The following is a 144179-nucleotide window of genomic DNA, read 5'->3' on the forward strand; positions in this document are numbered from 1 at the left end:
CAAAGTTAGTTGAGTGATCCCATATTCTAGTTCCACATTTATGTGTAACCATAAAGCAGATATTTCAGAAGAAATAAAGTTTCATTTAAAAAAAAAAAAAAAGAAATGATCAGTTAAGGATTTTCTTTGCTTAAATAAAAAGATTCCTAGGACCTCTTAATAACCATTAAAATTCAGGATATATCTGTGACTTAATCTATGCACCAGACAATACTAATCGAATCATCCTTTTTTCCACTTGTATGATAAGAAAGTGAAGATTAAACAAGGTGACCTGTTATCCTTAAACAGATATTGGTATTCTGCAGGAGTTAATCCACAAGGAAGAAAAAAAATGGAAAAGAAAAAACCCCAAAATTCCACAGATAGAAGATGCTAGCTTATTATCTAGTTAAGAAGATATTTCCACTGCATTCCTATTGACTCTGTCCTTGCATGTGGATCTTCCTTTCATCATTGCAGAAACTCTGCAAGCATAGACCTGCCTGACTACCTTGCTTCATCCTTCCTCAAACACATAAAAAAGGTAGTCGATTCACTGACACCTAGAAAAAAGTAATTTGTAAAATCTAGTTGAACATCTTCATTAATATTAGAAAAAAAAGGTAAATTCTGAAATCTAGAAAAAATCCCTGTATTTTATTTCTAGACATGCTACTTCTTGGAAACTGTAAGTGTATTCAAGCCAACAAATAACTACTTTTGGCTCTCTCCAAACTACACAGGTATCTAAAAAAGCATTTTGAAAGTCTTAGTTAAGATAGGTTATTCTGTGACCTGTATTGGTTCAGATGGAAAGTTCAACAGAGCATATTGAAATTCCACGTGAATCATAAGTACTCACAAGATTAACAATGACAAGATCTAGACATTTGATGATTGCATCTGTGATCTGTGGAGAAAAGATATTGCAGAAGGTCAACATTTTATTCTTACTATTACAAGGATCTCGTTGATATCTAATGATAAGCTCATCTTCATAATTTTAAACATCATATAATATATAAAAGTGGTATGTTTTTAACCAGGAGGTGCTACTTGCCCTCACTTAGGGCTTAAAATCTCAAATAACTTTATCTGAATGCACGCAGCACAGCACGTAAAGGAAAAAACAATGGCATTACAATGTAGAAGTTATGCATTGCAGTTATTCTATGTGATGCGTATTACCAAGGAAAGTTAGTTGTATCTTCCCCCATTTCCTCATTTTTATGCTGTGTTCTTTTCAGAATCTACTTTTCTGCCTCGTTTTACTACATTTTTTAAAAAAATTAAAGCTAGTTCAAATTTTTTTTTTTTTACAAAATTCTACTGTAATCATTTTTCTAAAAAGAGACCTTGCTTTCTGACTCCTGTTTTCTCCCTTCTGTCTTTATGGATCTCTGCATAAATCTCTGGCAACTTCATATCTGTTTTCATAATTTGTCTATTCTTTGTGTGAATATTTGGCTTTGAAAGGATTCTATGTATAAACAGGTAGTTACAATGCCAACAATAATTTGTAAGTAATTAAAGTCTGATGCTTCTTTCAATTACAGAATCTTTTGGGAGCATATAATTAAATTCTCTCACTTTAATATTTATCATATGATCCTGAAATGGAAATGCCATATTTAAGGTTTTGAACTGTTTTATCTTAAATAAATTTATTCAAAAGGAGAGCCATCTTATCGAGTAAAGTAATGTTTCATGTAGGTACCTCAGCTCCCTAGCAGAGGAACAGTAAAGGAGCCAGAACAGCCTGGACAGTTGTGTTGTAATAGATTTCAGCACTCAAATTCTAGTGTAGCTTATCAAGACATAAAAAAAATTGCTTAAAACCCCTGAGGTGCAGGAATACTTGCCTGTGCACACATATCAGCTAGAAAAAGACCCTTCCAGCCTTTCACACACTTCAGGAGTGAACTCCATCAAATAGGATGGCTTTTCCCAGTTGCTGATCCCTGACACTTCAGTGATGGGTCATCAGTACATCAGTTTGCTTAACTGCAGTTAGTTCTGAATGCTTTGAAAACAGAGTTTGGTTTTTATTGCTATTTGCAGCTAGGGTGGTTTTCTCAAATGTTGATTTTTAACTCATCTAAATAGATGAATGTCTGGCTTCAAGGTAAGTGATACTTGATTCATAGTGCTGTACAATGTCATTCCCTTGAAAGGAACTGCAGAAAATGGGAACATCAAGGATAATTGCCTTGCAATGAGCTTCAGCTCTCAGCTCCACTTTTTTTTCAATATTCAAAAGTAAAGATTAAGCCCCAAGGGTACAGGAAAGAAAAGCCACCACCTACCAGTCAAATAGCAGAAGCCCTCTCCTCTTTCTCATACTTCAAATGTAACCTCTAACATACATGTGAGCTGTGTACTGTGAGCTTTTGGATAAAAAGTTACCCCTATGTGGAGTCAGTGATGGATCAAGACTTAATTCACTGCAGCAGTTATTTGATAAAGCGAATGGAAGAAATAAAACTGTAAAGCTGCAAGTAGGGGAGTCATCCAGAAGGCTGATCTTGGTGAAGTTATTAATTTAATTAAGTACCATATAGCAAATGCAATTAATCAGTAATCGCACAGCACATTTCCTTTCAAACTCAGCCTACTGGTAGGAGGTAGACAGGACTGCCATGGACAAATAGCAGTGCTCGTTCTTTGTGCATAATACGGTAGGACTGCTGTTGCCTCCCTTGCATCCTATGTGCATGATGAGCCTTTAGGAGAAAAGATCCTTCTATGATTAAATAGGTAGCTGCAGTGCTAAAAGCAGCACAGACTGCAGTTTATACTGCTTTAACTTATCAAGGATAGACTACCTCTATTACAATTGTATCTCAGAACAAAGTGAACACTAGAAAAGCATACTGTAAAATTTGTCACGGATATGGACTTGTAGTATTGACAATTTGTTAAACTGTCAGTAATCTTCGACCTGTCTTGACAGCTGCCAGAAGTTAAGCTTTTGACTTAGATGCCCTACCCACCCTGACCCACAAGAAGAGTGAGGAAAAAATTTGTAAGCAATATTTTGTATTAACATTGAATTTCCTCATTGCCCTAACAGTTCAGGTCCTATTCTATCCATATATCAAAATGGCAGCCGAATTTACATGAGTATAATAATAACTTTAAAATAATCAATTTGCTATAAAAGCATACCCTTGAATTTCTTGGGGGTAAAAATCATTAAATACAGTTATCGTATATATATGCTTGTTTACCAAAATGAAACATATTTTTATTTTGGGCAGAAGCGTTTGATGCATTCAAAGCAGGTTTTCACAGGCAGCAAAAAAATCCAGTCAAAGAATAAAATGCATGTTCATATGCATTCATATGTATTCATAAGTAACAAAGAAATGCATTCAAATTTGCATCTGAGTATTAAAATGAAAAAGCTAAAAATACAAAAGAGTATTTGCATACAATTCACTGACTGGCGTTCAGGCTGCACATTTTAACAGAAATGCTGTAGTAGGATTATTGGATAGAGGTTTTCCAGTCTAAAAGCCTAAGCACAAAACAAATGACTTGCATGCTGTGCTTACATTCAGGTAATAGACAGAAATGGTTGCTCGCTCAGGGGTTCCCACTCCAGCCGATTGCAGAGGTATCTGGTGATCATGACTCTCCTCCACTTGTGCAGCATCTGGTTTGTTCTTTTTCCCTACTGACATGATTTTACTGACATGTTTAAGTAAACATTGTTCGCTCTTTGCCCACTCACTGCTAAGAAGCCCAACCTCATTTTTGCTTCCTGGAGAAGTGTCAGCCACAAAACCTGGGTTACTACTGGCATAAGAGCTGGCACCATATGGACTGAGGAGACCTCAGAATATCCTTTCCCTTCACACGTGCTTAAAGCCCCAGCGAGATTATTGGTTAAATAAATATTTAATAAGAATATGTTATCAGAACTATTTGAGTTGTGCATCAAGACATCATACCACACATCAGACAATTAACGTTGATGCTTTGAAGTGCTAATATGCAAAACCCAGTAACAATATCTTCCTTAGCAGCCCTCAAAAAGGAGAGTCGAGGATTGCATACGGAGTCCATAACTGACAGCACCTCACAGTCTTCTTCAGTACTCTGTGAATGTTATTTCCTTCTGAATATTAATGTTCCATTAATTAATGCTCTATTTTCTAATACATTCATGTAGAAAGTTGATGATGTTCAAGGCTAATGAAAATGGTTCCTGAAAAGGGTTAAACAATTGATGCAGTGTCTTTTCCTCTTCACTCAGGGAATATCAATGATGTTTCATCAAATCAGATTGTTATGTGAGAACCACAGTCAGAAGAAACTATGCTATAAAAATGACTAAGTCTAAACACTTAATTTCGACAACCATTTTGTGATTTGGCATTGAATCCTACAGATTCCCCTCCCATAGTAATTTTCTAACCTGTGCAACATCTATGAAATAGAATGTTTTGGGTACCACAATACCCTGGCAGATTTTGGCCTCAGTGGATAATTTTGTATGTCTGGATACTCTGCAATTTTGTACTCTTGGAAATCAGGTTATTAAGCTTTGACCAGCCAGACTGTTGTACTGAGCTGTTGAACTGTACATCTTGAAAAGGGAAACTACGAGATCATCCTGAACTATGGAGCAGCAGGCTAACAGAGCCACCCTAGTGGGAGAAAGGAAGCAATATTAATTTTGGAAATTACTCTATTTCTATAACAAATCTAATCTCAAGAGAGCTGCCAGAACAATCACAACTATGTTCATGCTGTCAAGGTGTTAGGATGGATTTAAGTAATCCTGAACTCCTCTGCAGCAGTTCGCACAAAGTGATACAAAGACAGAAATCAGAGCATAGCTGCACAATAATAAATGTCATAGAAAATACACAGAGCTAAAATGGGGAGAGAGGGAAAAAAAAAGAGAGAGAACCAGATTCTGGATTTTGGAGTACCTTTAAGAATTTCTCTTCATGAGGGAAAGTAGAGTCACTCAACAAGTTAGTTTTACTGTTGACCATATGATGACCACCTCACCTTTTCTAAAAGCTTATTTGCTAAAAGTGACCAAAAAGTGAAACTTTCCCATTAGTTCTTCAAGTTTTCATAGTTGAGCTTCGAAGAGTTCTGCTCAGGAACTGTATCAAGGTTTTTATATGCATAACAATTTGGAAAAGACCCCCAGTTCACAAAAAAAAGTAATAAATAAGTGAATACGTTTAAAGCTGCTCTGTGCTTCTGCTAGTCATTTCAATAAACTGCAGTATTTGTCTTGGGAACTGTGAAAGCCTGTACTAAATGTTACATTGAACACTCTACAAGGCAGTTATAAATAAGCTAAATAGCTACGAGCTGCTGAAATTTGGTGGAAATGTGAAAAATTCATTCAGTTTCTAGACTTATCTTTGCACTTCATATGGAATAGCCTACATGAAAAATGATCATTAGGGAACCTATAAAAACAAATAAAACTACAGTGTTCCCAGAGTTAATGTTAAGAGAGCAAGAAGTAAAGCTCTCCCATAAGGAGAGGAATTTTGAAATTGGGAGAAGTAACTACTGCCAGACTGTGAAATGGCTGCCATCATCCAAAAGAGGACAGGAAAGTAATGTGGAATTGTGCTGTTACATTAAAAACAGGGCACAAAAAACGTACAACAACATCCCAGGAAGGCCCAGAGCACAGCTGTAACATTCTGCACACTATACATATGTATCATGTACTCTGAAAACTCCAGATTATGAAACATTTTATTCCCTAATTTGGGAAACTACTGAGACTCTACTAGTGTTAAACCTAGCATCATTACAGTGATAATGATGGCAGTTTTCAAAAGTATCTGTCCAGATCTTCCTCTTTTATTTGTTATATCCCTGGAGAGTTTGCACTTAGCAGAGTTGACAAATACACAGACCCTATACCAAAAAATTCAAAGTGTAAACAAATGGCCTGTTTTAAACAAGAAAGAAGGGCTTGATTTCCAGAAGTCCTTTACCACTATAATTCCATAGAAAAGTTATGAGTGACTGAATTCATAACCAATTAGAAAAATCAAACTGATTGTCATCTCAAGATTAAGACTTACTTAGTGACAACAATATATTTAGACTCACTTTTTCCCACATTCTCGAAAAGATGTGGGAAAGTTTTTTCTAGTCATAATATCAACAAATCAGTTTTGGTTAGATATTCAAAAATCAAACATGAAAAATAAGTTTTTGCAACCAGTGCAAAACATATTTATTTGAGAAATAAATTTCATAAAAAAACCCATGTTACCATTTTCTAAATCTAATAGGGTGAAACCTTCAGAAGTCTTATGACATACAGGGATTGTTTTAATGTTTCAAGCAGTTCTTTCTGATATATTTTTGGCGCGATAGAGAACAGAGGGAATATGAAATCAGATACTTTTATTTAGAAAGAGTTGGTATAGAAGTCACACAATATACAGACAGAGTAGACAAAAATAAATGCGACAATCATGTCTCTCACTTAAGGGACTCATTATGCCCTTTTGTACCAGACACATGCAAAGAACACACCCTTGAGCTACTTACTCCAGAATCACAGAATCACAGAATCACAGAATGGTAGGGGTTGGAAGGGACCTCTGTGGGTCATCTAGTCCAACCCTCCTGCCGAAGCAGGGTCACCTACAGCAGGCTGCACAGGACCTTGTCCAGGCGGGTCTTGAATATCTCCAGAGAAGGAGACTCCACCACCTCCCTGGGCAGCCTGTTCTAGGGCTCCGTCACCCTCAGAGTGAAGAAATTCTTCCTCATATTCAGATGGAACTTCCTGTGCTTCAGTTTGTGCCCATTGCCCCTTGTCCTGTCGCTAGGCACCACTGAAAAGAGTCTGGCCCCATCCTCCTGACACCCACCCTTCAGATATTTGTAAGCATTTATAAGGTCCCCTTGCACCCTTCTCTTCTTCAGGCTAAACAAGCCCAGCTCCCTCAGCCTTTCCTCGTAGGAGAGATGCTCCAGTCCCCTCACCATCCTCATAGCCCTCTGCTGGACTCTCTCCAGTAGCTCCTCTTCTTTCTTGAACTGGGGAGCCCAGAACTGGACACAGTACTCCAGATGAGGCCTCACTAGGGCAGTGTAGAGGGGAAGGAGAGCCTCCCTCGACCTTCCGGCCACACTCCTTAATATTACCTTCAAGAATCTGACATCATTTAGTTATCTAGTGGCCATGCAAAGAAAGAAAGAATAAAAAAAAATAAACTCCTGGAAAATGCTAGACACCACTGGGTCATTTTGTAACTCCATTATAGTCCGTAAGTCCAAGATTTCTTCTTACAGAAAGAAAAACATCAGGAAGGCTGATGAAGAGGAGGATTTTTAGGTACAGTTTCAGTTCCTAGACCTATTTTTGCACTTCACATGGAATAGCTTCACTGTAAGTTTGCAAGTGGCGAGAATACTTGTCCAGAAAGAGGTATTTATCCATGCTCCAGACCCACCAGTTCACAGTACATGCCAGGGAGCTGGCTCTAAAGTACCAGCTGGGCTCTGAGACTCCATGCAAGCCGACAACAAAGGTGGTCTTTTTTCCTCTGTTTGGCCATTATTATCCCCCAAAAAAAACCCCAATATGTCTGTCCAAAGGATAACTCGACTAAAGAAGTACAAAAGGCCACTGTGTCTTGTAGATCAGCCTATAAACTGGAACAAGTGCAGTCTCTTCAGGTGTAAAGGTCCTGGAGACAGGTCCTGCTATCATCAGATCCTTTGAACAACCAGTGCCAAACAAAAGGGATGCAACATGGAAATTGTTCTGACAACAAAGAGCATTTCTCAGCAACATGTCCTTTTCCAACCTGTAGTCATGCCTATGAAAGGCAATGAAATGTGCAAGATGGATTAGAGGCTCCAGCTTGCTTTGTCCATTTCAGTAGTTGAGGAGTTCTTAATGCTATGACAATCCTGACCAGAGAGCTGAAATGTTAGCTTCAGCAAACCTGGGAATATGAGCCAATTCTCTGCTTAAAAAGAAAACAAGGAAGGGGGAAAGGGATTTGGGGAGATCAAGGAAAGCTCAAGGCAGATTAGCAGCCTATGAAGCCAGTAGTCCCTCACAGATTTACATGCTTCTCTGCCTTTTTGTCCTCATGCCTCTTATGATCAGACACCTATCAGTTCAGTACCATGCTCCAAGCATCAGGGATGCAAGTGCATTTTGCAGTGCTGCTTTCTCTACAAAACAATTCTCCACACAAAAACTGCAATTCTGGTAGTGACTTGTATATTTTTAAAACATTCTTCTGTGCAATTCTCTCTTCAAAATGGCAAGGCTACACTAGAGTAAGTGCTACAGAGAGGCTTTCTGAATGGGTCGGTAACCCACAGCCTTGAGGTTCAGCTGCCTGTGACCAAAGATTCAGTTTTGTGAATCACAGCTCTGTGATACTGGCTCGGTTTACAGAGATTGGTTGCTTGAGTTATAAGACAGTATGTAGGGTAAACTCTTGCAAGACAAGTAAAAATGTACAATGTTGAGAGACTGATGGTCATCAACTCAAGGATTCAAAATACTTTCATGAAAAGGTATAAAACACTAGGACAGAAAAGAATAGTGAATCAGAACAAAAATAAGTTCAGGGAGGAGACTGTCGCAGGTAATAATGGAGATTGACTCTAACTGACTGATGCCTGCCAGCTAACAGGGACTCATTAGGTGGCTCAGTGGGAGTAGAGAACTTGTTAATGCTTAGGTCAGTAAGACGACAATCCTAGCTGTCTTTTATTAACAGAAAAAACTTGCCATGCACTAGCAAGTTACATGAATCCTGCTGGTAGAATCTTTTTGTACATGGTGAAAGATGCACAATCAAAAGAGGCTGGGTAGAGGGAAGATTACAGACCTGTGCAGGAACAACTCAACTAGTAGGCAGAGGAGACTGTTTCAGCAAGACTGTCCTTCCCAGTCTGGCCTAGGGAACCAACAAAGTGACTGAGAGGGCTGATGACTGCATTCAGTAGTAATTACGGTGAGGACAGTGAAACGTACTCTCAACAGGAACTCAGTGCCAAGCCGCTACTTCTTCCTGCTTACTCCAGGGAGGTTCACTGCAGAATGCTCTCCGGGTCCAACACAGTATTCCAAAAGTTCTCCCTGTAACCTGTTGTTGTGGTACACACTCACTGTCCACAAAGGGAGTATTGAGTGCACGGCCAAGAAATGGCTAATTATTTGCATAGGCTATAACATTACTGCCAGTCCCAAAACAATACCGTTGACTTGGCTATCCTCTTCCAGGGTGAAGACAGGGCTCAGAAGGCACCTTTCGTGGCTGAGCATTGTAAATGATGAATAGCTCCACAGCATCTGACACATGCTTGCATGGTCCCTGCACTTGTGCTAAGATTGGCATCATCCCAGGCTCAAACATGACTACTTGTTAGCTACATTTCCATCACCTGTGAAATGCAATCTTGGTTTGGCCAGCAGTATTTTGACAGAAATGTGTGGTTGGAGATACTGTCAGTGAAAGTCACTGAGTCCCTCCTGACAGCTGTGGTCAGCTTAGCAAATAAGAGGGAGAAAGTCCTACCTGGACTGCAAAGTTCACAGGGGACAAATATAAATTAAACTTCGACAAGATAAACATGTCCACTGGGGGTGGCTTATTCACTTAACAGAACTGAAGTTCTATTTATAAACAGGGCCTCTGCCTTGTTTGATCTTGCAAATCATTTATAAGCTCTGAATAACAGATGTATGTGCAGTGAGTTAATTTATAAACTCCTGTACTAGTGTTTTCTTATAGTTTTTTCACAGTACTTAGTAAAGACGCTGATTTCTGCTAATGTTTTTGACATTTTCCTGAATTGTAAATCATTAGTATTAATGTTATAGAGTGTATACTTACTTGCTTATCGTAAAAGTCAAGCCTAGAAGGGTTCCAGTCTTTATATACATGTATGTGTATGTAAAATAAGATAGTCGCTCTAGAAGACACCTGAGCATGAAACTTTTGGAAGTGTTGATTCAGTTATCTTTAGTACAAACAAGGGCATGAAGTGGGATAGTTGGTTATTGAAAACTTGTATTAAAGTTTCATCCTGTTTTGCTTTTTTTAAAATATAATTACTTACAGTAACACTCTTGCTCAAAATGAAGGTAAGTATAACATGGAGTGTAAATTAAAGGCTGAAAAACTTTCCGTTGTTAAAATGTACACAGAAACCTTTTGCTTTCAAACTATTAATCTCTGTTGCTGGAGGTGATATTTTTGAGTCAGTAAGGCAGTGATGAATGATGCACGATGATAGCAGAAGAAACTATTGAATCAGGTGCAGGGAATTAAAGACACACTGGAATGACAGTCTTGCAACAAATTTCTTTCTAAGCCAATAAGCCTGGGGCTTGTTTTGATTACAGACTGAAAAGGTCTAAGCTTATGGGGATCGTATGCTTTCAGACACTTACTACTATTTACAAACCTGGGGGTTCTTTTTAGCCATCAGCCTCAACTTCTCTGTTCATGTTGGAGAGTTTTTCATTTTCTCTATGTAATTCTACATTTTTTCCTTTTCTGTTCAGATCTGATAATACACTTTTCACTCCCATACAGCTATCAGAGGCTTCCAGGCACACTTGAATCTTTAGGAAAATCAGGGGGTCAGACTGTATGACTGCTGGCTTTGCAGGCATTATGTTTGGTACTCACATTAGGGAACCTGCAGAACTTGGAGTTGTCAGTATAGATCTGTAGCTGGCACAGAGTTCCTGCTAGGTGTACCTGAGCATATTGTTACCCATCTTCTGTGCATTCTCCTCTGTGGCCACGTTCACTCAAGTAGTACATCATGTCTTAGAATAGAAAGCAAAAAGCAAAAGACATCAGACTTTAGACACATAGAATTTAGTTACCAGATTTAAAGCCAGTCACACTAAGCTCCCTTTATAGTTATTGTGGAGGTACGTCTCCAGAAGGCAATTCATCTCATGTATCAGAAGTATGTAACTGAGATGTCTGGCTTCAACATTATGAAGTTAAGCATAAAAAGTGACAGTCAAAGACACTTTCAGTGATGGTACCACTGTCTGGTTTTAATATAATAGCCCAGTGTCCCCTTTCCCCAAACTCCATAGTCTTGACTCCTGAAGCAAAACATCTGAGTAATCTTCTGCAATTTGATTCATTTGTGAATCATTCAGTTGAAGGATTCACACTTCCCACTTTATGTATCTAAAGTAGTCAAAGGTGACGAAGAGAGTGACCTATACCTTGTATGCTAAAACTGGACTATTATGTAGCTGGCAGCATCAGAAGATACAGGTGGAGAAAAAGAAAATAACAACATAGATGTTGCCTAAGTTTTAGGCATGCAGCCCTAATCTAACACTTCGGATGGCTGAACTCTAGAAAAGTTTTCTACTTGATGATGGTGTCTTAGACAAAATGTAGACAAGGACAATACCAAAATGCAAAGTCCAGGGGTTCCAAATTCAGAGTTTAAGTACCAGCTCTGAACCTGGAGGTGCCAAAGATTTCCCCTGCTACATCACAGAGCAAAGTACTGCACTCAGTCACAGCTGAATTTTGGTAAGATCACACTGGGTGCAAACATTTTCTCCAGAGAAAATTTGTTTCGTAAGATGACTGGGTAGGGACTGGCCTAGTTGGCTGATAGGTGGTCCTGTGACTGTGTAAACAAATGCAAATCCAGCTGAAAATACTTGAATTTAATATGTCAGATTGCAGAATATTTGAAAGACTCTTGTTTTCTTGCTACTTATTGACTGAGCACACAAGCATTTAAATCCTGTCTATTCAAAAACCCAACACATGAATGAAACCTTCTTTCACATCACATACAAGAGCTGGGTGTCAAAATTTTCCACTCCCAGCACTGAGGACTTACACTGCAGCACTGTAGTGCTAAATATCATAATGTTTAAGGGGTTTTTTTTGAGAACTAGTCTTATAAAAATGCTTTTATTAAAATACATATTTCAGGAACATAGCAAGTATTTGCACCTACAAAACCTTTTTAAATCTGAAACCTGAATCATCTCTCTGGCCCAGTGTGTAGCCAAAACTGCATATATAGGACATTATTCTTGATGAAAGTATTCTAAAACAGTGTCTATCATTGAAGATGCTAAAGTGAATTATAGTCAATTCAGTTAGCTCCATGTCTTACCATGTTGCAGCAAAAGCATCTAAGCAACCTTTCACAAGCTTATTTTACAGAAACAGAGACTTGTTCTTAGGGAAGTGACTCCTCAAGGTGTCAGGACAAATCATCAGATGGTTCAGAGCCTGACATGGTCATGACATTCTGTTCCCATTAGCCAGGGGCAAAATTTCTGTTGATTTCAGTGAAGACAGAACTTAATCTTGAAAATCACTACTCTCAAATATCAAAAGACATATATTTTCTGTAAACATTTGTATGTTATGTTAAAAATCCACATTTTGCAGTCTCTGCTTCCAGATATAGAGTCATAACAAATGAGTTCAACTCAATATGAACAGCCAAGGAAGCAGTTTTGCTTGTATTTAATTTTAATATATTGGTCAGCAAGTTCTGTCATTAATGCTGAAAAGAGATAAGCTTAGGATCTCATCTTTGCACAAAGGCAGAATTGTACTCTTCGAATAGCATACCCAGGGATTTAACCAGAAACTAGTAACGTATTTGTTTTTTTCTTGCCCTGCTGTTAATTTAAAAGTATAATGTAAATGAAAACAGAACCAAAGGTAAGGCAACAAATTGCACGTTATTCCATTGAGGAAAACAAAGATCAAAGTTCACTGACTTCTTTTTCTTTTCTGGACTACCCAGAGAAAGACAGTAGAGCTTCAAAATATAGTTATTAATTTTTCAGCGTAAAGAACAGGTCCCAAACCGTGAGAGGACAGGAAAACACAGCATGGTGTAGAAAACTCAACATCACTACAAAGACTAGGGAAAAATATCCCACTAATAAATAGTAGCCTTTTCAGCTAAGAATAATCCTTGAAACAGTGAAAAAATTGCTAATAATTTTACTTATATCTGTACTGAGAATGCATTTTATTGCAAAATGAACACTGAGTAGATAACGTAACAAATGACAGAGCTTTTTGAACAGAAGCATTATACCATGACTAGCCTTGCTCCAGATTTCCTGTCCTTTTTTTCTTCAAATATCAGATATTTCCATTTTAGAGCATTTTGTCTTTACTTACAAGTCATTTTGACCATCCTCTGGTTTAACCAAAACCCAGAAGGAAATAAGTGTGGAAGTTTTCCTGTAGTTCACACCCACTATTATAAACCTTTTCATTCTAGTGGCTCACTACACAGATTTTTAGCACTTTCAGGAGTGCTAATAAAGGAAATTAACAGGTCAAATACCTTTTTTGCCTTTATGGAGTGATAAAGACTGGAATTAATCTACAGGAAATTTACCTACACAATTTTGACTGGAGGTTAAGTGTTTCATGCCATGTTGTGATAAAAATGCCTAATTTCTTTCTCCTACCTGTAAATTTATCCTCTTGACTATGACAGGATTGCACTGTAAATGGAGCAAAATACTTTGAAATTAATCCTTCTATTAATCTCACCTTTCACAGAGTTGTCATAACAATAAGTCAACAGTCATATACCATATCTGTTTTCAGTCTGATCATTTAAAGAATTTTGCAGAAACTGATAAATATGATACTGAATTAAATTGCACCAACACTGTTGCAATAAATGCTGAAGTGGTAGCTAACAGTAAGTTTGGAGTTCCTGGGTTGATGGAGTGCATGAGAGGTTGTAGTCTTTCTAGTTGTAGAATGTAGAACAGTAAAAGTGTTTGGTAGTATTCTACATAGCTGAGTAATTCATTCTGCTAAAAGTGATGTAATATTCAATGACATATAGTATGTTTTAGTCTGATTCCAGTAATTTCTTAAGATACAAGTAAAGGAAAGACTGAGGAAATGTAAGGACCTGCACAAGAGACTGGGATCACATTTCAAAGAAGGCAGGGAATATATTTACAAATGAAATGCCAAAGATAACAAGGAGGAAATTCAGAGTTTCCAAGAGCAAAAGGAGGGCCATAAACCAATATATAACTACAACCAGCCATATGAAATTAATTGAATGAGGCATGTTAGTTGTACACAAGCATCTCACACATATCTTCATAAATATTACACCAATAATTATTTATGACTGTGGCACAAGACTTGACCTGCCATGCATGGATTATGATGGGAGTTATTAAAGAACTGGTACTTACTGTAATCCAAGAACTAATACCAATGTAATATCCTTAGGCATAATGGTCTTCAGATCAACTTTCTAAGGTATGCCTGTTTTGCCACTGTTTTGCCAGTTCCCAGCAACTCTAAAGAAGGAAAATCTTTTTCATTTTTACTTTTACACAAGTGATGGGATACTTAGAATCCACAACAAATGCATTTCCAATAAATCACCACCTGTGGATGATGCTTAACCACCCAGACTGATAGCTATGTCCCTGTAATTTAGTAATTTCATGATGAAGTGATACTCCCTGAAGCACTCCAGTTAGCAGCTTTAACTGTTATGTTGTAAAATGTTTTACCTTGAATCTCCTTTTTAGAATAAAACCTAGCCAAAGGGATAAGGGGTAGCTGGCAAAGGGTTGTGAAAATAAATGACTGCACGTCATTGTTAAAAGACTGAGATTTTTATGAGTTGGTAACAGCTAGCACCTCTTGCCAATATGATTTTATTTAAATTCGTTGTAAGGCTGCTGTTAACTTGAGATATAATTATTTCACTTGTTGGCCAATATTTTCATGCACAAACTTCTAAATAGCTGTTTTGCTCTTGTGATACAACGTGATGTAATTAACACTGGTGCACTGCATGAAATTACTGGTTTGGAAAATTACAACCAGATAAGATTTTGATAGAGACACTAAAACTAGATTTTTGCAGGCTCTTCTCCCACTTGCAGATTCTCCAGTAATATTAATGATGTCTGCAATTTTAATCAGAAGTAGAAATACAGATACCAATGAAATTACTTAGGTCTTACAGAGATCTTCACTAAAGGCAAACTAGAACATTACTGTGTATTTGACATCTAGAAATTTGTTTCTACACTTACAAAAATATTGGTCTCATAAAAATGAGATTATCTCTAGCTGCAAAATTTAATAAATGGATGCTATGTAAGATGTAAAACCCATTGGGGAATAAGTCTGGATTTATAGTAAACACTACCAAATTATATTAATGTATGTTTAAGACAGCCAAAAAGGGAACACCTCAGGCTTGTTATTAAGACTGTTCAGAAAGACATGCATTTTAATTAAAAAAACTATGTATTTTTGGACAATAGACAGGTAATATTGCCCTGAAATACTTGCATGAATTGTGATTTTTAATTTTTAGGGCAATATACTCTGCCTAAGTGATTTAAGCAGCAAAACTCTTCCTTCAGCTCTATATTAATGTTATTCAGCCACTGGGGTTTGACACTGACCTTAAATTGACTTGTTTCTGGCAAGGTATGAAATTCTTTTGGAATCACATACAGCTTATTTCTGCTGTCTTTTAAATCACTGGTAATTTTCTACTCAACATCAGCATAAAGAGCTTTGCCACTGTTGCTATGCGAATGTCATGTTTCTCTTCATTATGCTGTTCCCCCACAACCACCGGCTTACATACGTCCCTCAGCAATACATTTGTACTTTTTTGCACACACAGTCATGACAACGTGCATACAGTAAAGAGAGGCATAAAATACATGCTGACTGTCAAAATGCCAAATCTGTTCCAGTAAAGCAATCAGAACTGAAAAAGATTTACCCTATTCTCAAGCCAAAACCAATCCTATGGAGTCATCCAGAAATGAAGAAACAGTAACCTGAAAGCAAATCTCCTGAAGCAGTGGAAAAGAGAGGACTGTCTCAGAGCCATGTAACAAAGCTTTATTTTTTTTTTTTTTGTTCATTTTTTATCCTCTTAGACTGCGTAATAAATGAAGTGTCTCTAGATTGCTGGTCATTCCAAACACATTTTCAGCAAATAAAGGTTACATCTTATTGGCACAACGTTCAGAGAACTTTACAGGCATTATTGATTAACCCTTCAAATATACCCTGAGAGACATGAGAACTTTTCCATGAATTTTAGAGCTGGGAAAACCAAGGCAATATAGTTAAATGGTTCACCCTAGGTCTGGCAATAGGTCAGCATCAGGAACAGAAGATGAGAATTACAGTTGCAGTTCTGAGTTCATAATAGTCTGCAAATTATTGTCATGCAATTTTTTTCATGTGTGCCGTTAATTGTACTATACATAAAGGGATTTGGAGACAAGTGATAAAAATACATTTGAGTGCAAAGACTCTAGACACTTACCAATGTAAAATGTTTTACAACAGGCAAATCAAACTTAAAAGCCGCCACTTATAGTCCCATTCATTTAGGTTTTGTGGTTCCTCCTTCCCTATTGATGATGCTTAGAGAGTAGCTGTTTCCATTATTTTCCCATACAGCTATAATCATGTCACTCCTTTCTATGGCTGTCTAACTCCCAGAGGCCTTCCTAACCACCTCTAAATGATTTGGATGCAGTTGCTCACACATTAATATTAATACTTAACCATGAACATCAAACTCTTTAATTGCTTTCATAGTGAATACTTGATCTGCCTGAGTAAACATTCCTTACTTAAAGCTGTAGCTCCATTATTAATCATAATTATAGTACACTCCACAAATAAATCCCTGATTATAATATACTTAAAGAGTGCAAGATTTGAGTAATTACTTTACAGACGTGAAAAGTGGGGAGAAACACAAGAAGAAACTATGAATACACAGAGATGAACTAGGGAATGATTGGGCTGTAAAACACAAGTTCTTTTTAGAGGTCAGAGTACACATTATCTTTTTTAAATTTTCCTTTTCCTCTTACATTTCTTTGGCTTGAAATTTCTCTAGAGTGACTACTGGGAATAAGCCAGAATTTTCTCTTTCTGAAGTGCAAGCCTAACTGAAATCCATTTCTTTATCATTTTCCATTAGAGTAGCTCTATTTCTTTTATGGCTTTCCAAACCCTGCACTGCAAACTACACAGGCTTGCAAAAGTCATTGCTCCTTCACCAAATGCCTCCCTTTTGAAGTCATCTCCATCAGCTTTTCAGAAATAAATTCACGGACAGAAACCAGGAGGCCTTTACCTCTCTGCGTTTTTAACTCTGCTGTCTGCAGTGTATGAACTGTGGGTCAGACAATGGGGACGACAGAACCACCACTTCTGGCGCATCCCCAATGTGGCTGCCTTCCATCTTATGGCTTTCCTTTTCCTGAAAGCAATTTATGTGGATATTCTATGCCCACTCAGTCTAACTAGCCTTATTTCCAATGAATCTGAAATCCAAGGAGAAAATTATGCATCTGAATAACACTGCAGGTTTCTCATGTTCAGAGAAGATCTGAGGAGCGTTTTAAAATTCAGCCTCCTTCTCTGCACTTAGCACAGTAATTCAGTGGTCAAACCTCTCCTCTCACACAGCCTTGGGAATATCCTATTTAAAGTCTTGCCTCCGCCACCTCCCCACAACCCTAACCATCATGTAAAAAATGTGGTGTGGAGATACTACCTAACTTTCACTTAAATATTCTGGTCATACAGGTAATTAATCACTGTCAGCCTAAGAGAGAAATGCATGACTAAGGTCTTTCTCCTGGTATTTAGGGTACTTATCTTTCTACTTTTTAGCTAATTTAATAGTAACTGATGTTTAAGAGGTTAACAGCTGAAACTCACATGTTTAGGCACATCCATTTTCTACTTAGGTGCCTAAATCATTTCCCTTTTTCCATTATTCTTGACTTCTGATCTTACATTTTTGCCAATGATACCTCGCATTCAGATTTGTACCACCATTATATATACTCCCTTCATCTCCTGGTTAACCTCTGGGAAAAGATTCTTTTCAGTACTTTACTTACCACTACTTCGAGATATTCCCAACCTGACTAAATTACACTCCCAACAGCCAGTAGTAAAGCTTTGGCGTTAGCAGAACTAGCTAGATCAGCCATGAGATTTCTGATCTGCAGATTATTATCATTAGATCAGTGAGTTTTGAGTAAAATATCCTGAATCATGATATAATACATAGTACTGCAACTGTTTAAACTCTTTTCCCTAGAAAAGAATGTGTGGAAATCTTTCTGAAAACAGCCCTTCTTTCAAGACTTCTGCAATGGTAGCTCGATCATTAGAGCCCCTCTCAGTCTGTGGCAGATCCAGCTTAAAATATTTACACAGAGACAAGTATCCAGCACCTTCCACAATATCTCAAATTCAATCTCAAATATCATTTTCTGGATAAAATGATGTCTTTTCCTTACAGATGTGTAAGGTTAAATGAGTACCTTGAAATAATTATTCTAAGTATATTCTATGGTAATAAATAAGTCACAAACACCTGCAATTTGTGTGCTCTCCAAAGTGGCACAAGCAGTAAGTCACACTGTCCCTTCTGAAGATTTTACAGTCTACCAAAAAACAAACATCTGCAGAACAAGACAAAAGATGACAGATCAGGCCAAATTAAGCCTGTGGTTTAATAATTATTTGCCCTTCCCTGCAAAGTTCCAAATGCTTCTTGAGAAATCGATGGGAATGGAGATCACTCAGGAATTTCTTACTGCCTTTCAGGAACCACACTTAGAAAAAGTGGCAGGACGGAGTTCTGGCTTTTTAATGAAGCCAAATCCCTTCTGCTTTTTGAAATTATAGGTGTCCCAGGAAAGAGGCAACTATTAAATATTAACTAATTCCCTTTTAGTCATCTGTCTACTTGGTGTGATGCTAACTTTGTACTTACAAAATGTATCTTCTCTCCATATGCTTTTCTATTAATATTTCCATATGTTTTTCTATTAACCTAGATATTCTTCCATCTCTGTAGCAAACACACTGAATATATTCTCTGCCTGAAGGGAAGAATAAAAAGAAATGTTGCCTTGTGTATCAAAGTGCTTTCACAATTTCTCTCAGACCGTATTATGGAGAAATAAAATACAAAACTTGTGATGGACCCAAATTAGCCAGGGCTTTAAGCTGGATTTGCTTCAACATTCTCCTTAGGTTCACTGTCAGAAGGAATCCCAAGTCTTTTAAATTGCACCCTCTACTCAAGTTTTATTCCAGTAAAAAAGTTAGAATACTTGACATTTTAAAGGCAAAAAACTCAAAGTGACCAAGGCAGCAAGAACAGAAATAGAAAGGAGTTATGAGCAGTTCCCTCCTTCCAATTGCTTTCTTGCAAACAAGTAATTTCTTCCAGGTAATTTTTTGATACAGAAGACAGAGTAATAACTAAATGTGAGGCATTTGCGATTTCCAGCAGGAGGAACTAGTCAACAATGTCAATGAGAACAGAATTTGTATAAAAAAGATCATAAAATGAAGGGAATTCATGACATTAAGAACAGGAGGAAAATAAAGACAAAATGACAAAAATAGACTTTAGAAAGGCAAGTTTAAAAAAGAATCTTCAAAGTCAGCTAAAAGGGGAAAAAAAAGAGAGAGAGTTTAATTTAAAGGACACTAGTGCTAACTGTTTTGTTACAGAGGAAAGACAAAATAAAGAAAAAGATTAACATTCAAAAAGAATAAAAGATTACATGGGAATTTTAAACTAAGGCCAGTTAATTAAACACAGGTGCAGAAGAATTGTTTAAGTACAAAAGCAAATCAGATATACCAACATAAGAATGAAACGGAAGTAGAAAGGGTTGTTGACACTAGCAAGAAATCTTTCTGCAAGTACATTTCTAAATAATAAGTAGTGAGAAGGATCTGGCCTCTAAAAGAGTTTCCCACCTTTTGTTTTTCCTGATCTATTCATATGTCTTCAGCTCGAATGACGCTTATAACCATACAGCTGCAAAACCAGTATTTTCAGTAGTAAGATAGCCGTATAAAAGGGTATGAATTCAACCTAGTAAAAGGAAGGCACAGTTAGAAAGCTATTTTAGTTAAGGAAGCTCTTTTTAGCTTTTTATATGGGTAATTATGAAACCGGTTAACAAAATTACAGATCTGTTGACATACTTTGAGTACTCCTAAAGGATGTGCAATATATTGAAAGACTGCGAAAAGCAAACATGGTGTCTATCAAAAGAGAAAAGGATCATTATAGACCAGTTGGCTTCTTCTTACAGAAAAATACTGTGAAAAGTAGTCAAAACTATTCTTAATTATCTACAGGACAGCACTGTGATGAGTGATAGCCTACATAGACTTTCAAGAGTAGCATAAAAATCAGTCAAGTTACTTCTGCAACATGGTAGCTGGGCTTGATAGCATGGGAAAGAAAGTGTATCTATCATTTATCTCGGCTGCTGTATGATTTCTTGGCAGTGTCTTACATGTCCTTCTCATAAGAAACTTGACAAATAAATATAGCTGAGATGAAACATATATTTTTAAGGAAAAATGATTGAAAAGCCATTCTCAGAGTGTAGTTATTAGTGACTGGCTGTCAAAAAGGAAAGACTTGATGAATGCAGTTCTTGAGGAATCTATACTAGGCCCTGTAGATGCGACTATTCAATATTTTAATTAATAAAATGGATGATAAAAGAGAGAAAACTAAATCCTTATGCCAAGTTTAAAGGTATGTTTGAACACAAAATTAGAGTTCAGATTTATCTTGACAAATTGAAGACATACTGAGATAGATAGAAATAGGAGGCGATTCAGGTAGACAAGTATAACTCATGGGCACAAACGCAGAACACAAAACTGGTGATTAGGGAGCAGTGTTACAATGTATAGGAATCAGCGGTGCCCCGAGGTGAGAATGGGTCAACAACGTGATACAGTTGCAAAAAAGATGACGTACCTCCGTGCATGAGGACTAAAGCCCAGAGAATACATGAAGTAATCCCTCTACTCTGCTCAGCACTTGCTGTACCTCGGTTGGAATACTTCACACAATTTTGAGCATCAAATTTCAAGAAAGAAGTCATGTAATTGAAGAGAGTCTAGGGGATAGTTGAGAGACCATCATAACCAAACAATAATTTTATCAATGAGAACTGTTTAGCTGGAAATTTTCCATACCACTTTTGTCAAATGCTGACATTTATTGTACGCACAATAATATTTTTTCCATTATTGCATTACATAGATTCACAGAATCACAGAATGTTAGGGGTTGGAAGGGACCTCTGTGAGTCATCTAGTCCAACCCCCGTGCCGAAGCAGGGTCACCTAGAGCAGATTGCACAGGACCTTGTCCAGGCGGGTCTTGAATATCTCCAGAGAAGGAGAATCCACAACCTCTCTGGGCAGCCTGTTCCAGGGCTCCGTCACCCTCAAAGTAAAGAAGTTCTTCCTCATGTTCAAATGGAACTTCCTATGCTTCAGTTTGCACTGGCTGCCCCTTGTCCTGTCACTGGGCTCCACTGAAAAGAGTCTGGCCCCATCTTCCTGACACCCACCCTTCAGATATTTATAAGCATTTATAAGGTCCCCTCGCAGCCTTATCTTCTTCAGGCTAAACAAGTTCAGCTCCCTCAGTGTTCTACTGCACAAGAAAAGAACTATGCTGCAGCTGAAGCAGAACTATGCAGAAAGGGAAACTTACTCGTACAGTCCTGTGCCATTTACTATAGATGCTGGAAATGTATAGTACTTGGGGAAAGGAACACAATGATTGTATGAAAAAGAAAGAGAACTGTTGCTTTGGGTAATTGAGTTCTGGCTATGCAACGGAAAAATCACTCAAACATTTCACTGGTGATCATTAATTGTATTCTCCCCATTTGCTGTGTTTTTAGCTGAAGGCTGTGATTGTTAGTTTGAATGTTTTCAGCTGCAATTGAAATTGTAGGAGCTGTGTTATATTTAGAAAGTCCTATATGACGCAACATATGTTGACATAAATCAGATCTAGACTTTCAAAGCCGTCATCCAAATACAATGGATGCTTCTGTCTGTCATGCCTCTGTGTCCAGATTCCCCCTATGTCAAATAAGAATAACAATTCTTCGTATTATGAAGCTTCTGGGGAAAAAAAAAGAAAAACAGTGTTTGTGAAGCACTTGCATATTATAGTAAGGAGTGCTACAGAAAACCTGTGTGGAATGTTCTCATTTCTGTCTTCAGTGTAGTAAAGATAACATTAGATCACATCAATATCTGTTCATTAGCTGTACAATATATGAGACTGAGCCCTAGAGGAAGGCTATGTTCTAATGTACACACAAAGGTCCAGAAGTGCAAGCAGCCTTCACAGTAGCATTTCATGACATTATACAGCTCAAACTCTCTAAAGCTTTTAACATGGCTTTTTATATTTAATAAATATCTATATAAGCACAAAATTCCAAACAGGATTATGGAAATCATATTATAATTGAAATAATAACAATTCTGTAGTATACATGAGCCAAAAAAGACCCTGTATTTCATTAAAGTGTATTTCACCCCTTTCAGTATGACAGTGTTGTTTTCTCCCAAACAACACTTTGGATATCTGTGAGGTTACTCCTGTTAGTGAGGTAAAAACGCCAGCACTCCAGAGTTCTAATTCAAAACCTGAAGAAAACTGAGACTGGGATAAACAGTAAGCAATTCTCAGCACTCTTCAATCCGAATTTGTTGCTCCCAGTTCTGGAGACAATATTCTAAAGGGAAAGAAATTTTCAGCTGAGGGAATCTTGTTTCTCGTGCACTCAGGACCGTAAGATTGACACCAGAATGAGAGCAAATATGGAGATATATGATGCTGCAGCATATTGCTTTAAGGTTCCTAAAAGGAGTCCTGCAAATCTAGTCTCTTTTTCATTGATTGTTTAAAAATTTTTCATTTGAAAGTTGTGATACAGAAATATTTAAGGGCTTAGTCAGATTGATGCTTGGATACTATAACCCAAAAAATTAAAGAGATAGGTGTTTACAAGGTCAATTTATCCAGTACAATGCTAATTCTGGGCATGATCCAGATCATAATAGGTACTTAAACATGTGCAGCAGTGAAGAAAAGTAGTGGAGTTTTATAAATCATTCTCTTGGTCTCATTTGTCTAAATCTTGCTTAAGCCTCATTTTAGCTGAATTGTCATTTTGGTCTTCCTCAAAGTACTGTCACAGGCATCAGGTCTCATTAGTATTATTTCCTCAGGTAAATTTACATGACCACAGATCTGGATACAACCAACCTCTGTTCAAACATGTACAACATGATCTAGCACTTGTAATTCAACTAGAATACCACAATATTTTAACCATGGAAATAAAATACAGAGAAAATGGGGGTGGCGGTTTGGGGTGTCATGTCCTGGATGATATAAAGCTCTCTTTTTAATAGCCTTTTGGTCAGTGAATTTCACAGAATCATGGAATCACAGAATAGTAGGGGTTGGAAGGGACCTCTGGGGATCATGTAGTCCAAGCCCCCTGGCAAAGAAGATTCATCTAGAGCAGTCTGAACAGGAACTTGTCCAGGCAAGTTTTGAGTATCTCCAGAGAAGGAGACTCCACAACATCTCTGGGCAGCCTGTTTCAGGACTCTGTCACCCTCAAAGTAAAGAAGTTCTTCTTCATGTTCAGATGGAACTTCCTATGCTTCAGTTTGTGCCTGTTGCCCCTTGCTGGGCACCACCGAAAAGAGTCTGGCCCCATCCTCTTGACACCCACCCTTCAGATGTTTATAGGCATTTCTAAGGTCCCCTCTCAGTCTTCTCTTCTTCAGGCTAAACAAGCCCAGCTCCCTCAGCCTTTCCTCATAGGAAAGATGCTCTAGTCCCCTCATCATCCTTGTAGCTCTCCGCTGGACTCTCTCCAGTAGTTCCTCATCTTTCTTGAACTGGGGAGCCCAGAACAGGACAGAGTACTGCAGAAGCGGCCTCATTAGGGCAGAGTAGAGGAGGAGAACCTCCCTCAACCTACTGGCCACACTCCTCTTAATGCACATCGGGATACCATTTGTCAGTCTTCTTTTACAAAGAAATTAAATTCTGGTTGCCTAAAAGATATTATTTTTACACTCCAAGTTTTCTGCTTCAGCTGATTTTATTTTTTGTTTTACATCTAGTTAATTAAAACAAACTATGTCTGGATGTGGAACATATTAGTTTTCTGGTTAATCTTCAAGTACATCCACATTATTTCCTAAAACCTTGGAGGTGTCTTTTATGACAATGTTTTGTCTTGAACATCTTCCACAGTGCTGTCCTTGATTTAAATTCAGTAGTCATAAATACAGTCATACGACAATAAGTATCTTGGTATCATAGAATCACAGAATGATGTTGGTTGGAAGGGACCATAAGGTCATCTTTTTCGAACTCCCCTGCCACGGGAAGAGACACCTTCCACTAGACCAGACTTCTAAAAGCCCAGTCCAACCTGATCTTCTACACTTCCAGGGATCAGGCATCCACAGCTTCTCTGGGCAGCCTGTTCCACAGCCTCATCACCCTCACAGTAAAGAATTTCTTCTTTGTATCTAATCTAAATGTGCTGTCTTTCAGTTTAAAGCCATTACCCTTTGTTCTATCATGACATGCCCTCGTAAATATTCCCTCTCCAGCTTCCTTGTAGGCCCCCTTTAGGTACTGAAAGGCTGCTATATGGTGTCCCCAGACCTTTCTTTTCTCCAGGCTGAACAGTCTCAACTCTCTCAGCCTTTCCTCATAGAAGAGGTCTTTCAGCCCTCTGATTGTTTTTCTGGCCCTCCTGTGGAGCTGCTCCAACAGGTCCCTGTCTTTCCTGTGCTGAGGACTCCAGAGCTGGATGCAGGACTCCAGGTAGAGTCTCACCAGAGCAGAGCAGAGAGGCAGAATCCCCTCCCTCGACCTGATGGCCATGCTTCTCTTGATACAGCCCAGGATATGGTAGGCCTTCTGGGGCTTTGCCGGGTCATACTGAGCTTTTCCGCAACTTGTACCCCCAAGTCCTTCTTGACAGAGCTGCTCTCAATCCATTCTCTTCCCAGCCTGTATTTGTGCTTGTGATTGCCCCGACCCAGGTGCAGGATGTCACACTTGGCCTTGTTGAAACTCATGAAGTTCGCACAGAACCGCCTATCCAGCCTGTCAAGGTCCCTCTGGATGGCATCCCTTCACTCCAGTGTGTGGATGGCACCACACAACTTGGTGTTACCAGCAAACTTGCTGAGGGTGCACTCAACCCCAATGTCCATGTCACCAACAAAGACATTAAACAGTGCTGGTCCCAATACCAACCCCTGAGGAATGCCACTTGTCACTGGTCTCCACTTGGACATTGAGATGTCGACCACAACACTTTGAGTGCAACCATCGAGCCAATTCCTTATCCACTGAGTGGTCCATCCATCAAATCCATGTCTCTGCGATTTAGTGATAAGGATATCATGTGGGACAGAGTTGAATGTTTTGCTCAAGTCCAGGTAGATGACATCAGTTGCTCTTCACTTATCTACCAATGCAGTAACCCCATCGTAAAGGGCCACCAAATTTACAATCACAATTTTCCCTTAGTGAAGCCATGTTGGCTATCACCAGTGACCTCCTTATTTTCCATGTGCTTTAGCACAGTTTCCAGGAGGATCTGATCCACGATCTTGCCGAGCACAGAGGTAAGACTGACTGGCCTGTAGTTCCCTGGATCTTCCTTTTTGTCCTTTTTAAAAAAGGGGTTTATATTGTCTCTTTTCCAATCACTGGACATAGATGTCTACATGTTTCAAAAGTATCAGCAGGGAAAAAAAAAGACATCAGGATTTCATTTAATCATCTTCATCATTGAAAATGACTGAAGAGTGGTAAAAGAGCTTATCTCAAGCAGTCAGATTGTGAATCAATGTGACTGTATTTTAAGGTGAAGAGGCATGCTAGTTTTCATCATAACTTGAAACAGAAAAGGAACAAGTTAAACAATATTATTGTATACCTACTTTTAGACATAGGGAGATAGCAGAAAGTAAGTCCGTGGAGCGCTGATGCTGCTCCAACACTTCCTGTCCCTCAAGGTCTCCACCGTAGAGAGGGAGGAGAACCTCCCTCGACCTGCTGACCACACTCTTCTTAATGCACCCCAGGATACCACCGGCCTTCTTGGCAACAAGAGCACACTGCTGGCTTATGGTCAACTTGTCATCCACCAGGACACCCAGGTCCCTCTCCACACAACTGCTCTCCAGCAGGTCCACCCCAAGCCTGTACTGGTGCGTTGGGTTGTTCCTCCCCAGGTGCAGGACCCTGCACTTGCCCTTGTTGAACTCCATCAGGTTCCTCTGCCCCCAGCTCTCCAGCCTGTCCAGGTCACGCTGAATGGCAGCACAGCCTTGCACTGTATCAGTCACTCCTCCCAGTTTTGTGTCATCAGCAAACTTGCTGAGGGGACACTCTAACTCTTCATTCAGGTCATTGATGAAGAAGCTGAATAAGACTAGGCTGAGTACTGACCCCTGGGGAACACCACTAGCTACAGGCTTCCAACTAGACTCAGCACTGCTGATGACAACCCTTTGAGCTCTGCCATTCAGCCAGTTCTCAGTACACCTCACTGTCCATTCATCTAGCCCACACTTCCTGAGCTTCCCTATGAGGATGCTATAGGAGACATTGTCATAAGTCTTGCTGAAGTCAAGGTAGACAACATCCACTGCTCTCTCCTCATCTACCCAGCTGGTCACGCCATCACAGATGGCTATCAGATTGTTAAGCATGATTTCCCCTTGGTAAATCCATCTTGACTACTGCTGATAATCTTCTTTTCCTCCACTTGCTTAATGATGACCTCCAGAATGAGCTGTTCCATGACCTTTTCAGGGATGGAGGTGAGGCTGACCAGCGTGCAGTTCCCTGGGTCCTCCTTCTTGTCCTTTTTGAAGACTGGAATGACACTGGCTTTCCTCCAGTCCTCAGGCACTTTTCCTGCTCTCAAGGAGCTTTCGAAGATGATGAAGAGAGGTTCAGCAATGACATCTGCCAGCTCCCTCAGCACTCGTGGGTGCATCCCATTGGGGCCCATGGATTTGTGGGTGTCCAGTTTTCTTAAATGATCTGTAACCCAACCCTCCTCAACCAAGGGAAGGTCCTCCTTTCTTCAGGCTTGCTCTCTTACCTCCAGGGCCTGAGATTTCTGAGGGCCGCCCTTAGCAGTGAAAACTGAAGCAAAGAAGACATTCAGTAACTCTGCCTTCTCAGTATTCTCCGTCATCAGGGCACCCACCTCATTCAGTAGTGGGCCCATATTTTTCTTAGTCTTACGTTTGCTGTTGATGTACTTGAAGAAGACCTTCTTGTTGTCTTTGACATTCTTTGTCAGATTTCATTCCAGATGGTCCTTAGCCTTCCTTGTTGCATCCCTGCATACTCTGACAATGTTCCTACATTCTTCCGAAGTGGTCTGTCCCTCTTTCGATGTTCCATAGACCTTCTCTTTCTGTTTGAGTTCTACTATAAGCTCTTTGCTCATCCATGCAGGTTTTGATTGAATTTTTACTCATGGGGATGCACCAATCCTGAGCAAGGAGGAAGTGAAGCTTGAATAGTAACCAGCTCTCTTGGATGCCCCTACTTTCTAGAGCCCTAACCCATAGGATCCCTCTAAGTAGGTCCTTGAGAAGGCCAAAGTTAGCTCTCCTGAAGTCCAAGGTTGTGACCCTACTTATTGCCCTGATTCTTCCACGCAGGATGTTGAACTCCACCATCTCATGTTCACTGCAGCCAAGGCTGCCCCCAGCCTCCATATCCTCAACCAGTCCTTCTTTGTTTTTCAGTTCAAGGTCCAGCAGCACACCTCTCCTTTTTATCTTGTATAGTGCTAGATGTCTGTGTAGGGGCAATTAACTAAATTTTAGCTTTCAGCTTTAAGCTGACTTCAAGCTTCTAGAGCTCTATTGTCCACTATGGACCCTTAGTCACCCAGCATTTCTGTAAACACTTGCTTGTGGCCACCTATTGGTCATTTCAATGGTTAGTCTGCAATTTCGTAAGACCCCCAGAAAATCCATAGGGGCCTGGCAGATATGTCACAAAAGCAGTGAGAGACACTTGACCTTTCCAACAACAGCAGGATACCAGGAAGCACATCCTACAGTACACCAAACAGCACTTCATGCTTGAATCAAAAATTAAATAAAGTCCCTACTGTTTAGCAGGTTTTCGTTCAGTTTCAATAGGATATATATGAGCTTGCCATTCTGCTCTAAGGAATTTTCTATAATCCTTTTTCTTGCAACTGCGCTTAGTTTGGAGGATTTATAAAATACTTTCCATAATAATTTCTATTGCATATATTGCTTTCCCATTCTTCTCTATGCACAAAGTGTGTTACTTCTTCTGTGAGTTTTCATTATTCAGTTTTCCTAGAGGAAAATATATTGATCATCAAAAGGATTTGGACAAATAACCATTAATCTTAAATTTCTCAATCTTTTAGAATTTATGAAAACCAAATAAATACCTGATAATTATCCAAAAATGTTTAAAATAAGTACTAGTACATAGCTCAGAAAAAATTATATGCAAATATAACATATACAAAAATAATGTGGGGGCTTTTTTCTTGTCTTTGATCAACTTTCCCTTTATAATTAAATGCAAACTTGAAACCCTGGAGAACAGAAAAATCTGCATTTTTAGCATTCATAGGAAATAGGAAAGAGGCGAATCATTGATTAACATTAAAAAAGACTACCCAAACGTGTTATTATAATCTGAAAACAGAACTGATTCGCCTACTTCATTTGAACCATTTGGGTTCAGATAAATGCTAAGTCTTTGTCTTTTAATATCACATTAACAGCAGGAGTTCTTTTATTGTGAAAATATCAAAACTGATGTAGCCTCTGATTTCTAATGGCAATTGCTGTTGTTACAAAAATAATATCTACAGTGTGGAAAATATTGCACCCTATTCAATTTGCGTGGTTGAAAATGAGTCATATTAGTGTATTTTAAGAACTTTGATTAATTACAGTATTTCAATTGAAATTATGATGATTTGCATTCGAGAGGGAGTATCATCTATGCAAAGAGCGGTAGGTTCTTAAAAGTCACTTTCAGTTGCAAGGAAGTGCCTTAGTACTTGAAATATGAACAAATGAAATCACAGAACACCTTTTTGGATAGGTGTATGAAATTTAAATCCTTTGTCTCATACTGCATACATGGACTGTACTACATCAGATTCTTAATGTACAGTCATTCTGATGTCTAAGCCACAAGCAGTCATTTTAAATAAAACATGAAGCAATTCTTTTCCCCAAATCTACCAGAGTTGCAGAACAACTTCATGCTAAGCAGTTGCTTTCTTTTTTTTGTTTTTTCTTTTTCTTTTTTGTTTGTGTTGTTTTGGTTTTTTTTAACCTGTAGAAGTAATCTAGGCAAAAGATTGAAATTCGTCATCATGATATGGATAGCAGAGAAAACTTGTCAACTTTTTTCAGGTGATTCATTCCTTGTTACAACAAATTTGGACCCACTGCAGATTTATCCTAAAGTATTCCCTAGAAGAGAGGAAGTCAAAGATTATCTGGTAAAAATTTAGGTATAGTGTAATTTTAGAGGAAATGTTCACAGAGGGTAGCTCTGGAAGGAATTTCAAGAGATTATCTAGTTCATTCTCGTCAAGGAAAGACCACCTATGTCTGTATTGTTCTTCACAAATATTTATTTAATTTGTTCTCTAAGACCCCTGATAAATGAGACTAGTTTAGGACTGTCTTTTCATTATTTCAAAGGCAATCCTCAGTCATAAACTAGTTACTCCTGTAAATGAAATTATAACTCTGTTATATTTAGTTTAATATTTTGAAGTCTGGACTTGCAAGTGAATTGTTAAAAGAAACATGAAGATTAATGAAATTCATGTCTCAAATTCTGGAAAATGACATATGTTACATCAGAAACTGGCAGCAGAAGGAATTTGTGACAAAAGTTGGATTCCTCTATTCTGTCTTCTCAAGAGAATGAGATGGAGAATTCTCTATGCTGGTGTTGAAGCATGGTATAAGTAGAATGAAATAGTTGGCAAGCAAGAACAAGCTATGGGCCCCTCTCATTTCTCACTACACTGGGCAGCTTTTAGAGCTTTCTTCAGTGCATTTAATTAGGACCATTCCAGAACTGTTATTTGGAAAACTATCCTGCTTACTCACCTCTGCCTTCAGCCCCTTTATCTGTAATGAAGTTTATGCATATGTAATCATCTCAACAGAGGAAGGTTCTCAAAATGTAATTCCTCCTTTTCAAATTACCCTTTCATAAAACAGAGGGAGGCAAAGCTCTCAGTGAGCTACTGAATTGACTGCATATTTCCCATGTAACTTATATTTGTATCTCTTGCAGGAAGCCAACAATCTATATCATTTTCCTTGTACTAGATCAATTTTCTGTATGATTCATAATTTACTAGGAGTGAAACAAATTAGATCTCTAGAAACATTTTTAAATTCTATAGCAATTACTTTAGAAAACTAGAGAGTCATCCTGAGAATCAGATTTTTTCTAAATACATTCTAAACCACACTGAGAAACTTGTAACAGGAATTTCTCATGTGTATCTTACTTTATGTATATACTACTTGCATAAATTCGGTTAGAGGCATTTGAAAGAAAAGACAAACTTCCAAATACAGATTAAGAATGATGGTTGATAGTCAGCTGAATACTATCTCTTTATATGGCAGTGTGGCCAAGTATGCAGGCCAAAGCACAAAAGAAGTGTAGATAAGGTATCTAAAGGTATTAAAAGTAAAAATCATTCTCAAAGTACATGACTCATAAGGAGGACAAGAATTAGTTCTTTAGCACCTGGAAAAAATCCCAAGATTGCCAAATGTTAATTAAATGTTATAAATTACCACTGTTCCAGCATCTAACTCCTGTCTAAAAAAGAGATCTCAAGGGGATCCTCAAAGGGATCACAGACCAGTAAGTCTGACTTCTATCCTGAGTGAGATGATGGACTCGGTTCTAAGAAGTAAGACCACTGAGCAAATGTGCAAATACATTTTGGTGGGAAAGAGTCATCAGGACCTCTGTAAAGGACCTCATTAGCATGCTAGGGTGTTATGAGGATGTTAGTGAAACACAGATAAAGGGTATTCCATGGAAAACAATAAAAAGAAAAAAGAAAAGTCCAGTCAAGAAATATAGGTTGTCACGGGGTTGGAAGATAGGCCCTTTTATGGACTGAAATCTTGTGAAAGGACAGAAAGCATAGGGTAGGTTTCCATGGGCACTTTTCAGGACAGGGAAGAGTCATCAGCTAGTCCTACAAGGACAGCTTTTGAGGGCAGTTCTACACACCTTTTCAGTCAATGAACTGAAAAAAAGAGAAATCAATGAATATCCAAGTTTTCTGATGATACAGTGGTCTTTAAGTATGTCACATCTAGGTTTAGCAACTCCAGAAAGACTTCATAAAAAGAACTGAATGGTCAAAAGTGTCAGACGAGGTTCAATCTGAATAAAAGTAAAGTAATACACAGAAAAAATATGTATGTCATGCATATGTAAAACTGCACTTGGAACTGTCAGTTACAGTACAAGAAAGAGATCTTGATGTTATTATTGATTTCAAAGATTTATTGGTCTTCATCATCATCTTAATGTGCAGCAGCCGCTAAGAAAAAACCAACATGAAGCATTCAGCAGGATGAACAGTACAAGCAAGGCAAAGGTCACAGCTTTTCTGCTATCTGAACACTCGGTGATTCCGCATCTTGAATAGGGATGTGATTCTGCCCCTCTACTTCACACTGATGAGACTTCTTCTGGAGTCTTGCATACAGCTATGGAGCCCTCAGCACAAGAAGGACATGGAGCTGTTGGAGTGGGTCCAGAGGAAGGCCACAAAAAAAGATAAGGGGGATGGAACACCTCTCCTATGAGGAAAGATTGAGAAAGTTGGAGCTTTTCAGCCTGGAGAAGAGAAGGCTCTGGGGAGACCTCATTGCAGCCTTCCAGTACCTAAAGGGGGCTTATATGAAACACAGGGAAAGACTTTTTAGCAGGGCCTGTAGTAATAGAACCAGGGGTGATGATTTAAAACTAAAAGAGGGTAGATTCCACTAGATATAAGGAAGACTTTTTTTACCATGAGGGTGGTGAAACACAGGAAGAGGTTGCCCAGAGAGGTGGTAGATGCCCCATTCCTGGAAAAATTCAAGGTCAGGTTGGACGGGGCTCTGAACAACATGATCTCATGGTAGATGTCCCTGCTTATTGCAGGGGCGTTGCATTAGATGACCTTTAAAGGTCACTTCCATCCCAAACTATTCTATGATTCTGAAGGGTGGGTGTCAGGAGGATGGGGCCAAGCTCTTTTCAGTGGTGCCCAGCGACAGGACAAGGGGCAATGGGCACAAACTGAAGCATAGGAAATTCCGTCTGAACATGAAGAAGAATTTCTTCACTCTGAGGGTGACGGAGCACTGGAACAGGCTGCCCAGGGAGGTGGTGGAGTCTCCTTCTCTGGAGATATTCAAGACCCATCTGGACAAGGTCCTCTACAACCTACTGTAGGTGACCCTGCTTTGGCAGCAGGGTTGGACTAGATGACCCACAGAGGTCCCTTCCAACCCCTACCATTCTGTGATTCTGTGATTCTGTGATTCTTGGATTGTGCAGTTCTGGCACCCACATATCAAGACATGATGGGATCATAGCAAATACAGAGAAGGGCAATTAGAGAGGAGAGGAAAGGAGAGGAGAGGAGAGGAGAGGAGAGGAGAGGAGAGGAGAGGAGAGGAGAGGAGAGGAGAGGAGAGGAGAGGAGAGGAGAGGAGAGGAGAGGAGAGGAGAGGAGAGGAGAGGAGAGGAGAGGAGAGGAGAGGAGAGGAGAGGAGAGGAGAGGAGAGGAGAGGAGAGGAGAGGAGAGGAGAGGAGAGGGGAGGAGAGGAGAGGGGAGGAGAGGAGAGGGGAGGAGAGGAGAGGGGAGGAGAGGGAACTAAAATGGGAGGATTCTGAGAAAGGTTTTAAAATCAAGAATCTGATATTTAAGCTGAATGCAGAAGTGCTGTTCACTGCAATATTGGAAAAAGAGGAAAGCCAGAAAAACTAGTAGGACATCAGTTTAAATGGGTTAAATGCATTACTTTACACAGCAGAATCACAGAATCACAGAATGGTAGGGGTTGGAAGGGACCTCTGTGGGTCATCTAGTCCAACCCTCCTGCCGAAGCAGGGTCACCTACAGCAGGCTGTATCTCCAGAGAAGGAGATCTTGAATATCTCCAGAGAAGGAGACTCCACCACCTCCCTGGGCAGCCTGTTCCAGTGCTCCGTCACCCTCAGACGGAAGTTCTTCCTCATCTTCAGACGGAACTTCCTGTGCTTCAGTTTGTGCCCATTGCCCCTTGTCCTGTCGCTCGGCACTACTGAAAAGAGCTTGGCCCCATCCTCCTGACACCCACCCTTCAGATATTTGTAAGTATATATTAGGTCCCCTCTCAGCCTTCTCTTCTTCAGGCTGAACAAGCCCAGCTCCCTCAGCCTCTCCTCACAGGAGAGATGTTCCCGTCCCCTCATCATCCTTGTAGCCCTCCGCTGGACTCTCTCCAGTAGCTCCTCATCTTTCTTGAGGTGGGGAGCCCAGAACTGGACACAGTACTCTAGATGAGGCCTCACCAGGGCAGTGTAGAGGGGAAGGAGAACCTCCCTCGTCCTGCTGGCCACACTCCTCCTAATGCACCCCAGAATCCCATTAGCTTTCTTGGCAGCCAGGGCACACTGCTGGCTCATGGTTAACCTGTCATCCACCAGGACACCCAGGTCCCTCTCCACACAGCTGCTCTCCAGCAGGTCCACCCCAAGCCTGTACTGGTGCGTTGGGTTGTTCCTCCCCAGGTGCAGGACCCTGCATTTGCCTTTGTTGAACCTCATCAGGTTCCTCTCTGCCCAACTTTCCAGCCTATCCAGGTCACGCTGAATGGCAGCACAGCCTTCTGGTGTATCTACCACACCTCCCAGTTTTGTGTCATCAGCAAACTTGCTGAGGGTACATTCCAACTCTTCATCCAGGTCGTTGATGAAGAAGTTAAACAAGACTGGGCCCAGTACTGACCCCTGGAGGACACCACTAGTTACTGGCCTCCAACTAGACTTAGCGCCGCTAACGACAGCCCTCTGAGTTCTGCCATTCAACCAGTTCTTAATCCACTTCACTGACCACTCTTCCAGCCCATACTTCCTGAGCTTCCCTAGGAGGATATTATGGGAGACTGTGTCGAAAAATAGTGAACTGGAATGTCTTGGGTATAAAGTCAGATTTTGTGGATCCTGACAGCGATAGAAGTTTCAAAAAGCTATTAGTGAAATTCGTAAACTGTGAGTGTATTCTTATGTCTTTAAGTGCATACATAGTATCTACTTACATAAATCTACTTGTATAAATTTAAACAGCTTCATAGACACTTCATAGGTCTAAAAGTGGATGTTAAGAGGAAAAGGTAAGAGTACATCCTCTTATATCGTGATACCACAGTTCCAAATGCTGGATCAGTTTGAGCAAATGGACAACAAAAAACAGGTAGATTTTGCAATATGAGTGAATTAAATCTTGTATTGCCACTGTTGGAGGCATAATGCTGAGCTAGATAGACCGCTGGTGTGAACTATGAGAAAATTCTTTATGTTCTTATTTTAACTGCAACTACCTTAGTCATTCTTGCTTTGTGTTTCAGGTAATGTGTCCAGTTTGGATCTGTTCATACCACTGTGGATAAGACCTGAGACAGAACTGCTGCTTTTCAGGCCTGAACTGCAAATATATCACTATAAATATCAACCTCGACTTTTATAATAGTACTTAGCCTTTGCATTCTAGCCTGCAAAGCATGAGTTGGTCAGTCAGTCTCAATCCTTACAAAAAAATAAGGGAACATCTTGAGGAAAATATTCTCAAAATTCTTTTTAACTTTTCCAACAGTGCTTTAAGTAAGAATATACTCAGGAACTAAGCTTAGAAATATTGTTTCATCAAAATAAATAATCAGCAGATGATTTTCTGAGCTTATCTCAGGGAGAAAAAATACTTTAAATTAATCCTCTAATATATGGCATGAATTCCATAACACCACCTACAGAAAAGACTGGTTTGAGGGAGAGACTGTTCTTGGTGGACATAGTTTTCAACTAATCAGCTTGTGTTTTGAATTCCACAAATCTGTAATTCCTTCTTGCATTCTAAAAATAAGAATGTTTAACTTACAAAATGTCAAAGCTTGTAATGCACTGCTAATTACTTTAGGAGACGTAGGGTTCTTGCTCTGAAAAAAAAAATGAAAACTATGCATAACCTGAAGGTAAAAATATTTAAATAAATCATTGATTATATTCTTCATTTCTGCTGTTAGAGGCTTTGTCTAAACAGCATTCCATATTATTATTAAGATCACATAGGGATATAATCAAGCCATTAACAAAAACATAAAAAAGAATGTCACTGTATAATTTCATACATGTAAAAACTAATTGCATGTTAGTTCAATGCTAATTGTATCTATTTGAATTAAATCTACAGTTAAGACATTCTTAGCCAAATTCCTTGTCTCACTCCATGAGCACAAGATCCATCACAATCTTATAAAGTCTATCTTCCACCCAGCTGTGCTGATACTCCCAGGATGACACATAGTACACTTGGGGACAAAGGAAGAACCCTGAAACCATTCCCTAGGTTAAAGACAAAACTGATTTAAATATGTCTCAGTGCTGAAGACAGTGCATTAAATTGTCCAGGTGGCTTTAAAGATACAGGACAGCTCATTTCCCTCCTGAAATTCAGTTCAAAGAGCATGAAATTATGTGTGCACGAATGAAGAAACGTTTTCTCACTAGGTAGATTTTTTGCTTGTTAAAGTTTCATTTTCTTCACTTTAAGTTGCATGGAATCAACATTTACAATATTTCAGTCTCTTCAGTAGCAGCTCTTTCAATGTAAAGTATTTTTAAATTTCAGTCATAATAGAGCAATGGTACAGATATATTCTGTGTGTTTGCAATCTTTTCTGTGTTTTGGATCCACCTTTATTCAGGTTTGATGCATTATGTGTTAAATGGTTAATTTAATTTGTTGCATGGGAGTTCTCAGCTTTCAGTTCAGCTTAGGGTGGTTGCTTTTCGTATTGACTATGTTGTTCTGCTACACTGAATTAAAGACATCTTGAAAGACTGTTCTTGCACTAATGTTTCCAACTTCTCCTTTAGGGTCTCAGTCACTATTGCTTTGTAATTCAACAGAATGGAGTTATGCACAACAGACAGATAAAATCAAACATATAAAATCCACTTTAAAATATATTTCAGTCAACCATAGAGAGCTTAGTATTCATTACTCATAGTTTCAGGTCACAAAATCTAAAATTCTGTCTTTTTTCAACTCATTTGCTGAATAAAATGAATTAGTTCAAGTAAGCTTCACAATAACCTCTATAATAAGTGCAGATCAATATGACTTGTTGATAATTTAGGATCTGAATAGTGCAGATGCTGCAATTTACATTGAAGATCAATATCCTCAAGGCAAGGATGAAATATTATTGAATAGCATGCCAGCAAATCCTAAAATCTTTATACTTCAAAAATAGGAGGGAACTCAGTCTTAACAGAGGGTACAAATATCCCTTTTTATACACTTGTACTGTTAAATTGGTTGTAGCATTTCTGGGTTTGTAGTAAATTCTCCAAGGACATGATCTTTCTGTAGCTGTGAAAGAATAGGTAGACAAGTCTTTAAATCTCATTACAGTTTGTTGTAGCCCTCAACAGCTAATATGGCTTTTCATGAAGTGCTCCTCTGAGAAATCTCATAAATTTCTCCCTTCAACAATCCAGCTACCCTACTGTTTGAATGCTTGAGTTTTACTACAGAGTTGAGAAATAATGCAGAAATCTTTGGGGGATCTGTCAAGCTATACTAAAGTAACAATAATACATATATATATATATATATATATATATATATAAACTAAGAATAAACAATTTATGAAATATTTATTTTATTTTTTTAAATACCCTTTGAAAGTAGTCACTTAACTACTAATTTACCCAAATGAGGTAATCTTGTGCTATTCCAATTTTTGCTTCTGCTTTCTCCCAGGTTTGTCTGAATGGTACAACCAATATTATAGATTGATTAAGAGATGAAGCCAAAGTCTACATCAGGAGTGGATTTATCAGAGGAGGTAGGTAATGTTGGCTGTAGCCTTCCTCACCAACTATGAGATGAGAAAAAAAATGCTTCTTGAGCGAGAGGACATGCTCATGTCATAAACTACAACAAGAGTTTGAAACACCTCATCAACAGAGGAGCCAGATCAGACCTACACTGAAGCTGAGGCCCCAGCCACTATCGTTCCCTCTGCTCCACATTTCAAAAGTTAGGAATACAGAGAGTTTAGAGTTTCATGAGCAGTATTGACATATGAGTCCAGAGCAACTTTACCACAACTAAACACAGAATCCAAAGTGCTTGGAAGTTATGGCCTGTACTCAGGCTGAATCTAGAAAAGGCAACATGAATCCAGAAGTCAAATTCACTGCTGGCCGTAATAGTTCAGGTGCAATACAGAAAGCTGAATGTGGACACACTGATTCAACATTAGAAGCAACATTTGCATTGCTCTCTGTGTAAGTATGTATGCTCACAGGGAGCTGGAAGAGAGCTCAGAGAATTCCTTGTTTTGAATTCCCATCCTTCATTTTGCTGAAATATTTTTGATTTAAAATGGCATTATGAAATTTAATACAAGTATGCCAAAAAATGCAATAAACATCATTAAATCACACCTTGTAAGTTTCAGTGAAAGTAGCTAGATGAAACTCATGCAAAAATATTCGTTGTCCTAAAGCTGATTACTTCAGATGCATGGTCGATTACTATTTCAACAAAATAAACGGGACAATTGGAGAACATTATTACTGGACACCGATAAAATGAGAAGCTGAACAAACAACAAATCAAAATGATCCCATGAAGTGCAATACCCTCATACATTTGCTGGTCTAGTTATGTAAACATCACTGAAATTCATGCCAAAAAATTTTGGATGGCTTATACACTACAAAGAAAAATGAAAAGTAAACAGAATAAGTTGCAAGCTCTTAAGAATGATAAAAAGCTGCTATCAGGTAAATGAAACAAGTTGATAACACCGTTAAATGTACTTTACAAACTCAATTGTGTCATAATACCAATATGCTGGCTGCGCTCCAGGACCTGGGGAAGCAGGCATGTTGCCACAAATTTTTTTTTCCGTAAACAATACATCCTGTCATCTCTCTGAGTCATAACCTAACAGTCTTTTTTTCAGAGCTTTGACTGTGATCTTTAAGCATTCACTTGATATGGTCACAGCCCACTATAAACACAAATGTTACATCATTTGGCAGGATTTCGGTGTACATATATTTCTGTAGGAAAACCAGTTCCCAGTTCTCTGCATTCTGCTAGGTCAGACAGCAGTGGATCCTTTGACCACTGAACCCACTTGAATGATTCTGTGCACAACCTCCATCTATAGTCATTGCAGAATATAGAAGTTAAGACTAGCAACCTTACTCATATCCAAAGACACACTCTGAGGACTAATTTTTAATAACAAATGTATTGGGATTTTTAAAGCTCTGATCTTCTGAATCTTTCAGCGTGGTGGATATTCAGGAGTATTGTGAATAAGGCAAGATGTAAAGACCCTATCACGGCTCAAAGAGGCCAGTATAAACCAATTATTTCTCTAGCTGCAACTAAGGGACCAATTAACAGTAGCTGACATAGAAGGCTGCAATCCAGTTAAAAAAGGAATGGGGTCAGGGTCTATTTCAGAAAAGGGCCTCAGATAATATATGTAGGGTTTTTTTACAAAAAGTATGATAGAGAATACAGAAGTAAGTGATACCTATTAGAAGACAAAAGTAGGAGCAACCCAGAGAAGAAGAAAGAGCAGAGTCTTGTATGCTACTGCCTCCTTTATCTAGAGGGGAGGACAAACTGTCCTTTTAATGTAAAGGACAAGAAGTGTGAACCTTCTGTTCTTGGAAGGGCTGAAGTACAGGAATCAGGCCCAGCAGACATTAGGCTATGTTTGTACTTTCTACTACCACTTTGATTTCCGTGTTTCTCTGCAGTTTGAACTGGCTGGAATAACTGTAGCATGTCTCTTCAAAAGAAAGTTAAAATGGACCATGATCCTGCAGCTTTGAAGTGCTGCCTTTGTAATCTACTATCACACTGACCAGCTGAGCCGAATGATTTAAAACTTTTGTAAGGTTAAGACTGCACGAAGACATGATGAGCAGAGCAAGCTCCTCTCCCCAAGTGATGAAGTTGGTAACTTTGCTATATTCAGTCCCATTTTGTTGTTTGTCTTCAATGCAGATATGATAGCATAGTATTTCAATCACATTTCTAAAGGGATTATGGAAGGCTTTTTTTCAGATATGTTTTTAGAGTTAGGAACTTTCTTTCTCTTCCAGTTTTCTATAAGGGAGCTGTTAAGAGGCTATTTTTCTACAGTTAGAAGCATTCCCTCTCTTCCAATTTTCTATAAGGGAGCTGTTAAGAGACTATTTTTCTACTTTTCTATGTGGGGAAAAAAAAAATCCAGGCTTGAATTCCTGAATTGGTCTATTCATATAATCTCATCTATTGATTCCTTGGGATTTCTTTGAAATCAGGACAGCAAATCTGAAGTGAAGAAACCCACAACAATCCCTTTCCCTGTTGCTAGGTTATTACAAGAACTGAGGGTACTGATTTAAAGGCAATTAAACATCTGCCTAAACACCGTATCTGTCTTTACAGGGCAGACACATCTCTTAAATTTTCTTCCTTGCTTTGACATTTCTGTCAGGATAGACCAAGAAGTGCTAACTGTTGCAAGAGTAGCTGTGGTTTTAGTTCTAGATCCCACACGTAGTATAAAATTGTCTATCAAGTTTTGTAATATAAAAATAAATCTGGGGAAACAAAACTAGCTGCTGTATTTTAGACTGTTGATGTCAAGATGTTATGTTTCTAATACAAATTCGTCAAAAGCCAGTATCAGGAGTATCCTTAATATTAACTCCTGAGGTTTTCCACACCCAAAAATTTCTACTTAACTGTTAGCTTTTGTTTTATTAATTTCTTCCTCTCTAATTTATCTAGCAGTTCCTGCTCTGTTGCCTTGTGCACTGCATTGTAGGATAGATATGAAAACACAAACATCAATAGAAATTTAAGAGGTTGACTATTCCACTGGAATGCCATTAGTCACTCTTTGTTTTTATTGCCTAATCATATTCACTTACATCAATATCTGTTTGCAAAGTAAACTGACGAAATAACAGGGGTCATAAGATAAGCTCATTTTTGTGTTTGTGTGTGTAATGGAATCACAGAATCATAGAATAGTAGGGGTTGGAAGGAATCTCTGGGGATCACCTAGTCCAACTGTCTTGCCAAAGCAGGGTCACCTAGACCACGCTGCACAGGACCTCATCCAGGTGGGTTTTGAGTATCTCCAGAGAAGGAGACTCCACAACCTCTCTGGGCAGCCCTTTCCAGTGCTCCGCCACCGTCAAAGTAAAGAAGTTCTTCCTCATGGTCAGACGGAACTTCTTATGCCCATTGTCCCTTGTCCTGTCGCTGGGCTGCACTGAAAAGAGTTTGACGCCTTCCCTTAAGATATTTATAAGCATTTATAAGATCTCCTCTCAGTGTTCGCTTCTTCAGGTTAAACAAGCCTAGCTCCCTCAGCCTTTCCTCATAGGCCAGATGCTCCAGTCCCCTAATCATCTTCGTAGACCTCCACTGGACTATCCAGTAGTTCCTCATCTTGTTTGAACTGGGGAGCCCAGATCTGGAAGCAACACTACAGATGGAGCCTCACTAGGGCAGAGTAGAGGGGCAGGAGAACCTCCCTCAACCTGCTGGCCACAGTTCTCTTAATGCACCCCAGGATCCCTTTGGCCTTCTTGGCAACAAAGGCACGCTGCTGGAAATTATTGCAATGGAGATTATTGCATGTATGCATTAAGATAATGTGTGTAGGAAAAAACACAGGTATCTCAGTCTTTATGGTGGTACATAAATTTACCTTTAATAAGTGGCCAAAAAGTTTGAAAAGGCTACAAAAACTTCTAATGATAACTTCTGTTGTCAGGTATACCAAATCTACTACTCTTCCATTACTATAAACACAGTGAATAACTTAATGTAAAAATTCTGCGCTTCTTGAGCTGATAAAATAAACCATTCATACAGCTGATTAGGCAACTAGCCACCATTGTTGATTTAAGACTTTGTTTAACAGAACAGAGCTAACCACTTCTCATGCAGTTGGATGAAAATTCCTACTTTTCCCCTTGAAGTTGATTGTGGACTTCAAGCTTTATTACTATTATTATTATTGTTATTATTATTATTTTTAAGGTAGTTTTAACTGAAGAAAGGTCTCAGAGGTGCGTGATGTCATGCATGCCTCTACCCCATTTGCTCAGTGTTCGATAGCAATACTAAGTTCTTCTGTAAAACTGTGAGGAAAGACTGTTGAACTTGTATGTGTGTAAGTGCATGCTTATCTCTTTATTGTGATATCTCCCTTTTATGTCTTCTCTAATACTGACTCATTTTATATTCCTTGATAATAACATATACTTGAAATTGCTGAAAATAGATCTTGACATCTGAGCAACTCTATTAAGCATTTTAATTCTGACTGTGAAGTCACATTATTCATAATACAGTAGTACAGTAGCTATACCCATTTAGTATTCTGCAATTATTAGCATTGTATTTAAAGACATTAATCATGCAGAAGACATTTTTACCATGTGGTGGAATTGTATATTGTCAATTTTATGAAAATAAAGAGAAGTTATGTCTCATGATGTCAAAAATGGGGAAGTATTCTTTTTCTGTAATAAATTCCCTCAGGAGAAATCTTGTAAGATACTCCTCTTAATTACAGTAGTATTTTAGTAATGCTGTAAGGGTAAGATAATGATGAGGGTATGAGTCATGTGGAAAAGACCTACAGCCTAAATTAAAGATGATTAGTTTTAACTTACTTACAGTGTGTTTCCCAAACTTTTAAAATACAAAGGGCATCTGTGTACATAATATTCTGCCTAAGGCTGAGTGAATTTGCCAGAATGTGTTTTAATGTAGAAAATAAGTTTTCTGGGATGCACAACCAACATATTCGTTCAAATTCTAACCATTTTTCTTCAGTTGTTTCGATAAATGGAACTCAATTTGGAAACACCACTTGCAAACTTGGAGATTAAAAATTTAATTGTCAAGCTAAAGAAGGTACTGACTTCACAGCTTTCACATCTGCAATGAGTAATCTCATCCAAAAACCAGACAGAAAACCAACTCCAAACACAAAGGACTGGATATGAAGGGTAACATACAATTTGATATTGTGACCTAAATGCTAGTGTTCATATGTAGATGTTTAAAGTTTTGCTAGATTAGTCCAAAGAAATGTAGTCACTTCAGTTAGCACAGTCTAAAGACATACTTAGTTTACCAGCTATTAGCATCTGTTGTCATTTCAGATTTTGTAAGTTATGAAAGGTATGTGCACGCAACTCTCAGATAAGACATAAAACCTACAGGAAACTGATGTCCTTCTGAAGTGCCAGATGTCCCCCAGAATAGTTCATGTGGTGTAAGATGCTTATGTATGGACAAGTGAGTCAAGATAATAGTGGCTGTTCCTGTGCTTTAGCCCCAATTTAGGCACCATAATTGGTGTACGTTAAAAAGTTAGTTAAGATATCTTGCAGAAACTCAGTACCTATGTCATTTTTTCAGGGATGAGTTCTTAGAAATCATTAGTAAAGGGTACATATTACATTATACTCCCTGATAACATCACTGTGATTGAAACGGTGTCAATTTAGCCTTGGCAAACAGCCAAAAGACCACCCAGCTGCTTGCTCACTCCTCCTTCTCCTCGAAGGAGCATGCAAAGAAAACAGGATGAGAAAGCTCATGGGGTGAGATAAAGAGGGAGGTTGCTTAACAATTACTGTTGAAGGCAAAACAGACTCAGCTTAGACAAAATTAATATACTGTTAATTAAAAAATACTTAGGTTGTGACAAACAAATACAAACATTAAAACAGCACCTTTCCTTCCCCCTTTCCCAGGCTTATCTTCACTCCTTCACTCTCGACTTTTCTACCCACTGCCCCGAGCAGTGCAGGGAAGAAATGGGATGGAAATTAAGGTCAGTACATATTAGCTCCTCTCTGCCACTGCTCTCACACTTTGCCCTGCTCCATCACTGGCTTTCACATGGGCTGTGGTCCTATTCAAAAATACTGCTGCAGCATGAGGTCTCCAAAAGCTGCAGCTACTTCATGAAATGCTGATCTGCTCTGGTGTGTCTCTTCCATGGGCTGCAGTGGATATCTGCTCCAAGGAGCACCATGAAGCAGCTCCTTCTCCTCCTCCTCCGACCTTTATGTTCCCTCTGCTGTTTCCCACTATTTTTACATCCCTCCTCTTCCGCCTGTCAACCACTTTTTGACCTTTCTTAAACACATTTTCACAGAGGTGCCATTAGATTTGCTGGTGGGCTCAGCTGTATCCTGTGGAATGTCCATCGCAGAGCTGGCTGGAACCAGATGGAACCAGCTGTGTCCAGCATGGGGTAGCCCCTGACCTCTTCGCACAGAGGCCAGCCCTGCAGACCCCCCTCCACCAACATTTCAACACCTATATTCAATACAGAAGCCAAATGAAACAGGAGAAAATCCCTCAACCCACCAATCTATTATTTGCATCCAAATAGACCTTCTGTAATTTGGATTCAGCAGTGAATCTGTCCAAAAGACATAATGAGAACAGAATTTCATCAGCTAGACAGTCATTCCCATACTGCTCAGAAGTCTTGCTTTCGTATTCTCATAAACGGTGATGAGAGAAGCTCAGATCTTCCTTAGACGATAACACAGGTCTTTGCAAGTAACATTGTATAAGCTGATATTGTGAAAGAGTCAGAAATGCATTCTTATCTTTGCACAGGTCTGTTTTTTCAATCATCTCCTGCATATCACAGTTTATCTCCTTTACTGATATATTAGAATGAAAGCAGAATCTTTACAAAGAATCTTTCATTTCTAACCAGCAAAATTTTTAAAGGGCATACTTGTTTTCAACGTAGTAGCGAGGTTCAATATATGGACAGGTGCTTGATCTCATCCACTAGTATATTCTTTCAGCTGAAGTCACCCAGCAGGTAGTAATGGTAAGACAGGTTCCCTTTATAATTATAGAAAGACTGAAGAGTTTCCAGAGGCTGATTTAGCTCCTCCTCAAAAGGGAATCTAAAATAGATTGTATGAACTGCATTCTGCAAGTGATCGAGCTAGATTGAGCTACCTGAAAAAGTCATCTAGGGCTATTTGGAATACCCCTATGTATCCTATCTGGCCTCCAGCTGCTGTTCCGGAAAGGCATGAGCATCCCATGGGCTCCTTTCATACGTACCTGTGTGGATGTCTTATACACACTATGATGATGCAAAAAATGCACGGACTCCCTCCAGCCTGTAGTCAATGACTACAAATCACTCTTCACCAAAAGCTGATCAGGCTCCAAGAAGTCTATCAATTTGATTTCTCCTGTCCATAACTGGAGTGTAGTCAGCCAGCATTCGTGTGGATGTTTATACACCAACACCTTAATTTAGGCTTTCTAATCTACAGTTGAATCTCACTTCTAAACTGGTGAGGGGAATTCTAAGGTTGCAGGTGCACTAAAAAAATCAAACAATGAACAGATGCACTTGCAGTAACAGGGATATAATTACCTTCATTTTTAGGTCTTTAGAATTGCAGGCAAGGCCAAATGTCCCAAACTAATTCTGGTCATGATTTAATAGTTAGCATAGGTCAGATACTATTTGCAGTAAGCCATTTGTATGTGATCGTCCTGTCCTGAGGTCTAAAATATTTTATTAGTATGGATGTGGCCAAACTGTGTTAGCTGGCATAAAAGGCAGAGAACAGACTCTGACACCTTTTTTACTTTGAAAGATTTAGCCAGAAGATGCCTCGATTAATCAGCTACAGATCCCCCTAGTGAAGAATCAATTTACAGCTAGCTAGTTAATTGCAAAAAACATGAAATCATGTCTTTCTGCATTATCCCCACACTCCTATAACCACACAGTGGACAGCACTGGCAGCATCCACCCAAGATCATAGAGAAGTCATGCTTCAGTTACCCAAAATGCAGATGTGCACCCTTTCCTGATGTGCCATGCATAAAATAAACCTGTCACAGTAGCATCAGTGGACCACAGTCCATCTTACTCTACCCAACACCTTCCCAGCTTCACCTCAGATTGAGGCATTCACTTGTTACAGCTTTCCTTCGGGAAAAGTAACCAAGGCAGTTCAGTCAGGCTCATTGGGATGAGTAGATCTGTTGACTCTGTCTCCTGACTTCTATGGGCAGCAAAATGCTAGCACCATGTTGATGTCACGTAGTTCACTGAGTCTTCCGGGGACTGGGGTGGAGTCTTTTATGTATTTCTTTTCTACATCTCTGTGCAAAGGAAAAAATTTGAAAAAGTAGCCACTATTTTTGCTTGCTGAGGGTATAATAAATTACTAAAATATACAGCTATTCAGCAGAAAATAAATGCCATGTTTTCTTTTAACAAAAATTGGCAAATGCTTACTTTATGATGTCCTTTATATGCAATATTTTTCTGTCTTAAAATGTCTTATATTTTGTAAATGATGTTTTAGAAGCTTCTGGAGATACGATGATAAAATATTGATTGTCCTTTTCTTGAATTTTCCCACTCCTCAAACCCTTTTCACCACCTGCAGTACTTCTGATTTATATTTTTTTATTATTTTGACAAATTAAAAACACTTCATACTGTGAAATAACTAGTAACAAGGGAGAATTTCATACACACATATGTGAGGAAGAAAAACAAACAAGCACAAAGCATATATTTCTGTTACTGCTAGACAAGATAACTTATAAAGCTCTGGACTCTAGCCTTGGCTTTAAATTTATGGGCTGAATTCAGAACCCTCAGCCCGTGATTCTACAGACACTTGAGGGAATGCCCAACTTCAAGCTTATGAGCAATTTTATGGAAGTCAAATCTTAATAATTCAATACAGGGTTAAGTGTTTATAGGATCTTTGACTATTAAACTGACCTAAAAGCAATATTCTTGTAATTTATTTCAGTCGTCCTAAGTTTGATTTTGGAGTCCCTTTTTTTAGCTTACTCTATGCCTTTTCTAAACTCGTCAAAATTATGATCTATAAATTTAACTAGAAGTGATGTATTCTGGATTACAGAAATCTATGGGAGTTAACATCTCAAGTTCAAGCTGTCAAGAAGGCAGACTTTCAAAAACCTAAAAGACAGGAAATTGTACCTCCACACACTGTAAGTTGCGTCTGCAAAATTGCAACTGTAAAATTATGAGTGCATGGCTTGTGAAGGCTGGAAGAAAAATTCGGTCTAATAAGTCAGCAGCCAAAATTTTGTGTGGCTGACTAGGAAACTGATGGAGACTGCAGGTACCCTGATTTAACTTAAATCTTTAACTTAAAGTGTCCTAAGAGAGACCACACCTACCAATTCCATGTGGAATCTTTCCCAGTAATTCCCTTCGATGTCACTCCCACATGTCAAAAGGGTAAATCTTACCCAAAATCTACACAACACAAGAAAGCATGCCAAACCCTGGGGGGAAAGTTGTTTATTCACATAAGAGATCATTTTGATATTCTATTATTATTATCAAATAGAAAAACGCAATAGATTTGTTAACAATATAATAACTTGAAGTATTTCAAAAAGGAGCAAATTCTCAAAAAAGAAGTAGAAAGTCAATGTCTAACAGTATATCTAACAAGAGCTGGTGCATTTTTAATGTCATGGGCATCAAGAATCTATGAATATTTCACAATCTATCTTTCTACTTACTCTAAGTTTAAAAGAAGTATATGTCCGTAAGGATGATACGGACATTTTTCAATGTTCCACTTTAACACAAAGGATTTTCCCATTTTATGATTGCCTGTTACATTTGCATTGCAAATTCCACTGTGTTGCAGTAAGAGGCAAACTAGCAGGTTGGCGACCCTTAACATTTTCATTCAGTAAATAAGTGAAAATTTAAAAAATTGCAATGTACCTTAAAATGGTCTTTTAAATCCGAACAGTAATACAGTTATATGTATTACTGCTCATACGGAATGAGGGAAACTTATAAAACTGGGTGCTAATCCTTAATACATGCTGTAAATTCAGCTCCCTTTTCGTATCTACCCGCAAAGACAGTTCTGCAACACAGCAGAAATAACTCAGAAAATATACGATAGGACAGGCAATTATATCAGACTTACCAGTAGCGTTAGAAACAAGGTCACTTACGATATAGTAGTTACCACATGGTTAATTCTTAACAATATAGCACTGGTGACTAATCAATGCATCATTGTCTTACATGTTCGTATATATTCCTTGGTCAGCATATAAAAGATTCGCCAATTCTTGCAAACAGGTACTTTGAAACATTTCTTTATAACTTGAAGTAAAGATTCTTAGTGAGCTGACCCCTGTCTTACTGCTGTCACTAGCTCAGCCAATCGCTTTCAGTGGTTCTGATTCTTGCCTATGGGTGGTCAGAGATATCCAATCTTTTCCACCTCTGCAACTGCTATTTGAACTGAATTAAATTTGAATCCTGGCTAACTACTGAAGACACATTTTATTTTTAAATTTGGCCTAAAGTCTTCTGAACATTATGGAAATTATAACTATGGAGATAAAGAGCACACCTTTTTGTAATTTTGCCCTACAGGTGATGCTATTGAATAGCTTTGACATTCAATAAAGATTTGCAGATACTTGCTTATCTCATGCTATTTTATGTCATTGCTCTTATTATAGATATCTTCTTTTCCAGTGCTTTATTCGCTCTAATTTTAAATGTCACAGCAGCTGAATGGGGAGCTGATGTTGCTCATTTGCATAGGCTAAGAAACATAGACCTGTTAACTGTTTAACTCCCTGTTCACTATCCATTTCCAGCTACGTTCAACAAGGCAATATCTGGGATTTTTTTGGAAAATGTCATTTCCCTCTAAAAAGAAACCTTAAGAGCAGCTGATCAAGTATATTGATTTAGAGGCTGAATTCTACAGATAATCTAGAGGAGGTAATGTTAAACTTGTCTTCTTTCAACCAATACTATTTTTTAGCACAGGTCAACCAGAATTTGTATGCATACACTACACTTGGGCCTCCATGACATGCTCTGTGGAACACATCATACACCCCTGTTGTGATGATGTAAAACACTTTTACGGCAGACTATAAAGCAGCCCTCTCATTTTTCCTTGAAATTAAAATAATATTTTTAAAAATTTCTTGTGACCAGAGAGGTGGCTTCTGTGAAGGTCACAAAAAATGAATGAGTTAATGAATGAATGAATAAACAAACAAATAAATAAATAAATCAGAACTCTGTCTTGGCTCAGATGCGTAGATGGGAATCTACATCTGATAGAAGTCTTAAGTTTCCAGTAAAGTGGTACTTTCTTTTGAGTCTGTTGCCTGTGGCCACAGAAGTAAGCACTGAAGTTTTTAACTTCAAGTTTCACAAGCTATCAGGCTGGTTGTGGTATAATTTGTGACAGTTAGAGAGTAATGGCACAGACCTGACATTGTACGAAGGCCACTGTGATTCTCAGAGCATGTAGCCTTTTCCTTGGACATCCTGGTCACTCCCTGGGTGCACATTCCTTAGACATCTTGTTATTAGTTCAGGGCTGCATTAAAACATGCATGTCATACTTCATTGTTTGTATATGTCCATGTGATGCAGCCCAGAACCTGTGAAATTGTAACTCCTGAAACAATACAGATTGGCACTCTGAAGTACAGAGGCTGATGTCCATTGACGTAAGAAAACAAAAAACACATTCTATCATTCATTCTAATGAGAAATAATTTGAATACATTGGAGTTAGAGGAATGAATACAACAATTCTGCTATCTTGTGCACACTGTTGAAAAATATCGTGTTCCATTTAAGATACTAGGACTTAAGGTGCCTGGTGCTGTCCTGTTGCCTGAAAGTTGGCACCTACTACAGTTTCAGATGCCTTAATGCATTATTCCTGTCCACTCAACGGGTCTTTCTTAGGTCTTTTTCCATTGCTACTAGACCCATTAGAATGTGTCAGATACTCTTGAGGGTCCCAGATGACACTACACACCTTTGTTAAGGCATACTGATTAGGCCATTGAAGTCAAGAGAGTCAAAAGTCTGCCTCTCCATTATTTGCACAAGGAAGAGCTATTGTATAGTTTTCACGGCCTTTTTCTTTTCACAATAAGAGTACCCAGTAACTGAAGTACAAACACAAGAACCAAAAAGGTCCTATCCAAGAAGTTTTACTCTAATGAAACACATACTGGCTGGTAACTGTTAAAGAAACTGTAAGACAGGACTAATCAGGATGAGAGGCAACGTTCTTATTGCATTAGGAGCTGTACAGCAATGAAACTTTTTTAAAAATTCATGGAAAAGAAAAATATCAGTTAAGAGTTTAATGAGTCACTCTAAGAACATCAGAAATATCCTTTTATGAACAGAATAAAACCTACTATTGCTATTATTTAAAGCTTATATTACAGTTCTGTAAGATAATGGTGGAAATCCATGACATCTTCAAGCACCACAAAATGAGGACTATTTACAACAAAAAAAGAACTAAAAGCCACCTTGGTCTCTAATTCAGCTTTCTATCCCAAAATTTTACATGAAACTCTTTTACTTGAGACCATTATTTTACAATTTCTTTTTCTTGGTGACAAAATGAGACAACTGGGCACCATCTTTAGAGCTGCGTGTCTCAAATACTGTTTAGAAGATATTGATTTTTACTTTGTCCTATAAAATCTCAAAACCTAATAATCACCAATATGTTCTCGGGGGGGGGGGGGGGGAGAAGAGGGGGAACAAACAAAGGTAGAGTACATACACAAAAAACCCCAAACACATAAATGCAAATTACTCTTTTGTAATATTTTCTTCATAAAACATGGAAAGATAGTTATCAAACTAAAATGTAAAGCATCAGTACATATTGACAAAGTTGGTTTCATATTAAGTGGTTAGGATTTACAAATTTACAACACGCATGAATATTTGAAATATTGTTTTCTTCTGCCAAATATTTGTGGGGGTTTTTTGCAGCTGGCCTGTTAAGAAGTTCTCTCACCTACACCACCCAGAGAAGTTAAAACTGTGTTCATTTTGAGTCTGAGCTGGACGGACAGGAGTGAAAATCTTCTGAAAAATGAAAACATTTTCAATTCAACCATCTTGTCTTCTGGGATTTTCTTCTTGCAATTTCTCATGATTTTGATACAATTTATTATGACACTAACTCCCTTGTATATATAGATTTACTGCAGAAATCTGTTTCCTGAACACTTCGAAAAAACGCTAAACTCTGATTTACATTAACTCATTCATCTTTTACATTGTAACAGCTTTTTGTCCTGTTCTGGATTTGTCTGTACCCTGCGCATACAGGAGCAGCCCTGGCATCTAAATAATAGTTTCCATTGCATTCTGAATTATTTGTTCTCGTGACTGTTCTTGTGTTTCTCCAGCTCTTTATTGTTAATGAGATCAAGCTGGATTTCCACTGAGGCTGTGACAGTAGTGTCATCAGATCTTAGCCTATCAAGTCCCCATGAAACCTCCTTCAACTGCATTCATAACTTGGTAGGTCTTCTGTAGTGTCCCTCTTCATGTAAAATGTTTTGATCAAATTCCTTCTCATGCTCCATTCAGCTGTAACTTGCATGCAGTCATTGTACAGAAATATGGGAGACCACATTCCATGCAGCTGACACACACCCTAGGACTGACCCTTTATCTGACAGCTAAAGAAAATGCCATTCAGAAACTGGAATAGGAATCAGCCTTAGTCAAACAGACAGGAATGTTGACACTGCTGTGAATTTTACTCCCTTCTTAGCAAGCTTGAAATGTTGTGACAAATAATAAGCATGTTTAGAATGATTTAAAAACTGCCTCTGCATAAAAATATATTTCTTTATTTGGGATGTTTTCCTGACATGGCTGTCTTTAACAGTCCCCCTGCCAACTGCCTTCAAGAGTGCCTGAACTAGGCTATAAATACTCAGGCTACACATGTGTTGCTAGCAAGACAACATTTTGGAAGCAAGGGAAAGAGTCCATAAGGGTCCTCATAAGGGTTTGCATAGAAACATAAGGTCTTTAAGAAACATAGGGTCAAAAAAACCTGAATTGTCTTGAGCATTGTTCTGAGCCTGCTTAGAAGGGACGTCTCTTAAAAAAACTACCTTTATGTATATGCAGTAAAAAAAAGCATTTGACAAACTGACTCATCATTCACTAGACTTCTGAGGCATCTCTTAGTCAGTTATACAGTGTCCCTCTTTACTCCTTTGTCAAGGAGTGGCATGTAAGTCAAAAACAGTGAAGCCACTTCTAGAACGTCTGCAGCTGCTAAAAAAAATCAATGTCTCCTCTAAAGGAGAAGCTATCTAGATTAAAACTAACATTAAGATTCGTAAAATAGTGTGAATTAGGCAAGGAATCATTGGAAACATAAAGTGAGCCAAAGATTTTGAGAAGTAGTTACACTGTATAGACCTGGGGGAGGAGGCTTAGTTTGCAATTTAATACATATGTAGGCCGTTCCTGAAGACACAGGGGCTGTAACCCTAGCCAGTTGTCCCTTTTCAAATCTCATGCTGTATCACAGACAGACTTAGGTGAAAACTTAGGGAAACAGCATTCAAAGAACATGGACTGAATAAGGTCCATTTTGCATGCTCAGAATCTCTTAAGAGGTTGGTTTCATTCTGGAGAGGGAAGCAAAGGAAAAAAGAAAAAACTCTCCACAGGAGACAAAAAATCTCCCATTCAAGCCAGGCATAAAAGTATTTTCCAGCAAGTGTTTCAATGTTATTTATGTAGCAAGGCATGAACCTACTGAGCTGGCAAGCAAGTAGTTCAGTGTCATAGCAACAGATGCTGGCCTCATAGGCACTACAAATGTTGGAATTCTCTGAAGGCATTAGGCATTTTGAGGTCCTCCTTGCATATTCAGCTACCAAAAGCATGTGACTGATGAGATGGGGCATCTGGGAACCTTGCTACACACAGACCTGTGGGGTCTAGAAGGTCAACATGGATAACAGTGACAGAAGTGTCTGCAAGCATATAAAGTGAGATTGCTGGCATCCCTAACCTGCCTCTAACCTCCTTACATTGTGGACAGAACATTGTTTCCACACAGGCAAATTAAGAGAAGGACAGCACAAGAATTCACAGGGGAGTCTCATCATGAGTGTTGCTTATGAAGGGCACCTTCTAAGGATGCCTGCATTAGCAATGTGAAGATTTCAAATGCCTTCCTACTCTTCTGTTCTTAAAGCCCTACAGTATTACCAAGTAGCAGTGGAGAAAAAAAAAATTCTTCATGCACAGTAGATCATGAACCTTGACTTCTTAATTTGAATTTTTAACATGACTTCTAATTTTTCTGGGTTTAACATGCTACGCAAGTACATCACTGAAAGGCAATGATGGAACAAAACTGGAGTACTGCAGAGCACTAACTACAAGCATTATTTTCTGTGAAAAAATAAATATATTGAAGTAGCAGGGGCAAGGAACATGCTAGGAAGATATTTATAATTTACCACCTTTAAGTACTCTATCATGAATTCCAGAAGCTATTATGCTTATTAAGAATCAGACCAAGAGGAACCTTCCTTGTATAATTTTAAATTCAACCTGCAAATCGAAAATAAAATGTGAATATTGTGTATATTGTTCCTTATGGGCAGCAAGCTATATCATATAATCTCCCCATGTCATTACATGTGAGGGGTGGTCTGTAGAACAGCAAAGCCCTGGCCTAAGCTTACAATGGAATTGGAAGCAGTTCATTATTACCTGTTTCAAATCCAAAGAGCAGAGGCAGTATGAAAAAAATCACCAACACACACCTGCCTGTGTTTGAACACCTCAGTTTCCTCTCACAATCAATACAAACACAATTTAGTTCAAATAAAATGGATTGAATCGCCACCAGCAGCATCAAATCATAAAGACTTTGATCAAATTAATTGTTTTTTTTACATAATCCTTTTTAAGAAGCATTTTTTCATTTGTTCAGTTTTAGAGTATTACCACAAAGTGAGTCAGTTTTAGGTAAGGAAAGGATATTGAATTCTCCCATTGTGGTTCTTTGGCCCTTTATATTTCTAAAAGCTTTGGACATCTATTTTTCAGCAAACAGTTATGCCACCTATTTCTTCTTTATGTGCGTGTGTATAACTGTCAAATTCTTAATTTCACTGAACTCCTTAACTCCCAGAGACTGGCTTTGTCAAAACACACCTTCAGAATACATCTTCGTTAAAAAGACAGTTGAAGACCAGATTTTTCCAAATAGGAAAAAAATGAGACAATATTTTTTTCTGGCATTGCAAGTCAACAAGTTTATTTCAAAGTTAGAAAATTTGCTTTCTAGCGTCTAATTTACATGATTGAGTATGCCCTAATGCCAGATCACAGACTGACAAGCTATACAGTATTCTGGGACAAATATCAAGTTCTCCTCGTGAAGCCACTATACCTTCTATAAATAATTGTGAATTTGGGACATATCTGGGGTGTCTGCCTTAGGAAAAATGACGGAAAGACAGGTTCTTGTGGCTTGTTCAGAAGATATTTAATTCCACACACTTCTGTACAATTAACTGGGTTTGACTTTGAGAGCTGCCAACAGTTGACCGTGAGCCAGCAGTACACCTTGGAAGCAAAGAAGGCCAACAGGGTTGCATGAGGAAAAGCATGGCCAGAGGGTTGAGGAAGCTGATCCTTCCTCTCTGCTCTGCACTGGTGTTGCCACATAAGCAGCGCTGGGCCCAGTTCTGGGCTCCACAATACAGGATATACATGGATATAATAGAAAGCATCTAGTGAAGGGCCACAAAGATGATTAAAGGCCTGGAGCATCCCTCCTCTGAGAACAGTCTGAGAGACCTGGGACTTTTTACCTGGAGAAGAGAAGACTCTGAGGGGACCTAATTAATGTATATAAATACCTGAAGGGAGGGTGAGAAGAGGTACTCCACTCTACCACTTCTGAGCGGTGCCAGTGAGGACAAGAAGAAAGACAGGAAGTTCTTTTTGAGCACAAGGAAAAAAAAACCCAATTTTTATTGTGAAGATGGTCAAACACTGGAGCAGATTGCCCAGAGGAGTAGCAGAGTCTCTGCGTTTGGCGATATTAAAAATTTGATTTGATACAGCGCTGAGCAACCTGCTCTGGCCAACCCTGTTTTGAGTAGGGATTTGGAGTAGCCAGGTCTCCAAAGCTTCCTGCCAGACTCAACCATTCTGTGATTTTACAAAATTAAATTTGAATCACAGAAGTCAGCCTCTTAAATAGAAGGGTCCCAGGTTAGGAAGTCATTTTGGACAATATCTATACATCTGTTTCAATGACTTATTTAGTTTTATACAGAGATTTGTTACAAATAGAGTTTTTCAATAGTGTTTAGCAATTGCTTCTATTTCTTGAGTACCATTCCTGTATCATTGCATGTTACTTCTGTCTACAGCAACACCATCTTCAGCTCTGAAGCTGAACATAGGTATCACAGCAATACTGTATGACTGTTTCAATAGGTTTGATTGGATAGTACATTGAATAGGATCTATAATGAGAAATAAGAAGTTTCACACCTCAGGGTAGAGGCAGACAGTAAACTGCCTGCCATTAGGAGGATAATTTGCCTTTGGTTCTTGGTAGATTTTTATCTTTTGTCTTACTATGTTTTACACTGAACTTTGCAGTACTATATAAGGTATTGAGGAAAAAGCATGATGTATGAAAATTAACATGTCCGTAATGTCTTTCAGGTTATACTCAGAAAACACGTAGTATCAGTTTTTTAAAACATCAGTGGAAAGGCTGTGGCAAGGAAGAAACACCTTCATTTTGTTCTGAAAATCTGATATTAATAATACATCTGCAGACCTTATCAGTTTTCTAGTCCTGCTGGCCCTCTCTTAAACAAGTACTCAGAGACAACAGGGCAGGCAGTGGTCTAATGAGCACTTTCCTTTTTCTGCCAATGGGGTTTATAATTGTCTTATATGGACTCTGAGATCACTTGATATTCACGTCTCCCGTATGTTAACATCAGGCCAGGTATTTGGCAGTGGAGTGTAAAACCACACAATCTCTTCTGGATTTTTTAGACACTGGCACTCAGTGCAGTTGGAAACAATTTTTTTCTTGTAGAATAACACTAGTGAATGCTCCCTGAAAAGAGAAACTTTTATCAGTCAGAAACATACCTGAGAGGAGCAGGTAAGCCAGGTCAATGCTATTCCTGCCATGCAGCTGAGTCCATCGTGTGAAGTAGCACTCTCAACCAGTTGTGTTGGAAGGTGCATGTTGCTTGCCCAGGGCTAACCTTATGATGTCCACCTGTTTAATCAGGAAGTGTAACTGAAGCAACACTCATACAAGAGAAAGCAAAAAATATTACATTCCTTGAAAGATATACATAAAACTGGAGAATGAAAATAAAGGTATATTATATTCATAGATTATGCTCTCTTTCTTCAACTGAGTAAGTGTTAAACTCCACTGTAGCGTTATCTGTTACTATCACAGGTCTGGGTTCTGTGTCATCACAAACATTGTGTCAGAAGAGCTGATTTACTGCCAGAGTACCTATCTGGCGAATGCCGGGAGATAAGTTATCATTTACTTACTGTTATATAAAAGTCGCTTCCAAAATAGTGTTCTACACACAACATTTTATGAGGCAACTAGTTACCTAAACTTCATTTCATGAAGTAGAGAGGATAGAGCTGGTGAGTAAAGTGGTTTACGCAAAAATGTATTTTGAGATCTGTGTGGGATTTTTTAGAATTTCTTGATTGTAAAAATATTACAATGATAGATCAGAATAGTATGTGACATGGCTAATTGCACTAGGACCATATCTCAGCTAAAAAAGTGATACGTCATAGTGCCTCATGTTCAAATAATTTGTCTAATAGTGTCTTTTAGTAACACATTTTTAAAGTCCATAGAAATTGCAATACCATCATTACATATCATACACCCATGTACAAAGAAAAACAACGTAATGCTGAAAAGTAGTGCTGGCAAAACTGTCAAGGGGTAACTTTTGGGCCACAGAACCAAATTATTCTAATGCCAGGATAATTTGTTTTTCTCATACTGTGATGGCTTCAAGAAACAACAAGCTACAATAGTTCCCTGTGTCATTTCATACAATATAGTGTATATTCAATGCACCAGAGGAAAGTAGTGACCTACATTGACCTTTTCAGTAATTTGTGTCTACATAACACAGTCATTCCACATTTTATTTCTAAGAGTATTTATAATTATTGTTATTATTGTATTTGCATTCTTCTGTTCAGCTCCATAGATGAGTTGACACACAGCAGAGAGCTTGCAGAGGCTGTGACACAGGATTTTGCAACAAATAGCCAGTTACTCAAAAGGGCTGAATGGGTAGAGTTGTGTAAATACGAATTTCCAGGCCCCTGCTGTTCACACCAGGTTGTGCTGATGTCTTTCTAGGAGCAAGCTGATCCTCTCCTGCTGCTCATAAAATATCCTTGCCCAGCACAGACTGGAGAATTTCCTTGTAGAGAACAAAGTGCTACAGACAGTGTGCTTGGGAAGTGTTAAAAGATAGTGCAACATGGGGTTTTGTTGGTTTTCCCTCACCTGAAAACAACAATATTCAACTAGTGGCTGGTTAATATATCATTTATTAGCTACCTTTGGGGATTAGAAGAATAACTTTTCAATATTTACAATTGACACTTGTTCTCTTAGTTTGTGATAAGGCTCGAGCCCATGTTCTTCCTCTAATATATTTGAGATAATTTGAAATGAAAGAGCTGCAAACTGTCCCATATTTGTTCTGCAGTAAGTGTGCAATGCAAATGTATCCTATATTGAATTATTATTCAAAGATGTAGAACTTTTTAAATACCTGTAAGTGCCCTCTGTGTCTTTGGACTTCTTGAAATCCATGTCATTTTAGTCTAACCTTAAAGAGAGAAGAAAATAAACCATACTCATGGAAGTAATATCCATCTACTAATTACAAAATTTAATCGCTGCTGATCTTCAAGTGTTTTTATCTTTGATTTAATTTCTTAATTTAATTCACCATTTCTTTAGATAAACAGAATAGTAGCCTCATTGTCTTTATTGATAACACCTATTAATATTTAGTATTCACCATTCAGATACGTAAGCACATCATAAACCATATCTGCATCTGAGATGCAGTGACTCTGCTGTGACACTCCTCAGTAACCTATAGTCATGCTGTGTTGCAAAGGAATATCTAATTTAAATGAAAACATAGGGAAGCTTAACACAAATGAAAGTCAGGGCTGAGCACTGTCTGTCCAAAACTGAGTGCCAAAGCACGAACTCTGTTGAAAATAATCCTCTAAACTAAATTCTCTCACATTTGACTCAGATTGGCTCAGTGGAACAGTTTACAACATAAGTTCATGGATGGGTCTCTATAGATAACAGTGGAGGGGACGCTAATTGAAGAATAAGGGCAGAACAAGTGGCACAGGAAAGAAGGACTTTTCTAATTAGCTTTGTTGCCATATATGACATTTTCCACAATGATGTTCAAAGCTGTGCTCATCTTTGTCACTGGTTACAAACCTGGCTATTCTTAATGTCTCACCCTAGCCTCAGCCTTGAGAGCTTGGCACACCAGACGTCTATTCTCAGACTGTAGGAAGCTATATTCTTACGTCACATTCAAATCTTGTCATAAATTCTATATTTCTAAACTCCCTGATCAGGACATTGTGTAAGTGTGATATTAAGGCTACATCTATACCAGAACATAATATCATCTGGGGTACTTATGATAGATGAGTGTTCATCCAACTCATAGTGCATTGCTCCAACATTTTCTTTAGTCTAACTGGGTGGTTCAGTTTAGGGGGATATGAGTTGTAAATTTAGATACATTTTTTAAAAAACATCTTTACTGAGCAGAAACAAGAAGAGATTTCTCACTTTTTTGTCAAGTTTTGTAGACTTGATCCAACTCACACAGTATTCATAAGAATAATAAATCACTTTTTTTCCACAGAAAAGTAACTCCTTCTATAAATTTCACTTCTTTCTATAAATGAAGGTGCTAGACCTTCTTTAAAAATGTTTGCAATAGTTTTAGTAATAGAGGAAAACAATATTTCTCTATCTCCTATTGTTAGGAAATGGAAGAATTGATTTTATTGAAGCAAGTAAGTAGGAAATCAACCTTATGCAGTCGTATGGCAAGTAAATTTTTAGCCCCTATGGTTATGCTTCATCAAAATTACAGGCCTTTGAAAACAAGGTGTTATAATAGAAAATGTCATTCAACCTTAATAATAGATAGACTTAATAACTCTGCCTATGATGTAGAAAATTTTAAAAGAAAGCAGAACAAGATTTTAAAAATAATGTCAACTCACAGATCTGAGAAACATTTTGAAATTCACACAGGATCTGTTTAGCCTCTGGGCAAAAACTAATACTAGAAAAAATATTACTCTTCCATCTCTGTAACACTATGAACCAAATTTTTAGCAAAAGCTTAGACTAAAAGAAATGGATGACTCTCCAGGAGATGTGAAATGTGCTTTTGAGCCTCTCGTTTTTCAGAAGTGGGGTTAAAAAACAGAAGAGATCCACGACGACTTCAAGATGTTTTACTGTGGTAGGTATAACAATATTTAGTGTTTCCCAAACATTTTTCATATTCTTCTTGCTACATCATACAAATGATATCTAAGACATATTAAAAACACCTGGAGAGTGGTAAGTCATGGAAACTGAAACATATATCCATTTTAGAGAGGTAGAGAGACACTTCACCTGGGGCAAAAGAACATTAGATAATTTTGGAAATTATATACTGTTACCCTCCAAGCTATCTTTCCAGCTGACCAGTAGCCCTTAGTCTCTGAAATTCTTCATATGGAATGGTAGAAAAGTATTTTTGGATGTTGAATTTTGTCACTTACTGTAAGCTAAAGAAGTTCTTAGAGAACATCAACAACCTTGCTTAGGAAACTGAAATTAGGAGGAAGGAACTAAATAGGTATGCTTTTGCTGAGACATCTATTACAATATAATTCTTGAACAGAGAGGAACTCTTTTGTGCAGTCTACACAATTAACAGTAATCAGATGTCTGAAGACAGGGAAAAATTTGACAGCTTCAGATGATAAGTTAGCAGTAATATCCAGTCAGCTGTGGATAAGAAATTGAGGCCAATCCTATCACTGGTTACTTTATTCATAAAATGAACAAAATACTGTAAATTTTCCTGCAGATGAAAGTTACATGCTGTGTGATTCTGTCTGGATTTTAGAAGCACTCAAAACAATGCAAATATCTGTGCATGCTAAATGGACCGAAATGTGTAGTTCATTTTATTGATTTCCCCAAAATGATGAGCTTTACTGCAATAAAAAGGATTTAGATCAGCCATTTCACGGGTAATGATATCACTGTAAGGAGCAGATTGCCAATGTAGTAGATAGCAACATCTTCATTAACAAGGTTTGGGTTTTTTTTCTTTTCTGATAGGAAAAGCTTAGCTGTGGTTGATTCTGTCTGGATACAGGGGATAAACTATATGACCTTTATGATTTTTTCAAGAGTAATTAATGATTATGTAACTGTATAGTTCACAATAATAGTTTCACTAAGAGCATGCAGCTGTGACAAGTTGCACCTTCTGCTTTATTGTTCTATGAATAATTATCTCGGACTCTCATTCTATGAGAGTGACAGGAAAGGTGCATGGTAAAAGGTGAAAGGCAAGCAGGAATATCTGTCTGATTGTGCTGACGACGTACAACACTGGGTCATACTATAGCAGAAGAAAAGAAATAATGATGCTATAAACCACTAAAGTGGGAGAAATTGAGTCTATAGGAAGGGAAAGCAGCTGGTGAAAGAATAGGTATACCAAGATTGCAACAATATCACTAATAAAAATTAGCAGGTAGAAAGAAGATTAATACCTTTATACCTTTATACCAAGCAACGGTATATATTTATAACATCTAGAACATAGTACTAAATTCCTCAAGTATTTGTTTCTTTCTGTAGCTCTGAGTTAGCTGCCTACATAGAATCATAGAATGGTTTGGGATGGAAGGAACCTTTAAAGGTCATCTAGTCCAACCCCTCTGCAATGAGCAGGGGCATCAGGTTGCTCAGAGCCCCATCCAACCTGACCTCGCATGATTCCAGAGATGGGGCATCTACAGCCTCTCTGGGCAACTCATTTCAGTGTTTTACTACCCTCACTGCAATAAATTTCTTCCATAGGTCTAGTCTAAATCTACCCTCTTTTAGTTATGTCTAGCTTTGCATCCACCAGTACCCTCCAGTTCTTTCAGCAGGGCTGCTCTCAATCCATTCAGCCCTGTTATTTCTGTTGATACTGGGGATTGCACCAGCCCACATGCAGGACCTTGCACTTGGCCTTTTTGAACTTTGTGAGGTTTGCATGGGCTCATGAGGTTTGCATGGACCATTGTTTGATGTTTGGTAAGTACATTGTTTGATAAGCATGGTGTTCTGGGGAGTAAAAAGTCAAATACAAACCGACCTTCTGGATTAATAACTATCTAAAAGCTGCAACATATAAACTGTAGGTAATCCATTTGGAACTGGAGACAGATTTAACTTCAAGGAAGATAAACAAATGGATTAAAAGAGTTGAAATATTTTCGTGAAAGGATGGATGCTAGACAAAACAGAGATATGAAACTAATAAAGAATACAAAGAGACAAGATAGTAAAGAAAGAGGGGAAATGAAAAGGAATGAAGGTAGATAGATGTAAAATTAGATCATTTTGTCTGGAAACAAACAAAAAAAATAGTGTTCTGGGGTTTTGTGATGCCCTAAACAGGTGTGAAATATAATCCAATTAATCTAATGACACTGAGAAACTGCACAGTCAATTTGCTGGTGTAAACGTCAGTGCAGATTTTGTTAGCAGAAATCATGACTGACTGCTCAAGGACAGCAAATACAAGGCTTAGCCTATCTCCTTTCCAGCTTATGAATTTACAAGATTCTGAGCATGAAAGGTGAAAAGAGAAATGAAAGAATGCATCTTTTAATATGCAACATGTTCCCCCCCCCTTTGAAGCAGGTGAATTCTGAGAGGGATTAGATTAAAAAGAAACAAAACAACAAATTCAACACTTAGTGAAGTAAGCATAACAACAGTGCTGGTTTGTAATGGCATTTCAGCAGTCATCTATCACTCAAAATATATTCATACACCGCTGCTGCACCATTACACCTCAGTTCAGTTGCTACAATGAGTTTGTAATGACTGAAGGGCTGCAGAGGGGAAGAGAGGAAAAAATTTAAACAAAAGTGACAATCTAAAAAGACTCCTTTGCTCCTATTCAGTATATAGTGAAAAGAAAAGAAGAAAAAAGAAAAAAATAGAGACAGAGAACAGGAAATAAGGAAAGTAGTAATCTCCTTATAATCATTGTGTTGCAGGCAACTCACAACCCTGATTAACTTCAACATCAAGACAACAGGAGACATAAGGAATTTCATATCACCCAGAAATTCAGTCATCGTATGTCAAACCAAAACCTGAGCTTCACACGATAAAGCAGTCACAAGTCACATATCTAAAAAAATCTGCCCCCTTTTACCCACTCCTCATACACCGATTCATCACATGATCCTGAATAGAGAATTAAATGAAGTTATTTGCACTATTCTCAAAAAGAGTTTATCACAAATGAAACCCCTCTGACTATCCCCTTTCCCACATCTGTTTGCTTGAGGTTCTGTGGAAGTACCAGCTTGGATTATGACTACATGGTACACTTTCATTGAAAGTATTTATTTTATTAGTACTGTGTTTATGAAACTAGAAAAAATTTTCACTTTTAGAAAACAACGTCCTTTGTGTTAGATAGCTCCTACCTCCACAGTCTCTCAAAATAAATAATAATAAACTTTGTCTTATTTTCCTATTAAATACAAAAAAAAAAAAAAACCAACAGGTAATTTTTATTTTATTTTCTTGCTGGAAATTGTGGAGTTATTTGTGGGAACAGGTCTACTAACTCACTAACAGAGTCCTTTATCTGAAGCAATGACAGTTTAAGAAAAAAAAAGGAAAAAAGAAAAAAAATAGAGTTTAAACATCAAACAAAAAGATAGGTAGGGAACATACTACCTCTGGAAGTACCTCCATGGTAATATAAGGGGCTGAACTGAATTGTTCAAACTGATTTTTAAGTGGGTGAATTTAAGTCAGAATAATACCTCTTATGATTTGGTTACAGACTAGAGGAGAGAGTCTGACAAGACCTAGGTGAATGAAAAGCTTTTAATAGTCTGTTCAAACAAAACTTTTTTTCTCTCTCCTAAAAAAGTAGCTAGAGAGCTGAAATATTAATTGATTCTTTGTTATGGACAAGGTGTTCAGTCTCTACTCTAAACACCTAAGTGGCTGGTAACTCTACAATGCTGTCCTGGGTTTGGCCAGGACAGGGATAATTTTCACCAGGAGCCAGGAGGGAACATAGCTAGGCAGGCTGACCCAACCTGGCCAAACAGAGCAGGGTATTCTATACCATGTGCCATCATGCTGGGTTCTGACTGGGGGGGACTGGGTGGCGGGAAGGCACTCGCAGCTCGGGAGCGCGCGGTGGCGGCGGGCAGTGAGAGTTGCTCTCTGAGTTCTGCTCTTTTGTTTTGTGTATTCTCCTTATCTATATTGTTGTTGTTACTGATCCCTTTGTTTGCTGTTCTGTTAAACTGCCCTTATCCCAATCCCAGAGTTTTTTGCCTGTTTCTTTCTATTCTCCTCCGCACCTCAGCAGGGGGAGGGGTGGAAGGGCGACAGCATGGCGCTTTTGTTGCCGGCCGCAGCTAAACTATAACAAGTGCTTACATTGTTAATTAAGGGTTCTGGAGCAGAGGCTCGCGCCGAGGGACCCTTTCTCCGGTGGCAAAACCGCAGCGGCGAGGCGCCAAAAAGCGCCGAGAGAGGAGACCCCAGCCCCCCCCCGCCGAGCGGGAAAGCGGGAGGTGCCAACGAGCGGCAGCTCTGACTCAGCGGGGGCGGAGTCGAGTGTGACAGCGGCCAAACCCCCTCAGGGATCAGAGCAGCCCCCAGGGAGCGTGGGCGAGCAGGAGCGCGGGCGAACAGAGGCGGCGCAGCAGTTCGCGCAGGCAGGGCGAGGGGGAAGGCGACTGGCAGGGTACAGCCGCCCCTTCTGGCAACTCAAGTAGTGGGCATCGCTCTTCCAGGAGATATTCTAGCTATGGTTACCACCCGTGGTAAAGCTGTTGCTCGAAGGAGTGTGGGGACCCAGACGGAGGCCCCACGCAAGAATGCTAGTGTCCAGGTCTCTGGCTGCAGGGAGTACCTGAGCCTGGCGCTCGTACCGGCGGACAGCAGAGACAACGGCTGTGTTCGGTGCGAGCAGGTGAATGACCTGCTCAGCCTGGTGGCAGAGCTGAAGGAGGAAGTGGAGAGGCTGAGGAGCATCCGGGAGTGTGAGAGGGAGATCTATTGGTGGAGCCGCACCCTGCCCTCCCTGAGGCAGAGGTAGTAGGAAGCGGCTCCACAGAAAGCAGAGAACCCCCTACCCTCTTGCCACCGAGCAGAAAGAGGGGGCCTAAGAGATGGGGGGGAATGGAAACGGGTCCCTGCTCGGGGGGGCAGGCGAATCTCCCCCCGGCCTCCCTCACCTGCCCAGTTGCCCTTAAGCAACAGATATGGGGCTGTGGAATGTGAGGGACCGGCCACAGAGGATGTGGGTGAAGGTGAGGCTCCATCCAGGGGGTTGCCTAGAACGAGTCAGACAGCCCCACGTATTACAACTGCCTCAACTAAGAAAAAAAGGAGGGTCATTGTCATAGGTGATTCCCTTCTGAGGGGAACAGAGGGCCTGATCTGCCGACCGGACCCATCCCACAGGAAAGTCTGCTGCCTCCCTGGGGCCCGGGTTAGGGATGTTGCGAAGAAACTCCCTGGTCTGGTGCGGCCTTCTGATTACTACCCCCTCTTGGTAATGCAGGTTGGCGGGGACGAGGTAGCAGAAAGAAGTCCCAAGGCCATCAAAAGGGACTTCAGGGCACTGGGGCGACTGGTTGAGGGATCAGGGGCGCAGGTGGTGTTTTCCTCCATCCCATCAGTGGCAGGGAACAGCACTGAAAGGGGCAGGAAAACTCACCTGGTTAACAGGTGGCTCAGAGACTGGTGCCATCGGTCAAACTTTGGCTTCTTTGATCATGGGGAGGTGTACACAGCACCGGGCCTGCTGGCAACAAGTGGAACTCAGCTATCTCAAAGGGGAAAAAGAATTCTTGGCCACGAGCTGGTGGGGCTCATTGAGAGGGCTTTAAACTAGGTTCAAAGGGGGAAGGGGATATTGCCCAGCTCACTAGGGATGAGCATAGGCTTGGCGTGCCAAGGCCAGGGGTGAGATTGACAGCCCAGCTCAAGTGTGTTTACACCAATGCACATAGCATGGGCAATAAACAGGGGGAGCTGGAAGCCATTATACAGCAGGACGGCTACGACTTGGTCGCCATCACAGAAACGTGGTGGGACAACTCGCATGACTGGCATGCTGTCATAAATGGCTACAGACTCTTTAGGAAAGACAGACCAACAAGGAGAGGTGGGGGAGTTGCTCTATATGTGAGGGAGCAACTGGAATGCATTGAGCTTGGCCTGGGGGCAAATGAGGAACAAGTTGAAAGCTTGTGGGTTAGAATTAAGGGACAGGCTCATAAGGGTGACATCATGGTGGGTGTGTACTACAGGCCACCTGACCAGGAGGAGGAGGTTGATGAGGCCTTCTACAGGCAGCTGCAAGCAGCCTCACAGTCACAGGCCCTGGTTCTCATGGGGGACTTCAACCACCCTGACATCAGCTGGGAAGACCATACAGCTAGGCAGGCGCAATCCAGGAGGTTCCTACAGAGCATCGATGATAACTTTCTGATGCAAGTGGTGGAGGAACCAACAAGGAAAGGCGCGCTGCTGGTCCTTGTGTTAACAAACAAGGAGGGACTGGTGGAGGATGTGAAGGTTGGAGGTAGACTCGGCTGCAGTGACCATGAAATGGTCGAGTTCAGGATCCTGCGTGGAGGAAGCAGGGCGATAAGCAGGATCAAAACCCTGGACCTCAGGAGGGCTGACTTTGCCCTCTTCAAGGAGCTACTGGGAGGAATCCCGTGGGCCAGGGCTCTCGAAGGCAGGGGGGTCCATGAGTGCTGGTCGCTCTTTAAACAACACTTCTTCCATGCACAGGAGCAATGCATCCCCCTGAGAAAGAAATCGAGCAAAGGAGGCAGGAGACCTGCATGGTTAAACAAGGAGCTTCTAGCAGAGATCAGGCAGAAGAGAAACGTCCATGGAATGTGGAAAGAGGGGCAGGCCACTTGGGAAGAGTACAGAAACGTGGTCAGAGCATGCAGGGATGCGACGAGGAAGGCCAAGGCCCACCTGGAATTGAAGCTGGCAAGGGATGTCAAAAACAACAAGAAGGGCTTCTTCAACTACATCAGCAGCAAAAGGAAGGCTAGGGACAACGTGGGGCCACTGCTGAATGAGGCGGGTGTCCTGGTAACGGAGGATGCGGAGAAGGCAGAGCTACTGAATGCCTTCTTTGCTTCAGTCTTCAGTGCTAAGACTGGCCCTCAGGAATCCCAGGCCCTGGAGGTAAGAGAAGAAGCCTACAAAGAGGACGACTTTCCCTTGGTCGAGGAGGACTGTGTGAGGGATCACTTAAGCAATCTGGACGTCCACAAATCCATGGGCCCCGATGGAATGCACCCACGAGTGCTGAGGGAGCTGGCGGATGTCATTGCTGAGCCACTCTCCATCATCTTTGAGAAGTCCTGGAGGACAGGAGAGGTGCCCGAGGACTGGAGAAAGGCCAATGTCACTCCAATCTTCAAAAAGGGCAAGAAGGAGGACCCAGGGAACTACAGGCCAGTCAGCCTCACCTCCATCCCGGGAAAGGTGATGGAGCAGCTTATCCTGGAGGCCATCATCAAGCAAGTGGAAGAAAAGAAGGTTATCAGGAGTAGTCAGCATGGATTCACCAAGGGGAAATCATGCCTGACCAATCTAATAGCTTTCTACGATGACATGACTGGCTGGGTAGATGAAGGGAGAGCCGTGGATGTTGTCTACCTCGACTTCAGCAAGGCTTTCGACACAGTCTCCCATTATATCCTCCTAGGGAAGCTGAGGAAGCGTGGACTGGATGAGTGGTCGGTGAAGTCGATAGAAAACTGGCTGAATGGCAGAACTCAGAGGGTTGTCATCAGCGGCTCTGAGTCTAGTTGGACGCTGGTAACAAGTGGTGTCCCCCAGGGGTCAGTACTGGGCCCAGTCTTGTTTAACTTCTTCATCAGCGACCTGGATGAAGAGTTAGAATGTACCCTCAGCAAGTTTGCTGATGACACCAAACTGGGAGATGTGGTAGACACACCGGAAGGCTGTGCTGCCATTCAGCGTGACCTGGATAGGCTGGAAAGCTGGGCAGAGAGGAACCTGATGAGGTTCAACAAAGGCAAATGCAGGGTCCTGCACCTGGGGAGGAACAACCTCATGCACCAGTGCAGGCTTGGGACGGACCTGCTGGAGTGCAGCTCTGCAGAGAGGGACCTGAGTGTCCTGGTGGACGACAGGTTAACCATGAGCCAGCAGTGTGCCCTGGCTGCCAAGAAAGCCAATGGAATCCTGGGGTGCATCAAGAAGAGTGTGGCCAGCAGGTCGAGGGAGGTTCTCCTTCCCCACTACACTGCCCTAGTGAGGCCCCATCTGGAGTACTGTGTCCAGTTCTGGGCTCCCCAGTTCAAGAAAGATGAAGAGCTACTGGAGAGAGTCCAGCGGAGGGCTACAAGGATGATGAGGGGACAGGAACATCTCTCCTATGAGGAGAGGCTGAGGGAGCTGGGCTTGTTCAGCCTGAAGAAGAGAAGGCTGCGAGGGGACCTAATAAATGCTTACAAATATCTGAAGGGTGGGTGTCAGGAGGATGGGGCCAAGCTCTTTTCAGTGGTGCCCAGTGACAGGACAAGGGGCAATGGGCACAAACTGAGGCACAGGAAGTTCCATCTGAACATGAGGAAGAACTTCTTCCCTCTGAGGGTGACGGAGCACTGGCACAGGCTGCCCAGGGAGGTTGTGGAGTCTCCTTCTCTGGAGATATTCAAGACCCGCCTGGACAAGGTCTTGTGCAGCCTGCTGTAGGTGACCCTGCTTCAGCAGGAGGGTTGGACTAGATGACCCACAGAGGTCCCTTCCAACCCCTACTATTCTGTGATTCTGTAAGAACTTCCAGTAGTCACGCAACTACGAAGATCGTTGTCCATAGCCACATGATTAAGCCATTCTATAAAGCACCTATTCCTCCCTTATTTTCATGACAAAATTTCATACTATAATGCAAAATTTATATTCACTATTGATAATAGAGCACGAGACAGCTGCACTTCTCCATTCCAAGAGGTAAATTGTTTTGTATCTCTCAGTTCATCTCAGATGTAAGGGGTGAAATTATAGCCAAAAGTTTCAGTTCAGTGAAGCATTGCCCTAATCTTTTTGGTGCTGTTCCTTATTACACTTTTGAATGAGGAACTGGCATTTGTCACTCTCACTGATAATCGATAAATTGATAATTTAAGCCAATGCACTTAATCTCAAGTCACTAGAGCAAAGCCGTGTTCATTTGGAAATGACATGCGGTACCAGCTTGCACAATGCCCTCATCCAGTCTTTGCAAGCTGCGAGCATGTGAGAAGTGAGGTTATTGACAACATCTTAGAATTAATTTTGTTTTCTCAGAAGGAAACTATTGGGTTTTACAGTAGCAGTAACTTTTAGACGCTCATGTGACCAATGAAAACCAGGTGCTTTATGCGAAGGCTATGCTATGGGATGTGCCTTTGCCAGGCTGCCCATGTCCAGAGTCAGAAACAGAGCATGTAACAGGAAAAGACAGGAGTGCCATGATTTCCTTGCCTATAGGAGTGTAGATTTCCCCTGGGATATATAGGGCAGTAGGTTTTAGTATGTCTCTAAAGAGAAAAGAGTTTTGATGGATGAAGTCTGACTGTGCTAGAAGCAGAAACATGCATAGGAATTAATGAAAGACACATTGTGCCTGCAAGCCAAAATTTATGCTGGTAGTGAAACTGTCTTTCTGCCATCACTAGTGCTGGAGTTGTCGTGGAAAAGAGACTCAGTTGCTGCTGACCTCACTCCCTGACTCACCTGCCCTCTCTGCATCACCTGGGTACCTCACTTCTGCTCTCACATACTCGTTCCTAGAGAAGTAGGTGACAATATTTACTCTTTCTGTGGTTTTTAAAGATGGAAAACATGGTAGATGACTGACTGTAAAGGTTACCAAAAGAGAGTCACCAAAGTGGGAATAAAGTGGATCCTGTCACTGTCAATGTTTTCAAGAGCATTTTTAGATCTGAACGTGATCCCATCATATTTACACCAAGAATAAACCCAAGGGTGAAAATTACACCCTTCTGTATTTTTACTTAAAACTTTTGCCTTTCTAAATCTCATAATCTTTCATTTAATACACAGTGATGCATTCAGATGTAGACTGCTGCTAACCTAAAAGAGCAATCTTGGTGGGAAATACGATTCCAGTATGAGTAAAATGAAATAATACTACCTTTGATATCACCGGATATTTTACCTGACTTTACTGTGAACAAAACATTTGCCAGAGTTCTCAATAACAGTGAGAAATTATTTGGTAATAGAAAAAGAATGAATCTGTCCTTTATTAAAGATTGTAAAAACTTTTATGCAAGAAAAATTATATATCTGGTGTTTTCTTACTCACTGATGGCAGTATGGGATTATGTTCTGCCCTTACCTGAAAATGATAATTTATAGTTTATATTGAAGTAGTACTTGCGTGATACTATGGTTCATCAGAAATATAACGAGCGATATGTTTAAAGCTTTTTGAAAACTTAATAAAGCTTTACATTCTAGAAAGTATTAATGACTTATTAAGCAAAACAAAAAAAAATTGCAAAGTAAAGGGTAAAATCTGGCTTAGGTAAAACATTACACACTGAAGGTATTAAATAATGGTATTAAGTCAACTTTTTTTTTTAACTTTGTTGAATCATTCTGAGGTAAGTTGTACGTCTGACCACAGAATAAGGTAACTAACTCATACTGGATTTGTTTCTTGTGGAAGTTAATTACAGGTATAGGATTTTCAGTTAAATAAGAACAAAAAACTCCTTCCACTGGACATTAACCTCATCTCATACAACTCCCCACAGAAACTGGAGGGAAAGGTGTGAAGTGTCATCTACTGCTTCATGCACGTCACATAACCCAAAACCTTTCCATGTGCACAGTAATTTTAATCATTTCATCAAAGAATTTTAGACTCATAGAATGGTTTGGGTTGGAAGAGAGCTTAAAGATCATCTGGTTCCAAGTCCCCTGCCATGGGTAGGGACATCTTCTACCAGACCAGGTTGCTCAGAGCTCTGTCGAACCTGACCTTAAATGCTTCCAGGGATGGGGCCTCCACTGCCTCTCTGGGCAACCTGTTCCACTGTTTCACCACCCTCACAGTACAGAGTTTATTTCTTACATCTGATATGAATCTACCTTCTTTCCATTTAAAGCCATTACACCTTTTCCTACCACTACATGCCCTTGTAAAAAGTCCCTCTCCAGCCTTCTTACAGTCCCCCTCCAGGTGCCTGGAAGGCTGCTATGAGGTGTCCCCAGAGCCCTCTCTTCTCCAGGCTCAACAACCCCAACCCTCTCACCCTGTTCTCGGGGCTCCAACCCTCTGATCTTCTTTGCGGCCCTATTCTGGATTCACTCCAACAGGTTCATGTCCTTCTCACACTGGGGTCCCCAACGTTATGTTTGCATTCATGATGGCTCGATTTTGTTCTTAAGTTCTTGAAAATAGAGAAAAGAATGAAAGTGGTTTCAACTCTGACATCAGCCACAAGAAGCTAGGCAGCTAATAAAATTGTCAAACTATCTTATAATAGCTCTTTAGACTGTGTAAGAACTCCTTAGAAAGGCCTATTCCTTATATTTCAGTCTCATACCACGGAAAGAAATTAGTGTTATGGAATAGCAGAGTATTTTCATTTTTCCCTTCATGGAGATAAATCTGCTCCATTATTCCCACTTTCTCCCAGCTTTGCTTTTGCTACACAAGTCTTTTCAGTCAGAAAAACAGTCCAGGTTCACAGCTATAGCTGGATGTTTGGTTACCAAAAGCCCCTTTCATTCTCCTGACAGCCATCCCAACAACCTGCTAATTTCACTACTGCGAATAAAAAGCTTCCTTTCATAAAGCAGCTAGGATTATGGCATATCTGTCTAGCCAAACTCCACACAACTGGCAGCCCCCTCTCACCACCTCTGGCTATGGTCCAGGCCAGTGAAGACTCCACCAATGCACAATAAAGAAGTAGAAATCAGAGTGCTTTTCTGGAGAAATGCTTCCCGCTTTTCAAAATTGCTTTGTACTGCAATATCTTGAAAACCAAAGAGCAACATTTTATACCTGAAATTCCTGAAATACATTTTATTTCAGTTGGCATTAATTTGTTTTAACATTGATTAGGTGGTGTATGTTAAAGAAGGCACTAAGCCAAAGAATAAATAGCTCAATAAATATTTACCATTAAAAAGTCTTTGTTCCACACCACAGAATCACAGAATCACAGAATAGTAGGGGTTGGAAGGGACCTCTGTGGGTCATCTAGTCCAACCCCCCTGCCGAACCATTTTATGGTTCAAAACAAGTGCAACATTTGAGAAGGCAATAAATTTTAAAAGCTATATTTTGTTCCAGGTGCAAAGCATAGGTTTCAGTGGACTGTTGAAAGATTCTATGCTAATACGTGAATTTCCCTGTTTAACATTTAAAAATAGATTATTTTAAATAAACACTGAATCAATATCTCATCAACATGATAAAATGGTGATTCTAATCAGAAATTAGAGAATTGCAGAGCAACACAGAAAAGGTTAATCTTATAAAAGAAAAGTAATTAGTAATTCATGTTTATCTCTAAATGCTTGTTTCTTGTTTAATTAGGATCCATCTGCTCATAGCCTTTTTTGTGTGTATCAAACATGATGTTCAAACAAAAAAAAAACTCAAAAGTCTTCATGTAGAGAGGAAATAACATCCTCATTAATGAGAATTGTGCATCATTCCTATTATTCTGGCACAAAAAATACAGTAATCTAATGAGTTGTCTGTGCTTGTTGTAAGCTGACTTGAAGATTAATCTTTGTTAAGTACTTGTTTAATGTTACAGTTAATAATTAGTTGCCTTGTAGCCTTATATCATCCATCACTTTGCTGAACTCAATCAATTTTCTTTTTAACTTTTAAGAGATTGTTTATCTTTCTTAAGGCTACTTTGGATAAAAGATATCTGAAAGGTTATAGAGTGCTGATTCTGTGAGAGTTTATTCTGCATGCAAATCACAAATCTTTCTTTATAAGTTTCCGTGTTTATTACTTTCCACAATAAAAAAAAGAACCATTTATTTCCATTTTCTTCAACAAAAATGGCAAGCAAAGAACTTTATATCACGTTGAGTCACAAATATTTTCATATATTCTTCAGTGGAAGTGGGACTTAGATTCATTAACATAATCTATAGTGCACTAGAAATATTTTCTGGAATCTGTAAAGATTAAATTTTAATTGCTTTGATTTTGTAAGAGAATTTCCCCAACTTTGTCTGTCTTAGAGACTAATAACAACATGGAAACAAAACATTTAATACCACTGGTCTTTAAGAATTATATTTTGCTACTGGTAGGATCTTGACTTGAAGAGGACCATATGACTGGTATTTTGCATACAGCTGTATTCCAGTATTTGATGTGCTGTTGATTTGTGAATTATCTTCCATGTTCCTATTGTACAAATTATTTTTACATCAAAGAAATTTCTCTCAAGAGCTCAGAAAGAAGTGTGTGATCAATAGACAAGTTTTTTCCAAGTAAATTAAAAATAATTACAGTAAAACTAAAAAGGTAAAATAATATTAAATAAATAAATAAATAAAGCAAAATAGTGCCAAGGGTTAGCCTCTATTTTCATCAAAATTAGCAAATTAAAAGTAACAATTCCCACTGTGATGATATCTCAACCCCCTGGCACATATATTGCATTCTGTTTTGCAGCACCTGATGTTAGCTTTAATGCTTTAATATATTTATACAAAGCAGCTGAGTTAAAATTGCTTGGGGGACTATAATTTTAAATATGTTGTCTTTTGTGTGCATAACACCACAGCCATAAAGCTCCATTAATGTATTTTTCCCCATTTAATTATGTAAAGAATTGATTATACACCTTCTGGTGTGCTGCATACTGCACTGTAGAATGATTAGCTGGATCTTCAGCTAGTGAGAAGGGTATAACTCAGGTGAAATCTTGAAGCCACAATCATTTGCAGCAGCTGAGACTCTGTTCTGGTACGATTAGCATGGAGGGGACACAGCACATTAACATCAAGACATTGCAAGGTCTTTACTTGCCTTGCAATAGATTTTCCCTGAAATTGGAATGTTAATTCTAGTCTCTTGGGAAAGAACAGTTGCCTGATCTTCTGCTCTGTTACATGGATGTAAATCAGAAAGAACTATCTGAAGTCAGGGAAGTTATTCAAGTATGAAAAGCAGTGTGATACCTTCATCATGCCTGAAAGATACTGCATAAGGTGACCTGAAACAAGCTTGTAGTGGGATAAAAGAAGCGCCTGTAAAGTACTTTTTCTTGGTTTGCAAGTAAAGAATAATTTTAGACCAGCACTCTTTACATTCTCATCAGAGATATTCTTGGTACAGTAAGAGCTGACAAGGAGTATTTTTTTTCTTATTGACATAAAAATCAGAGGTTGATTAGAGGAAGTTTGGAGGTGATGCTGAGCTATTTCTTGATGTTCACAGAAACCATTTTCAGTAGTATCTTTCTGCCAAGTTGATGCTATAAAATACATTTATCCAGTATTTCAGAATTTTACACAAAATATTTTGCTGCTTTTCTTTGTATATTTTCAAATCAAGAGAAGAAGATACAAGACTCTAATTTTCTTCTCTTTTTTAAGTAACTTAAAGACAGTTAAGTCCTGCCTGAATTACAAAAGTCTAGGAAATAGTTCCTATCAGGCAATTCTTTACTACATAGGTTTAATTTAATTATTTTTTAAGATAAAATAAAACTATTTACAGAAAAGTATTTCTCTACATATGCATGATCTGGACAGTTCAATTTATTTCTTGGCTATATGGACCCTCTCCAGCTATGCTTCAAATCTATTCTCAGAAGCGCCTCTCATTTAAGATTCCCCTGATTTTAGTCTTAACCTCTAGGTCAACCTAAGAAAAAAGTCAATTGAGAAGAATAAGCATGAATAAGTCATGGACATGTTAGTAAGTTTGCTATATATAGCACATGGCACAGCTAAAATCTAGCAGGCTAAGTCTGAACGTAAATCTGCATCTACAACCCCACTTAATGTTTCATATTGGAACAGATAGAACACAAAGAACACAAAACATTAAGTTAGATGGTGTTATTATACAGAGATTATGCCTTCTACTCCCCTTTACCCAGTGGAGTGCAATCATTGATATACTAAATTTTCAACTTTACAGGTAAGGAAAGAATTCTTTGTGCTTGACTCAGAACATCCAGAAAACTGTATCAACTATCTGTATGACACACAAGAGCATAAGTTTGTAGAAGAAAAACCAAACGTCTCTTTATCTTAGTCTCCAGTGAGACAATGTCAATGAAACAGCTCATGTACTTCCCAAACATGATTTCAACTTTCATGATATATCATTACATGTTTTTCTCTTCTTTGAACCATAGTTAGCTTTTACTGTCCAAAATAACCTTTGGCAAGCATCTCGACTACATATTGTGCAAAGCAACTCCTTCTTTTGTTTGTTTCTGATGAGATAAGAACTGTTGTTCCCTATCCACTTTGGCCATGATACTCACTATTCTATAGATGTCTGCAGTACATCCCTTCCAAACCAGTTTTCTCTTTTCTTGCATGGGACCCTTCATTAGGAAGATACTTACTGTACCTTTGATCACCTTCATAACCTTCTCTGTACACTTTCCAACTCTGCCTTTTAGACACAGAAGACCCAAACAGCTCATACAATTCAGGATGTGCACCACTACTGCGTTATATTTTGGTTTTTTTCTTTGTTTTGTTCTCTTAACAATTTATAATATTTTTTGAGTTACTGGACATTGAGCTGGCATTTTACTATTACAAAACCAGAATTTCATTCCCCTAGCACAGTAATTGGAAATGGATGGCCAGTTCAAAGCTTATCTCTATGTAAATAAATATGGGTTTCTTCCTAATGCCCCACTTTCTGACCCATTTATCTGACACTTTGTCACTCAGTCTCTCAACATCAAGAACTCCTCCAGTTCTTCACTGTTAGCTTCAATGTTGCTAAACAACTTGATGATCAGAATAATTGATCATCAGTAGGTAATACTGTCAACACACCACAGATCCCCATAAAATGCCAAAAGTGCCTGCCTTTCACAGTAGAGGCTGAATATTCCCAGTTTTCTTCCTGTCTTATAAATGTCGTCTGTGGAAAGACAATCTATGTTTTCTTACATCAACCTTATTAAAAGACTTTGATAACGGTGATGTCTTTTAGAAACCTGAGCATATAATCTGCAGATTCATTCATTCAAAGAGGTCCAATAGATTCATAATAGATTACTTCCCATTACAAAATTGGTATTAACTCTTGTCCTTTATCCATGTGCCCCGTAACACTCTTCTGGATAATTTATCTGATACAGATTTCCCTGTTTACAGGACTTTGAATTCTCTTGTAACATTTTTAGAAATTGGCATCATATCTGTCACCCTCTAAATTGCTGGTATTGGGGTAAATTTAAGGAAGACTTTGGATACCATGCTTGATAATTCATGTAGTTCACACTTTAGCTCCACTCCAGCTCTTTGGATCTTTTGAGCTGTTATTGTTTATTGTTTTCATTTGTGGTATAGTGTCTTTTACTAAAATTTCCACCTTAGACAAATCTCCAAATTCACTTTGCATGAAAAAATCCTCCATCATATGCTCTTCCCTTTCTCCTCCCCACTTAACACCGGTGTAAAATCTAGATTTTTTGCCAATGCTTTATCTTTTCAAAACACACTTTTTGTTCATTGATCTTTTTTGACCCTAAAGGCTCTCTGACTTCCCCTAGTCCCAATGTGTTTGAAAAATCTTTTTTTTTATTAGTTTTATGCCTTCTGCATGGTTTCCTACATGTCTGTTTTGACTGCCTTCCTGAGGTTTTTATTGTATTTAATCTGTTAGGTTTTACACTTTTAAATTTTCGTTGAACACGACTTCAGCTTTCTGAAGGATGCTTTTTAGCTTCAAAAATCTTTTCTACCTTAGTGTTGGATCATGGCAAAGATTTTTTCTTTGTTCATTCTACTATTTAGCTAACCATTTCACTGTGGTGGTTTTTGGTTTTTTTTCTTCTTTTATTTTTTTCATAAGATGCATTTACTATTATTTGTATTGATTTGCAATCTGTTTAAAAATACCAATAGCATATCATTATGATGCAACTGTCTACAAGTAACATGCAAATATGTTGCATTTCTAGCTGTTCCTTCTACTTGATGTTTAACACACTTCCCTATTTTAGGCAGCTTCTCTTCTTAAAATTAAGCATTACCACAGTGGATGAGTGGTCTCTGTTCTTCTTCCTAGATTGTATGTACATTATGGCCAGCAATACACAGTATTATAGTACACATTTGTAACCCAAGCACACATACTGCTCAAAACCAAGTCTGCCTTTGTGGGCTACTTTGAGCTGTTCCATTAACATTTCATTAGAGAGGTTTAAAAATATAGACTCAGTAATTTGACATTTATCCATACTATGTGGTGGCCCTATGTAAAGTCCTGGAAACATTTCAGAAGTCACTGCCAGGACATTTCATTTGCCTCAGTTCTTCCAACAGAATCAACGTCCTTTCCTTCCCTCCGTGACTAGTACCCATATGAATCATGACCAATAATCATGAACTTATCCATACCAAGCTGATGTCATAAGACATTACTTCCCCTCTGTAGTGCTGGGGCTGCTATCCCAGAGATGGAAATGATTTCTGATACCTTGAAGATATCTTTGGTCAAACTTGCTGCTGCTCAGAGATTTTACAGTTTTGCAAGTACAGCTTTCAGAATTCAGCTACTCCTTCCTCTGAGGCAGTATTTTATCTTTGAGCACTTTGAGATGTGTCTTCCATGGGCTTGTACATATCTTGCCTGTGCCACCTGGCATACAGGGGAATCTCTGGTGGAAGAGAATTGAATGCTCAGCAATGAGTATGACATTTCATTAGGGCTGACACAAAAAAAAGCACTGAAGTGTTGAACCTAGCAGTTTTGCCTTCATACTATGTCTACTGTACATTTTAGGTACTCTCTTGGATCTTTTCTCATGCGAAAACTGATTTTGTGTCCTACTTCCTGTAAACGTGTTCACTCTAAGACAAAGCGACATTCAACACTGTATGAGGTTCAACAAGTCCTCGTGCCGGGTCCTGCATTTTTGGTCACAGAAGCCCCATACAACACTACAGGCCTGGGGAAGAGCAGCTGGAAAGTTGCCCGGCAGAAAAAGACCTGGGGATGTTGGTCGACAGCTGGCTGAATATGAGCCAGCAGAGTGCCCAGGTGGCCAAGAAGGCCAAGAGCATCGTGGCTTGTATCAGAAATAGTATGGCTAGCAGGGAAGCGATTGTCCCCCTGTACTCAGTACTGGTGAGGTTGCACCTTGAATACTGTGTTTGGTTTTGAGTCCCTCACTACAAGACATTGAGGTGCTGGAGCACATCCAAAGACGAGCAATGAAGCTGGTGAAGGGTCTAGAGAACAAGACTTCTGAGGAGTGGCTGAGGGAGCTAGAGTTATTTAGCCTAGAGAAACGAAGACTCAGGGGAGACTTTATGGCTCTCCAGAATTACCTGAAAGGAGGTTGTAGCAAGGTGGATGTTGATGTCCTTTCCTAAATAAAAAGCAATAGAAAGAGAGGAAATGGCCTCAAGTTGTGGCAGGAGATGTTTAGATCAGATATTAGGATGAATTTCTTCACCGAAAGGGTTGTCACGCTTTGGAACAGGCTGCCCAGGGAAGTGGTGGAGTCACCATCCCTGCACGTATTAAAAAAATGTGTAGATGTGGTGCTTAGGGAAACGGTTTAGTGGTGGGCTTGACAGTGTTAGGTTAATGGCTGGATTTGATGATCTTAAGGATCCTTTTTAACCTAAACAATTCTATGATTCTATGAAAGACTCAATACAATTTTGGAGCAAAAAATTTTTCATGCTACTATTAGGTGTGCATTTGATCATACTAAAGCATAGTGACTTCATCTCATATACCATTTGGCTTTGTAGACCTATAGGATATCCAGATGGACTTTCGTAGAAGGATCCTGGTATCAACTGTCATATGAGGATTGCAGAAGAACTGTACTAGACATGCAGCTACACATCTTCTAAGTGAGTTATAGAAATAAGTATACTGACCCCTTGAGGTTATTCCTAATTCATGTTTAAGAAGGATATAATGCTATGAAGCATTTCTGAGACTGGACCAGATTTCAGAAAGGGTGAGTTTCAGGAAAGGCAAACAGGTTTCTGCAAAGTCATTTCCATTCCAGTCCTTACCCCAGTTGAGTTTATCACAGATAAAATGAGCCTGAGATTCTGCTTTTGGACTGTGTGCAGATCAGACGCCTTCACAACTCTGAATTTTCAACTCATTTTCTACTTGAAATGTTTATGGGACTTCTGACAACAATTTTCTGTTCTCTCTTATCTATTGGCTTCCATGTCTTGACAACTTTTTGATGATGGAAACCTTCATGTACTGGCAGCATTAGAATTAGGGACTGAAGAAGAGTGAAACTTCCTTCTGTTATGTGTTTGGAAAGCATTGATATCCCAAACTGAGACAAAAAATAGGAGTTCAAATTTTTCAATGAATGACAAAATATGGGAAATTCCATTTCTAGAGAATGAAATGGGGTTTTTGTTATGCTTCAGCTTCCCAGTCCACAAAGCAATTAACTGCCTGAAAAATCAGGCTGCATGAGAGAGCACTACCTACAGAGTTAGTCCTCTTACTACAGCTATAGTAGGGCCTATAGTACCTGGGAGCTGAATAAATGTGGGAGACAACAACTCAGAATGCAAAAGTTTTAACAGACAACACCATATTATGAAATACCTAGATTCTAAGACACCAGGAGAGTTTTGTGGTATTTTTTTTTTTTTATAATACGTGTTTTAAGGGCTGGGGTTTAATCATATCTTCTGAAGATGAATGCCACTTGATTGCATTCTGTTAGCTTTTCTTCCAAATAGAACACTTGTTTTCTAAATCTGTTATGGTCAGTATTTGTTAAAGCCTTCACCCTAGCAGTTTCTTTTTCCATTAGTTTCTGTGAATTGTAAGAGAATAGGCTGAGGGGATTTTCTTAACTTCTACATATGAGAAATAATTGTTCTAAGAGGTAACTGTTTAAAATCACTAGGAAACTGCTTCTCCTAACATTTATTGTAATAATTGATTAATTTGTGTGTGTACCATTGAAATAATTCATTATACAGTGCTCTATTAGTTTTAACTTTTAAGCGTCTTGCAATACACTGTTCTCCATTTGCTCTGATTGTGAGGTCAACAGCACAAATCTATCACATTTTCTGTGCTCTCCTGAAGGTTTAGTTCCACATGTCCATCTTTATTACCCATATCCTTTCTCTTTGAAATAGTTTACAGACAGATCGCAATGTACCATTGATTCTTTTCTTTCAGCTGTATGCCAGTAACATATATATTTCACATGGCCAAGTTTTCTCATTTGGCCAGCCTTCCTTTTAAAAATTTCCTTTTGATGTTCATACACACAACACACACTGCACTAAATTTGGCTCACATTACTCATGATCACCCACTTGGCAGTTTAACTCTTTCACTGGTTTTACGTGGACACACTATATCTTACTGCTTTTTCTCTCTGCTGTGGAAATAAAAGCAGATGCTGTATATCCTAATGAATTGTTTTTAGAATGAAATTAATCAATGTCAGAAACTCTTGCAGATCTCCTTTACAGATCCTTTCTAAGGTAGAAGCACTACAGAATTTAGGAGACTATGAACTGAAGTTTAAAACAGCAACTGTATACGCAAATAACAGATTAATTCAGTTCACTAAAATCAGAACAGCATTTCTGTTCTTCAGAGTCCATTTCCAGGTCTAATAGATGTTATGACATTTTTAAGGAAATTAATCCCCTAAAATTCAAAAAATTCAACTTCAGTTTCTAATTCGTTCAGAGCAAGTGTGTAATTACTACCATAAGAAAAAAACCATGCAGGAGATAACTTGCTGACAGATTCAAACCACATCTTAGAACATTTAAAAGCAGGGACTCTTCAACACCCACTGTATAATGCCAAGTATTATTATGTCTAATTAGGCTCCTAAAAACTTGCTGATCATATTTCTACAGAGTCTGATTTCCTTTTTTCTCTCTGTGCTGATTACACATTTATTTCTATTCATTTTCTGTTTTTTTAAAGCTAAAAACTATTATCACCTTCTGAATTTAGTGTTCTCATTTCACTTTACAATTATTGCTTTATTCTGGTATCTGGCTTATTTTCTTCATTCCTTTTTACCTTTTGTGAATGTTGTTTGTGGGGTTTTAACTGCTCTAACAAAGCTCACTATTCAATTTCTTTCATTTCTCTTGCTCTGCAACACCTGCTTCTTTTTATGATATTTTAGTGCTCCGAAAAACAGCAGATTGACAGCCTTGAAAGTGGAAGTCCCATTTGTATTTTTAAAGGATTTGAGAAAGCTGGAGCAGTAAAAGATTTTATCAAGGTACCCCAAGCTTCCCTGGAAAGGCCACTGATAAGGTATTTAGTCCAAGTTCTCCTTTCTAAGTCTTCTCAGGTTGTTGTTAGTTGCAAAGGGATTTTGTTTTTTAAATGGATCACTGCCTACTGGACTTAGATAAATTGGCAATTTCTGCCTTAGGAACACAGAAGTTCTCTCTTAGGCCAGAAAACATCTATCAATTGCCTGGTTACAACTCTTGCATTCCATTATTAGTTCACAGTACCTGTTCACCCTCCATAATAACAACCAAGATCTTCACAGTATGTTCCAATGCAGATCTTGTGCAGTGAGGAAGTGTTTCCATTACCATTTAAAAGGAAAGTAAATAAGGCAAAGGAGATTAAAAATGAAACTTCATATAGTTATTAGGTACCAGTGTTTATAGAGCTAAATATATTTATTTGATGATATGGGCTTTGGGCTTAAATGAGTAGCTCATGTCCACGCAGGCAGGCTATCAAACAGAACAAAGTGTTTAAGCCAGCTGTACTCACCATCATGCCAAGTCGTAAATGACTTAAGTTTTTTTATTTTTATTTTTTCAAGTAGGTCTAAGCCACTGAGTATTAAGATAAAATTCTACCCCCTCAAGTGAAGAAGGGCACATCATTAGAAAAAATCTCTGGAGTAACTTTCTGAAATCACTGTCTTGTTTGAATTAGAGAAGTATGAAAAATCTGGTCAACTGCATGAATGATGTGATAGCTTATGAAATTTTTAATTACCATAGTTTGTCTCATAAGAAAACAATTAATGACAGCTTTTCTTATCTTCAATACTTGAAAGTCAAAGGACTCATGTAGATCTTAACACTAGCCCCATGCTACTCCACATCCTGTGGCTTAACAGGGAGATTAGTATTTAAAAAAAATGCTAAGAAACCTTCAGTACATTCTCAAAGAGGATCTGATCATATCCACTCAACATTATAGACTCAAAGCATAGTTTAATCCTGTACAAAGAAATTGTCATCTTTTCTGATGACTAGATTCATATGTCAGTATCTTGGATGCTCAAGAATGACAGAAGGAATGTGAACATAGTGGTCATACATGAGACAATGAAAGTGTCATAAGGAGCAGTAGATATAAAGTAGTCCAAATGGAATTTGTTACTTTCCTTTGCTGTGGTATGAAGTTTAAACTAAGAGCTAAACTGCTTCTAGCTGGTCAGGACAGCCCAGAATAGCCCTAGGATAATTAGCCCACCATGTTCTCAAGTTCACTTGATACACTAAAAAGCTTGAAAAAGTAACACTGCTTCTCTAGATGAATCACACAACATTGTCACTTCAAATCCAGAATCACGTGCATGAGGCACTTCTGAATCCTAACCTTTCTGTTTAAGACTCGTGCTGTCACCATTTAAAGCAGGGCGTCAATAAACTGAGTGGCAGACACTCTTTATTAACCCTCCACTCTCCCACCATAGGAAGGGAAAAGGAGGAAAAGGGAGAGATACTTACAAATTGAATATAAAAAGTTTTACTAATAATACTAACAATATGAATAATCAGAGATATAATTCAAAATATACAAAACTGATACTGAGTTTCCCAAGAGTTGGGTGCCGGGGCGCTGGCATCCCACCAGCAGCTGCCAGGCAGCACCAGGATGTCCCGATCTGGCCTCAGCAGCAGATAGGAACTGGACTCAGGAATGCACAGATCAGAATCTGGATCAGGATAGCAGGCAGAACAACAAGCAGGGTCCTCTTCAGAAGCCGGCCATGGACGAAGAGAGTGAGACCCTCGTGACCCCCCAGCTTTAAACTGAGTTTGACGTGAACAGCGTGGAATACCTAGTTGGTCAACATTGGGTCACTTGTTCTGTCCATCCTTCCCTGCAAGTGCAACCTTTTATGACTCCTCACTTGCGGGACCTAAGAGATCTGTGAGTGACCTTGGCTGCTACAGCAACATTTATAAATAGGGGCCTTTTTCTGCATTCCTTTCCTACCATTAGCTCAGTAAGGCTATAAACATTAGGTGCTATCATCTTTGGAGCGGACAGTGTTTGTAAAACATTCAGCCAGCTTCAGAAACATGCAGTTACTTAGAAGAATTAGCATAAGGAAGATTCACTAAAAGAAAATCAGTTCTGTTTTAACTAAAACCAGGACAAAAGTCAGTTACCATAACATAAAGTGTTTCTTCTAGACCACAACTATCGAGAAGTTTTGCTTAGAGTACCTAGAATCAACCTTCATATTAGGAATCCATAGCGCTTGGCTAATTTAAATGAGAGGTAGTCACCCAGCTCAGATGATGATACTAATTAACAGACCACTTTTCAATTTTGGAATATTAGTCTTCTTGTTGATGTTCCCTTGTGGTTTGCATGGAACGAACATTACAAGTTCGAAGATTGGCACTGAGATATGAAATGTTTCCTTCCTAGTTAAAAATGAAGAAGCTTTTTGATTGTTTTACCTGTTCTATGAAAGATATATATAATATCTATAATCTTTGAAAATTCATGGAGAACAGAAGTGCCTGAGGACTGGAAGAAAAGCCAGTGTCATTCCAGTCTTCAAAAAGGGCAAGAAGGAGGACCCAGGGAACTGCACACTGGCCACACTCACCTCCATCCTTGGAAAGGTCATGGAACAGCTCATTCTGGATGTCATCTCTAAGCAAGTGGAGGAAAAGAAGGTTTTCAGGAGTAGTCAACATGGATTCACCAAGGAGAAATCATGCTTGTCCAATCTGATAGCCTGCTATGGTAGCATGACAGGGTGGGTAGATGAGGAGAGAGCAGTGCCTGTTGTCTACCTTAACTTCAGCAAGGCTTTTGATACTGTCTCCCATAACATCCTCTTAGGGAAGCTCAAGAAGTGTGGGCTGGATGACTGGTCAGTGCGGTGGATTGAGAACTGGCTGAATGACAGAGCTCACAGGGTTGTCATCAGCAGTGCAGAGTCTAGTAGGGATATGTTCAACTAGACCAGGTTGTTCAGAGTCCTGTCCAACCTGGCCTTGAATGTTTGCAGCGATGGGGCCTCCACTGCCTCTATGGGCAATCTGTTCTAGTATTTCACCACCCTCCTGGTAAAAAAATTTCTTCCTTCTATCTAGTCTAAATCTACTCTCCCTTACTGTAAAGCCATTACTCCTTGTCCTATAGCAACAAGCCCTCCCGAAAAGATTTTCCCCATATTACCTATAGGCCCCCTTCAGGTACTGAAAGGCTGCTATAAGGTCTCCATGCAGTCTTCTTCAGACTGAACAGCCCCAACTCCCTCAGGAGGGGAAGGAGGTGCTCCAGCCCTCTAACCTTCTTTGTGGCCCTCTTCTGGGCCTGTTCCAACAGCTGCATGTCTTTCTTGTACTGGGGGCTCCAGAACTGGACGCAGGACTCGAGGTGATGTCTCACCAGAGCAGAGTAGAGGGGCAAAATCACCTTCCTCCACCTGCTGGCCATGTTTCTCTTGATGCAGCCCACGATACGCTTGGCCTTTTGGGCTGCGAGCACACATTGGTGGCTCACAGCAAGCTTTTCATCTACCAGTACCCCCAAGTCCTTCTCCTCAGGGCTGCTCTCAAGCCCTTCATCCCCCACCCTGTAATGATAGCGGGGGTTGCCACTACCCAAGTGCAGGACCCTGCACTTGGCCTTGTTGAACCTCATGAAGTTCACACAGGCCCACTTCCCAAGCTTGTCCAGGTCCCTCTGGATGGCATCCCATCCTTCTGGCGTGTCAGCTGCACCACTCATCTTGGTGTCATCTGCAAACTTGCTGAGGGTGCACTCGATCTCGCTAAGTCATTGATGAAAATATTAAAAAGCATCAGTCCCAATACGGACCTTGAGGGACACCACTTGTCACTGGTGTCCCTTTGGACATTGAGCCATTGACCACTACCCTCTGGCTGCGATCTTCCAACAAATTCCTTAGCCACCTAACAATCCACCCACCAAATCCATATCTCCCCAATATAGAGCAAAGGATATTGTGGGGGACTGTGTTAAAGTCCATACAGAAATTCAGATAGATCACATCCATAGCTCTTCCCTTACCCACTGATCTAGTCACGTCATCATAGAAAGCCACTAGCTTGGTCAGGCAGGACTCGCCCTTGATGAAGCCATGCTGGCTGTCTTGAATAACCTCTCTGTCCTCCATGTGCCTTAGCATAGCTTCTAGGAGGATCTGTTCCATGATCTTCCCAGGCACAGAGGTGAGGCTGACAGGTCAATAGTTCCCAAGGTCCTCCTTCATACGCTTTTTAAAAATGGGCACAGTGTTTCCCTTCCTCCAGTCACCAGGGACTTCACCTGACTGCCATGACCTTTCAAATACCATGGAAAGTGGCTTGGCAATGGCATCAGCCAATTCCCTCAGGACTGTGGGATGAATCTCATCAGGTCCCATGGACTTATGTATGTTCATATTCCTCAGGTAGTCCTGAACCCGATCTTCCTTTACAATGGGAGGGGCTGTGCCCCTCTGGTCCCCATCTTGCAGTCCATCAAGTGGGGAGGAGCAAGAAGAGAGGCTGCCAGTGAAGACTGAGGCAAAAATGTTGTTGAGTACCTCAGCCTTCTTCTCATCTGTTGCCATTCTTGTTCATCAGGGCGGGGTACGCTTTCTTTAACCTTCCTTTTCTGGCTGACACACCTGTGGAAGCCCTTCTTGTTATTCTTAGCATTCCTTGCCAAGTTCAGCTCCAGCTGTGCCTTGGCCCTCCTGACCCCATGCCTACACAAAGGGGTAGCATCGTTATATTCTTCCCAAGATACCTGACCTTGCTTCCACTGTCTGTGCAGTTCCCTCTTGCCCTTTAGTTTGACCAGAAGGTCTTGGCTTAGATATGCCAGTCTCTTCCCTTCCTTGCCTGACTGCTTACACCCAGGGAATGAGCGTTCCTGCGCTGTATGGAAAGCATCCTTAAAGATCTGCCAGCTCTGTTCTGCCCCTCTGTCCCTGAGGATTGTTTCCCAGGGGGTCCTACTGTCTAACTCCTTGACAATCTGGAGTCTGCTTTCCTAAACTCTAGGGTCCTGACTATACTCCTCGCCTTTCCCGTATCCCTCAGGAGTGTGAACTCCACCAATGAGTGATCACTGCAGCCCAGGCTGCCTCCAGTCTTGATGTCACCAATGAGCTCACTTGCATTGGTGACCATCAGGTCCAGTATTACATCCCCTCGGGTAGGGGTGTCAATTACCTGGCTTAAAAAGTTATCCTCTATGCATGCTATGAATCTGCTGGACTGCCTACAGCTCACCGTGCTACTTTTCCAGCAGATGTTGGGGTGGTTGAAGTCCCCCAGCAGGACGAGAGACTGCGAGTGCAAAGCCTCCTGGAGCTGGAGGAAGAAGGCTTCATCAGTAGGCTCCCCTGGATCAGGCAGCCTGTAGCAGACACCCACGACCAGATTCCCTTTGTTGCCCCTGTCTCTGGTTCTTACTCATAGGTTTTCGACCTGCTTGTGGGCTATTGTTCAGGGACAGCTCCTCACACTGTATTGATTTCTTGATGTAGAGCGCAACACCTCCACCCCGCTTTCCCCACCTGTCCCTCCTGAACAGCCTGTAGCCATTGATAGCCACGCTCCAGTCGTGGGATTCATCCCACCAAGTTTCAGTAAGGGCAATCAGGTCATAGCTTTCTAGCAGCACCGTAGCTTCCAGCTCTTCCTGTTTGTTTCCCACGCTGTGTGCATTTGTGTAGAGGCACTTCATCTGGGCTGTTGACCGTGTCACCTTCATAGAAGAACACCCCTTGTTTCCCTTGGGGTGTTTCACAGAAGTTTCCTTGTTGGCTCCTACTACCTCAGGGGCTCCCAGCTTATTTCTGTAAGACTTCAACTGTGCTGCAGTGTCCACAGCACGCCTCCGGGCAACAGGCTGAAGGCCCATACTATCACCCTGTCCCTTCAACCATTGTATATCACCCCATAGTTTGTCACTGGCAAGCCTCATATATTCCCCCTCCCTCTTCAGTCAGAGGGCTTTAGCTAGTGGTGTTTCCCAGGGGTCAGTACTTGGCCCAGTCTTGTTCAACTGATTCATAAGTGACCTGGATGAAGGGACAGAGTGTACCATCAGCAAGTTTGCTGATGACACAAAACTGGGTGGCTGATACACCAGAAGGCTGTGCTGCCATTTAGGGAGACCTGGACAGGCTGGAAAGTCGGGCGCAGAGGAACCTGAAGAAGGACAACAAGGGCAAGTGCAGGGTCCTGCACCTGGGGAGGAACAATCCCATGCACCAGTACAGGCTTGAGAGGGACCTGCTGGAGAGTAGCTCTGTGGAGAAGGACCTGGGAGTGCTGGTGGATGACAGGTTAACCATGAGACAGCAGTGTGCCCTTGTTGCCAAAAGGCCAATGCTGTCCTGGGGTGCATTGAGAAGAGTGTAGCCAGCAGGTCAAGGGAGTTTCTCCTCTCCCTCTGTCCTGGGTTAGGCCAGTACAGGGTTAATTTTCACCAGAATCCAGGAAGGGGCACAGCCGGGTGGGCTGACCCAACCCCAACCTGGCCAAACAGAGCCGGGTATTCTATACCCTGTGCCATCACGCTGGGTTCTGGTGGGGGGGCGGTGCGGCGGCAACTCTCTCGCGGCTCGGGAGCGTGCAGCGGCGGCAGTTCGGGAGAGCGGCTCTGTTGTGCGGTCTGTTTTGTCGTGTTTTCTCCTTTTCTGTATCGTTGTTGTTACTGTTCCCTTTCTTTGCTGTTCCGTTAAACTGCCCTTATCCCGACCCACCAGTTTTCTGCCTGTTTCTTTCCATTCTCCTCCGCAACCCGGCGGGGGGGAGGGGCAGCCGCGTGGCGCTTTTGTTGCTGGTGGCAGCCGAACCAGAACATTAAATTTGGCGCCCAAGCGTGGGGCGGGGATAACGGCAGGGCTGAGCAGCGGGTGTTACAACAGCTTTCTCAGATTTTGTTATAATTTGTTGTACGTATTTACTGTGTTAGTTCAACAGTCGCCGATAAAAATGTTTCTGTTTTTGATCAGATGGTTGTGGTTTTTGAATCCGTACTTGCTGTACTTGTTCCCTGTGGTGATGTTTGTTACCTCGGGGAAAAGGATCAGGATGACGATTTTGCTGTACTATATGATGTCAACTTATGACATGATAGCATCACTGTGCATGAAATTAGGCTTGTATTTGCATGCGGCACTGCGGTCATTTCCGTACCTCGGATCCTATGTCTTAGAATTTGTTAATAATCGAACCCAGCCTGTGAGGAAAACCAGAGGGGATGCCTTCCTCCACTCTTTCGCCCCCCCCCTCTCCTTCAGGCTGGTCCTAATGGCTTTTGAGAATTTCGAGTACCCATGGGATGCTCAGGCCAGCACTCTCCTTTTGTTCTGCCTCCTGAATGGGTTTCAGCTTTTGTTTAGGGCTAAACAAATAGTTAAGAACATCGTGCAGAGACCTGCCCTGCGGCTGGATAGCTGTGAGTGGCTGGGTGTGTGGGACAGCATGGGCAGGTGTCTAGAGCACTGGACACCCCCGGTGTGTTTTAAACTGACCCCTGAACAAGTGCAGAATCCGGACAAAGTAGTAAAGTATCTGCAAAGAGTGTGCTGCCACCCTAGGAACTCCAGAGAGACACAAATCACTGCAACATGCTGGGGTCTGGCCCAAGCCTACCGAGCCCTGTTCAACCTGATTCAGTGCCCTAAAGGGGAAGGGGGGGGAAACGAAGCGGCAGGCGCTGTGACTGGCGCTGCCCCCCCGGCTGGCCCTGCAGCCGCTCCAGCCCAGCAGGCAGTCACAGCCCCCCAGACCGGCACCGCCGCTGCCACAGCTACAGGGTCTGCCTTGGTTTCCCCAGCGGGCATGGCAGCTGCTCCAGCCCCAGCTCCAGCAGCAGGCATCGCGGCTGAGCCCAATGACCAACCTGTGCCGGTAGCAGTCGCCCCCGTAAAACTAAAGAAAGACGCAAAGAGAGCAAATCGCTCCGGGAGGGATGACAATGAGCCAGGGTCATCGCGGGAGATAGAGACAGAGATCATCACCCGGTCCCTGTCACTGAGTGAGCTGCGAGACATGCGGAAAGATTTCAGCCGCCACCCAGGCGAGCACATTGTCACCTGGCTGCTGCGGTGCTGGGGTAATGGGGCCAGCAGCTTGGAATTAGAGGGCAAGGAAGCCAAGCAGCTGGGATCCCTGGCTAGGGATGGAGGCATTGACAAGGCCATTGGGAAGAAGGAACAAGTCCTCAGCCTCTGGAGGAGACTTCTCCCAGGCGTGAGGGAGAGGTACCCCTTCAGTGACGATTTTGTATGTTATCCTGGCAAATGGACCAATATGGAAAGGGGTATTCAGTACTTGAGGGAATTAGCTGTATGGGAGCTGGTTTACCATGAACCAGAAGATGACCAGCTACCCACAGACCCAGATGAAGTCCAGAGCACAACATCTATGTGGAGGAAGTTTGTGTGGAGCGCACCATCCTCATATGCCAACTCACTGGCAGTTGTAAACTGGAAAGGTAAGGAGGCACCAACAGTGGATGAGGTGGCTGTCAGACTCTGGCAATACGAAGAAAGACTCTCTTCCTCCATCGTTTCGACCGTGGAGAAATTGTCCCAGAAGGTCCAGCGACTCGAACAGAGTATTTCCCACTCCCCACCTGTGCGGGGCAGCATCTCAGCTGTTAGGGGCAAGCGTTCCTCTTCTCAGGAGAGAGAGTACAGAGGCTATACACAATGGGGCACCCTGTGATTTTACCTGCGTGACCACGGAGAGGACATGAGGAAGTGGGATGGAAAACCCACCTCAAGTCTAGAGGCACGAGTGCGTGAGTTGTGAGGTAAAGCAATCACAAAAGGGGATTCTGTTAAGAAAAATGCCGCTCCAGTTTCCAGCAGCCAGCTCTCCAGACCAGGTAGACAGTTTGATCTTGATTCCGATCCTCTGGAGGGGACCTCCAAGTCATTTTTACAGCAGGTGAGCAGCAAATTCTCTGACCAGGATTAGAGGGGCCCTGCCTCCAGCCAGGTGGAGGAAAGGGACAACCGCGTTTATTGGACAGTGTGGATTCGGTGGCCTGGCACGTCAGATCCACAAGAGTATAAAGCTCTAGTGGACACTGGTGCACAGTGTATTTTAATGCCATCAGAGTTCAAAGGGTCAGAGGCCATTTGCATTTCGGGAGTGACAGGGGGGTCCCAAGAGCTGAGTGTATTGGAGGCTGAAGGGAGCCTCACTAGGCAGGAGTGGCAGAAGCACCCCATTGTAACTGGCCCCAAGGCTCCATGCATCCTTGGTATAGACTAACTTAGGAGAGGGTATTTCAAGGACCCAAGGGGGTATTGGTGGACTTTTGGCATAGCTGCTGTGGAGATGGAAGAAATTAAACAGCTGTACATTTTGCGTAGTCTCTCGGAGGATCCTTCCGTTGCAAGGTTGTTGAGGGTTGAAGAACAACAGGTGCCCAATCGCGACCACAACAGTGCACTGGCGACAATATTGTACCAACTGAGACTCCCTTCTCCCCATTCATCAGCTGATCCGCCAGCTGGAGAGTCAAGGAGTGATCAGCAAAACGCGCTCACCCTTTAATAGTCCCATATGGCCAGTGAGAAAATCTACTGGAGAGTGGAGACTGACAATAGACTACCGTGGCCTGAATGAAGTCACACCACCACTGAGTGCTGCCATGCCAGACATGTTAGAACTTCAATATCAGGTGGAGTCAAAGGCAGCCAAGTGGTATGCGACTATTGACATCTCTAATGCATTCTTCTCCATCCCTTTGGCAGCAGAGTGCAGGCCACAGTTTGCTTTCACCTGGAGGGGCATCCAGTACACCTGGAATCGACTGCCCCAGGGGTGGAAACAAAATCCCACCATTTGCCATGGACTAATCCAGACTGCACTGGAAAAGGGTGAAGCTCCAGAACATCTGCAGTACATCGATGACATCATTGTATGGGGTGACACTGCAGAGGAAGTTTTTGAGAAAGGGGAGAAAATAGTTCAGACCCTTCTGAAAGCTGGTTTCGCCATTAAGCGAAGCAAAGTCAAGGGACCTGCGCAAGAGATCCAGTTTTGGGGAATAAAATGGCAGGATGGGCGCCATCAAATCCCAATGGATGTCATCAACAAAATAGCAGCTATGTCTCCACCAACCAGCAAAAAGGAAGCACAGGCCTTCTTAGGTGTTTGGGTTTTTGGAGGATGCACATCCCAAATTACAGCCAGATTGTAAGTCTTCTGTACCACGTGACCCGGAAGAAGAATGATTTTTAATGGGGCCCTGAGCAACCACAGGCATTTGAACAAATTAGACGGGAGATAGCTCATGCCGTAGCCCTTGGTCCAGTCTGGTCAGGGCAAGATGTTAAAAACGTGCTCTACACCGCAGCCGGGGAGAATGGCCCAACCTGGAGTCTCTGGCAGAAAGCACCAGGGGAGACTCGAGGTCGATCCCTGGGGTTTTGGAGCCAGGGATACAAAGGATCCGAGGGCCTGCTATACTCCCACTGAAAAAGAGATTCTGGCAGCATATGAAGGCGTTCGAGCTGCTTCAGAAGTGGTCGGCACTGAAGCACAGCTCCTCCTAGCACCACGATTGCCGGTCCTGGGCTGAATGTTCAAAGAGAGGGTCCCCTCTATGCATCATGCCACCGATGCTACGTGGAGTAAGTGGGTCACACTGATCACCCAGCGTGCCCGAATGGGAAACCCCAGTCGCCCAGGAATTCTGGAGGTAATCATGGACTGCCCAGAAGGCAAAGATTTCGGAGCATTGCCAGAGGAGGAGGTGACACGTGCTGAAGAGGCCCCACTGTATAACCAGCTGCCAGAAGATAAGAAACAGTATGCCCTGTTCACGGATGGGTCCTGTCACATTGTGGGGAAGCAGCGGCGGTGGAAGACTGCTGTATGGAGCCCTACACGACAAGTCACGGAAACTGCCGAGGGAGAAGGTGAGTCAAGCCAGTTTGCAGAGGTGAAAGCCATCCAGCTGGCTTTAGACATTGCCAGTCGAGAGAAGTGGCCAGTGCTCTACCTTTACACCGACTCTTGGATGGTGGCCAATGCCTTGTGGGGGCGGCTGCAGCAATGGAAGAAGAACAACTGGCAGCCCAGAGGCAAACCTATCTGGGCTGCCCCATTGTGGCAAGATATTGCTGCCCGTCTGGAGCAGTTGGCTGTGAAAGTCCGTCACATGGACGCCCACGTCCCTAAGAGTCGGGCCACTGAAGAACATCCAGACAACCACCAGGTGGATCAGGCTGCTAAGATTGAAGTGGCTCAGGTGGATCTGGACTGGCAACACAAAGGTGAATTCTTTATAGCTTGGTGGGCCCATGACACCTCAGGCCACCAAGGAAGAGACGCAACATACAGATGGGCTTGTGACCGAGGTGTAGACTTGACCGTGGACACCATTGCACAGGTTATCCATGAATGTGAAACATGCGCTGCAATCAAGGAAGCCAAGCGAGTAAAGCCTCAGTGGTATGGAGGATGATGGCTAAAATATAAATATGGGGAGGCTTGGCAGATTGACTATATCACACTGCCACAAACTCGCCAAGGCAAGCGCTATGTGCTCACAATGGTGGAGGCCACCACCGGATGGCTGGAAACCTACCCTGTGCCCCATGCCACCGCCCAGAATACCATCCTGGGCCTTGAAAAACAAGACCTGTGGTGACATGACACTCCCGAAAGAATTGAGTCGGACAACGGGACTCACTTTCGTAACAGCCTCGTAGACACCTGGCCCAAGAACATGGTATCGAGTGGGTGTATCACATCCCCTACCATGCACCAATCTCTGGAAAGATCGAACGTTACAATGGGCTGCTAAAAACCACTCTGAGAGCAACGGGGGCTGGGACTCACAAAAACTGGGATACTCATTTAGCAAAAGCCACCTGGTTGGTTAACACCAGAGGATCCACCAACCGGGCTGGTCCTGCCCAGTCAAAACATCAGCGCCCTGTAGAAGGGGATAAAGTCCCTGTAGTGCACATGCGGAACATGTTAGAGAAGACAGTTTGGGTTAGTCCTGCCTCGGGCAAAGGCAAGCCCATCCGCGGGATTACTTTTCCTCAAGAACCTGGGTGTACCTGGTGGGTAATGCGGAAGGATGGGGAAGTCCGATGTGTACCTCATGGGGATTTGATTTTGAGGGAGAATAGTCCATAAATAAAAATTGTGTAAAGTTAATTGTTAAATAACCCTGTCACTGTCTGTTATCACTGTTATAATTGTTATATGTTGTACCAGTAGTAGCATAGTAAGAATCGTCCATATTAAAGAAGGATGGACTTTTTGATGAAAACCTAGCAGAGCACAGCGATGATGGGACTGGACCTGGTTTTCAACAACTGGCACCCAGCAACCTCATCAAGATCAATATCTCCTGCAGACTGTGGGCACGGGCCGCACCAGATACATCAGCCGTGAGCTCCGGATGCAGCAAGTGACCTCCCATCACCACACATCACCTCTCCTGCCATGGAAGACCATTACGACAGATGGAGCCTGAAGTCATGGATTAAATGAACTCAACGGACATTTTAGAGTGACGATCCATAGACTGAGGGAATGATATCTGGAGACAGGAGAAGTGGTGGTGATCAACTGGACAATGGGGGACCTGGGCATGACGTAGATGGTATGGAATAAGGGGTGGATAATGTCCTGGTTTTGGCCAGGACAGGGTTAATTTTCACCGGAATCCAGGAAGGGGCACAGCCGGGGGGGGGGTGGCGCTAACCCAACCCCAACCTGGCCAAACAGAGCCGGGTATTCCATACCATGTGCCTCGTGCTGGGTTCCGCTGGGGGGGAGCTGGGCAGGGGGAACTCACTCGCAGCTCGGGAGGGCACAGCGGCGGTGCGGTCCGAGAGAGCGGTTCTGTTCTGCGGGTTTGTTCTGTGTAATCCCCTTTTTTGTGTATCGTTATTGTTACTATTCCCTCTGTTTGCTGTTCTGTTAAACTGCCCTTATCCCGACCCACCAGTTTCTGCCTGTTTCTTTCCATTCTCCTCCGCACCCCGGCGGGGGGAGGGGCAGCCGCGTGGTGCTTTTGTTGCCGGCTGCAGCTGAAACCAGAACATCACTAGAAAGTGGAGTTTGAACCACGGATTCAGCCTGTTCTAGGCTCACAAAATTACTTCAAAGGAGACAGAAGCTTGAGGTGTGAAACCCAGAGCAAATATAAAACTATGACGATGCTCCTCCTTCCTAGGAAAAGTTCCTAGTTTTCAGCAGAACTCTCTGTGTTTTCTTGAATTGTTTTATCTGAACTCCACATCCACAGAAGAATCTTTTAGCACTTAATCCTGAGTCTATTTTGCAGATTTGAATTCCCGCTTGAATATCATTATATTAACAATTATGATATCAGCAAGATCAAGGAAGAAGATTGCATGTGGAACTTTGGACATATAGCATCATAATTTGTGAAATTGCACCTGTTGAAAACTGACTTTTTCTTAGTATTTCTAATAGATGCTGAACTGGGAATGACCAATGCAACTCTTCTAGCTTTGAGCTTACGTTGCATGCTGGTTGAAATACACCAACTTCAGATACTAAAAAAATTAAATATTTAGTAGTATCCTTCTGGAAGAGTTATATTTATAAATGTTAAACATGAGCAATATATTTAAATTACATGTTTCTTTTCTCTGGAAACTATTACAACATCTAAATAATAATGTCATTTCAAATTACTGTCTTGCGTAAATAAAGAAACTGAAGATTTAAATTGGATTTTGTTTCTAATTTTTTTTGGCTGTAATCCATGTCTTGTATTATTTCTATTTGCATCTCTTAAGACTTTTTAAGATGCCTATTCAAACAGTAGACCTTTCTGAATACAGAACACTAAAATCCTTGTAGTAACAGTGTTATGTATTCTCAGAGCTAGTCATTTGGAAGCACTGTACCTCATAATGTGATATGCTTTCATGTTTCATAGAGTTTTTGTTTCTTTTTGTTTCTCAGGACTAATTCTGCATGACAGGTAGTGCTAGAATAAGTGGCCAAAATACAACTTCATATGGCAAGAAAAGGGATCCTGCAAACCATTGTGAACTGTTCTGCCACATTAGCTCTGTTTTCCCTCTTTTGAACCTACCTGTACTTCAGTCAGAGATGTTATGTTCTTGTTTTTCAAAATTTATGATAAAAATATAAGGAGCTAAATTGTTGATTTATACTACTGCCAGTAGCACTGTGACATCACTTCTGCAGCAAGAGGCAGTGATTACGAAGGGCTCCTTATGCTCCTCAGTGCTTTCAACAAAGGCAGGCTATAATTATATTTCATTACAGAAAAGGATAGCTTAAATATTATGGTTTATTTTCATGTTTCATGACATCTTTTGCAAACAATGGGACTATGTATTCCTTAACTGACCTAAACATTGGAAATGTTTTGCTAGGAGTAAATGAAATGTTTTGGAATAACAACATGGAACTCACACTGAATTTAAAGAATCATTCCTCTTCTTCTTTTCAAGGAAAATAAAAATATATGATTTTTAAAATTTGGGTTTAATATTAAGATTTTCAATTTGGGATATAAGTAATGATCCTGACCAAGAGAATGTGGAAAAATAAACCTTTATATCTGTCATGGTTTAAGCCAGCAGCTGGCAACCAGGGCTAGACAGCTGCTTGCTGATCCCTCCCCTTCTCCCCTACAGGGATGAGGAGACGAATATACATAAGGGAAAACTCGTGGGCTGAGATAAAGACAGTTTAATAAAAAATAAAGGAAAATACTAATACTAACATTAATACTAATATTAATATTAATGAATAAGTAAAATAAATAATACACAATACGTTATTTTTTCTCACCACCTGAAAATTAATTGCATAGCCAGTCCCCAAGCAGTGATTGTGGAACATGGAACTCACAGATTTCATTAATTCTGCGGAACTCTGAAAAAAAAGACCAAACTCCCAGAAAGCTTTGAACTTCTGGAAAAAAGAGGATATAGAGGATTGCTGAAACTCCTGAAGAAACAAGAGCATTCCTGCCCCCTTCTCAATGCCCATTTACAAACAGAGCATGATGCCTATAGTATGGAATATTTCCATTGGCCAGCTTGGGCTAGCTGACTGGCTGTGCTCCCTCCCAGCTCCTGCACACCTGATCATTAGTTGAATATGGGAGACTGGAAAAAATTCCCTGATTTCCTAACATCTAAAAACATCAGTGTTACCAACATTGTTCTCATAATAAATCAAAAAGACAGCTGCTACTTGCAGGAAAATTAGCTCTATCTCAATGAAACCAGCATAATTCCAAAAATACAGCACAAGCATTCAGATTGCAGCTACAGTTGCAGTTCTAACTGTATCTTAGAAGTGGAGACTTACAACCCCAAAAGGGTTCAGTAAGGCAGTCCCAGGTAGTCATGCTTTGTTATGATTATTATTGAGAACTCTTTATATTAAGTATTAGATCCATCTCCCATTTTACTTTTGCTACAGGTTCAGTGTTGAGGTCACACCTACACTGTAACTGTTAATGAAATATATCTAAATGACTACCTAGGTCTATGAAATCCTCAACTTCAGCATAGCTAGACTAGGAAAAAAAATAGATGCAAAACTGTTGTGAAAAGGCTACAAAGCATCAAGAAATTAAGATCCAGTTTTGCTTCTACAAGTTTATGAAGTTCCCATGTAAATACCAGCTTTAAGTGTCAAGCAGAACAAGGTAACTTTCATAGTCCTTAGAAAGGGGAAGATGTTTCACTCAAGGAAAACATATTCCTAAGTACAAACTGTTGGAAGGCCCTAGAATTCCCTAGTAACTGGTGGAAGTTGATTAAATATTAAAAGAATATTTCAGCTTTTTTTCATTGCATTCAGCTTTGGTTTTATCTCCATACAGTATTAGTTCACTTGATTTGCATGGAGTGTCTTGTGTTCCTTTTGTAAATGTGTAGGCAAAATGAGAGGGTTCCAGGGAGGGGGAATTATTTCTCTGTCTGGGAAAGCTGAAAGCAAATTGTTAGATAACGCCAAGAAACATTGAAGTGGCATTTGGTGCATTAAGAGCTATGCATTTGCCAGTATTGAAGTAGTATCACCAAAAAATCCTTTTTTAAGTGTGGCAATAACCAGCAGTTACTGCTATTCTAGTAGCAGTGCAAGAAAAAAGTTAATATAAAGTGTGTTTCCCTAACTGTTGTTTCTGTAGCTTTAAATTCTGTTTTATAAGTCACTGAAGATTCAAAGGCACATAAAATGATGAAATACTGTTGCATGTATTTTGTTACAGATTTTAATTTCTTCTGTTGTCAGTATACTCTTGTAAAACAAAATTCTGAATATGTTTTAAGTATAGGAAGGGGGTGTTCCTAGGTAGATGCAGCTGTGATGCACAGCCTCTCTGGGCAACGTGTTCCAGGGCTCCGTCACCCTCAAACTAAAGAAGTTCTTCCTTATGGTCAGACGGAACTTCCTATGCTTCAGTTTGTGCCCGTTGCCTCTTGTCCTGTCGCTGGGCACCACTGAAAAGAGTCTGGCCTCATCCTCTTGACACGCACCTGTAAGATATTTATAAGCATTTATAAGGCCCCCTCTCAGCCTTCTCTTCTTCAGGCTGAACAAGCCCAGCTCCCTCAGCCTCTCCTCATAGGGGAGATGCTCCAGTCCCCTGATCATCCTCGAAGCCCTTCGCTGAACTCTCTCCAGTAGTTCCAGATGTGGCCTCACCAGGGCAGAGTAGAGGGTGTTCTGGTTTCAGCTGCCGCCGGCAACAAAAGCGCCACGCGGCCGCCCCCCTCCGCCGGGGTGCAGAGGAGAATGGAAAGAAACAGGCAGAAACCAGTGGGTCGGGATAAGGGCAGTTTAACAGCACAGCAAACAAAGGGAACAGCAACAACAACGATACACAAAAAAGGGGATTACACAGAACAAACCCGCAGAACAGAACCGCTCTCTCGGACCGCACCGCCGCTGTGCCCTCCCGAGCTGCGAGTGAGTTCCCCCTGCCCAGCTCCCCACCACCGGAACCCAGCGTGACGGCACATGGTATGGAATACCCGGCTCTGTTTGGCCAGGTTGGGGTTGGGTTAGCGCCCCCCCCCCCCCCGGCTGTGCCCCTTCCTGGATTCCGGTGAAAATTAACCCTGTCCTGGCCAAAACCAGGACAAGTGACCTCACAAGAGTGCCTCTGTGAACCATAACCAAGACAACAGCTGACAGAACAGACAGCATGCCATGACCTAGCTGTTTGTACCTAGCCAGGGTACATCTATATCAAAAAATTCTTTAAATCCCCATTTGTCCTTTGGATCGTGGTCCCTGGAATATTCATGTTGCTAATATGTTAATTTGCTCAGATGAAACCAGAATACTGGCGATAGCTTGCTCCACACCACTGCCTAAGGGCAACATTGACAAGAGCAGAAGATATGGACGTTCTCATCCTGCATTATCATCAACACAGCACAATAACTTTTACCACAAAAAACTTGTCATGTCTTTCCAGGGAACTCAACATCTAGTGGTATAAAAGGACTACTTTGAAGAATTGTGACACAGCCTCATGATATTTCACTCCTCTGAACTAGAGAAACCTTTTTTTTTTCTTTTTCTTTTTTTTATTCTGATAACCACTGTGGAAAAATAGCAACCATAGTCATCTATCTTCTATGCTGAGCAGGCCAGGCTTTTTTGCCTAGAAGTGCCTGGTTCTGAGCAACATGAATGCAAGACACTTTGTACCTAAGCGTACAAAGAAATAATTTCAGGAGAATTTCTGAGGACAAGAATGAATGTCTTTAACAATGCAGACATAATCACTGAGTGATTTGGGAATGAGATTTTAGATAGGTGAGGACTCTCCTGTATCTAACAAATCGTTTTCATCAAGGTGGACAATTGATAGAACTGCAATGATGAAAGCATTCAACAAAACCCTGGGTGGGTTTTGTTCATGTTATTGAATATATTGGCTCCCTTTCCCCTTTGGTTGCTTTTCTTTTTCCTTCAAATAGCAAGTATTTGTTGCTCTTTATCTGCAAGGACTCCTGAAGTCTTGCAAGTGGGTAAGAAAGAGCCACTTCCAGCTAAAGACTCCTTGTGCTGATATGCTGAGCTAAAAGGAAGAGAATGGCTGTGAGTCTGAGGAAGGAGCAGAAGCTGCGGTTTTATTCACTTTTCAAAAAAGGCTCTTTTGCTGAATCCACCTTCAGGAGGGTTCTTTTACTGAACCATCCTTGCTGATGCCACTAATTAACAACAGAGGGTCCTCTGATTTTGAGTCATCCCTGTAAAACTCTTTGCTGATGTATTAATCATTTTGTTCAATAGTTGTTCAATGTAAATACGCTGCAATGAGACTGTGACTGCAAAGCTAGGATCCAGGCTCTCAGCCAAGTGCCCTGAACTCTAGGCTAGAATCATGCTCTTTTTACTTGTTCTCCTTCACTTCATGACTTGCAGGCTTTGTTGCAAGGTAGTGCAGACCCAGTAGGAAGAGCTACATTAAAAGGCCCTATAGTTTTAACATGGTCAGAAGAAATAAAAGTTTGGAGATAGTTCTCTCTCTAGATGCATTTCCTAGGTGAGGACAGCTTGGAGCTCTGCTCCCCCAAGCTAGCTTTCCAACCACCAGGCTAGGTCCAAAATGTAGATAACACCATCAGCACCTGCTGTCATAGAAAAAAGCATCAAACTAATTTGATACCTATTCCCAGAAAAGACCTTTACTCTTTGGCTCCTGAGTGAATGGCAGCATTTTGTTTGCAGTGTTATTCAGAGTGGAGCCAGATCTCTGACAGATTCCTGCATCCAAAGGTAACAGCTGGCTATAGCGATATTTCTGTACAGCATACAAGCTTTCTAAATCACCTTTGGAAAGCATATCTCTCACTGTCAGTTGGACAAAAAGCCTACCTATTTCAGCAGTTATAGATTGCCCTGTTGAAGTGACTGTCTACTGTTAACAGGCAACATGAATCTTATCCTAGAAAGAAAAGATTACAGTGTGTCCACATTAATTCAAACAAGACTAAAATTACACTGTCCAAAAACCAGGAAAAACTAACAAAGATCTAACTAAAATACTCATTAAGTAACTTTTCCATTACAGTTCTCTGTGCTACAACCCTGAGTGCCCAAGGGTTTGTCTGCTTGGGCTCAGGGTCAGCTGCAGTGGTGCAGCTGTACAGCCCTGAATCAGAGAGATGTGTGGGAAAAGCTGTGTGAGAAAATGCTCTGACAGCAAGGGCCTGTCCCCATCAGCAGGAGCTGCACTTAAGCTCAAGCCCTTGCCCTCGCTCCGGCTGTCATGGGCATGCCTGGCTGTGTACCTCACTGATCTGGACTGAACCCCAACCTGCTGCCTTGACTTTCTGGCCTGATGTCAGCGGTGCCCTGTCACTGTGGAAGTGTCTGATGATCTGGACTCTTGGATGACCCTGGTTACTCTTGCCAGATCCACTCTGCTTTTCTAACGTGGGGCTGTGCCCTCACTGTGTCCATGAGGCCCTGCCCTGCCTGCTTCACCTTGGCCCTTGTCTCCTGGATCACTTTCCCTTACAAAGTAGCTGTGGCACGTGGACACTTCATTTGCCACCCATAAGAGCAGGTCGTACTGTTAAAACTGCCGTCACTTGGAAGAGATTTTGTGCAACGTACTGTGCCTGAAGTTAATGATGGAGCTCAAGCAAAGTCTTTAGCAAGTGTGGAGCACATTACCACCCTTCTCAGCACAATGAACCATAACATTGCTCCCTCTAATCTTCTGTTAGCACCTGAAGACTTCAGCCTGGTTTTCAACCATTTGTGATTGGAAAATCCAGGTATCTCACCAACCACACTCTCGTCCTCCTATGGCACATAAGAGAACTTTTTTTCTTTGGGATATAGCAGATGTCCAAACATTGAACCAAAGCCCAAATACAGAGATAGAACTTTAAACATGTATAACTTGAGGTATGTCTGCTGTCCCCAAAAGTCAATTGGACTGCTGACATGGTTCAAAGTTGTGTATAAAGCTTAAGCACCTTTTTAATCATGAACAAAAAAGGAAAGAAAAAGTGGTCATATTGAAGTTTGATCAGCTGTGGAATGAGCTGCCAGAAGAGATTTGACAGTCTAAAATATGACGGCTTTTAGAGTGCTCTATTACCTCCTTTTTTACTTTTCTGTTATATCACTTGAATGGCAATGGAAGAAAGGTAAATTGTCAGTAGCAAAGAAAGGAAAATGAAAAAAGCCTGTTAAATAGACCTAACTGTTAAATAGCTACTACAGTAATAGCAATTGTAAAATACAAAACTGATAAATAATAATAGCAATCTCTATTTATTGATGCTGCTCTCAGCTGGTAATACTTTGCAGAAACAGCCACATTCAGCCTGTGTTTCACAAAGTCCCTGTAGAACACATCAGTGCACAGAATCCTGCTAAGAGGTGAGTTTGTAGAGTGAGTACGTTGCAAGTGTGGAGCGATTAAAAATATGACATGCAATGCTCCTAATTTCAAAACTTTCTTAATAATTAAAATGTTTCCCGTCAAAGCAGGAAGTAATGGCTTCCCATTTACTTTACAGCTTAACCCATAGATAACCAAAGAAAATAATAACACTATATCACTCAGGTAAATTTGTGTTTATGTTGGTACTTAGCATAAGACTCTTGTTACAGTAAGTCTGCACTAGCAATTTCAATACCACAAACAAGACAATAAAAGTGAACAGTACAAAATTAGTTACAGAACCTGTAAGAAATAAAACACTTTAATTGCAGTGTCTTCTGGACACTAAAGCATGTAAACAGCAAACATACTTCTGGACTCTCCCAGTCAGCTTGGCCATAGCCTTAGGAACCTGCAATCATTTGCAAATGAACAATTTTCTGCCCCACCCCTCACAAAATTGACATCCACTGTTGATTTCGTGCCAGAATAAACATCAAAATGCTGCAGAGCACAACTACAGATATTTGTCAAGTCTTGGCATAAAAAGAGTGAACTTCACACAACTGATATATCACTTTGTTTCCTCCACATGAAAGCCTGCATTTCATTCACTAACAGTACTGAGCTATGACCTCTCTTTTGTTTTGTGAGCCTGCAAGATCAGACCCTGAAATTTCCCTCACTGTGAGCTAGAAATCTGAGAGGTTTGGCTGTGTGCCTAGGAACTATCGAAAAAAGGTGAGAGAACTAACAGCAAACCAAACATAGACTTTGGAAGACAGAGGTCATTGAACTAGCCAAATCTCCTGAACACCAGTAAAATTTGGAGAAAAGACTACAAAAATCATACATGCTTATACATAAAGGTAGAGCTTTAAGGGCTAAGCAGCTTGGGCATTTCACTCTCTTGACTATAGTCCTCTCCTTTTACTAAAGTGCAGTAAGACGTCTTATAGCTTGTCATTCAGACACCAGAGAGCAAATTATTCACCAGTATAACCCTGGCATCTATGGATGTTACAGGTCTGTAACTGATGGTATACCACTTAGGAGTTAGAGGAGAGTGGTACCAAAGGTAATGACACACTTCAGAGAAGACTTAATAGAAATATTGGTACAGAAAAACATAGAAACACATTCAAAATGTACTATACTGGTCAACAAGGACATAAAACAGAAAAAATTGAAAACTACTTAATCTTATGTCTATTATATGTGGAAGTCATGGTCACCAATAGGAATACACTAGTATATACCAGCAAAGATTCCTTTTTAATACACAATTGTTGTTCACATTATCTTAGTATTAAAAAACTAACATGCTACAGTGAATATAATTGTATGAACACCGCATATGGAACCCACTGTGGTGTTTGAGAAAGGTCCACGGTTCAGCCAAACCTATGCACATGCAGAGAACTTCAAGCTGAACAGAGTGATGTAAAATGCCTTTAAGATAATAAAAAGACTGTTAACTCCTATGGAATAGGAAACAGATTCAGATGATTCTGGAGACTAATATCCTAAAACTTGTGCTCTCACCGGTTGGAAATTTGCACAAGTGAAAGCTGAGAAACAGGTCTCCTGGGTTAAACAAATCAATAACAGAAATTAGGACTGATCTGACTCATACAAAAATTTAAAAAAATCTGAAAGAGAAATACCAATATTAAGACAGAAATGAGACTATTAGCAACACCTAGGGGTAGAGATGCAATTTACATATCTACTGAACATTTTTTGGCTCAGAATGGTGCAGATACTATGTAAGTTGTTTCTCACATGAAGTACGATATACATAATAGCATACCTTTAGTCCAAAAAGGTAACATTCGCAAGGAATTCTTTCATAAAAGGCAATATGTAATTAGAATTTCCTGTGTGAAAGTGAAATTACAGAATCAAAGAATCACAGAATGGTAGGGGTTGGAAGGGACCTCTGTGGGTCATCTAGTCCAACCCTCCTGCTGAAGCAGGGTCACCTACAGCAGGCTGCACAGGACCTTGTCCAGGCGGGTCTTGAATATCTCCAGAGAAGGAGACTCCAAAACATCCCTGGGCAGCCTGTTCCAGTGCTCCGTCACCCTCAGAGGGAAGAAGTTCTTCCTCATGTTCAGACGGAACCTCCTGTGCCTCAGTTTGTGCCCATTGCCCCTTGTCCTGTCACTGGGCACCACTGAAAAGAGCTTGGCCCCATCCTCCTGACACCCAACCTTCAGATATTTGTAAGTATATATTAGGTCCCCTCGCAGCCTTCTCTTCTTCAGGCTGAACAAGCCCAGCTCCCTAGCCTCGCCTCGTAGGGGAGATGTTCCAGTCCCCTGACCATCCTTGTAGCCCTCTGCTGGACTCTCTCCAGTAGCTCTTCATCTTTCTTGAACTGGGGAGCCCAGAACTGGACACAGTACTCCAGATGAGGCCTCACTAGGGCAGTGTAGAGGGGAAGGAGAACCTCCCTCGACCTGCTGGCCACACTCTTCTTGATGAACCCCAGGATCCCACTGGCCTTCTTGGCAGCCAGGGCACACTGCTGGCTCATGGTTAACCTGTCATCCACCAGGACACCCAGGTCCCTCTCCGCAGAGCTGCTCTCCATCTGGTCCGCCCCAAGCCTGTACTGGTGCATGGGGTTGTTCCTCCCCAGGTGCAGGACCCTGCATTTGCCTTTGTTGAACCTCGTCAGGTTCCTCTCTGCCCAACTTTCCAGCCTATCCAGGTCACGCTGAATGGCAGCACAGCCTTCCGGTGTGTCTACCACTCCTCCCAGTTTGGTGTCATCAGCAAACTTGCTGAGGGTACATTCTAACTCTTCATCCAGGTCGTTGATGAAGAAGTTAAACAAGACTGGGCCCAGTACTGACCCCTGGGGGACACCACTTGTTACTGGCCTCCAACTAGACTCAGCGCCGCTGATCACAGCCCTCTGAGTTCTGCCATTCAGCCAGTTCTCTATCCACCTCACCGACCACTCATCCAGCCCACACTTCCTCAGCTTCCCCAGGAGGATATCATGGGAGACTGTGTCGAAAGCCTTGCTGAAGTCGAGGTAGACAACATCCACTGCTCTCCCTTCATCTACCCAGCCAGTCATGTCATCGTAGAAAGCTATCTGATTGGTCAGGCATGATTTCCCCTTGGTGAATCCATGCTGACTACTCCTGATAACCTTCTTTTCTTCCACTTGCTTGATGATGGCCTCCAGGATAAGCTGCTCCATCACCTTTCCCGGGATGGAGGTGAGGCTGACTGGCCTGTAGTTCCCTGGGTCCTCCTTCTTGCCCTTTTTGAAGATTGGAGTGACATTGGCCTTTCTCCAGTCCTCGGGCACCTCTCCTGTCCTCCAGGACTTCTCAAAGATGATGGAGAGTGGCTCAGCAATGACATCCGCCAGCTCTCTCAGCACTCGTGGGTGCATTCCATCGGGGCCCATGGATTTGTGGACGTCCAGATTGCTTAAGCGATCCCTCACACAGTCCTCCTCGACCAAGGGAAAGTCATCCTCTTTGTAGGCTTCTTCTCTTACCTCCGGGGCCTGGGATTCCTGAGGGCCAGTCTTAGCACTGAAGACTGAAGCAAAGAAGGCATTCAGTAGCTCTGCCTTCTCCGCATCCTCCGTCACCAGGACACCCGCCTCATTCAGCAGCGGCCCCATGTTGTCCCTAGCCTTCCTTTTGCTGCTGATGTAGTTGAAGAAGCCCTTCTTGTTGTTTTTGACATCCCTTGCCAGCTTCAATTCCAGGTGAGCCTTGGCCTTCCTCGTCGCATCCCTGCACGCTTTGACCACGTTTCTGTACTCTTCCCAAGTGGCCTGCCCCTCTTTCCACATTCCCTGGGCCTTTCTCTTCTGCCTGATCTCCGCTAGAGTCTTCTTGTTTAACCATGCAGGTCTCCTGCCTCCTTTGCTCGATTTCTTTCTCAGGGGGATGCATTGCTCCTGTGCATGGAAGAAGTGTTGTTTAAAGAGCGACCAGCACTCATGGACCCCCCTGCCTTCGAGAGCCCTGGCCCACGGGATTCCTCCCAGTAGCTCCTTGAAGAGGGCAAAGTCAGCCCTCCTGAGATCCAAGGTTTTGATCCTGCTTATCGCCCTGCTTCCTCCACGCAGGATCCTGAACTCGACCATTTCATGGTCACTGCAGCCGAGTCTACCTCCGACCTTCACATCCTCCACCAGTCCCTCCTTGTTTGTTAACACGAGGTCCAGCAGCGCGCCTTTCCTTGTTGGTTCCTCCACCACTTGCATCAGAAAGTTATCATCGATGCTCTGTAGGAACCTCCTGGATTGCGCCTGCCTAGCTGTATGGTCTTCCCAGCTGATGTCAGGGTGGTTGAAGTCCCCCATGAGAACCAGGGCCTGTGACTGTGAGGCTGCTTGCAGCTGCCTGTAGAAGGCCTCATCAACCTCCTCCTCCTGGTCAGGTGGCCTGTAGTACACACCCACCGTAATGTCACCCGTGTGAGCCTGTCCCTTAATTCTAACCCACAAGCTCTCAACCCATTCGTCATTTGCCCCCAGGCCAAGCTCAATTGCTGGGAAAAAATATGTATTCCAGCAAAACATCACAATACGATCCAGAAAGTGAAGCAGAAACTGAGATTTCCACATAACCACTAATAGCAACAGCAAAAGGGGCAGAAGCACAATCCCAGTTCAGCTGGAATCTGTAGAGCTACTGAAAGACTTACTCAACTAAATTTACTTCTTATAAAAACGGTGAAGGGAGCGGGGCGCAGTATGACATGAACAAGATCTCTCTTTGTAAAATACAAGGACATATAAAGATTAGAGAAAAAGGAAATCAGGAGTGTGATGACCAGAGATTGCCCAAACACAAAGAAGATAGCTATAAGTATTCTTCTGATTTCCATTGTTGCTTTAGTCAGATGAAAGTTTCCTACCCAAAGTACTGAGTAAGGATTCCTTCTTTAAAGGAATCAAATATCATCATGCATACTCTACAAATTGCAACAGAAATTTGGGAAAAATTATGAATTCCAAGTCGCCAAACTGGACAGAACTGGGAAACAATCCATATTTCTTCCTTGAAGTGACCACATCATCAGGCGCTTTATCTCAGCAACAGGCCATATGCCTTTTTCATCAAGAACAACATTTTGTTAGGACACAACTTGCACACTCAAACAGAAGAACCTTTCAAGTAGATAAAACAGGATTATGAGGTTCAGCTATGGGGTAATCCTAAACAAAGTATTTACAAATGTCTTGCTTCTTCCACCTGTGCCTTTTCAAGGGAGGTATCCTCCACAACTCTGCCTTTCTAGCAGCCTTCAGTGGCTTTCTGGGTTTATACAAGCTCCAAGAAACTCTCACTAGCTTCCTATGAATTCTCTGTATTTTAGTCAGCTATAAAGCATTCTGTAGCCTTGTTTTTGAATGCCAGCCCTTTTTTCCCAGGAAGTTGTCTGCCAGTTCCAAACAGTGCTGGTGGTTTCTTGTCTGTATTTCCTAGGTTAGTGTGTCCAGTTACTTGGCAGGAAGGCACAGCTGCCTGCTCCCTCCATATGGCTTTCCCTGGCCCTGATATCAGCAGTCAGGACAGGTAAACCAGCAGCCTTCCTCCCTGTGGGGTGCAATACACAAGTATTTACAGTCACCTGTGAAATCAAATCATACGGCTCAACCCTTCCCTACAGTTTGCCAAAGGCGGGAGTGTCATGAAGCCAATAGGCTTGTAGAAAGTGTCAATAACGATGATTAGAAAGGACATCCTCTGTCAAAGGACAACCTCTGTTATAATACATTGTTCAGCACATGAATGGTCACCCTGCAGGAATATTGTTACAGCATCAGTACAGTGGAAAACAACTCTGAACATGTTGTGGTCAAACTTTATTAAAACTGATGCAACTAAAACAGTATCATTGGAGATGATAACCCAAGCATTCTTCTGGGACACTGACATAATTCAGATTCATTAGAACAACTGGATCAGTTTCATTGTAGCCATTAGTTTTAATGCAACAATACTATTTTTGGCACAATTCCAACCAGTGTTTAAGTGGTCTAGGTGTCTCACAGGTCATTCTTTGAACACAAGCTTCAGTGCTTCCCCACCTCCCCAGTTTGATGACGGCATCTCACAATTTAGGTCACAACATGACCTCTCTCCCACCCCAAGACCCATATGACATCTGGTGTCAGGGAGATGGTAGAAAACTGTACCGCCCTTAGGCAATGCAAGACTTCGAAGGTCCAACACTAAAAGGAAACTGAAGCCCTGTTCTCCAGCTACCACATTTGGGGAACATGCCCATGTCTTTAGTATGCTTGCACCTGTTACATAGTCCAGCGTATAAGATCTAGCAGACAGGACTTCAAATGATGGAGAAGCATGCTGGTCTAAGTTTTACCTCCTGTTTGTCAGAAGCAGTGGTTAAAATAAATGGAGAATGGATCGACTCGACACTAGATAGTCTACACTGCTCTATGAGTTCAAGACAAAGTATAGAAATTACTGTAGCCAAATTAAATGGCTATTTCTATACTACATATTTACATAGGAAATGCATTTTTATGAGTAGTTTAAAATCTGGAACTCTTAGTGCTATATGTTAAAAGTAATAGATTTGATAAAAGTAATGTTTTTTAATCTTCATAACAAGATGAAGACATCATTGGTCAAGCAGAAAGATTTGTCTTTCTTCAATAGGCTTTTAATACATGTAGTGTGTTATGTTTACCATTAACTTAATACACAGAGCTCTTGATTAAAAGCAGATAGTTTATTTTGAATACTGTGGCTTTAAATAACATGTTTAATGATCTTTTTCCTAGTTAAGTAAGTTTCTGTCATGGATGATAATTCCTTCTTCCTTTAAATAGTTTTTTAAATAAAGCTGACAGAATAAACGATAATTCTAAATTTTTGGCTTACTACACCTTGGTTTTCTGACTGAGAAGTGAGGCCACTCTGGTAAAGGCAAGTAATTAGAAGTCTAAGGCATCACCCTCAGCTTCATCATTCTTCAGAACTCTGAACTGCAAACAAAGTCTTCAGTCTTGGAGCCTGGACTACTGCTCCCCTTCAGTGTCATAATCTCTAAGAGGAAACGGGCTTTTTTCATGAATGAAATTATGCAGTCCATTAGTTTATAACTTAGTTAAAGTATATAATATTTTACAGATTAATGAAGCAAGAGAAACCTTTTTGTTGTAGCAGTAAATGCAGGATTTCCATGAGTAGCAGAGTCTTGTAGCTTATTCTACTCCTAGCAACCTTCCCGCCTTATCCCTCTAGAAGACTTTCTTATATCTTTTACATGGAGGGGAGTTTTTGCCTTCAGAGCTACTAATGTTGACTCATATCTATGGATTCTTCCTGCTTTAATCAGATTATAGTATTAGTTTTATCTGCTAGTTGTTTTCAGAATATTTCCTAATTACCAATTTCAAAATAAAATAATTTAATGCACACATTCCAATCATACATTGAGTTAACAACATATGATATAAATAATATGAAAAATATTGAGAAAAGCACATTCAATGCCTATCTTGCTCTCTTCAACAACTGCTTACTACTGTTCTAGAGTTACAGTCTAGAATTCACACAACTAGAATTTTTCCTTTAAATATTTCTCTCAATACTGATTGGCAGAAATTATTTAAGAATAGAGTTTTCCTTTGAATGATTAAACAGAATCATTTGGATCTCCATCCAGTTTTTACTGAAGTCAACTGAACCTGTTGACAAGGATTTAGAGAGTTTTTTCTGTTTTCTCTTCCTCTCCTTGGAGTTACAGGTATATATTAGGATGTAGTCTTCATGGATTCAGCTGCTACTTTACATTTAGTCTTAACGGAATTAATTACCATTTTATCAAGGTACACAGAGTTTACTGAAAGTCGCATATATGTAGCCATTATCTGCCTTGTTGGAACACAGGAAGATGGTGAATAGATAATGTATCCCCATCCTACTGGTGGCTCCAGGGGAGCACAATTCCCTCCTGTGGCTCCCTGAAGTAAAGAGTTACCCAGCTCCTTCTCATGTGACAGATCTCCTTCAGTACTTGAGGAAGAGCAACAGAAGCAGTGAGGAGGAACAGGTGAAGGCTAACAGAGAGAGAACGTCTATGTTTGCAGCTGCTGTAGGCGGTCATAGGGCATGGTACCTTCTCGTAAAGTATGGACATAGGGCCTCATGCTTTGAGTGGCCAAACAAGAAAGTCATGACAAAAGCAGTTGTTATAAAGTGAGTTAAGTGAGTCAAAAAAAAGACCCAAAGTGTTGTCAGGTAGATAAAAAGTCAAGATTATGACTGTAGACTTGAAATCTTAATAATTTTTGCCACTTGCTACGGTCACTGTAAATGGTATAGTTGCTAGGTGTTCGTGAAGGAGAAACACCAATCCCATCTAATGTTCTGCTTCTAAGTACATATCCTCACCATTGCCAAGTGCCAGCATTACTCTTATATAACCATGAGATGAGTCAGTTTGGTGAAGTCATCCGTATGAAAATGTATTTTTGAAAAATACATTGTATCTTTCCAGGTGAATCCCTTTCTCAGTTTCGGTTCAGCTGTACTCCGTGTAGTACCAATATAAAACCTGTTAACATGCAGCTGCGGTTAAGAGCAAGAAAAGCACCATCTCGTCAGCAGTGACCTGCGATTATATTGTCCTGAAATGAACAGGGAACTTCAGCTTATGCATACACGCTTCTACCTTTCTGCTTGCCTTGGCTGCATGTCAGTCCTCTACCACCAAAAGATAGGGTTTATTTTTTCTATTGTGTCCCTGTGATCTGCATGGTGTAATTCCTCAAACACCTTCTGTGATGTAAACTAACTTATTAAACCCAAGGAGAACAAAAGAAAAAAAAAAATCCAGTGTGAGCTCAAATAGGCCCCAGAATAAGTAGAAGGAAAGTGAGACTAGGGTAAAGGAAGAGGTAAGAAGTAGTAACTTTGTCTTTCAAGAACAGCTTCAGACTATCAAACTGACAGTCGTTTGTGAACTCATCTAAAAGGCTCCTTTTCTACCCTCTTCCCCAGGAAAGTACGCTTTCCAGCCAGTAGACTGAAACTATCTAGATTAAAAGTAGCCCTCTGAAACAAAGGACCTTTTTTAATCCAGGCCATTATTGTCATCTGCTTCTACTACAGTCTCATAAACAGTTGTCTCAGCATAACAGGGGAGGCAGAGAACTGTGATGTGGAGTTGGAGAATTTCTTGGGATAGCTTCAATCCATACATCAATGTATTATCCACAGTCCAGGGGCAGATTTCATCATACTTAAACATGCCTGTAATAGGGCTGAGATCAAAATTTTTGAATTCAGGTATCTTCATGTATATATCTACGTGGGTGCTAGGCATATAAACTATAGTGCAGTTAACGGAGAGAAAGTCAATACATGCATAGAGTGATTCAGCTGACTTGGTAATGGGGCTCACATTCAGTAGCCCACATCTACCGTATTATGATACATCCAAAATATCTGCATGGCAGATATGCCATAGGATCATACCGGAAACTAATGTACTCTGAACAGGCACCTGAAAGCCAGAAGAGATACCCTAAGGCACCTTAGTTAGCATTGGATACCTATGTTCAGGCAACTGAAGTGAACTCTAGGAACCTACCTTAAGGTGAACTACATTGGTATCCCGCTCTACTAATTGTCTTGACTAGCTTTTACATTGGCTAAATGGGAATTTAGACAGCTACCAAGAATGGAGACCCATCCTGCAGATTCAATTTTAAATTTCATAGTCATAATCTGAATCTTAATCCTAGAATTATATGTTCTCATAATAGGTCTTAGATTCTGTGCCTACTCATTGATACCGCGTTCTATTTGAGACCTCCTATGGTATCCAGGCTGCCTGGGACTGGTAGATATGAGATTCAGCCTGTGGCCTGATTTCCCTCAGAAATGCCAGGCAGGATATTCAAATGGTAACACACACTGGTGTATAGAAGCAAGGCCTAAGCCCTGAATCATGGGTAGACATGGCTCGTGTTCATAAATATTTCTTAATGGCACTACCACTGTATGCAGTCTTGCACCCCATGAAATTTCTTAGTTCTGTCAGAAGGGTTCTGCTGGGAGGATGCATTGTGGATCTCCCTGATGAACAGACTTTTAGGCAAGTTGTAGTCTTTCTCTGAACTGATTTCCCCGTGAGCCCAAAGCCAACTATATTGACAGAAATGATACATGAAGGCACTCAGGAACTGGACAAGGAAGGGACAGAAGTGGGGAGAACAGAAACTTTAGCCACGATTACACCAGAAAAAAATGCTGAAAAGAAGCATATTTTCTGTAAATTTAACAAAATCAAAGCAAAATAACAGATTAAGGTGAGAAGTCTGTAATGTTTAATAAGTGAACAGCATGCTTCACTACCAAACATGCCAAACAGTTCAGGTTTCCTCCTTTCAGACTAATTGATACGGCATGTTAACATAATTGCATTCAGTTCTGGGCTCCCCCCTACAAGAAAGACGAGGAACTACTGGAAAGAGTCCAGTGGAGGGCTACGAGGATGATTAAGGGACAGGTGCATCTGTCCTATGAGGAAAGGCTGAGGGAGCTGGGCTTGTTTAGCCTGAAGAAGAGAAGGCTGAGAGAGGACCTTATAAAAGCCTATAAATATCTCAAGGGTGGGTGTCAAGAGGATGGGGACAGACTCTTTTCAGTGGTGCCCAGTGACAGGACAAGGGGCAACAGGCACAAACTGAAGCACAGGAAGTTCCGTCTGAACATGAGGAAGAACTTCTTTAGTTTGAGGGTGATGGAGCACTGGAACACGTTGCCCAAAGAGACTGTGGAGTCTCCTTCTCTGGAGATATTCAAAACCCACCTGGACAAGGTCCTGTGCAACCTGCTGTAGGTGACCCTGCTTTAGCAGTAAAGTTGGACTAGATGAGCTCCAGAGGCCTCTTCCAACCCCTACGATTCTGTGATTCTGTGATTCTGTGCATACTCAACTTGTGCTTATGGAATATAAAATAACATTTAAAATTGTATGCAATCTTCATTTTTCAGTTTGTATATTAATTTATTCAAGAAAGAAACATATAAGAGGATGGTAAATAATGACAAATATATTCTGTGCTTCTAATACCTTGAAAAATATGTGCTTCAGTAAGGCTTCCTGAAATACAATTTGAAAATTAATTTAAATCAAAGTATTTCACTGTAGCTTATATATGAGATAACTGTGAAAATGACTTGTCCGTTCTATGACAGCATACTATAATCATTATTTCCACCTCAATATAGGTTCAGTTAATACCTCTGCAAAAATGTTTCTGATATAGTCACCACGAATGAAAAATGAAGTTCAAAATCTGAAACAGTCTGTAATAAGACTAATGAGGTTGGTTGTGTTCATAATTTTTTTTAATAGAATACAGTGCACTGTGTAGGGCAAGGTCCTACAGCTGGGCTGGGCAATCCTAAATACAAACACAGGCTGGGTGGAGAATGGATTGAGAGCTTCCCTGAGGAGAAGGACTTGGGGCTTCTAGTTGAAGAGAAGCTCAACACAAGCCACTACTGTGCGCTCGCAGCCCAGAAGGCCAACCATATCCTGGGCTGCATCAAAAGCAGTGTGGCCAGCAGGTCGAGGGAGGGGATTCTGCCCCTCCACTTAGCTCTGGTGAGACCCCACCTGGAGTCCTGCGTCCAGCTCTGGAACCCTCAGCACAGGACAGACATGGACCTGTTGGAGCAGGTCCAGAGGTAGCCACAAGAATCATCAGAGGGCTGGAACACCTCTCTTATGAGGAAAGGCTAAGAGAGTTGCTATTGTTCAGCCTGGAGAAGATCAGACTCTGGGGAGACCTGATTACAGCCTTCCAGTACCTAAAGGGGGCCTACAAGAAAGCTGGAGAGGTACTTTTTACAAGGGCATGGAGTCATAGGACAAGGAGTAATGGCTATAAATTGAAAGACGGTAGATTTAGATTAGATGTGAGGAAGAAATTCTTTACTATGAGGGTGATGAAGCACTGGAACAGGATGCCCAGAGAAGCTGTGGATGCCCCATCGCTGGAAACATTCAACACCAGGCTGGAGGGGGCTTTGAGCAACTTGGCCTGGTGGAAGGTGCCCCTGTCCTTGGCAGGGGGGTTGGGACTAGGAGGTTTTTAAGGTGCCTTCCAATCAAAACTATTCCATGATTCTATGAATGTAAGTCTTTCAATTTTTGCCTTCGGATTTCATGTTGTCAAAATGGAAAATTCAAATTTCTGTACATTTTAATTAATTTTGCATTCATTTGAAAACACCTCTTTTGTACAGTAATGTGAAAGACCTTCTTTGAGAACTACTTTGAACTTTGAACTAAGTTGATTTTTCTGAAGTACAAGACTCCTGATACCAAAAATCATCTTGGAAATAGAGTCTTCACTCATTGTAACAGAGCTAAGAAAGCTTGAGAGCAATATGAATCTCTCATTTAAAGTGAGAATAAGAAGTCTGTCTAGTTACTTCCTGTATTCTAAAAAAAAATTTTTATGACTTCTTGGGGTATACAGTTTCTATAGGCAGAGAAAAGGTATGATTTTCTTTTAAATATTTTCATCTCAATCTTTTGATCTGAAAAGCAGGTGGGGGGGGTGAGGTTTTTGAGAGACTGAGGAGTTATTTTTTGTTTGTAGACTATTTTAGATGTGATTCAGACAGCAAAAACTTCACTGCTGTCATACCATTATGCCTAACCCAGAGATTCCTCTAAAAGGCAGCTGAATTTTGCAGCTGTAGCAATGGTGATTCAGAGTCAAGGGAGAGAAAAAGCTGCAAGGCTGATGACACTGAGCTACAAAGGATAAGTGGGATACCAGGATGTGGCGAACATATGAAGGTGATTGAAAGGGCTTCTGAGAAGGGCTTTGTCTTATACTCAGTGGCAGTAAATGCTTATGGACAGGGAATGGGACAGTCTGCAGACTAAGATGCTTGACGGGAAGAGTGCATTTGAAAAGCAAGAGGTCTTGAAGGTCTCAACAAGTTCTTTCTGCAGAAGCCTGGATGTGGAGGGCTCTCTTTTTTGCCTCTCCTCCCTTTCCATCCCAGGCCTTCTTAGTCTTTCTCATCCTTCCCCACTTTTTCAGGGTACAAAGACTTCATCTCAATTTCACATCTACTGAGTGCTTACAGGCCCTGATCAAGGCCACCTATTTCTATTTGTGACTCTCCACAAGAAGTAATTCCTTCTACTCCTCCTTTTCCAATCCCTCCTACCTCCTCCTTTGAATTTATCATTGGATGGAATTCAGCCATAAAGGAACTAAAAAAGAAAGTCGTCTGGTCGTAGATACCCTGATATCCCTTGGATCCCAGTCTCCCTGTAGAGTGTGTGGATGAGATCAGATGTGTGGGTACAGTGCAGAGGAGCATGAGAGATGATCTGTTTAAGACAGTGTGATGAACACTGTATGCACAGTGACTTGGGTCTGAAAAACAGTCTGAATTAAAACTAACATTTCTGCACCCAGGCTAATGACTTCCTATTTCAGGCTCATTTAACAGCAACCTGGGAACTCGGTCCTGTGGTGCAGGGTTGCCCATAGTTATCTGTGAGTGAAGCACGTGAAAAAGTAACATAAACAAAACTTTGTTGCACAAGATGACAGAAATGCTTGGAAACTTCTGTGCATTCACCCTCTCAAAACATCACTTACCACAACATGGTTATGACAGATTCTTTCCTGCAGAGCTTTTACAGCTGCAGATGCAGACACCAGGCACTGTTTGTCTTCATGTAGTTATTCTGGCATTTCTGTTGTATGCCGAACACAGGTATGTTTTTCACAAAGTTTCTACCTTCCCGACCCAAAGCTACATTGATTGATAGAGACTGAAAAGTGAGAAATAAATTACAAGCATACTTAGTCCTACACAACCTGAAGTACAAACAATGTGCTGTTTTTCTGTAGCAGAATCTTTTCTTCTTCATAAACCTTAATTTGTGTTTGCAAACTTTGAGGGAGCAGACAGAGCGGACTTCAAAACAGCTCTCAAGAGAACAGGGAGGAACAGGTGTCTTTGGAGAGCAAATGACTGTTGAAGAACCCAGCATAACGAATAGATAGAAAAGCCTGCAATTCTTTGGACAAAAGTGCTCATGACACATTTATGATATAAATCAAACATTCTCTGTGACACTGCCCACTACCACTTCCTACAGACATCAACAATCTCTATTGTGCACACAGCCTGACAAGATCCTAATCCCTTTGCCTTAGCAGCCTCTTTGGACACCTGCCGCTCTCAGCAGTTAAACATGGGCTTTGTTGGTGCTTAGAGAGAGATATTTGGTTGCATGCACTGTGTACTAAGACTCCTAGGAAGAAAGATTGTGTGCTTATAAGACTTGAAAGCCTATTGCTATACACTGAATTCCTTTATATATGTTTTGTGAGAAAGGATGCTGTGAGATACCATATTAGGTGAGTCTGTACAGGCAAAATACAAAGGAGAAATGATGGGTGAATTCTTTCTGGTTATAGCAGTGCTTACTGCATTTTGGGATAAGCAATAAGAGAAGCACTCATTTGGCTAAATGACGCCATAAATCGCCAACATCTGGGCTAGTTATCCTATACGCCCTTGACAGCCAGTGTTGAGTAATGGTCATTTCTAGAACACAATCCATTGCATTGTAAAGTGGATATTCTGGATGTCTGCTGCAATTCAGATAAATTTCATCCTAACATTCTAGGAGTTAATTTTACCTTAGACTTGGCTTCAGTTACAAGGAAAGACATTTCAGAGGAGCTAGTTAGAAGAAATAACCTTGGAAGCAGTAATCACAAATTTAGATTAAATAGTCTGTAATTAAGGCACTCCATTTCAAGAGGGATGACTTTGAGCTATTTATTAAATTCAATGTAACTGAAAAATAAAGAACAAGAACACAGTGAAAGTTTGGAACTTCCTTTAAAATGCTGTGGAATTTTTAAAATTACAAGTGGAAATGGTGCATAAGAGGACTTCAAAATGTCTGTCCAGTATTCCAGAAATAATACAGGGAATAAACAGAAAACCAAGAAGTTAAAGAACTGGATTTTCAATAGGAAAAATAATTACTTTCTAAAAAATTTTAAAATATAAGAATAAAATAAAATAGGTGCCAAAACTCAACCTATTTTGGCTCTTAAAAATAAATCAAAACAAATAACAAATAGCAAAAGATTATTCACTGAAAAGTGCAACAGAGAGCAAAGCAAGTAGAAGCAGATATTAAGAAGTGAGAATGGAGTCATATTTAAGATAAACAGGTGACTGATGTGCATCAATTTTCAATTTGGCTGATAATATTGTCTATGGAGGAGGAGACAGAACAGCTACAGACAATGAAAGACAGTAACCTAAACTAAGGGAATGTGAAATTTGATAATGAAAGAATAATTAAAAAAATGTGGAAGAGAAATCATGACTGGAAACGTAGAAAGAAGGAATCGCAAACTAAAGCCAAGGAAGGAAATTTTATTTTTAAAGAAAAAGCTTTAAAAATAGCACATATTAATCAATACAGATAAAAATTACTTTTGGGGAAAAAAATTACTTATTTTGGTAAGTCTAAATGTTTTTATAACATCAGTATAGAGAATGACAAATTTTACCTGAAATTACAGTAAACTATATCCAAGAGGGTATAAGTAGGAAGACAGTAGTGGCAGGGGTACACCTGTAAGTGACAGTCACAACTGTAGTTACACAATTTGGTGCACAGATTTTGACTGTGTGCCCAGACTGAAGACCCACTCCCATGTTTCAGCTCCTCTCCTTCACTCTGTGCCATCTTAATTCTTCCCATCTGCTATGGGTTTGCATGGCAAGATTTTGGTAGCAGGGGGGCTATAGGGGTGCTTCTGTGAGAAGCTGCGAGAAGCTTCCCGCATGTCTGATAAAGCCAGTGCCAGCCGGCTCTAAGACGGACCCACTGCTGGCCAAGGCCAGGCCACTCAGAAATGGTGGTAGCGCCTCTGTGATAACATATTTAAGAAGGGGAAGAAAAAAACCTGTGGTGCAACGGCAGTGAAGAGAGAGGAGTGAGACTGTGTGAGAGAAACAACTTTGCAGACACCAAGGTCAATAAAGAAGGAGGGGGGAAGAGGTGCTCGAGATGCCAGGGCAGAGAGCCTTCCTTTGCAGTTCTTCATGAAGACCATGGTGAAGCAGGTTGTCCCCCTGCAGCCCATGGAGGTCCAAGGTGGAGCAGAGATCCACTTGTAGCCCATGGAAGGGACCCCACATCAGAGCAGGTGGATGCCTGAAGGAGGCTGTGACCCCGTGGGGAGCCCGTGCTGGAGCAGGATCCTGCCAGGACCTGTGGACCCGTGGAAAGAGAAGCCCATGCCAGAGCAGGTTTGCTGTCAGGGCTTGTGACCCTGTGGGGGACCCATGCTGGAGCAGCCTGTTCCTGAAGGACTGCACCCCATGGGAAGGACCCACAATGGGGCAGTTCATGAAGAGCTGCAGCCTGTGGGAAGGATTCATGCTGGAGAAGTCTGTGGAGAGCTGTCTCCCATGAGAGGGACCTTAAGCTGCATCAGGGGAAGAGTGTAAGGAGTCCTCCCCCTGAGGAGGAAGGAATGGCAGAGACAATATGTAATGAATTGACCGTAACCCCCATTCCCTGTCCCCCTGTGCCGCTCAGGGGGAGGAGGGAGAGAAACAGGAGTGAAATCGAGCCTGGGAAGAAGAGATAGGTGGGGCAAAGGTGTTTTAAGATCTGGTTTTATTTCTTACTATCCTACTCTGATTTGATTGGTGATAAATTAAACTCCCTTTTCTCCCCAAGTTCAGTCTGTTTTGTCTGTGACAGTAATTGGTGAGTGATCGCTCCCTATCCTTGTCTTGACCCTCGAGCCTTTCGTCATATTTCTTCTCCCCTGTCCAGCTGAGGAGGGGGAGTGATAGTGTGGTTTTGGTGAGCACCTGGCATTTATCCAGGCCAAATGAAAACACGATCCACTATTTCTGGTCAGCAACATGAACAGCAACTGTATTCCAAATACAACTGCTTAATCCATTCTGTTGGTCTGATGGTAGCCACCACATTTCTCCACCAAATAAAACTGAACAAACAACAGGAAAATTGGACTTGATCTATTCATGCACTGCCTTAAGGAGTTTTCACTCTGACTTCCACTACGCCGTAAGGTATTTGGAAAACAGCTTGGTGGCTGAAGTGAGCTGTTCAGTCGCCAAGGCCTATCTAGTATGGAGCTTGCCCTTAGCCGCTCAGACACCTGTATTTAGCAAAGCATTAAACAGAAGCTTAAGTTATTACTTATTAGCACCAGTGCCTGGATTGCTGCAGGTGTTTTTTACCTTGAACTGAGATGCTTCTCTGAACTACAATGTTTACACAGAGTCCTGCAAACCTCTTGGTACAAAATGCTGATTATTCTCAGTTCTTTATTTCCAAAGAAATAGAGGTGATTTTACTCTGTCTAGGGAATGAGTGCTCGGTAAACTCCTACTCCCATTAAAGTCAGTAATCAAACAATCCACTGTCTTGGTTATACAAAACTTTTTGACGTGTTAGCCCTAAATCTATAGTTATCTATGCTTTATATCTATGTATATATCTATGTAATCATCTCTGCTTTTATACTATTAGCACAGTATATTCTGGTTATTTATAAGTAGGCTCTGTTTGTTGTGACGAATTGCTTATGGTTGTGAATGGTGGCAGAACTGAGGACTAACTCTCCAAAGCATGCTTCTAAAAGTATTAAGAAGTTCATGGATGCAGATTAGCCACAAAGTATGTACAAGAGAAGCTTTTAAGTGCAATTAAGTAGTCAAATGAAATTACTTAGCAAGTGCCAATTGAAATCTGCCAGTTACTTTAAGGATTCTTTTAGTAGAGCCAGCAATTTCTTTTAGGAGCAGTCAGGGCATTATTGTTACCTGATTATAGTTAGGGATCGTAAAGACAAGAACTAGAATTGTGTGCTCAAAAAGGTATAGCCCTTTACAGTGTACTGGAAAACACCTTTAGTTTGTTTTAAACTAAGCTCTCAAGAAATGTTCTGGCAAATGACCTGACAGTGGTCATGATTTATTCGTATTTTCTTAGATATTTCTCTTGAGTCATAACAACAGATTATAAACTACTCTCTCTGGGACAAGTGATCATTAACTCCAGGAAGTAATAAATGATACCTCTTCTGGGAAGACTTCTTTAAAATGGTATTCCTAACAATTTACTGCCCTCAGAAAGTTCACTTTTTTGTCATATTTACTACTTGTATTATATTCAAGATTTTCATGCGTTGTCTTGAGGTCAGAAAAATGCCTACATACTGTATTATAACATGGTATGTCAATTCAATGTACAGATAATTTCTAATCTGTATTTTAATATGTAATATTCCTAGATAAAACAAGTGATACTTAAGGGATGTTTTATATTTCCATTTTACACAGATTTTTAAATGTTTGGCAGCACAGTTTGTGAAATTAGTTAGACAACAATATCTGAACAGGATGGTTCATGAATTATCCTTACACCCACAGACAGACTACTGCTACAGAGATAGAGTTGAAAGAAGCTGAACTGAAGGACTAAAGGTGTTAGTTTTCCTTTTATTAGCAAGGTATTTTCATTCATTTAAGGTGTAAATTGCCAGATGTTCAAAATAATTTTGTTGATTTTTCTGAGGGAAGTACTGGTTTTGTTCAATTTGTAAGAAAGAGTCCAAGTCCTGCATCTACTGAGATGTCAGTCTGCTAGACATGCTGATAGCTAAGTGACAAAAGGATGCAAGAAAGGCATCGTTCCAGAAACAGTAGCCTTGGTGGCAATCAGCACTTTATGAATCAGTGAGTTCTGTGCTCCATGGAGACGAGTATAAGTTAGTGCAGTGCAATAAATGTTGACCTGTTAAGTCAGCGGGACACATCTCTTTTAACTCCAGGAGTCTGAAATTTTATCTCAAAAAAAATTCTCTGGAATACATAAGTAGTCAACGAAGAGAGCAAGAGAGGAACACCTACAAAAGGTGATTAGACGCAATTATTTTACATATATATTTTAAGTTAGGCTATGTCTCCTTAGGGTGTCTCCCTTTCTCCACTGACGATAATGATGCAGTGTAGTGATGACATTCACCTCTTTTAACTTCACCTGCGTAAAAGTTAGCATTCTAGGACTTATTTTTCTCTATTGACTACAAAGGCATCTAGGTTTACTTTCACTGAGATACCTACACTGAAGACATGTGAGTTTAGGTGAGATGAAATCCACCCCAATGGCTTTACATCAGGAACCTTTTCTCACATGTAACACTTCAAGCAATGTTCCCTCCTTTCTGGCTCTGATAAATGTCACAGATTTGAAGAAATCTGCTAATACTAATCCCATCATACTATATAAAACACTATTATGGCAACACTTAATAAAAGATTCCCAAGCAAGGATCTAGTCTACCTATAGAAACACATGACTTGAGACTCCATTTTAGGCAAGCAATAAAGTAAGTGCATCATCTTTCCATTATTATCAGTAGTCGGAGAGAGAGACTCTTTCTTTGGAGGAATAGCCTTATTTCTTTCTGCTGACTGTATAGATAGTTTAGGCACTTATTTAAGGCTGGTTTACTAAGGAGGGGCTCCATCTTGCCTATCTTTATCTTTTTAGGAGTTAGTTACCTGCTTACTCTAAATTATGTTTTCTGGTTTTGATTCCTTTATTTATAGTTGGTGGAGAGAGACAGGCTTCTATAGAACGATTCATCCTGAAACAGTAGTTATTTTGTCATTTCACGGCGACATTAATCCTACTTTCAATATTGAAATTTCAGATGCAAATTAATTAGAGTAGAATATAATAAAATAGAATAGAACAGAACAGAACAGAATAGAACATTTCAGTTGGAGAGGACCTGAAATGACCATCTAGTCCAACTGCCTGACCAATTCAGGGCTGACAAAAAGTTCAAGCATATTATTAAAGGCATTGCCTACATGCCTCTTAAACACTGACTGACTTGAAGCATCAACCACCTCTCTAGGAAGCCTGTTCCAGTGTTTAACCACTCTCTCAGTAAATAAATAATTCCTAATTTCCAGTCTAAACCTCCCCTGATGCAGCTTTGAACCATTCCCATGCATGCTATCAGTGGATACCAGGGAGGAGAGTTCATCACCTCCCTCTCCACTTCTCTTTCTCAGGAAGCTGTAGAGAGCAATGAGGTCTTCCCTCAGCCTTCTTCTCTCCAAACTAGACAAACTCAGAATCCTTAGCTTCTCCGCATACGACATTGCTTCCAGCCCTTTCACCAGCTTTGTTGCCTTCCTCTGGATGCATTCAAGGACCTTCACATCTTTCTTAAATCATGGGGCCCAGAACTCAAGGTGAGTACTGTGTGCAGTGCAGAGTACTCAAGGTGAGTACTGTGTTAACTGAATTTGCAGTGCTTTCTCTGAGTGCCTTGGTTCTTTCATTACTTACTGAAAATGAAAGGCACCACCACAGATCTTTTGCATTCTTTTCTCCTTCCATGGAAAGAGACTTTTCAGTTGGCTGCCTAAAGATATGTAGAATGAATCCAAAACAAGCAGCTTGTCTGAGTAAACTGGAACTGTAATTCTCACAAGGAATTACATAAAATAGAAACTTAAATGAAGATGTCCTAAATTTCAGTCTCATGAGGATGAGAATGGTAGCTATTTATAAACCAATCTTAATTAATTTTTTTCACAAAATTTCTTAGAGTTTTGCCTATAGATTTAAAATATAGAAATTATTTATCAAATTTACATGTGGAAAATGAGCTGATATACTTTTCATGCATTCATTTTATTCTGACCAAGTAAACTATCCTTGATTTAAGCTAATATTGAAGACTAAACCTGGCTTTCTTGGAATTTTATATGCGACTTCCACAACAAGCCCTGTAATAAATTAAAAAAATTATTAGGTGATACTTCCATATCAGGGAACAAAGTTTATACTTACAATAAAATTTTATTTCCATGGGAAACTACATAGGGAAACTCAGTATGACCCATCTGAACCAGCTGGACTCCTGGGAGTCTATAAACACAATTATGAACAACAGCAACCTCCAGAGCTGTAATAGAATTCAGTCAGTGAATCACACTGAGGGATGGAAATTCAGATCAGTAACAGCTTCCCCAGAACAATGTAGTCCTGACATCAGCCTTTAGTGGCTTAAAGTTTGTGGAGCCCTATAACAAACTGTAACAGTAAGGTACTTAGCATGAAAAGATTGCAGCTGGGAGTAAGGCTGCATACACTTCTGAGGAAAGCAAAAAGCGGTCTCCTTGTCCTGAAATCCTGGTCCTTAACCTAGCATTTTCCTAGGATCCCACAAAGCCATCACACACTTGTAGGTGCTAAAGCCTGCTAGAGATGAACTGAGAACAGAATTTGAGCCCTCCATTTTCCTTGGAAGTACTTGTTTGATTCTCTTGAACTCGATGCTGTGTATTGAATCCTAGCCTTTTTCTCCTCATCTTCTTAGTAGGTTAAAAAACAAAAAGTCTTGTAGTTTGCTTAGTTTCATTCATTTTGAAGTCCCTCTGGAACTTTCTTCTGCTTCCTTTACTTACCATCCAAGAAGAAAACTTCTTGCTTTAGTAACAGGAGCAAATCTGATAGCTACCTCTAAGTTTTGGGGGTCTGAATTTGAGAGCTGCAGCAGTGGATGGGACTCTCTCTCCTTTTTGCTGAATAGGCTCTGACTGGAAAATTTACACTTGGGAAGAATTAGTGCAATAGGAAAGGAGAAAAGTCACATGTGCCTTATCAAAACCGCATTTTCACAGCATCTCAACTTAGTAAGCTTTCCACAAGAGGTAGAAAAATAATAATCAAATATTCTTCCCATGAGGTATTGACTATTCCATAACTCAAGGGATATACAGTAGAAGAAAATGAGCCCTAATGAGTGATGTTCAAGGGAAAGGAAACAGGAAAACGTGGAAGCTGGTTCATTTCTGTAATAACTGGGCATGTTCATTTCATATAGACTGCTGTGTGACCAAGATTTTCTGTTAGCTACCTTTGTATGAACTGCATTGTAAACAAGATAAATGATGCACAGTAAATATAACAGCCTCATATAAGCCTTCTCAAAATTAATCTCTAACGAGTTTCCCTTTTCTAGTTATGGGCAGATATTTAGTGTTTGCTAATTGAAATTTATTTTGTCAATAAACCTTTATGGCCAATTTTTAATTTACCCTGAATATGTAATAGTCTCAAGTTGGCAGTCCTCATCAGTGGGAAATATTTCATACAGACTAAATCTAATCTAAATGACATAATGCTATTCATTTAATTTCAATTATTATTAGAGCTTGCTTAGCTAATTCATCTGTTATGTCCTTTATGCACTGTATTTGATTAATCCATTCAGAAGTGGCTGTATGAAGTGGTCTAAATAGACAATGAATCAGAAGAGAAGTCTTGTCTTATACCTACATGTCTCTCAAACTGTCAAAGTAGGTATAGCAAATAATTAATCATTAACTGTAAATTGAACCTATCTTCCCACTACCATATCTTTGGCTAGAACTAGTAGATATGCAAGAAATCATAATATCTAAATTTTGCAATAATTAAAACTTCTAGGAAATCCTTGAAATATTTTCAAGGAAATAGTCTATCAGTACTATAGGCATGAATTGTTCTGTCTCAGGTGTTTAAAATTCTTGGATGCAGCAGAATTGAAAAAGATCCCAAATCTTATGTTCAATCCCTCCAACGGAAAGATATGGATTAGTATATCCCATTACCATTACAATAATAATATCTCCTGCCAACAGACATAAAGGCCTATTAAATCCACAATAGCCCAGCAATAAAACACATCTACCTGGACTTTTGCAAGGCGTTCGACACTGTCCCCCATGATATCCTTGTCTCTAAATTGGAAGGACATGGATTTGACAGATGGACCACTTGTTGGATAAGGAACTGGCTAGATGGATGCACTCAAAGAGTTGCAGTCAATGGCTCGATGTCCAGGTGGAGAACAGTGACGAGTGGTGTGCCTCAGGGGTCGGTACTGGGGACAGTGCTGTTTAATACCTCTGTTGGCGACACAGACTGTGGGACTGAGTGCACACTCGGCAAGTTGACCGACAATACCAAGCTGTGTGGTGTAGCTGATATGCTGGAGGGAAGGGATGCCATTCAGAGGGACCTTGACAGGCTGGAGAGGTGGGCCTGCGTGAACTGCATAAAGTTCAACAAGGCCAAGTGCAAGGTCCTGCACGTGGGTCGGGGCAATCCGAAACACAAGTACAGGCTGGGCGGAGAGTGGCTCGAGAGCAGCTCAGAGGAGAAGGACTTGGGGGTACTGGTGGATGAGAAGCTCAACATGAGCCGACAACGTGTGCTTGCAGCCCAGAAAGCCAACCGTATCCTGGGCTGCATCAAGAGAAGCGTGGCCAGCAGGTCAAGGAAGCTGATTCTGCCCCTTTACTCTGCTCTCGTGAGACCCCACCTGGAGTACTGCATCCAGCTCTGGAGCCCCCAACATAAGAAGGACATGGATGTGTCGGAGCGGGTCCAGAGGAGGGCCACGAAGATGATCAGAGGGCTGGAGTACCTCTCCTACGAGGACAGGCTGAGGGAGTTGGGGCTGTTCAGCCTGAAGAGAAAGCTCCGGGGTGACCTTATAGCAGCCTTCCCGTAATTGAAGGGGGCCTACAGGAAAGATGGAGAGGGACTTTTCACAAGGGTGTGTAGTGATAGGACAAGGGGGAATGGCTCTAAACTAAAAGAGGGCAGATTTAGATTAGATATTCGGAAGTATTCAAGGCCAGGTTGGACGGAGCTCTGAGTAACCTGGTCTAGTGGAAGATGTCTCTGCTCATGGCAGAGGTGTTGGAACTAAGTGATCTTCAAGGTCCCTTCCAACCCCTACCATTCTATGATTCTATGATTCTAAGTAAGATCTTGCTGAAAATTATTCACACAGAGTGAATTCTGCCCTTCTTCGAAGGGATGTAAACTCCAGTGTACAGTGTAATGCATTCACTTAATTAAAGAAAAATTAATTTTCCAGCAACGCTCTCACTCTCTTCACCTTTCACATCTGAGCTACCTGACATGCAGAAGGTTTGAACTACCCTCAGTTTTTATCCTGGGGATCAAAGATATCCATGCTCAGAAAATTATATGTTAATCATTTTCTTTTTAGGAAAAAAAATCCACAACAACAAATAATCAAACAAAAAAAACCCCAACAACCCCCCCCCAAAAAATTATGAAACAAAAATCGTAACAAAGTAAACATGGATTGTGACTACAACGTTATCCCCTGATAATAATATCAGTATAAAACCTATTAAACTATTTGGCTCTAACTTTACCAGTTCTATAGGATGAAAATTCACTTTTCTACCTATAAAAGTCACTTTTCGTAAACAGCTTCTTGGTATTTTCTTCCACTGTTCAGAAACACTGAGTAACTCTTAGGCTACTTACAGTTTAACTAAATATATGATCCGCACTACTGCGCTGTTCTATTGGAATGAGATTTTTTTTGAAGTTCGTCTAGAACAGAAACTTTTCATTCTCTCACAGTGGTTACCTAGATACTACCAGAGTATGCTAACAGTCTCAAACCAGTTCACAAAGAATGTGGGTTTGTTTCTGCCTGAGGCCTTGCAAGCCAGTTTTGCAGCATGAGTTTTTAAAGGTAAAGGTCTCCAATATCAAAAGGGGACCATCCCAATCAGTTGTTCAAAGAATGTACATTTCTAAGCCATTGGCCAGAACTTCATATCCTTTCCAGTCTTTGTGTAATATTGATGACTGGTCTAAGCATGTCTAGGAGTTTGCCCTAGCATTCATATCCTTTCTTGGTTGTGTTGTGATGCTCAGAGTCACAGTGGAGAGTAAATATAGTGGGAAACTAGACAGAAACTCTGGTACTTGTGTAGGCAGAAATTTAAACAGCTCAGAAGTTGCTGCAACAATCACGTCACAGGCTAGAAAGGTAGCAGATAACTATTTAAATGTCTTCCCTGGAGTATAATGATCACTACTATGACACAACTGAGCATCTGGAGCAAATGCATACACAGGTAGCAGCTGAGAGAGCACAGAACACTGCTATATGCATGCTTGTTAAAAACAAAGTGAGGAGAAACTTAATTTTGCAAAGTTGAAACAATCAGCGAGATTTCTTTTAACTAAAATACAAATAAGTTCACTATATAAAATAAATATTAATTATTACATTATTAATTGTTATTTGTGCTGGCAATTTCCAAGCAGTATAAAAATGATGACTCTGTATAACGAAGTACTGGGATAATATAGAGATACTATTTGTCCCAGATATTTCCCAGCTCAAGATTTTGACTCTAGAAAACAAGAAAGGAATGAAAATGATAGAAAAGTAAAATAACAGCAAAAGGAGTACTTCTTAAGTTTAAAATATTTGTCGTTACTGTGGTCTTCATAATCTCAGGAAACGTACAGTCTAAACAGTTTTAGAGAAGGTAAGCTATTATTTATTTATTATAAATAAATACATATTTATTACAAATAAAGAAGACAGCATCAATCTTTGAACACTGCAATATGAGAGACAATAGCATATGTTTTAAGCCAGTTAAGCAGTTGCCCAGAATCATGTCCAGTCAGACTTTGATTGTGTCCAAGGAGGAAGACTCCACCACTCACCTGAGCAACCTGTGCCAGTGCTCAGTCAACCTCACAGCAAAAAAGTGTTTCCCCATGTTCAGACAATACCTCCCATGTTTCAGTTTGTGCCCATTGCCTTTGATCCTGTCACCGGGCACCACTGAGAAAAGCCTGCCTCAGTAAGGACTGTAGATATTCTTAAAGCTGAAATAATACAAATACCCTCCAGGGTAATATCAAAAGACACTCAAAACCAGAGCTTTTCACAGATGCTTCGTATTATATGTATCTTCTGAGAAGAAAAATGCATGTCGTTCTAGCAGTGCTTCAGGCTGTTTCAGAACACAGTTGGAGGAGGAGCGATTCTTCTATTAGCTACAGAATAAAGTGGCTATTATGAAGAGTAAAGGAGTTTTTAGTCTTTGTTAAATTAGTTTGAAATTTATGTAAAGTGCTAGAAATGAACACTAATGGAGAAAGAAATTCTTAATTATTACAGAAAAAAATACAACACCAGGGTTGTAGCAATGTAATTCTCCACTATGATTCACTAAGATAACTCATTCTAATAATGGAGAGATTTATTTTAGGGCCTAAAATGTAGTTCAATCTGCATGTCCATGCAGCTTTAGCTTAGATTATTCATTACTCGTTACTGTAATGTTTCAGAACCTTTCTTTTACATATGCCAGAAGGGTTGTTAATTGTAATGGCAAAGTGATGTTGTGAACACTTGCACTTATGGCATAGCCAAAACCCTATCTGTTTCTCAGGGATCATCGTCAAAACAGTCTGTTAATAATACCTTACAGTCATGAGCAAAAGAGACAATAGAATTATTATTAAATGTGAAACCACAGAAATAATATAGGTAGGATTAAAAAGTAAGTTCTGAAAAGCTAATATTTCTCACCACTCAGAAAAAAAACAGCTAACAAGCAATAAAGCATTAAAATTGTATTCATCATGAGATATGATTGAGTATGTTTTTATGACAAAAGAGGTACTATTATTTGTTTCTTTTACATGTCATATCTACTAATTTTCAGACTTTCAGAGAGCAAGAGTGATGTTACAGATAAATATGATTCATAAGAATGAGTTTATAATGAAACCCTAATTTATTTATTAGTCAAGAGAATGAAGTATGCTCCATAAAGATCATTGTCCAGACTTTTCAATCTAGACAATCAAAATTATTTTTTCTGCTGTATATCACTGAACCTGCAATTGTTTTTTAGGCTTGAATGCCTTTGTAATGGTAGATGCAAACTGCATGCACATTAAAAAATCCTGAGGATAATGAGTCTGCTAAAGAAGTTCTTTTTGATGTGTTACAGAAGTAAAGCCTCAGCAACAGATGCTATACGGAAAATCAGTGTTTACACTGACTTAACTGCTGTATAAGTGAAAGTATGGTACAATAGAAGATTGTTCTACTTTGAATTTTAGAATAATAGAATCATTTAGGTTGGAAAAGATCTTTAAGATCATTGAGTCCAACCGTAAACCTAACACTGTCAAGTCCACCACTAAACCGTTTCCCTAAGCACCACATCTACACACCTTTTTAATACCTGCAGGGATGGTGACTCCACCACTTCCCTGGGCAGCCTGTTCCAAAGCGTGACAACCCTTTCGGTGAAGAAATTCATCCTAATATCTGATCTAAACATCTCCTGCCACAACTTGAGGCCATTTCCTCTTGACCTATTTCTTGTTACTTGGGAAAGGACACCAACACCCACCTCGCTACAACCTCCTTTCAGGTAGTTCTAGAGGGTGATAAGGTCTCCCCTGAGCCTTCTTTTCTCTAGGCTAAATAACTCTAGCTCCCTCAGCCACTCCTCAGAAGTCTTGTTCTCTAGACCCTTCACCAGCTTCATTGCTCGTCTTTGGATGTGCTCCAGCACCTCAATGTCTTGTAGTGAGGGACCCAAAACCAAACACATCACTTGAGCTGCAGCCTCACCAGTGCCGAGTACAGGGGGACAATCGCTACCCTGCTAGCCACACTATTCCTGATACAAGTCAGGACACTCTTGGCCTTCTTGGCCACCTGGGCACACTGCTGGCTCATATTCAGCCAGCTGTCGACCAATATCCCCAAGTCCTTTTCTGCCGGTCAGCTTTCCAGCCACTCTTCCTCAAGCCTGTGGCATTGTATGGGGTTGTTGTGACCGAAGTGCAGGACCCGGCACTTGGCCTTCTTGAACCTCTTACGATTGGCCTCAGTCCATCAATCCAGCCTGTCCAGATCCCTCTGCAGAGCCTTCCTGCCCTCAAGCAGATCGACACTCCCTCCCAACTCATTGTCATCTGCAAACTTACTGAGGGAGCACTGAATCCCCTCATCCAGATCATTGATACAAAGTTTTCAAACAGGACTGGTCCCAGTGCTGAGCCCTGAGGAACACCACTTGTGACCAGCCACCAACCAGATTTAACTCCATTCCCCACAGCTTTTTGGGCCCAAACATCCAGCTAGTTTTTTACCCAGCGAACAGTACACCCATTCAAGCCTGAGCAGCCAGTTTCTCCAGCAGAATGCAGTGGGAAGCGCTATCAAAGGCTTTACTGTAGCCCAGGTAGACAACATCCACAAACTTTCCCTCGTTCAGTAGGCAGGTCACCTTGTCATAGAAGGAGATAAGGCTAGTCAAAGCAGGACCTGCCTTTCATAAAACCATGCTGGCTGGGCCTGGCCACCTGATTGTCCTGAGCGAGCTGCATGATGGCACTCAAGATGATCTGCTCCATAACCTTCCCCGCACGGAGGTCAGACTGAGAGGCCTGTAGTTCCCCAGATTCTCCTTCTGTCCCTTCTTGTAGATGGGTGTCATATTTGCTGACCTCCAGCCAACTGGGACCTTCCTGGTTAGCCAGGACTCCTGATAAATGATGGAAAGTGACTTGGTGAGCACTTTCACCAGCTCCCTCAGTACCCTTCAGTCAATCCCATCTGGCCCCATAGACCTGTCTAAATGGTGTCCCAACCATTCCCCCTGGATTATGGGGGCTTCATTCTTCTCCCTCTTCCTGTCTTCCCGCTCAGGGGGCTAGGTACCCCAAGAAGATCTGGTCTTACTATTAAAGACTGAGGCAAAGAAGGCATTAAGTACCTCAGCCTTTTCCTCATCCTTTGTCACTATGTTTCCCCACACATGCAATAAATGATGGAGATTGTTCCTAACCCTCCTGTTGTTGTTAATGATTTATTGTCTTTAAACATTTTCTGTTATCTTTTAGAGCAGTAGCCAGATCAACTTCTAATAGAGCTTTGGCTTTTCTAATTTTCTCCCTGCATAACTTCACGACATCTTTGTTGTCCTGCTGAGTTGCCTGCCTGTTCTCCCAAATGTCATAAACTCTCATTTTTTTGAGCTCCGGTCAGTCCTCTCTGTTCAGCCAGAGTGGACTTTTCCCCACTGGCTCGTCTTTCAGGACATGGGGATGGCCTGCTCCTGAAACTTTAAGATTTCCTTCTTGAGGAATGTCCAGCCTTCCTGGACTCCTTTGCCCTTCAGGACTTCCTCCCAGTAGACTCTATCAACCAGGCCCCTAAACAAACCAATGTCTGCCCTCTGAAATTCCAAGGTGGCAGTTCTGCCGACCCCCCTCCTTACTTCTCCAAGAATCAAAAACTATTATTTCATGATCATTATGCCCAAAATGGCCTCCAACCACCACATTAACCATAACTCCTTCACAGTTTGCAAACAACAGGTCCAGTGGCAAGCCTTCCCTAATTGGCTCGTTCACCAACTGTGTCAGGAAGTTATTTTTGACACACTTCAAGAACCTTCTAGACTGTTTCCTCTCTTCTGTATTGTATTTCCAGGAGACATCTGGTAAGTTCAAGTCCCCCACGAGAATAAGGGTTAATGATGCAGACATGCATCTTTTCAAAGTCCTTAATGGTGTATGTAGATAGTATCTTTCAGTGCCAAATAGTTTTCACAGATCCTGGAATCAAAGGAAGCTGGACTTACTGTCTTTACGTGTTAAAATGTACACTAAAACATTTAGTCCCCACATCAATTAGATAATACAGTGCCAAAAATAGATAGCTAAGATATCTTTAAAAATATAAACTCTGTGTGATTTGAAAAACTTAACCCCCCATCTAATTAGCTGGGTATAAGCAAAGTTCAGATTCAAATCTCATAGCTTCTGCCTTTTTTTCTTGAACCAACAGTAAAATATGTATTTCAAAATTTATCATAGTTAAGAATCCCTACGGACTATCAGAGGAGGTAACCATGTGTAATTCTCATCAAAGAGTTATGCTTTCCACATCTCATCTATCTGAAGGAGAACCAGACCTAGACTGTATAAATAATTAGGAACATAGACATGATAGAATCTTAACAAAGCATATGAGCATTTGTTTGTTAATGACTGATGAGAGGAGCTATACTACAGAGAGTACCACTCTTTGTCAAGAGGAATAGCCTTTTCTTTCACAAGCATTTATTTTTTTAATCTATTGTGATATTAAAAAGTAATATTATTCATCTGAACAGCCTCATTTAAAATAAGGTGCATGTAATGTATCCTGGAAATAAAAAAGCTAGTTTTAGGTTGAAAGGCCAGGGAGATATAAATTCAGGTAATGGAAAACTGGTCAGATGACAATTTATATCTAATTCTGTTTTTTATTGTTATCAACAACAAAAAGAGACTTAAAGGGACTTCTTTGCTTCACTATCCAGTTTTGTTAAATAGGACTTAGGGCTATTACTGAAATTTTTATAAAAATCTAGTATATCTCATCCTGAAAAAATAGATATGAAATCTCTGAAGAAAGACTAAATATATCTTTAAATGATCTGGTCAATCATAGGGTTGAAGCAGAGCATTCTGTAATGATAAAATTACAGAATCATAAAAGTAGCAGGCCCAGAAGAAGTAGCAATGGATTTAATACCTTACTCGCTTGTTAAATTCTATGACCCATGTTATTCAGGTCAGAATACATGCTTTCAAAAGTGTACCAAATTAAAATTCGAAACTAAATCCAAGACATCTGAATTTTGTTACTCTCTGGACAGTGCACAAACTTTACACTCTCAACAATACTTAAGAAAAAGAAAATCTAAGAAATTTTCTTGACCAAGGAACAGTCATTCTTTGGGATTCCACTTCACTTGCCAGAAATGAAAGCACAATGAAATATTTAAAACCCCGAGACTGAAATAGCAACTGTCTTTTGAAATTGGCTGTTGTAAGTACGCGCAGATACAACAGTAAGCAGTCATACATCTTGATTCAAAAGAGCAGTACTTAAAATTAGAAGTAATTTAAATTCCGCAAAACCTCACTTTCAGCCTTGAATATTTCCATGGAAAGAAAAGAAAGTGCAAAACATATCCCATCAAAGTTTCTTTAGGGTCCATGTACAGAAATAACCACTGAGACATTCCTAAATATTTAGAAAATAAGAAATTAATGGACAGCTTAAATGGGTTCTGACTGAATAAATTAATGTATAACTATTTATACTGTATTCTAAAGTAACTAATTTAGGCATCTAAAACTGAAGTGCCTTATCAGAGCAAGAGGGGGACAGTAATGGTCGTCTTCTTCAGGCACAGACAGAGAGTCAGTATGCAGCAAATGGAGAGCAGCACGTATCTTTGGCAATTTCTTGGGTACTTACTTACCTATGAGGATTTCCACCACTCTGGACAGATCTGAGGGACCATGGGGAAACACCTGATGCATTCATAAATCTGGAAGTATTACAGCACAGCCGTGAGAGAGCCTTCATGGCAGATTTAGGATACTGAGATTTTCTAAACTAGTAATCTAGTACTATCAGGAGAAAAAAAAAGAAAAATAAAAACAAAACAAAATAAAACAAATCAAAACCTCTTCCTCAGGAAATGCAAGTCTAAATGATAATTTTTGCTAGGCCTTAGTATAATCACAGAGGAAAGAAGAAGAAAGCATGTATTTATTTACATAAAGATTTTGTGTAGTGTAACAGAGAGGTCCCAACGTACACCCAGGCAAATCCATTGACTCGTAGCCATCTGGCTGAAGCAGAAGGTCAGATCTAAACCCGTAAGGGTTAAACATTAAGGTTGGCCCAACCATACCTAAGGGTGAGTTTGGCAGGAGCTGTTAGCAATGAAGATGAGTAAATGGGCTTGATCAGCAGTCAATCTCAAAGGCCTCTGAATAAATTGGACACTCTCAAACTCAGGGATTGCCATGCCTCTGACAGGCATGGGATGCAAATGCAGAGAGGAAGATCTGGTAGCTCTTGATGATCCTGCCCTGGGTAGGGTTTCAAAGGTAAAGGCTCCCTGCAAGCTCCTTTTGGGTACAAGCAACAGCGATCTACCATCCCTGACCCTGCCCAGGATTAACAGCAATTTGTTATTAACTGCTGCCACTACCCTGTGGAGTCCTGGCTGGACAAGAGGGGACATAGTTTGGTGCGTTGAGCAGCCCAGGTTCCGATCCGGAAGTGAGCCTTGGGAGTGGCTGACACAGAACCCTGCTGGGAAGGGAGAGTGATGAGCTCGGGACACTGGAGCAGGGGGAACGTCACCGTTTCCTGCCACACTGTCACTTCCTTCCTGCTACGTTGTTGTTTCCTGCCACAGTACTGTTTTCACTTCTAGATGCAGCTCTGCACCAATCACAACGAGTTGCCGTAGTTTTGCCTATATATGGGTTGGGGGTTTAACCATTCAGATGCTGTAATAGTTTTGCTATATAAACCTTGTTTTTGCTGACTAATAAAGGTGAACGATCATACTCATATTGGGGTCACATCATTACAACGGATTCGTAACCCACGCCAACACTACCCCACAGTTTTTTAACTTCAGAGTTCTTCTTTTGTTAACACATGTAAGTCTAAGAAGACTCCATAAGAATCAATATAAGTTTTTCAGATAAACATGAAGTCTGCTCCTAGCAAAAGGGGAGTGAGTGAGAGAGAGAGAAAGAAAAGGAAGGAAAGCACACAGGTCCACACCCGACACCAGGGACCTTGACAGCGCTCACCACAAAACTTAAGGACAGGTATAAGTGTCCTCACTTTACTCATAACAGAAAGTGAAGCCCTCGATCTCCCACTAACACTCTCACGCTCTTCCTTTTGGTTTTCCTAGTGCTCTCAGAGATGTCTATCTCTAGTCAGTCATCCTTGCTATAAATTTCCCTAAACTAACACTGAATAATCTTCCAGATTCCAGAGGATGCCTTTGTCAGAGGAATTACTGGGTTATAGTCCTGTTTAATGAAATTGAGAGTTGCTAAATGAATAAGGACTGATTAAAGACATCTTTCCTGTTTATAATAGAAATCCTGTTATATCAAAAGCTATTTTTAGGATAACTTATAACAAAATATGTGCAATGGTACATATGTTGTGCCTGTATTTTATTTGCTGTCAAACAATACTCTGAATTTATGAGAATTGCAGTGTGTGTGTGTGTGTGTGTTTTACAGGGAATGTGGACCTCAGTCTGCCTTTGTCCTTATAGATACCAAATGTGTAGACACCATTTGAACTAATTTTTCCCAAATCTGTTTCATTTTTGCACTTTGAGGACGTGAGACTCTTTTAGTCACCTGCAAAAGCCCTGCACTTAACAGTACAGTTTTACTCCAGTATAGTGCTTTAAAAGCTAGCTTTAATGGGAATCTTATTTCTGTGTAGAGCTCCTTTGAAATTTTCTGACATTTGGGGAATGGAATGAGAGTAGTAGAAAGCTTCCACACATGTATCAGGTATAGCTGATAAGGTTTGGCAGCAGGGGCTGCAGTCTGCCCTGTGTGGGAGGATGCCATGAACTGTCCTTCATCAGCAACAGCCAGTTCCAGACAGCTCTGAAATGAATGAAAAAACCCCAACATGCACCAAAACTTAAACCAAAGAAAGGAACATATGGTGCCTCTGCTGTCAGGGTAGAATACAGATGAGGAGACAAGGGAGGAGGAACTGGAAGAAACATATGGGTAGGGGCATTGTTGGAGGTATACCTGGAGATCATAGAATCATAGAATGGTTTGGGCTGGAAGACAACTTAAAGATCATCTAATTCCAAGTCCCCTGCCATGAGCAGGGACACCTTCCACTAGACCAGGTGGTTGAAAGCCACATCCAGCCTGGCCTTGAACACTTGCAGGAATGAGACTTCCACAACTTCTCTGGGCTTCTTGTTCCTGTGCCTCACAACCCTTACAGTGAAGAATTTCTTTCATATATCTAATATAAATCTACCCTCTTTCAGTTTAAAGCCATTACCCTTTGTCCTATCATGATTTGCCCTTGTAAAAAGTCCCTCTCTATCTTCCTTTCTGGCCCCTTCAGGTGCCTGGAAGGCTGCTACGAGGTGACCCCAGAGCCTTCTCTTCTCCAGGCTGAAATATCCCAACTCTTTCAGTCTTTCCTCATAAGAGAGGTGTTCCATCCCTCTGATCATTTTTGTGGCCCTCGTCTGGACCCGCTCCAACAGGTCCATGTCTTTCCTGTGCCGAGGGCTGCAGAGCTGGATGCAGGACTCCAGGTGGGGTCTCACCAGACCAGAGTAGAGGGGCAGAGGTTCAACCTGCTGGCCACACTTCTTTTGATGCAGCCCAGCATAAGGTTGGCCTTCCGGTCTGCAAGTTCACATTGCCGGATCACATTGAGTTTCTCTTCAACCAGCACCCCCTAGTCCTCCTCCTCAGGGCTGGTCTTAATCTATTCTCTGCCCAGCCTGTGTTTGCAGTCTTGGAAGAAGACGCTCCAAGGAAGAGCAGGGACACTCCTCAGAGACTACAGCCATGAATGTCCCATGCCAGGGCAGGGACAGTTCCGAGCAACAGTGGCCTATGGGTGAACCATGCAGGGCAGGGACACCCCTGAGCTATTGTGGCCATGTGTAACCTGCTAGCTCACGGATAACACCAAGTGTGTTCTTTGGGAAGGGATCGCGGAAGAGTTGATACTATAGCATAACAATAATTAATATCAGCATAATTGATTGCCTGTTTCCACATCCATTTGGTCATTTGCATGATGATGAACAAGTTTCCCAGACTATAAAACATCTCATTGGAATTTAACTTCCCGTACACAAAAGAGAGAATCTTATGTCTCTTAAGAGATCATATGTATTGTTAATGTTTCTTAGCTTTCATAAGGTGTGGCTACAAGCAAACTGCTGTTGCCATTGAACCCTCATCCACGCTGATTTCAAACCCAAAATTTAATTGACAAAAGATGAAAATAAGTCATCATAGCAATTTAACAATGTAGATGATTAAGCTCCAGTGTTCAGCCTCGGATCCTGGCATCACTCAACATATTGGTATAGTGATAGCCATTTAGCTTCTCTCTCAGTCACCACTGCATTTTTGAGATGTTAGAAGGGATACGGCTTACAGCAGCATGGAATGCGTAAACATTTGGATAATGTGAGATGAAGACTAAGGAATGTCAACTTGCTGTACGTCCTGTGCAATATATTTTTTTTTCTCTCAGAATGCTTTCTGGGACAGTTTCTGGAATGCTTAGCATTTCATTCAGTGACTGAACAGTCGATTGATCACTCAATGACTGAAATTGCCTAATCTGGTAAAAATTACGCGAGCCGAAGAAGAAATATTGCAAGATAAACATCCCTGAAGGACACAAGAAGACCTGTGAAGTAAATGCAACTTGGAGCAGAATTTTCTGCTACAAGAGCTTATGCAATTCCTTTTGGAGACATCGTTGCTGAGTTGACAAGTTTATATAATTTGCCTTTGCATAATATGCAATTAATACTACCTGAACTCAGGCAGTAGGGATTTATTCTGCTGGATGTAATATATAGTATTTTAAATGGATTAAATTTGGACGAAGTGAAGTGAAACGTTCTAGCCTAAGCATCTAATTTGCTTTACACCTGTGCATTTATAGACATATTGGCAAAATGGGACCAATACAATTGTGAAATAAAATCAGATCACATTACACTGAAATACGATTTGCAGGTGGTATCAGCTGGGATTACAAATAATAATAGGAATCCGTAGAGATGTCATATTCAGCACAGGCCTCAAAAGGCTGGAGTTAGAATATTGAAGATTTCTGACGTGCAGTGTATCTAATCTCCAAGAATCCTCTCAATTGCATACCAATCTTCCACTTTCTTTATCTCACCACTTAAAAGCTCTCCTTCTGATTACACATGAAGGCATTTTCAATTTATTTGGAATGTCATTTTACTTATCCCTGCCTGACTTTCGTGAGGAGGCATAATATAGTTCCAAATTATTTGCTGAAGAGTGTTTGACTCTCAATTGTCTGAGAGTTTGGAGAAAGGAGGAAAGACAGGTTAATAGCTGTGTCTTTCTCTCTGTCTAATAGATGTCTTTCATTCTAGAAAAGGAGATGGAAGTTTTTTGCTCATGCAAGGTCTTTGAGAAACCTGTCTAATTTCAAGGCAGAGACAAAGGAGAAAACAAATGAACTTTTAAGATTGAGAGTAATCTACTTGGAATCTTAAAGAGTTAATACTTTGCCAATAGTTTACATACAAAAGCTATTTAAGGAATATGTGAAGGAGGCAAAAGACTTCTAAAGAACACAGAACACAATATTTAACAACTTCATCTAGGACAGCCAGACACTTCCAAGGGTCATTTCATCCACCATGTATTAATAATCTATGTAAGAATTGTAAACCTGATTAGTATCTGTCCCTCCACCGTACTAGACGGAGATTGTGTTCATCTTCGCCTACAGACTGGAAAGGAGTGTCAAATGTGTCAGGTGTATTAGACTAAATTCTATGTTTCAGATGTCAGGAATAGTGAGATGATTACCCAAGTCCTTGGTGACCAAGTAATACCTTGAAAGGTTCACAACACCAACTGTTAAGGATCCTTGAATAGAGGATAATGAATGTATTCAACTATTTAAACATTGTATGTAAATATTGTATTCTATTATATTTACTTACACCCAAGTGCAAATATGCTCTTGTTCTGGTTCCTTTTACACCACTGTTATATACTGAAAATTGATTCTGTAAAAAAGGGCATCACTTAATACCAAGGATCGTAGTGATTTCCATATCAGCCATGCAACAGATAACAACCAAGTGTGTTATTTCTTAATCACAAGCCCTTCAGATGAGATACAAAGTCTGAAATCCTGAAGGATTTTGTGTAGCTACCAGACCATGAAGAATTGGAATTCAGCAACTCAGACTTACTATTTTTGATGTTGTTTATGTAAGAGGCTAGATAAAAGTTTTCTGTCACATACTTTATTCCATCTATATATGGGATGAGTAAACAAAGTTGTGAGTGCATAGTTTACCAGTCCAAACAACAAAAAGTAGTAAATGTCACTACCTCTTTCAGCTTTAGCTACATCTTTGTGTTGTATTAGGACCTCCCCAAAAGCTTTACTATCAAATTTCTAGATTTTATTTAAGAAGTATGAAAAGGAGAAAACGCAGAAAAATAAGTTATAGCTTCCAGAGCTTAAAACTGAAGTCTGCCGATCTTACCATCTGAAAATATTTATCTTGTAACCACTGGGGCTGTTAAATAGAAATCAGAAGCTAGAATTCATAGATAGTCACTCAGTTGGAAATCCTTCACAGCAAGTAATAATCCGTGATATAGTTTCAGTTTAATAGAAACAAAATATACTTACTACCAGTAGGATAAATCAGTTTCTTGAAGGTCGACCTATCATAGCTGTCCCAGCTGCACAAATCAAAATTAAATTGTGGTTTTAATAATCTGTCAAATACATACACTATCTTTTGTCTAAAAAAACCCCAGACCTCACACCTGAGTAGGTCAGATTTTGTGCCAGTAAAAAGACCTCATTTTACAAGAGGCTGAATTTCTCTGGAGAGGTAACAGACCTCATCCCTTTGTAGGTGCAGCAGCAACTTGCCACAAGTTAACCGATTCCCTTACAAAATTTAGGAGATCAAGGTTTTAAGCAATCATTCCAGTGGAAATTTATATTTACACCTACATAAAAGATAGTAGAATCTGTTTTTAAACATAGGGCTCAAATACAAAAAAAAGAGATAGGGAAATAAGGAAAATAGCTTAAGAAATGTAATTGTGGTATAGGAACTTTTAAAATAATAATAACAACACTCTACAGGTCATGTGGTTATCTGGTTTTCTTCCATAGTAAAGCCCCTTCACAATGTTCTAAAAATTGTAAAAAGTGTTGCAATTGAGTACATTTTTCATTTAAATTCACCCATACAGTCCGTTAAACTCATTTACCTGTCATATCCCATGTACAACCACCAAAATATTCATATTTCAGGTTTAGCTTCAGGGATATGCACAGGAAACTGCACCAAGCTCATGTCATAACTTGAGGCTGCTGGTGTGATTCAACTTCTTAAATGGCTCCAGGCCAAAAAAATTTGAACCCAAATTGTAGGAAGTTATGCCACCTGCTTTTCAGCAATGTCTTGTGGTTCTACTATCATTCTTGAGACCATTTTATCACTTTCTCTTACGGTCTGTGGGAAATGTTAATTGTTGCATATTCCACAAATCTCACTTCTGAGTACAACGTAAGACTATTCTAACTCAGCTTGTCTTCTTGAGAAGTAGAATACTTGTAAAGAGTTTTTTCTTCCCGAGAAGTGCTCTATTTTTCGTGCCTCTCCAGTGAGATGGGGTGAAAAGGAAAGTCTGTTTTTCATTCTGAAACTATGGAAGAACAGTTTGAAAACTGTAAAGTTAATTATCTGATCACCAATTTTGTTCTGCTAACATTGCAATTTAACTGTCAAATTAAACAATGGAGAATCAAGTAAAGAAGAGTGATTTCTGTACAGCTAAATGTTTCCTAGGAAAATAATCTCTCCTCTCACACACATTATTTCTGAAGTAAGAGTAAAATAATATTTTGAAGTTCAAAGAACCACAGAATCACAGAATCATGGAATGTTAGGAGTTGGAAGGGAACTCTGTGGGTCACCTAGTCAAAACCCCCTGCTGAAGCAGAGTCACCAACAGCAGGCTGCACAGGACCTTGCCCAGGCAGGTCTTGAATATCTCCAGAGAAGCAGACTCCACAACGTCCCTGGGCAGCCTGTTCCAGTGCTCTCCCACCCTCAAAGTGAAGAAGTTCTTCCTCATGTTCAAATGGAACTTCCTGTGCTTCAGTTTGTGCCCGTTTCCCCTTGTCCTGTTGCTGGGCACCACTGAAAAGAGTTTGACCCCATCCTCCTGACACCCACCCATAAGATATTTCTAGGCATTTAGAAGATCCCCTCTCAGCCTTCTCTTCTTCAGGCTAAACAAGCCAAGCTCCCTCTGCCTCTCCTCGTAGAAGAAATGCTCCAGTCCCCTCATCATTCTCGTTGCCCTCCTCTGGACTCTCTCCAGTACCTCACCATCTTTCTTGAAGTAGGGAGCCCAGAACTGGACAGACTACTCCAGATGGGGCCTCTCTAGTGCAGAGTAGAGTGGGAGGAGAACCTCCCTTGACCTGCTGGCCACACTCTTCTTAACACACCCCAGGAAGACCATTGACCTCCTTGGCAGCCAGGGCACACTGCAGGCTCGTGGACAACTTGTTATTCACCAGGACACCTAGGTCCCTCTTCACAGAGCTGCTCTCCAGCAGGTCCACCCCAAGCCTGTACTGATGCATGGGGTTGTTCCTTTCCAGGTGCAGAACTCTGCACTTGCCCTTGGTGAACTTCACCAGATTCCTCTCTGCCCAGTCAGTCCAGGTCTCACTGAATGGCAGCACAGCCTTGCATTGTATCAGCCACTCCTCCCAGTTTTGTGTCATCAGCAAACTTGCTGAGGGTACACTCTAACTCTTCATCCAGGTCATTAATAAGGAAGTTGAATAAGACTGGGCCAAGTATTGACCCCTGGGGGACACCACTAGTTACAGGCCTCCAACTAGACTCTGTGCCGCTGACAACAACCCTCTGAGGTCTGCCATTCAGCCAGTTCTCAATCCACTTCACTGTCCACTCATCCAGCCCACACTTCCTGAGTAGAGAAAAAATTTCCTGATTTTGACTGGATTAGTGTTGCGTTAATTTGGCAGAAAATAAACCCCCTTGCATTCTAACTCTCTTCACCAGAGTGAGAGGCTAGATGCGGCTAGGTTTAAATTCTGAGTAATATCCAATTTGCCACTGTGGAATTATTAGTAAATTTAAGGTTTTACATCTGAAAATTAAGGTTTATATGAAAAATGCAGCATTGTTCACCCGTTGAGGAAAAGCACAAAAACAAAAGGAGCTCTGAGGATAGGACACAGAAGCAGCAGGCATGCGACGAATCCATTAACACAGCAACTCCCTGCAGCATATTGTAGAGGATGGAGTGGAGTGAAGATTCCGTGGCCATGCTCCGTGATGATAAAGTGGGAAGAAATAGTCCTCTAGAACTGATAAGCAGCTCATCTGGCCCCCTGAGCCAACAGGTTTTCAAAACCTTGCCAAAGTGCTATCCTCTCGTGAACTTTGCTCGGTTTAGATCATTTTAATACCAAAATACACCTCCATCCCGAAGGTTACCCGTCTCCAAGGTGCGACCAGCCCTCTTCGAGTCTGTGCTCTCTATTTTTCGTAAACTATACCTTCAAATGTGAAGCCAGAAATTTTACGCCAATCTTGATAAAAGGTATGTATGACCACAGTCACTCAAACTCCACCTTAAAGGTAGAAAGGATATAAAAATAGCCAGGGAAATAGGGGATTTTGGGAGAAGAAGATAACACCGTGGACTTTCGGAGGAGAAAAAGATAACACCTTGAGAAAGTCAAGGGAAACTCCACCTCAGACTGCCTCTGACAGCCGGGATTGGCCGATGGGCTGAGCCTTGCTTCTCCCCCCCTAGGGATGCCTTGGGTGAGGCTTAAACTAAACGCTTTTCTCGGGAATCTTAGAAATCTCTCTAGAGAGTTACTTCCTAATGTTTATAGCCAGGCTGTATTATTTATAACCTTTTCACGCTTTTTATATTTGCATGTGCTTTCTTGCAGACAATCACTATCACCGGCAATTCAAAAAACCTATATAGCTGTTACACAAATAAAACTGCACAGTTTAAGTAGCCAGTTGTCACAGTTTCTCACTGAATGCGACCAAATGCAGCTGTGCTAGTTCATGAGCAGGACTGGACTGAAGGTGCAGACTGCTATTAGTGCATCCAGAATCGTGATAGTTTAATATATATGTAAAATGCGACTGGACTGGTAGTGGCTGTCGCGTTAATTTGGCAGAAAATAAACCCCCTTGTGTTCTAACTCTCTTCACTGAAGTGAGAGGCTAGGTGTGGCTAGGTTTAAATTCTGAGTGATATCAAATTTGCCACTACCAGTCCATAAGGACCAGTCATAAGGAATAAGGAATCATACACAAGAGTATAAAAATGAAGACCTGTGAGGGACTACAGGAGATAATGCACCTCAGTTATCTGCATAGAAGCAGGATTAAATATAGTTATACCATTTCTTCACCTAGACAGACTAGTGTTCACCTAGCAGTAAGAATTTCCAGTGCAGGGATTGCATAGTCTCCTTGCTTTGCTGTAGTGTTTCACTATCTGTGTAATGAGAAAGCTTTTCACAGTATTCAGGTCGAAGCTTCTTTGCGGAAAATTAAACTTTCTCCATTGCTCCATTGCAAAAGACAAGGAGTGCAGCTTTTAATGTAAGATACTTACTAGGTCTTTCTCTTCTCTTTCCTAGACTAAGGAAGTCTAAGTCCTTCAATTCTTTTTCATGCAGTCACATTTTCTAAACTTCTTGTCCTTTTTACCATTGTAGTCTTTTCACTTGTATCACTTTGCATGTTTTTTTCAGTATGATACGTAAAAATGGATATATAACTTCTGTTGACATCCTTGCAAAACAACTTAATTTTCAAGGATGTAAATTCTACCCAATTACTACTGAGAACTATCGTTCTTCAGATCATTTTGAGAGGTGCAGAGCGATAACTAAGATCTAAATTAATGCTAGGATTTGTTTTTGTTATTTTCTAGTTCAAATATTTGTTAAGGAGGAAATAAAAAAAAATTGACTGAACTAGAACTGTGCCAAAGATTAGTGACACTTTGTTAACAGTATAATACAACAGAAACAAAAGCATTTAACCTGTTATTATAGATCATGTGTTTATCAGTGTTCGTATGTTTATCAAGAACATACTGTAAACCTGTTTGTTGAAGGGCTTCTTCATTATGTGCATACCCTAAGATGGTGGTCCATTCTTCTACCACAGTTCAACTTCCAGGTCTCACTTGTTCAATTTTGAAAGGAGGCAGCCGTCTTTTTCATTAGAATTCCTCCTGCAATATCTATGTGCACACTAATGTGAACAGAAATGGCATGATCATACAAATTTCTTTATTTCATAGATTTCTGTTTCCCCCATGGGCACATTACTAGTATATTTCATGGCACTGAATAGTTAGCAGGACATTTAAGAATTCTTCGTGCTCATTTCCAAAGCCAAAAAAAATAAAAGCAAAGAAATAAAAAGCAGCAAAAAAACCCCCAAGGACATAACAATAGCTATGACTGTCATTTCACAGAATCACAGAATGGTAGGGGTTGGAAGGGACCTCTGTGGGTCATCTAGTCCACTGAAAAACTGTCATTAATCTGTTTAATTCAATTAAATCAGATTGAACTTTCTTGGTTATAATTCATTCCTCTAGTCGGCTGCTGACAAGGATTGTATAGCTGCCATGTCCATCTTCAGGTGTGGTGGTCTGTCTGTCTGTCTTCTCCTCTGCCCGGCTTTTTTCCCAGCCACTCATAGCAATTTTGGAAACTACTAACTAATTTTACTCAAACCTGAGAGGTGCCTAGGGGCCTCAGTGATAACCACTGCCTGAGAATGGACGACTGATTAAGAAAAGAAATCCAAATTATCCTTCTCCATCCTCCCTGTGGCTAAGGCTGAACTGTGAAAGTAGTTACTTAATTATGCACAGGAGAAATCAAACAGGAGACAGCTACTGGAAACTAAGCTGTCACTGGTGGGACATGTAAAAGCACAGCTCTAGCTATGTTTAGAGGAATATGTTGAAATTAGTAGGGTAAAAAAGGTAAATTTCTAAAATAGTCTTTTTCAAGGTAAGGTCACAGACGAAAGGGTATGCTGAACCGAGATGCTGATATCCTGCTTTGAGTATGCAAAAGGTTTTCTAACCCTGGTGCTTTTTTTAATCTATGTTCAGGTAACAAAAATTTCCAGTTCTTGCCTCTTTACTGAAGTAAAGTCACTGTGAAAGACTCGCAAATCTCCATCAAAAATTGCTATTTGGCATGATCAGATTGTTGTGTCAGTCTCATCAGTGGCATTTAAGCACTGTTTAAACTGTACTTACTTAGTGGCTTGAAGGAGAAATGTGTTACACTGACACAAGCCAACACTGAAAGCTGGTGACTTGAAGTTGATATTTAGTTCATACCAATAAGTGGCTCAAATCTCAAAAAGCACCAAAGACTTAGACAATGTTAGTATGGTGGGGAGAAAGGGAATGATGGTGCAACATTAATCTTTTTTTGAAAATCAGCCATTTGCTGACTTCTAATAAGAAAGCAAGGGAAAAGCTCAAATTTCTCTGATTAAATATGAGGTACTTGTCACTCAAAGCACAAATTAGATCATACAAGTTTAAGGCCCAGACACGGTCAACGGAGGGAGTTAGGTGTCAGAAAACTCCTGAAGGCCTAATGCTCCCTCTCACCTGTGCATGGGAATAAGCAAATTAATATAGAGCTATGTCTGACTCAACGCTTCACAGAAGTCTCCTCCTTCCACCTGACATTCAAAATACTGGGTGTCCACTTGGGTTTTGTCACTCACTCATCTTCTGACTGCAGTATTCATTTGTATTCAGACATCCTATCCATCATTAGCTACCTGGCAAAGTTGGCACTTGGCAATAAACACTCCTGGGATCTGCTCGGTCACAGATTGAACTTGGGATCCTCAATGATATGTTAGCTCTTTCTCTCTTTTCAGGTGCCTTCAGAAGTGTTGCC

Source organism: Opisthocomus hoazin, chromosome 2 (assembly GCF_030867145.1).
Source record: "Opisthocomus hoazin isolate bOpiHoa1 chromosome 2, bOpiHoa1.hap1, whole genome shotgun sequence".
NCBI classification, from domain to species: Eukaryota; Metazoa; Chordata; class Aves; order Opisthocomiformes; family Opisthocomidae; genus Opisthocomus; species Opisthocomus hoazin.